We start from the raw sequence: 144,179 nt of genomic DNA, 5'->3' as shown, positions 1-144,179 counted from the left end.
ATCGATATTTTAAAAATTCACTGGTAATTCTACTTTTTCCCCTGATTTTTGAATTCCTATTATGTTAAAACATCATCCATATCACGATTTTTTTCAGGGAATTCAAAGTCAAAATTAAAAATTAGAAAAAAAATAGGTTATATTGCTGAATTACTTTCGTTAATTAAATGTACCCAAACCTTATATCCTCAAATAAATAATTTTGAAAGCCCTGCATTCGTTCGGAAACTTCAATTCTTCTGCAATATATTCAATAAAAAAAGCAATATATTTTCTCTCTTAAAAAATTGATAAACGTTAGATGCGAAATGCATTGTTTATTCTCAAATTTTATAACACAGTTATCGTTTTCGAAGTGCTATATACAATTAGTTCATTAATATTACTTATTAATTTTTTTAAATTATGATTTTTAATGCCTTAATTTTTAAATGTTATCCTTCATTAACATCACTTACATAATTAATAAATAATTAGTATTATTTATTAATTAATTAATAAATAATTAGTATTATTTATTAACACAGTTAAACATTACAAGATAAATCTTTACTCCATTTCTAGTTTAAAAATTACAGTTTTTTTCCTGCTGCATAATTTTTTTAGATCCGATTTTTCTGAACTCCAAAATTTGAATGATTTGAATTTTTATTGTAGTCCCATCAGCTTCGAATTCGCCAAGTTCAACTGTATATGTAAATTTAACAAAATGATCTTATATTTTCACGATTTCAAGAATAATTCCCTTGTCATACATGTAATTTTCTCCCACAACCAACTGAATAGTTTAAGTTGGGAACATCCTTTTATAAGTCTATTTGCATTAGAAATAATTTGAATGACCTTCCAACAAAATCGTACCAACGAAGTTTGTCTTTGAAAATCCAAAAAGAAAATCATCTGATTCTGTTTCGGCTGGCTGATTCTTACTGCTTGAGTGTTTTTATGAAAAATTAAAGGAAATGAGGAGAAAAAAGAAACAACTAATGATCTATCTGGTCGTGAGTTTAGATAAAGTCACTAGGATGAAAAGTCAATGATAAGCATGAAAATATGAAATATCTCTTGCAAATTTTCATCGCATTCGAATGTTATTTTTCAATTTAAATTTGACTGTGATATTATATTCGCATGATAAAAAATATAAAGAACTTTAAAACCGGGTTGGATACACTCTTTAAAAGATACAGTCAGGATCTCCAAAATAAGGATACAACGGGTATATTGAACCGAGACCTAATAACCTAATCATTTTAGATAAATAAACACTTTTTAATGTTACATAAGAGCTGTTTTACTACGAATTTTACATTTTTGAGCCTTGGCCAGATGACGAAAGAGGCATCTAAGCAGCAACGCCGCTTCATTATTGTTTAGCAGCGAATATAAATAAGCTTAATTATCAATATTTTTTTAACGTATTTATTTTATCTTCTAATTCGAGCAAGATAATCTTCCGTTATTTCATTTCACAGGAAATTGAGCAAATAAATAAAAATAAGATTGAGCAATTTTTTGAAATTTAACATCTTCAGCAGCTTGAACAAACTCATGACGTTAAAGAATCTTTTGAAAAGGCCTATACTTAGACAGTTGACCTCTCAGTGAACTGCCAGAAATTTCAGAAGCTTCAGAAAAAAAATTATGCAATTTTCTGAAATTTAACTTTCTGAACAGCTAGAATACTATCATGGACTCACTGAAAAGAAATATACCTAGACAGTTGAATGTAGAGTGTAACATTTGTTTCTCCATTCCATTTCATTTAAAATTGATTAAAACATTGACTTTATTAATTATTATCTAAAAAAATTATTACTACTTCAACTAATTTTGTTCAATTATTCGCATTTTTTAAACAGAACTTATTATTATTAATATTATTAAATTGTTCTGAAAATTTTTTATAAAAATCGAATGAATTTTTCTGTGTGAAAAATATTGAAAAAGAAAGGCAACCAATATTTAACCTTCGAAATAACCGGAACATCACCAGCTAATCAGAAATTCTATTGAAGAGGGCCCCTAACCGGGTATTTGGTCACCCTCATGTAATATTAATATCTGATTCTGTTTCATTGTACGTCAATTAAAATATTAATTTTAAAAATGTTGTGACTGATAAATATATCAGCAAAACAATTACTAAGAATTTAATATAATTTCTCTTATTATTCATATTTTATTTTATAAGCAATAATTATAATTATTGCAATTTTAAAATAGTATTTTATGAACAACGAAAAAATCCCTAGAACTTTTTTTTCCCAAATTTTTAAAGTTTTAGAGAAAGTGAAAGCTTTGAGAATGCATAAATAATATTTCGAACATAAACAGTTTTCATACAAATAAAAATCTGCCCTTGGAACTTGTTTTTTACATTTATTGAAACCGTTGTCATTTTATCAAAAATCTTGATAATACTTTGTGCAATTTTGTGGAATTTGCACATATCCTTGAAAGATGAATATTTTCTAGTTATAATTAAGAATTTGACTGTTTTGAATTTGGAATTTACAATAAATCCCTTTTCGTAATTTACACGAGGGTTGTTTTGGGACGGATTTCGTATCAATGACGAGAAACTCCTCTTGCCCAAGATCTCTCTATCTAAATTTCCACACCACATTAATATGAGGTTTGACTCTGAACAGCAGATGAATGCTCAATATGCTAGAGATACATGATACGCCGTTGATGGAATCGAATTCTCAACCACGATTCTCTGATTTTCGAAACTTGTATAATGAATTAGGGTAACAATAATCCCTAGAAAGGGAAAATCTAACGCGAGTCTTCCCTATTCAATGTGGAATTCGGTCAATATGGATAACAATATGGTCGAATGAGTATGGAATCAGTGAATGGCAGGTTTAAAATAGATCTGTAAATATTACCTTTATGTGTTTTATATATTAAATCCATATCATCCTACGTTCGTAAGATATTTGCAATGTTGTAATAAAATAATTGAAAAATACAAATGAGTAATTAGTTGGAGTATGCAACAACAAAAATATGTATTCGACATCACTTAATCACTGGCTAGCGGGGCCTTAAAAAAATAGTATGAAAATAATAACAATAAAATTCTGAAACTCGCCTCGTGAAGTTTTTCTTATTAAATAGAATTATATACAAAAGTAAATAAAGTCAAAAGTTATCTAAGATAATACAGCAAAAGAATCAGATTGGTGAATAACCTTTCACAAGGCAAACTTTAATATAACATTTTCCTTAAATTCGTCATCACGATCTGACACTTTATTAATTGGCTTTAAGAGTCATTCCTCCAATCTCTGCACCCCACAGAAGCACTTAATTCAAGTGAGTAGCAGACAACTTAATGATTAGCACCTACTCTAGTTGACCTTTCTGGACCTTCTCGGAACATTTAATTATTGTGTCTGGACTAGAATCATTCACTTTGTTAACCATAATTAAGTTCCCGAATCTGATTTGTCGAGCAGTGCTGTGAATCAAGGCTAAGGACGATTTGCCAGCTGTTTAGCTTTGTCACTGATTGAAGGCAACGGCAGATTGAGCCAGTTAAGCGAATTCTTTTCTAAGACTCAGAGCACAACATTGGCCCTCGCTGTTTATTGTGCTTACAGCTAAGAACTTCCAAGAGATTTTATTTTCGGGTTGAAGCAAATGAATATTGTCAGGCACGTGTCAACATTGTAGACAACAGCTTTGCATTAAAATCAGAAATGAACCTAGGGTTAAAATTCGAGTAGGAATGGTTACAGGAAGTTAAGTATTCGCTTAGAATGCCGAGAATCTTTCATTGTCTTAGAATACTATTTTCACAAAGGAAGTAGTTAATTCTTAGTGTCCCCATTTACTTTTAATCTAATTTATTTTTAGTAATCAACGAAGGTAAGATGGAGTAGAAACCCAGAAATTTAGTAGTTGAAGGATTTTCATTGCCCTTTTTTACATGGAGGTGATTAATTGTAACTTTATTGTGTGTTTAAAGACACGAAGGTTTTTAATTTTGTCTTTGGCTGTGCTAAAATTGCTTTGTAGGCTTCTGGCAACTACCTTCAGAATCAATTTTAAATGAAGGATTTTTAGACTGTTAAAAAGAGAAAAGAATGACATTTAGTGAGATATCTCAATAAAACTCATAATTGTCACATGGATCGTCTTACAAAATATAGCCAAGATTTTTAAGAACTCGCCGATATATTATGAATGATGTTTGTAATGAAATGTTGATACTAAAACTCGAAATCTTTCTCCCTTAAACAATTAAATCTTATTTTTGTTGCATTCTATCATTTGAGCTTTATAATATAAAAGCGCTCAAAATTACACTTTTCTAGATTTATTTTCCAGTCACATGTAACTTATTTTTTAATTTGAGCTTTTATCAATGTGTTGGCAACACATTGATAAAAGCTAATTTTTTCCATGCACGCGAAATGTGCTCAGCAGGTGAAATTTCATTTTTATTTTGTATGAAATAAATTGTTAAAAAATATAGTTAAAATGTTTTTTTTTAATTTCATTGAAAATAGAAACTTAAAACATTGGTATCCTTAAAAAGATAATTTTTTCAACTTTAATTTAATGTAAAAATCATGGTTGTGTGATTATATTTTCGGAAGTTACCATGAAGAAACTCCAAAATTTCACTTAATTAAAAATTAATATTAAAATTAAAAATTTAAAAAAACGATCGTTCCGAGGTGCACATTCCCTACCTCTAAAGTATATATGTGCAAAATTTGGTAGCAGTAGGTTAAACGGTCTGGCCTGTAGAGTGCCAACACACATACACACATTCATATTTATTATAAGTTTAAATACAGCAGAATATAGATATAGATAATTGTGTATAACGTTTGTGTATATCTTGTATAGAATATACTGTTTCCGACATTTCTAATGAAACGGTTTCGTAATGGAAGAATTTCATGAGCATTCTAATTATTTTTCTAAAGTGACATTAAAATAATGAAGACACATATGAGAAGCAGAAAATCATTTTTTGGGAATTGTAAACATATTTACTGGAATGAAAAAATTTTTTAACTTCTTCTAAAGAAGAATTTTTTCCCTAGTTTATAAATGCTTCTGAACTCCATTTATACAAAGTAAAATTCAAAAATAATATAAAACCAGTGGAAATGTTCCCTTCTGAATTTTCTCATATACTTCCACTATATGGCTCATTTTATATTTAGCGTTGTCTCAAAGCTCGATATACATACCGGAGCAGTCGAATCGAATATACATATCGGAACAGTCGAACCGAATATTTATCGAGAATCGAATATACATATCGGAACAGTCGAATCGAATACTTATCGAGAATCGAATATACATATCGGAACAGCATCTCTTCTTCTAAATCGATTCCATCTTAAATTTGATCCTGATATACGATTTTGATATAAATATCACATCTTAAAACTCTTGCATCTAAGCTTGTTGCTTTTTTTTTTTTTGGTTATCTCATTTATATGCCCACTAAGAGATAGGTATGCAATTCTATGATGACTTTGACCCAAAATTTTATTTATAATTTCCATATAAGTATCAATATTATGTACCAAATTTCATTATTCTAGCTCGTTGGATTTTGAGTGATGATGCTAAGTAACAGAAATATACAATTACAAAGAAGGGTTTTAGAAATGAAGATGATCTAAACCGAGGAGATTCGTTAAGATCTCGAAGTCGAACATTTTGACGCTTATAAACTGTCTTTTTATGTACTTTGTACAAGAAGTGAAAAGTAACGTAAATAATAAACACGGGAAGAAGAAGAAGAAGTCAAGTTTTAAGAGATTACTTCATAAATTTATAATTTTAAAAACCTTTTTCTTTTTATTAGTATCTACAGTGGTGATTTTTAATAATAATTTAATGGACACTATTATTTTATTTTATTTTATACTAGCTGATAATCCCAACGTTGCTAGGCATTAAAAGACATTCATGTAAAATATTTCCAATGTAAAAAATTGCATAAATTACATTAATATACACAATGCTTTTAAAATACACACCACTTGTTTCAGACTTGTTCATTTGTAATCACTTAAAACTGAAGGTTATATCAGTTCTTTCTTTCTTCTTTCTATCCGTGATTTTAGGTATCATTAAATGTAAAAAGGACCACACCAAAAAAGAAATTCCAAAAGACGTGAAAGAGAAATTTGAAAAAAAATAGTAGAAGAATAAACCAGAATCTTACTATTACAATATTTCAAAATCGTCTGCTCTAAATTTTTTAAATTGGTAACAAAAAGAAAAAAAAATTGCCCAACAAGTAATTTGATATTATTGAAAAGGTGAAATTTGAATTTTAAGATAATATTAAAATGTTTCTTTTAGAATAATTTTCTCTGAAATTACTGCAGGAAAATGGAAAAATTTTAATTGATTTAATTGATGGATAATAAAAATTTTAATTGCTAAATTCTAATTCATTGAATATATGCATGCCACAATAACTTTTATTTATATTATGATTGGTTAACAATTCAATAAGAAGGGGGGGAATAAAATTATTCTTCTGAATTTTCATTTAACATATTTTAATACTTTTTTTCATTTTTAATATTCGTAATTTATAGAAAACTGGACGTACACATAGTCCCAATAACCTTGAAGAGTTTAAAGCGAAATAAAGGTTTCATCATAACTAGAGAGAAAGACTTGTTTGTTTCCATAATACTTAGTCATTAATGTCGTCTGACTTTTGGACGCAGGTTGCAAAATATCTTCCTCGCCTTTTAGCATTGAATTATAAACATCAGTTCGAACTTGATGGACTATACGATAATAAGAATTTATGTTTGAAGATTATTTTACTACTTTATCTGCTATCTCATAAGAATTTTAACCAAATATATCAAATAATTTCATTTTTCCTTATTATTGTTAAAAGACGGAAAAAAATATTTTCAAAAAGCATTGCAATTTTTGTAATGCCAAAATTTCGTTACCCAATGCTAAGGTTCCAATCAGGAGTTTGTTTTACTTTATAAAATGTTTCAATAGCACCATTTAAAAAGTCTGTATATAAAATAACTTTCAACAGCAAAAATATGAACTAGAACTCATTCAAAAACACTACAGAAATCTTCCAAGAGCCCAAATATTTAGTAATGATTTTACGTCACCAAAATAAGTTTCTTGGCCAAAATTTTTAAATCATTTTCTATTGGCGATGGTCTACGAGAACAGGAAAATTTTTCTTTCTTTTTTTTTCTGTCGATGTTATATTATCTGTTCTATTATATTATAGTTCTGTTATATTATCTCCCAGAAATGAAAAATAAACCACCGAGTGTGTTCTCCCTTCACTTTCTCATATACTAACACAATATGACGCGTTTTGTGATTCATAGTGGAACGAATAAAACTGAATGTGGTTTTGGGATGTCATCCTTTGTACCAATTGATCCAAAATTTAATACAAATCAAGAGTGTAGTGATAAGACTTATTGGGTTCAAAATTTAATACAGATTTACAATTTTAATGATAAATTTATATGCTTGATTTCATTCATAGAGCCATTTACATTTTTGAGTTATGATGTTCACACGGACATGGATGTATTAACAAACAGGCTTTCCATGGGCGGATTTGTTCAAAATTTGAATAAATCCAACAAATTTGATGGAAGGACCTCAAATCACTTTTCGTGTCTATATATGGCTACGTTTTTATTTCATCCTGTTTACAGAACCACAGAGAGACAGATTTAATTCAATAAGCAGAAATGATCTCCCCGAAACATTCTCACAAACTCTGATACATTGCTCGTGTAATATTAACCGTATGCTATAGTCGAAAAATACTTACGAAAGTGCCTATGAGACAATGATATTTGGAGATTTTTTAATAATTAATTGCTGGAATGCGTTTAATGCACAAGCGCCAGAACATTGATTTGTATTTTGGAGGGTTTTTTTCCCAGCTAATTGAATCTAAGTTTGACGCAGAAAATTGTAATCACAAAATCATGGCACCAAATTTCACATATTTTAGACTTTTCAGAGAGTTATAACGTTATCGTAATTTTTAGAGTCATCGTGTTTACATGTTTGTGAAAATACAAACCGACAGACGGTCAACCCCTCAACGGATATGGGCTACAAATCTGAAACCTATCTACACTTTAGATGTTAAATCTGCGCACTAAATTCTATCCATCCACCTCTCTTTGTTTTGTAGTTATCATGTTACCTTTATATTCGGACAGATGGACAGTCAGCTAAATTCCCAGGAAATAGATTTCGTGCAAAATTTATTGGACATATATACAGTTTATTGGACAGTTTGGTGTAAAGACATTTTTTTTTTTTTTTTTGATGATGATTGCAGTATTTTCACTTTATATACTTCGGAATTTACATTGAAAACACTGCACTAAACATTGAAAAATAAAATAAAATTTTTATTTTTATTGTTATTCGACTGATTTTAATGAAAGATAAAAAAATTAATTTCTTAACTTTTTTTTCACTTACCATTACTTTAAAAAATGAAGCGTTCCTAGTTAAAGTTGCTATTCATAATTGTTGAACCTCTGATCTAGAATAATAATGCAGCCATCTTCAAGAAATCCTAATATCAAGCAAAAATTTTCTACCCTAAAAACATTATCCGGAATCTATATAAAAAACTGTCAGCAAATTTTCTGCTTTCGCGTCATATCTATTGATCATATTTCCAATGATTGGCTTGGTTTTTATATATATATATATATATATATATATATATATATATATATATATATATATATATATATATATATATATATATATATATATATATATATATATATATATATATATATATATATATATAAAATCAAATCTTCTGGTAGATGCGCCAAACATTTGTTGCTTGGATTTGCGGAGAAACATTTATTCTGTCTTCCTCCCATCGGGTCGATTAATGTTTTCATTTCATTTCTAGTCACGAAGTTAGATTAGTGTGGTATGTTGTTACAGCCCCTGAAAATATCTTCATTACTCCAATCTTTCGAGGAGAAAGAACAAATTGATGACTCAAGAAAATCGTTGTTTATTAAACTGTGATGGAGAATGAGATAGTGCCGAAGAATTTTCGGGAAGACAAAAATGATGATATATTTCTCTTTTCATGAAATGCTGCTTTCTACTTTATTTTACTCAGCAGTAAAATAAAGTAGAAAGTCTTTTTGATTTATGATCATTCTGGATTTAAAATGAATGTGTGGTGCATATTATGATGCATTTTGTATAAGTTGGGAAATTACAGGTTCGAGACCCGATTTCATAACGATCAACCGTTTATGTGGCTAAATATTCTCGTGCTTGAGGTGTGTTGAAGTAAGGAAAGAGGAATGTATGGCTATAGCTAAGGCAATTGTCTTGAAGGACCACAAATTCGATACTGCTTTGCGGTATTTTCAATGTAATCTAATTTTAAGCTTTCATTTGATTTATAAGGACCTTGTACTCAAACATATTAAAATTAAAATTAATTGACAGTGGGTTTTTTTTTTTCATATTTTCAAATTATCTTGCAGATAAAAATATTCCATTTCTTTTGTAGTTGGATGACTGACTCCCGTCACCCTAATAATTGATCCATCGGGGCCAAAGGTCCTCCAGTTTGTGTGGTGTGGAAGTTTAGGGAGGTGATTCCAGCTCAGGTGTCTTCCACGTCATCTGACCACGGTTCAAAATTACTTGGTCCATCCCAAAATAGCCCTAGTATTGCTTTAAAACGGGAAGTTAATACAACTAAACTGAACTAAACTAAACCTAATAATCGATATAATATATATATATATATATATATATATATATATATATATATATATATATATATATATATATATATATATATATATATATATATATATATATATATATATATATATATATTACCATTTTTAAATATTTTTTTTGTGGTTCAGTTTTTAAATTTTCCTTACATGCGAGATACTGACAGCAACTCTTTTGAAAGTGACTTGGAATTCTATGTTTTGTAAATTTAGTTTGCTGAACTATCTGTTGTTTAAAAACTGCTCATATAGATTTTATATAAAAACCAGAAAAAATATCCGGTTTTAAAAGAAGAAAAAAGAGGCCCCGAAATTTGCTGTCCTTTAGGGGCCCTTCAGACCTTAGTCTGTCACGACAAGAATAACTAAGGACATCTTTCCAAAATAGCACTCATGCATCTCCAAAACGTATAATTTTATATACAGTTTATTTAAAATACTTCATTCATGCTTTCCAAATCTAATCGTTAAATTTATTTTCGTTCATGATTAATTAAAACTTTAAAGTGATAAATTACTCTTCGTATATTTACAACTGGGATCATGTAAAAAAATATTGAAAAGCATAAGCGAAGATAAGGAAAATACTTTTATAGTAATTATAATTTTATATATAATATATAGTATCAATATTATTAAATATAATAATATTTTATATATACTATTCCTGTATTTACAATTGGGATCACGTAAAAAAAGTATGGAAAAGCATAAGCGAATATAAGGAAAATATGTTTACAGTCATTATAATTTTATATCTAATATATAGTATAAATATTATTATATGTAATAATAATTTATATATAATATATATTAAAACTATATGATATATAGTTTTCTCATAGTAGGAATATCACATTATAACTTCTGAGACTTTTAGTAAATCTTTTCTTTTAACTTTTCTTATGAATCTTGCAGTAAACAGAGTGAATGACTTGCATGTTTCACCAGAGCTTTTTGTTTTCGCTATTGTTTCCCACGCTAGAGATGAAAATAAATTATGGCTTTTGTTTACAATTTTAACAATTGAAATGTAAAAAAATATATCTCTTCAACATAACAAAATAAAAACAATTTGATCTGAAAAGTGCTTTCAGAAACTCGCATTAAAAAGTGGAAATTAGCTTGTTGTTATACAATTTCGTTAGCTTAATAAATAAAGGTGTGATACGAATGCTGAAAAAATGATGAAAGGTGTGAAAGATGAAATGACGTGATACAAAGCTACTTTCATAATTTCTTTTGATTTAACATAAGTTTTCCATGAATATTTCCATTCCATGTTTCCCTTAGAATATTCTAAGCATTAAATTTTTCTCAATCAAATGAAGATGATGATTCTATGTTTTAAATAAATTTTGATTTATTTAAATCTAAGGAGATTACATTCAGAACACCAACAAATTACAGCATCTGAATCACACATCGCGTAACAATGACTGAGCACTATTTTTTCTTTTATGTGACTGAAAAGTCAGTCGAATGTGACTTTTGCCAGTCTAATAAGACTATCATTTCTCACGATGTGCCATTGTTTTACCAATTTTAAACTTTCTGAGTTGACATGAAAAAGCTGTTATTGAACATTTCATTTAACTACTTCCATGGAAAAAGATATTGCTTCGCCAAATCAAAATCAATCCCTATTTTAACCGTCTCCGTTTTACATAGAAATTTAAAGCGACCACATCCTTTTTGACACATCCATTTAACCTATTAAATATAAAATCGGTCACGAGAAAGACAGATGCCGTGCATTTGACTAGTTGCTGGTCGCGTGACATAAACCATAGGAATAGGTCTGCCCAAAACTTTCCCGCATATTCCCTAATAAAAGACTTATTCTCTCTCTACCCGCAAAAGCACTGTAGACAACCTTGGGTAAGGTCGTGCTCAAAGTTTTGCTTTCCAGGGTACCGCACATGCGCATTTTATGCTTCGTAATATAGTGAGAAAAATTATGTGCGTTTTAGATGGGGGATTTTTTCAACCAATTGAAATGAAAATTTGACGTTAAACTACAATTTTAAGAAATAGATAATGAACTAAATTTATCTAAGTAGTTGCGTTTTTCAGTTATCTCGCTTAAATGTATATGAATGTACAAACGGACAGACACTTAATCCTTTGATAGATTTAGTTCAAAATTTGTTACAGATCTACACTTCAGAATCTAAAACTGAATTCTAAATTTCATACATCTAGCTCTTTATATTCTGTAGTTATCATAATCATTTGCCCTCGGACAGACAGACAGATAAATTTTCTGAGAATGGGTGTCATGGAAAACTTATTAGAAGTGTACAAATTTGGTTCAAAGATCACTAACCAAATTTCATCCATTTAGCTTAAGGTATTTTTACCTTACCGTGGTCGCAAAAAAGAAAGAGACACATAATACCAAAAATGTGCTTTTCGGATTCAGGGTGGTCTGAAACATGAAGAATTCGACAAAATTTCGAAGTTAAATCTTTTGACAATTACAATAAAGTTGAAAAGTATTTAGTTTGAGATTAAGAAACTAAGGTTTAGAGTAAAAATAATCATATTATAAATTGAATAGATCAAGCCAATTTACTAAAAACATTATCCCAAAAGAAACAGTAAGTGTAGGATGCATTTTTCGATTAATTTCAATTTTGTAAGATAAACTCCTTCGTTGTCAAACTTGTGTATCGATATGCACGATTTTTTACATTTCAGCCTATAAATAAGTCAATGAAACGACCAAATTGTACCAGAATTACTTAGAGACGCTTAAGTATCTCAGATATCTTTTAAGTTCTTATATGGGCTGAAATAGTAATAAACGTCAGAAATAGAATGTGTCGTCATATTAGTAAATTAAGTAACTTAAATTAATTGTAAGAATATCATGTAATTATGAAAATTAAATACATGCATTAAGTTCAATTTACCCACGTTCTTAAAATTAATTGTTTTCAACCGCTTGAATTCTAACATAGAAAAATACTTTAAATCCGAATTGTGTGGGCATTTGACTTTCCGCGCTGATTCTCAGCATTTAATTTTTCTGTAATTTAACATTCCCACATGAAACTGCAATATCACGTGCAACACGTCTGACTAAAATAAATGCCTGTTTATATAAAATTCCCATTTGAAGTGTATAAACCCTACTGCAATGATAGCATTGCACCTTGGCATAATTTCCAACAAAGAACTTTTAAAAGACGCTAAAAATTAACTATTTTCGTTATTAGTGAAAAAGAAGAATAAAGCAACAGTTTAAAAGAAATCATCTGCTCATTTACTAGAAGTATTTTGTGTAAAGGAGATAGCAACAACTCTGAAGTTATGAGAAAAATGCAATCAGATGAAGAAAGGAATACCTGGAGCGGTGTCCTCCTATCCAAACTTTCATACCACTCTAGCTGATGATGGATGAATTCAGCGTACATCACGCCTGTCATATCTGTTAAGTGGAATTAGTGTTAAACCTGTGAATTATAACAACGAAGCAGAAACTCGGTCAATAGATTATTACAGTAAAAAATTCTGGATTTTTGGCAAAGTTTAATGGTTGATTGTCTGTCAGTCTGTATTTGTGTATGCATGTAAACACAATAATTCATGAACTAATTAATGAAAATTTATATAATGAAAATCGGTATAAATTAATGAAATTCGGTATATGATCTTTTGACAATAAATGCACCTTCGCGTCAAAATTTGGTTTCAATTGGAGTGAAAACAGACGTTCAAAACACATATTCGCAAAATGGATTCAGTAACAATGTTGGTTTCATGTCAAAGATCTATATTTCAAAATTTTGTTCGCCAATGCTCTACAAGACATACGCGGCCTTACTCATATCACGGCCAGCGAATAAATGCGCTGGCCGTGATAAGACTTTTAATGAAGACGATGCGAGAGTTTTAGGAAGATAACTCCCTCTGATTTTTTGCAAACAAATAAATTAACCAAATTCTAAGTACAGAAATTTATTGTTTTTAAATCTCATTTATATTCGTAGGCCTTCTCCACTAAATAAAAATTGCTGAAAAAATATTCTCATGTTGATTTGTATCATTTTTCGGTCATTTTTTGGAATATCCTAAGAATTCCTTTATTCGCAGTTGCCACCCAATTCCATGGATAATTGGGGGGAAATAAGTCGTACTATACTTAAAAAAGTCATGCATTCCACAATCCAGTTCTTGTGGAGCAATACTGAGGGATAATTTTGTACCAAATTTATATAAGGTACACTTGTAAAATACGTTCACTTTGTTAAAAAAAATATTTAGAAGCATCAGACAAAAATTTTAAATTAATTATTAATCAATAATTAAAACTCAGTATTTTATTAACTTTTCTTCCAATGGAAAATGGAGAGAGGGGCTGTAACATCAAGAAAGGGTCTTCAGTGAGAAATCTTTCCGAAATCATTTGCTAAATAATGAATGGTATCATCTTCTAATTCCGTCGTCCATCGAAGTAATCATTTAAGCGCACGCACTTCTCATCAAGAGAAGACGAAACACAAAGAAACCCACAGAAAAGCGTCGTTACAAGCAGATAGATCATTATGGGGTGAAAATTACTACCCAGACAAAACAATCAATTTGCCATCTCAGGTGTAGTAATTGGAAAGATCAGAAAAGAATTGAATGCCCATTGAATAGACCCCCAAATACTACAAGTAGCTGCAATGAAAAGAAACTGCTAAACCTTCGCTATGTTTATTCAACCGAATGGGCTGCTGTCAGGATGAAAGAACTCTTTCCTCAGAAGCGTTCCACTTGTGTAGACATTATAGGGGATGAGAAAAACATATGTTGGTGCACTCAAAGAAGAACAAACATTTGATTTTACAATTAGTATGGATAGAAATTGCAGGGTACTAGTATCTAATTGAGTGTAATAAATGTGCGTGATTAGCATTTAGGCGGTTGGTTGAAACGTTCGTATCTCTACGTACTGCAGAAAATTGAAAGAGAACTTAAAGTGTTGGCGATTATAATAAATATATTAGATAACATCAGAGAGAATAGGGTGAAAATGACCAGAAAGAACACACACTGAGATAAAACCGGCCGTTTATGAGATGAATATTGCAGAAAATTATAGTCATTTGCAAATGAATTGCCTTGCTGAAGTTCTAAACTACCGAAACTGGAATAGCTATTAATATTTTATCTTTTATTTTCAAGGCAAGTCCCTTGCACATTGTCTGTTTAATAAATTACCATAAAAAAAAGGAAACTCATAACTATTATTTTTAAATATTGCATGATTTTTGGTTTTTTACTTTCTCATAAGTGAAACATACAAAAAGAATATACTATTATTATCAAAGTATTTGATATCAAATTGTCAAAATAATAATATGTTTATAAATCATTACACTTAAATCTTCCTGGGTCCGAAAAACATGCCATTGTGATTATGTCCTGTCTGTCAATAATTCAAAAGAGCACCAATTTAGATGAATGAAATTTGTTATGTGACCTTTACACAAAAATAGCAGATTTTTATAAAATTTTGGATGAAATGCTTGTAAGGTATGTCTGTCTTTTTGTCCGTCCGTGTGCGTGAGAAATTTATAACTGAAAAAACAGCAAAAATCTAAATAGATGAAATTTGACGCGTGTGTTTTTTAATGGAATAAGAACTTTAGATCTGTATGTAATTTTGCATTAATTACATCAAAAATTTGTAGTTCGTTAATCAGTCCATTAATGAGTATGTGAACGTCATAATATAGGAACTCAACAATCTAGACGGATGCATTTTTTATACGGATTTAATCGATTGAAGGGAAAGATTTAAAATGCCCACACCATTTTCTTCACCATACTCCAAAACTGATCATAAATTGCGCGGTATAGTTTTATGTCAGAAAACTGAAAAGAAAATATTCACATTGGTTTATATTTCATGGCTTCATCTCAATTCTTACTTCTCATCTCATAACTTATCTTATTGCTTACTTCTCATCTCATAACTTATCTTATTGCTTACTTCTCATCTCATAACTTATCTTATTGCTTACTTCTCATCTCATAACTTATCTTATTGCTTACTTCTCATCTCATAACTTATCTTATTGCTTACTTCTCATCTCATAACTTATCTTATTGCTTACTTCTCATCATACAGCTTATCTCAATACTAACTTATCATCTCATAGCTTATGTCAATACTAACTTCTCATTTCATAGCTACAACTCGATGCTTATTTCTCGTCTCGTAGCTTCATCTCAATGCGTACTTCTCATCTTACAGCTTAAGTTAACGCTTATTTCTCCGCTTATAGCTTATTTCAATGTTTATTTCACCTCTCCTTGGTTACTTCTCATCTCATAGTTTAACTGCATGCTAACTTCTCGTTTCAATGCTTGATTATCCCAAGAAGAACAATTTTAAAAGATTTTTCTACCATTAAAATTTTGCTGCACTGGAAGGAATACACATAACAACGCAGTCACATTACAAATTTATTTTTCAAAGCCACCTGACACCTCACTGAGACTAACCGCCCCATGGCTTCAATGTGTGAAAGTGACTCAATTGATTAGCGAATAGAAATCAAGTCCCAAACGGGACGTCGAGGAAAAAAAATATATAACGCGAATGAACAAAGAAAACCTATTGTTCTAAGCTGTATTAAGCCTAATGATTTCTAGCAATCAAAATGTCCATTCAAAGGTGGCAAAAGACAGGACTCTGCAAATGAAGCCATGGTAGTTTTATGTAAAAGATGGAACCGTCATTGTGAGACTTGCAGTTTCATGCAGAGGGTCTTGGATATCCGTTTCACTGTTGTGATTGCAGGTTCGATTCTTGCTCCTGGAGCCAAATTTTTTCGCTTACTCAGCAGTTGATACTGTTTTTGTATTATGAATTCCCTTGAAACTTCAGTAAATTTTGGAACAACATTTATTGGCTGCCCTCCAGCTGAAGCTCTATCAACGTGCTAGAACGGTCCTTATGTTTCTTTCAAATTTTGATAAGAACTATCATTGACAAATGTCATTTTTAATTACAAATTTTTAAGATCTACTGGATGTTTTGTTTCTATTTCTTATGAAATTAGTCAAAACTCTAATGATTGTTTGTTTAAACAGATCTACGAAGCAAAATAAATCAAGGTTGTATAGTTCTATCAAATTAGTAAGTGAATTCATGAAGAATTTAGTATCTTAAAACCACTCGAATGAAATCTTGCAGTTGTAAGACACAGAAAGGGAGAAATTAATTATTTCTCTCTAATATACCTTATTATTATTATTACTTTGTTTATACCGTATTATTATACCACATTTTATTTATTTTATATACCTTATAATTATTATCTGTAATTCTGCTTTGTACAAGTTTATAATAAAAAACACATTCTTCAGGAAGATGTTTTCACATTTTTGTTAAGACTGAAACACGTCATTTGTACCATTTACTTAAAATTGCAATACATTGTCATTGTATCAAAATGCTTTTGGCTCTTTTTTCTTGTGGAAGTTTTTTAAAAACCTCATCATTTTCGTCTTCATTACTCATTGTAATATCTTCATTACAATTCTTAACATTCTGCTGTTTGCTCTGTTTCGAAAGATAATCGATAAACACAATGATTTCACCAACATTGAAAAACTCTATACCTTCTTCAATAGCTCTATGTGTCTCAGAGGTTTCATTTTTCTTGTCAGTCGCTTTTTCTGATTTTATTCAAACTTCAGCAATTGAGAAGGCGAACAAAGTTGGGGACAAAGGACCAGAAAATATGAAAAAAAAATTTAGTCAGAAAGATTTCATTAAATAGAAATTATCATCTGTAATATGGAGAATAAATAACACGTCCATGTTACTAACTCAAAGCCCTGTAGAAAGTTTCATTAAACAAAAAACTTCGTTAAATGAAGACTTTATAATATATTTATCTTTACAGTTCTTTAATAAACGGTCGGAACGTATTTATAATCAACTTGGAATCTCAAAATAGAAATTCACACGGAAATCGCTTATTTGTAGGCTACAGAATAAATATTTATTTCATCTACATGCATTGCTGGAAATTATAGCTTTATGAGCAAATTATTGACTGTAATAGATGTGTGTGATTTGCATTGACAGGGACTGATTGGTTAAACAAGTTATGCAGTCGTTTATTGTGATATTAATATGACACTTGATAGGGATAGAGCTGCTATTAATTCTGTCAATGGAAATGTAATATAGTCAGCTCCATTAATTCAGCTAATGGATACCCGAATAATCTATTTATACAAATAAAACCTCTTGGAATCTGAATTACCAACATGTGGTCATAAGTTACCCTATTCAAAGGAATAACTTGAACATGATTACCTCATTCCACAGAAACCACGGGTTTGAAATTCATTCCATTGAAAATCTGCAATATAATCGTGCATGTATTTTATTGAGGGGATTCAATCACTCCCAAGTAGGTGTGATGGGAAAATCTGGTGATTATGATACCAGCTTACGAACTGTTCTTGTCGTCTGATGACGATCCAAAACTCTGAATATTGTCTCTATTGACTTTTATTGCTTTTTTTCAAAAACTTAATATTTGTCTATCAAAAATAGATTTCAGATAACGTATTAAAATTAACCAGCAAAAATTTACTCTGCTTGACTTTTTCATATATTTCAACAATATGATGCATTTTATATGTGGCTTCGTCGTATGCCAAAGAAAATCGAGTGCGCATTCTGAACCTCTTTCCTTTTACTGATTAGGTACAAAATTCGATGCAGATTCACCATTCTGATGTCAAACTACATACCAAATTTCATTTATATAGCTTCTTAAGTTTCTAAATTATCATGTTCACAACACACACGGACAGAGAAACCAATAGATATTCTACTCTTTGACAATAATCCAAAATTAGGTGCAAGTCTACAGTTCAGATGCAAAGAGCATGCACTAAAATCCATCCATCTACTAATTTATCGTGTTTTTGAACTCTAGCGTTCATATGCGCATGAATGGACAGGTCGACAGAAAATCAACCCCTTAAAAATTTTACACAGATCTAAATTTAGTGATGAAATTGTATATCAAATTTCATTAATCTAGCTCGTTGCATTTTTGAGTTATAACATGCATACAGATAGGCAGACAGACAGACAGCGAGTGAGTGAATTTCGTCTAAAATTTGATTTTAAAAAAAACTGCAATTTCGGTGTAAAGATCGCGCACCAAACGGCATTTCATTGCTTATTGCACTTTTGAATTATTGAATTTTGTTGAAAGAGATAGTTCCAAGCATAATTCCAAAAATGTTTCTTTTCTTCCACATTCGGGGTAATCTCATTAAAATATCGAAGTGGAAGTTTTCAACAATTACATTATTTTTATATGCTTCATATACGAGAAACTGATGGAAAACGTGTTCATAATAATTAGGTTTTGGAGAAATATATTGATGAACAAGAAATGTTTATGAGTATTTCCAAAAGATGCTCTTAGTCACATACGGAAATCTCGAATCATATTCTATGAATTAGTCAAGTAATATTAAGATGTCATTAAATTAATTCGAAGTCCAAACAAATTCCATTGCAACTTATCCCAGAATATTTCTAATTGCTCTCTGCACAGTTTAATATGGTATAAATGAGAAAAAAAAAAGAACAATCTACAATTCTTGTTTCGTATTAATTACAGGAAACCACCCAGATAAGAATGTTTGAGCTCCCATAGATTAAGGCATAGTCAACCCAACCACTGTCATTAGGCCATCATCAGTCATTGACTAGATTGCCCATGTTCATGAAATATAATTTCTGGTTTTTCGAATTGTGTTATCTTGTAAGTGTTTCCTGAGGTTTGTGGATTATCGTCATCGAAGTGGTCAACTCTAATGATTTCTGGCTATTCAAGCCGTCTTATCTGGTTGGCGTTTCCTGAGAATTCTGGATCATCGTTATCGAAGTGGTCAGTTTCATTGACTAATGATTTTAAGAAATATTAGTGACTTTAATTTCTGGGCAAAATAGGTATTTTATCATTTCAGTTGCTGAAAATACATGCTGATATTTTTATTAACATAAAACAATCTTAAAACCATGAATATATTTTGAAGAAGTGACATAACGAATTGAGATTCGATCGAATAGTCGAATACCGTATAGTTTGTTAAAATTCAAGCCTAACATCTAATTTTTGAAATAATTCACTTTATATTATAAATAACTTCTCAAATTTTAAAATGAAAAAATTAAGATTAATAAATTAATTTACGTATTTTTTAGCATCTTTTAAACAATATTAGTGACATAAATTAGTACATTTTGCACATAAAAAAGTTTGAACTAATGAAATACTTCAGTTTCCTGATACACGGCCGAATATGAAGTTATAGATAACTTAACTGAAAATCAATGGATGCGTGTAGAAAATTTTTTAAAGTTTTTAAAAAAAAAACTTTTAAAGTCTTTTGAAAAAAACCACAAAAGTTATTTCCATAAAATTCTTAGCTTTTGTAGTTAAATCAACTATTAAAATTTTGAAATTATTGCTCTACAAATCAAAAGACATGTTTTTATTTTTATTTATTTCTTTATTTTGGTATTGGAACAATAAAGGATGTTCTTACAAAAAATTTAGACAAATAGTTTTCATGCTTTGAAAATAAGAAAAATTATGTTGCTACAAAAACCTTAGGTCTATGACTTAAACTAATTTTTTGTCATTTTGTAATTAAAGGAAACCTCATTTCCTTTATAGAAACTATGAGCAACAACAGCTCTGCAATTAACTAAAACGCTTCAGATGAAATCACTGATGAGAATTCCACTTTATATAGGGAATGTTTCACAGAATTAAAAGCACCATCATTGAAGCATGACTAACAGAAAAGAAATTTCATTGAATACATTAAAATTATTAGAAATATGTTTTAATTTTCCTATATTTAGAAATATATTCCAAGAATAGAATATGTAGGATGGAATGTCTATTTAACTGGCGAGGGAAAATGCAGAAAATTTTCAAGACTTGCAAATTTAGCTAGAAAATTTATTTCAGCTTAAGCAATAACAGTATATAGAGAGCATTTATTATTTGAAGCTGATAATACGTATGAAACCAAAAGGAAGAGATTCCTTCCAGGAAAGGCTGAAAAATGATTGTTCTTGCTTTGCAATGGCAAAAAGGGTCATTTTATTCAATAGGCTAATTGAACTGTAGTACAGTGCTCCTTTGAGCCATCAGGTGATACAGATGCAAATAATAATAATAAATAATAAAAAATACTGATATTTTAATTTTAGGCCAAAAAATTACTTTTTTTATATAATTTTAAGTAGGTTAAAGGAAAAAAAATATGATTAAGGCTTGCAACTATACAGCGGCAAGGATTTCGATTTTAAACAAGATAAAAAGTTATTTAAAATCGTCATTAGAGCTCTCTTGGTTGAAAGCTTAAGCATTTTATCTATTGAACATATTTTTAAAAATAGTTGTCAAACAACTGGTAAATTTGCTACAAAAAATATTATAAAATATCTAGAAATTAACATAAATCTAGATATATCACTCAAATAAAATCTATAGTTCTAGTAATTCATGTTTTATATTATCTAAACGCATTAAAATTGCTTATTTGAATACAATTTTTCTCACATTATAAAATAAATGGGCATTTTTGTATCAACTGAATAAATAGTTTTAAAAATGTTAAATACAAATTTTTATGTATGCCCTATTATAATAATTCAAATATTAGATATATTAATATACTTTTTGTATTAACCCTTTGTAAGGCCATGGGAAGTATGCTTCCGACCAAATTCATCTATCTTTGGGTGAAATTATGTAGATTGGCTTAAGTTCTGAAAAAATTTTTAATAAGACAGAAACTTAGATACTACAGTTCCTTGTCTCACAAAAAATGGTGTGTCTTGATTTGTTACTTAATTATTAATTAACACAATAAACTAATTAATCAAATTAAATTTATCTGATAAGTAAAATGAATCACTTTCCTTAAGCCAGTCTCATTCCTAAAAATATTTTACTATATTATGACTAGAAAAAAAATGACCTTTTAAAGGGTTAAATAAAGATATAAAATACAATAAGAAAAAAACATGTATTTAATCGTGTAACCTTAAAGCTTATCATATATGCGATCAGGGTTGACGTAAAATGGCTTGCAAAATCTATTTTTGAAAAGGTGCCAATTTGCAAAATTCTATAGTCTTTAATCAGAGAATAGTGGATTTTTTCCCCTCCGTTATTTTATTCTCATTTAGCTATTTTCGTTGGCCATAAGCGCTCAGATTTTTAGTTACAGTTCTGACAAGACGCCAAATTACTCTGGCCCAGAACTCTCTAATTTGCTAAGCCCTGCTGATAAATGATATTTAACACAGCGAAATATGTTTATATACTATTTAACTTCAAAGTGAGCAAATGTGGAAGATTTTTTAATGATGTGTAATTCTGCAGTATTTTTATTAAATATATTTAAAATAAATTTTTAAAAAATTATTAAACTGAATTTATTGAAATGAATATCTATTTAGCATTCGGCCATACCGAGTATTTGACAAAAGGGCAAATAAGACGAATACAGATCACTTGTAATGTTTTTATTTTGAACTAATTCTAATGCATCAGTAATCATTAATTTTATTTGAACTAAATTCAGCAAATCTCAAGGTATGTGCGTATGACATAGTAATAGTAGTTACATTTACTTCATGTTGAGAACTGATGAAAAATATGAAAAACATACTTTGATACCATTCAGATTTTATTTTGTCATAAGGAATGAAATAAAAGCGCAGCTTAAAACTGTTATTAGTTAAAGCTTTAAGATTAAATAAGATATTATCTGCATCAATTGTTCATTTGCTAGAGGATATCTCAAAAATATATACTAATCTTCAATAACTATTACATTAACACATGAATCAAAGTTTCATAACTCAAAATCATGTGTTGAAATACTGAATCTATCGGCTGTTGGAAACTCCGTCATACTAATTAATGAATACATTTTTCATTTTTTACAATAATAATTATTTATTATTAAAATGATATTTTTACATAAATAAAACTTTATCAATTGTCAGAATCAGATCTACCATAAAGTTATTTGGCATCTGATAATCTCCGTTCGACAGCATAATAACATGTAAACTTATCAGGCGTTACCTGTAAAAGACAGTTTGCCAGCATGTGGATCAGTTGGACTTTTCTTCTTCAAGAGTTCTGCGACTGTGGTGTTTATATAAATTTACATGAATGTGTTATGCCAAGAATTCAATGGTTATTTCAGAATAAAGAATGGCCATTCCAGCAGAATGAAGTACCACCAATTATTATTGTATCATGAGGATCTATCTTGTTGGAATTATGTTAAAGAGTTGGACAAAGAAATAACTTCCCACTAACTCACCAGATCTCACACCTTTGGATCACTTTTTAACGAAGGTACTTGAAATTTAGATCAAGTTCATTTAGAATTTGCAATTTCATAAATTGGTTTAGTTTGAAATACCTGGACGAATTGAATATTTCCAATAAATGAAAAAATTCTACATTTTCATAAATTAATCTGAACTATGATACAAAGAGGTGATTAATTGTTTGAGTAATAGTTATCCAAAGTGTTGGTGCATTTTTGGAAACAATCAGTACTTTTGTACAATATTGTTAACACTCGATTATCTACGATCTTCTGTGGTCAAAATCACTCTGAAAAAAAACTCTAATCAAACTTAAAAAGAAAGGAGTCATTTTAACACAAAAAAGAGTAAATGGTCCATTCTTTTTCTGTTGTTGTTGCTGTATGAAAAAAAAGTAATTCAACAACTTTTATGTACTGAATTTATTAAGTTATAATTGCTATTTATTAAGTTATAACTGCTATTTATTAAGTTATAATTGTATGTTTAACCCAACTACTGTATCTCATTTTACATTTTCCACCTTTATATCATTTTTAAGAAAGCACTTTCGTATTAATTTGAGTCCTCTTTAGATCATTTTTAGACTATCCTCAGAATTCCTTATCCATAGTATTTACCCAATTCCATCGATAATTGGTAGTTTACAGTACTTAAAAAAGTTATGCATTGCAAGACTGTTCATGCTTTATAATATTGGGACGCAATTTTGCACAAAATTTTATATAATTACCAATAGTATATGTTCGTTTTTTTTAAAAGTTTTTTTAGAAACATGCCAAAATAGCTATACAGGATTTCCAAATGAAAAAATATATATTCGTGCATCAATCCATTTTCTTTTGCTTGAATAATTTTTTAAATCATCTTATGAATCCTATTTTTCTTTTGATTTCAGAAGAATTCAGGCAAATAATTTTCGTCTCATATATTTCTATAGGATTTTCTCACTTTGTCTCTTAAAAATTTCAAGATGAAGAAACATCGGCTGGCATTACTGTTGACATCATCTCTTCTATTGTTTGGTGTAAAATTTAGAAATTCAAAGTGATCATCAAAACAATAGGGAGAACATAAATAAAGTAGAGACAATAAAAATGCATTTCTTTTTACCTTGGATTAAATTTCAGGTCCAATTCAAGCATATATTATATAGCGCAAATGAAGGATAGAAATACAAAAGTGAGTACAACCACAATACGGTAGAACTTCTTTTAAAATAAATAAATAAAATAAAGTTCCGACTGATTATTACAAACTAAAAAAATTAATAACTCTTTTTATTTCAACCCACTTCATCCATGATTAAAAGTGTGATTTTCTTGTTCTTTGTTTCTTAGATCATGTTTCGTGTTTTCATGCTATATAGCACCACATTTATAGGTCTATGTCACTTTTTGGAATATATTAGTCTACATTTTCTGTTCATGTTTAGCAAACGAAACAAAGCAATGAGATAAATGACGGATATTTAATATGTACTGATTACGTTGAATCTGAAAATTTGTATAAATTTTTTTATTCAATTCGTCAAAGTGTGCTCAGTCATTGTATTAGTGTGTATGCTAACACAATAGACCCAAACTGTAGAAAGCTAGGCTAATGAAACTTGGCATTAATTTAATTATTTAAATTATAGATATAAATCAAAGTTTGAGCAATATCAACCGAGAAGAGCTACTGTTCCAAAATCCATTCTCTATTTTCTTCAACATGGAACGCAACTAAGCCCAAAATGTACCCACTTGTGGAAGTGCACGAGAAAGTTGAAACTCCTACTTTCATTTTTATTTATTTATTAATTTAACGTTCTCTAGAAATAAAATGGTTCAAAAATTTTGCGTGACTCTCGTCTTTCTATGGTGTAAAATAAGACGTCGTTGTGGCTTAGTGGTAAAGTCTCAGCTTCAAGGAAAGAAAGAAGCAGGCTTGAGATCCGGTTTCGTCAAAGAACTGCAGCATAGGCGGGTTTGGTGTCCCTCAGATTCATTCGCGTTAAATGGCCTTTCCTGGCTTACAGTGGAAGTTTAGGGAATAACTTCATTTACCTTCCTGTTCATTTGGAAATGGTATCGAATAAAAATATTCGGCGAAACATAGCCCTCCTGCCTTTACAAAATTAGACGTAGAGTTAGCTAGAAAAAAAAATGTACTATACAAAACCTAGTTAAAAAAAATACCTATGAAAAACAAGTAAAGACCTTACGAATCAAAATTAGCATTATTATTGCTTAAATAAGAATTACATTTAATTAATAACAAATAAAAATATCACAAAACTTTATTTCATTTTTTTTATCTAATAATAAAAAAATTATGTGCATGAACAGTAGAAGAAAAGGAATAAAAATCTTTTTTGAAATTCATTTTCCGGTACTCTTATATTTATTTAATCAAACAGAAATTTTTTTTATCATATGTTTGTTTATGTATATATTCAAGCAGCAAAGCCTAAAAAAATACATACTGAGGATTTTCTCCTTTCTATTTTCCCCCCCTTTTCTTTTTTTTTTTTTTTTTTTTTTTTTCCAATACAAATATTGTTATCTTTCCGGAAGCTCTTTCACTTGCATGAAGCTTTTTTATACAGAAAAAAATCAACCCAAGTGCAACTAGTTTTAAGAATTCTCGTTCGGAGTATCAATATGACGAACTTATCTATATGAAAACTATTTCAAATCTGAAAGAATTTTTTTCGCTCTCGAAATCTTTTGTATCATTTTATTTTTTCAGGAATTTTTTTTATCTTATCTCATACATACATATATATATATATATATATATATATATATATATATATATATATATATATATATATATATATATATATATATATATATATATATATATATATATATATATATATAAAGGAAATAAGAATATTTGTAGCAATAACCGGATGCAAAATATTTTCAATTTAAATTAATACTTTTTGGCTGTTTTCAATAAAAAGCTTTAATTAAATATAATATTCTTGATATTATTTGCTCACTATATTGAATAAACAAGTTTTTATTAGTTCTCAAAGTAATAGAATTTTTTTTTTTAATTTTAGTTATTTTCTATTTTTAGATCTTCAAATCTATTGTCTTATAAGTTCATAACCAAATGGTGCTACTAGTACAGAATCAGAATGTAATTTAATTAATAAGAAACAGATAATTAAGTTCCGCAAACATTAAACGAGTTTATTTTTACAGAGATCACACAAACGTACAAAATTTAAAAACCAGCACATCAGAAAAGGGGTCAAAAATTACAATTTTGTAACTATGAAGCAAGTCAAGTTAAATAAAAACATTTAATAAAATTGATTTAAAAGTATTTCTTATAAATTTTCTTTTTGAGCTGGTATTATTTATTTTCCTCCCTTCAATTTTTTATTTATTCTATTATTTTTATTTTACACCTTATGCAGTAGAATCAGTAAACTTATTTTTATGTGCTAAAACCAGAACATCTTACACTTTTTTCACTCATGATATTTTTCCATCAAGTTATATATATATATATATATATATATATATATATATATATATATATTTGACCAATGTATAAATATGATTTACTTACTAAAATATAATACACAAATGAAATATTAATGAATAATAAATAATAATACAATTTTGTAATTTCAATCTAGCAATTTTAAAACTTAATGAATTTTAATACATTCTAGATTATTTTCTATCTGCTAAAAACTCTACTAAAAATTAATGAAGATAAAGTTTGGAGGATTCAGTTTTAGTTTGCATCCCATTAGGAACTGACTCCTGATAGTTTAAATTTGCTTTCATTCATTTTGTTTAAGAGTTTACAGGAGTTTATTTATTTATTTTGTTCAGAGTTTTTGTTTAAGTTAAGCTATTACCTTATCATTTATTCCTAATAATAAAAATTATAATAAAGAAACATATATAATGCATAATGTCATCCAATGGAGTAAATTCGTGTGATATACGTTGAGTGTACATATAATAAGATTTAATTATAATTTTTGCAGAAAGAAAAAGGATATGACGTCACAGCATAGGACAACTAGTAGTTTGTTTCAACAGCGTATGCTAATACGTTTGCCATGTAACCTTGACATCAAGTGCATTGACTCCATCCCTTGATAAATATTACGTTATGTAATGTTATCTTTTGAAGAAATTCTGTGACGAATTTTCCACAAATGTGTTTCTATAAAAAAAACCAAGTTAAAAAAAAATAAAGCAATGTTTAAATGTATGATGCCAGATTTTTACTAATCTCGCCAATATTAAAAAAATTGCGAACAGTCCAGTTTGAGAATAAACTGGGTTACCAGATTTGGCGAGGTTTCAAATTTTACCACCGAAAATTAATTTTCTTTATTCACAATGATGATATTTTACTATATATTCTGTTTTTTGTGATGTAGTTTTTCTTGCTTAAAGATGAACATATAAAAAAATCAATGCAGACAATAGAAAACGTTTCATTTTTTACATCGAATTAATGTATGAAGCTCAATTGAATGTGTAAGATTTGCTGATTTAATCCTGGCTACCAGATTGAAGAAATGATATGTAGTTATTCGATTGAAATGTTTGTGTTTGCACAGCCGTTCAGATATGCTTTAACACCTTACATGGCCACTGAGTGTAACACATGAAGTTGATAATGAAGTAAAGATATCGACTTGTTGATTTTGACACAGCAAAAGGAAATTCTTATGGAACCAGTAAGCGGTAAAGGAATTTCTATTAATCTCAAATGATTCAGCGCCATGAGATGATTCATTGAGCGGTCCTGCTTTTAAATTAATTGCAAATCTGTTTGGGTTATGGGCAAACCACAAACAATTTGATTCATCTAAGCAATATTATGATGGTGATTAAATTGTAGCACACTAGTTAAAAAAAATGCGTGAATAAATGTATTGCAAACATTGTTCAGATGATAAAAATGCCTGTGTAAATAAATCGGTAATTGCATATTTGTGGTTAGAAAAAGCTTTAAGAGATTTGTGATCTAGGCTATCTAGCTAATAAAATAATTGGAGTGCTTTTTCTTTTTTTTTACTGAATAGCTATTTTCAAAATTTGAAATTATTTGAAAATGCATTTTGATAATATATAAGATAAAATTTTTGATATCAAAGAGATAACATAAGGTTTAACCTTCAAATAAAAATTGTATGCGTATCAAAAATAAAAGAAGATTTAATTTTTCTATTTGGAAACAAATTCTTCTCTCTAATAATAATTGTAAAAATTGATTTATGTTTTATAAAAGATTAGTTTTCTTCAGGCATTTGATTTCACAAAACTATATCGAACTAATATATGTTGTAAAAGTGATAAAAATTGTTATTTAATTTATTGTTTGGTTAGTAAAAGTTCAAAAATAAACCTCTAATAATATTTGAATGCAATTTGGAAATCAATGCTCGTTGGTTTGACGGAAAAAATCAGGTATTGCATATACAGTCGCCAGAACTTATTCTTAGTTAATATTTTATCAGTCCTAGAAAATTTACAAGATAATTCATACAAAATGGAAAGCATGATCATAAAATATTATTTAACACACGAATTAAAATATCAGTTATGCGAAATTGATTTTTGTAATTTAAAAAGTACCTTAACTTAAAATAGCAATTTCATTCGCATTCTAGAAAAAAAAAAAAAAAAAAAACTTAAAAATTTCTGTTTTTATACTGTGTAATTATTGCACCAAAAATGGGATAATAAGAATTAATTATTATTAATTTATATGAAATCTTTAAGTATATTATTTATTTGAGGAATTTTGCAATTTTTATCACCAGTCTAAAATTAAATAACTATCTTCTGACTAGAAACCAATTCTATGAATCCATTTATTATAGTATAAAATTCCATTTACTATAGTATATATAGGAATTCATTTTGTATAGTATAGTAGTATAAATTAAACGTGTAAATTTTCATGACATCTTTGTGTATAACCTGAAATATGGTAACCTTAAATATTTTTTTCAAAAGCTATACAGATAAAAATATATTAACATAAAAATGATTGAATTGATTTGAATTAATAAAAAATAATCACGTACTTTATTAACAGGATAAAAAAATCAAAAAAGATACTAGAAATTAACGTCTGGACTTTAATTTAGTACGGATTTTTAAATCTAATGCTTGAAGCTATTAATTCATTCTTCATTTTTAATAGCTTTTTATTGCATAAATGGATGAAAATATATTCATACATTTCAGTCATTAAAATGCTTATAACTGATTCAATGAAGCACTGAGATTTATTTCAAAAACACAAATTGAAAAAGATACAGTTTTTTTTTTTTTTTTTTTTTTTTCTAGATTTCTTTATTACTGTAAAAAAAAGATTGTGAAGAAAGGGGAAAAAACAAACTCACCCATTTCCTATGCCATTATTTTTTAATTTAATTAAGATACTCGAAACTCTCAACAAGATTTCTTATCCAAATCTTATGCTGTTTCTGTTTTTGTTTTTTATTGTTACTATTTCTTAATTCATTTCATAATTTCTTCTTCTATTTATAGATATGTTTACTATTAAGATACACAGTTTCAATGGAAGTCTCAAGAGAATTAGAAGACAAATTTATTCGCAAGAATTATTCATTAAAATAAAATCGCATTAATAATCTTTGACGTCATCAGTTTTTGAGATAAAACCGAATAGTTTTTTTTTTTTCCTTCTTTATATTTTCAACATATTATACTCGTATGAAATTAGTCAATGCTGTATTCTAAAACCATTTAGCAGTACTTGGTCTCGGCTGGGGTGATATTTATACACTTTTATTTAACTTGATTTGTTTTATGTTTCTGAAAATGGAGTTTTGTAATCAACTTTTCGTTCACTTTCTGATGTACTAATAGTTTTACATTTTGCTCATTTGTGTATTCACAATATCAATGCACTATTTTTATATTTTCAGAATTAATTGGTAAATTTAAATAAACTTTTATTCTGTAGGTGTGGCGTCGCCTGGTAGAAAATTTGGAAAAAAAAATGAATCCACAATCTTATGATATTTATTATAATGAATTGTAAATTTAACGCTAAAAAAATAAATTAAAATTAAGAATTTTAAACTTTTTAGAACATAAATAAAAGCTTGTTTTCGAAAATCTTTTTAAAAACTCGTTTTACTTTTCGACTTTTTTTTATAATAACACAAAGGCCCTTCCAGTTGAATTTTCTTTTACTCCTGAATTCACTTAGAAGGAATTACAAATCATTATCTTAATCTATAAAATCCCGTCCAGAAGTTCATTTATTCATTTCCAAAAGGATAAAGGATTTATTAGCATTGAACGCTCCTTCATATTCAATACTTCAATGACCCTTTGTTCATCGCCCGCTTTTATCAATTAACTACATGATAATTGTAATAGAGTTATAATTATTCGCTACAATAAATCAATTATTATAATACTTTGAGACAAACAATTATATAAAAGCTGAAAGGAAGGTCGATTTTTTTTAACATCGCTTTCACAGAGATTGGTGAAAAGAAATTAGATCTATCCTCTCACACATCTGTCTGTCCGCTGCCCATAAAACTGCCGAACAGAGCTTGAATTTCACATTTGAGGGCCCCTCTCTGCTCTCCTTTCCACTCGTGACGTCACCGGCTTGCATTCCAGAAATAGCCATTCGAATCTCGAATCTATTTTTCATACCACGCACGCCAAAAAAACATTTCAACTAGGAGCGCACCCCTCTCCGTGATGAATAAAAGAGAAAAAAAAAGTAATAAGAATGATGATAAAATAAGTGCATAACTAGTAAAGAAAAAAATATATATAATGATAAGAATGCATTCCTTGAATAGAATACGAATTTCCTTTTTCGTCTAAAGGGAACATTACAAATCATTCCTGTGTAAGTGAAATGTAGTTGCAGGGAGTTAGCGTTTTATCAGTACTCTAAAATTTGCCAGATGTCTTTCGAGATGATATCCAGAGAACTTGCCGCTGAGGGAGATAAGATAAAACCAAACTCTTCCCCTCACACCCCCCGCTTTCTGATGATGGAGTAACCCTTTCCTTTTCCTGTCCAACGTGCAAGTCCTCATGAATAGAGGCTAGTTTCAGCCGTCCCTGGGGTCCCAGCAGACACATGAATCATTACAGAAGCATACACTCACAAGCTATCCATTATCGCCTTCCAGGAATTCTAAGCAGCTTCACGCAGTTTCAGCTGCTAAATTAGCACGGAAAAGGGAGAATATTGCTCTCTATTTAATTCATACCACCGGAATTTTTAATCCGTCAAATATAGCTCACTAGATTATTGAATTAAATTTAATTTAAGGTATTTCTGATGTTTGTTTATTCAAAATATCGCACATTCTGCTTGTGTTTATGCGTGTTTTTAACTGTTAAATTAATTCGGACTATTCGTGTCTCATATTTATTCTTCAGCAATTTTTAATGTTGCAGATAATTAATAGGATTATGAAGATAAGGATCTATATAATTCATACCACCGAAATTTTTAATCTGTCAAATATAGTTCACTAGATTATTGAATTAAATTTAATTTATGGTATTTCTGATATTTGTTTATTTAAAATATCGCACATTCTGCTTGTGTTTATGTGTCATTTAACAGTTAAATTAATTCGGATTATTCGTGTCTCATATTTATTCTTCAGCAATTTTTAATGTTGCAGATAATTGATAGGATTATGAAGACAAGGATCTAAATAATTCATGCCACTGAAATTTTTAATCCGTCAAATATAGTTCAATACATTATTGAATTAAATTAAATTTATGGTATATCTGATGTTTGTTTATTTAAAATATCGCACATTCTGCTTGTGTTTATGTGTGTTTTTAACTGTTAAATTAATTCGAATTATTCGTGTCTCATATTTATTCTTCAGAAATTTTTAATGTTGCAGATAATTGATAGGATTATGAAGATAAGGATCTATATAATTCATACCACTGAAATTTTTAATCCGACAAATATAATTATTGAATTAAATTTAATTTAAGGTATTTCTGATGATTGTTTATTCAAACTATCGCACATTCTGCTTGTGTTTATGTATTTTTAACTGTTAAATTAATTCGGATTATTCGTTATTCATATTTATTCTTCAGCAATTTTTAATCTTGCAGATAATTGATAGGATTATGAAAATAAACTTAATTTGTCATGTTTTCTAGCTGTTAAATTAATTCAGATTATTCATTGCTCATATTTATTCTACTCCAACTTTTCCTCTTACAGATAGTTGACAGGATTTTAAAATAAACTTTATTTGTTGTAGTTACTGCTCTTTAGCTGATAGTATCTGGAATTAAACATATCAATTACAACCGCTAAAATAGCTCCAAATTACTGTCGTAACATATTTCTATTGCTGTTGTTTTAAATATTATAAATAGCTGTGAGGGTAATTGAGACAACTTTACGATAACATTGGCATTTATATATTAAGTCTAACCCAGTTCTAGGTATCTCCAAAGGTTCATTCTAAAGACTATCCATTATCGCTTTCAGAGAATTACTAATAATTTCACGAAGCTTCAGCTGCTAAGTAAGTTCGGAACATTACCAAATCATAATTTTAGCATAGATTTTTTTTATTTTGTCAGCAGTCAGAAGAATAATTAAAATGATGCGAAGCTCTATTTAGAAAACATTCAATATTTGTTTATTAACATTTCAAAATAAATTTTCTAGATTTCAGCTTGTGAATGTGTTCAAAATATTGCTCTCAGATATTTAATTGCTTACAATATTTAATCTTTTAAATATAGTTCGATTAAGTATTGATACATACTTAATTTAAGATATTATCAATACTTATTTATCAGTAATTCCATGGTTTAAATTTACTGAGTCTCGGCTGCAAAATTAATTCTAAGTAATTATGTCTTTTATTTCCTTTCTAGCAATTACCGCGTGTTCTATTTTAATGTTTAAATGTCAAGAACGGTGAATTATCAATTTCAATTATTGATTATTCTTTTAAGAGTCTTCTTTTTCTAGTGACTAATTAAGTTTCCATTTTAGTCTCGTGACTTCCAATTTAACAATATCCAGTTGGATTAGATTAATTAAAATTCTTCGTAAATACTTTAATTATTCATTCAGGGAATTCGATAATGAATAATTGGTGTGAAGATTTATTCTCGTTAAATGTAAAGCTGTTCAATATCAAATGAAAATAATTAAAAATGAGTTTGTTAAAAGCAAACTTCTAAATCAGTTCTAACTAATAAATTTTGAAATTCTACTGAAAATGATCATCAATAAAAAACGATGAAATCAGTTAAGAAAATTTTGTTCAAAAACATTTGTGGGAACACGTCCAAACTCCGCAAATTTGATAAAACATTTAATTTTATTTTGTCTGTATTTCTGAGGAATTTACTAGCTAAAAGTGAATTCTTCGTTACATGTTATTTCTGATGATTATCTTACTGGCTAAAAGATATTTTTCTTTTATATATATTTTGGTTTACTTTTCTTTTGTTCTTTTGTATATATATTGTTTTAATATTTTCGATTCTTTTATACTAGATTATTTGTGAATTATAGTTTTTCGTTTTTGTGTTCTCATTTCTTCTATCTGTTGCTCTGTTTCTTCTATCTGTTTATGTTACTGAGTTATAAGTTATTATTTTATTTCAATTAGTATTTTGTTTAGTTTAAACGCTGTGTTATTCGAATTCTTTTATTATTCTGTGCATAACTCTGTGCTCAGATAGAAAGTTATAAGTTCTCTTTTACAATTTAACATGATAACAACACATAAAAAATAATTAAATTGTTCTACATGATTAAAAGCATTACCAATATTGCACACAGCATTTTGTCATCTTCTTAGCATTAATGAATTTCTGAATTTAAACATTCATTCTTTAAAAAAAAGTGACTTATAACAATTTGCCATCTGAGTAATTAAAAACTTGTGCGTCTTTATACAATTTTGAATGCTCAAGTACTATTTTGTGAATTCCATGTAATAAATTTCTCATGTTACTTGTTACCTACTTGTCATAAATGTTTTTGTGAATTTTTTCCATTCGTTTTATAGAAATGGCGTAGACGTGTCTGAATTAAGCCCTGTAGATTCTCTTAAACAATATAAGTTTCGGAGCCCCCTTCAGCTTCCAAATTCAGAAGAAAAAAAATTAACAAATATTATTACTAATTGATATAACAAAATATTTAATTGAGTTCACTTTCAAGATAACTGAACTCAATAACACGTGCATAATTTTTTTTAAATTTAAAAGTAGTTTTTAAAAATAATTTTAAGAAAAATTATGAGATTTTTAAATCATAATCCATATACTCTAATGCAAAGTTTTCCAGAGCTATTGACATGTGAGTCAGTGAGGTAATTGCTGAAAACACTGGACCACATTGACTTGTAGGCGAATCTGAAAGAATAATAATAATAAATAGTTTAAACGGTTCTTGATTTTAATTGAAATAAGTTTGAATAATGTATTCTTATAAATCAAATTAAAGCATGAAATTAGATTAATCTGAAAATATCTGCAACAAGAAATAATTTCGAGGCAATGGGGAGCCTAGGTAGTTTCCTGCTTTGTCTAATTAATAATTCGGCCCTCGGCATAGCGACAGAGGAAGGTAGGAGAGTAAAGACATTAACAGATGTCTTGGGCACCATAGAGACAAAATTCTAATGCATTTATGACACTTTGAAGCAAAATATGACAAGGGAATGAAAAAATAATAACATGACCCAGTTGTCATTTATATTTGCTAGGCTATTGATGCCAAATGGGGGCGAAAAATCATATAATACCCCGGGCGCTACTTACCCTTGCTATGCCACTTGAATACACTCTTCTTACACACTTTTGGATAGATGATGCCAACGAAGCTTAAAGAAATAAATAACAAGCTATATTAAAAAGTCGTTAAAAGCGTGATTATATAGATGCTAAAAAAGATATATTCTGTGCGCTTTCATTCGTCTCGTTTCCAGAATTATTGCTTTTCAAGCTTATTTTAAAACTTTTTTTGTTTTGCTCTTTTTCTTCAAAAAAAAAAATCCATTCTTGAATGAAACCATACGGCAATCTGTAAAGAAAAAATAAGTTAATGATTTATTACTGTCGAATGAGTATAAAAAAGCTACAAGAAAGTTACATTTATGTTATTAATGCACATAAACATCATTTAGTTGGCTTTTCTCCAAAGTGTAACGTAGATGAGGACAATACACGTTTTACTTTAGAAGGGTGGAAAAGTTCCCTTTATTGAAAAGCCTCAGGCAACTACAGTTTCCTTTGAATTGAAATCTTTCCAACAAGTTAGAGACAGACTTTTCAAGATATGAGCGGGCAATTTCTTCTGGTTAAATTACTCTAGCTTTCATGGTTAAGAATGAAAAAGTTAAAGTTAGAAAAAAAAAATTAAGATTGTCTCAACGCAATGAATACTCCTTTACTAGATACCATCACTGTCATCATTATTATTATACATATTCTATAAAAAGAATAATTTATTTCTCCCATTTTAATTGACTCTTTGACTACGAATTTTAAAAATCTTTCATTATTTTCTACTCAAGTGAAGAGGTTCTTAATAAGTCAAATTCCTTCGACTTTTTTTTTTCAAATGATTTTTAACCCAGAGAATGGGAATGATGATCAAATAACATCCCCAAACTACTTTTATTATTTTAATTAATTTGAAAAAGCTAATGGAATGATAGCAGTCAAAAAGACAAAGAGACCAGACGTCCCGAATTATTCGAAATTTTCTCGAATTTTGATTATTCACCCTTCTTAAAAACGTTATTCAAATTTAATTAAATATATCAAATTTTGCAAACAAATGGTTCATATTAAGAAAGATAAACTGAGTTTAATTTTTTAAGTAGATAAAAAGTTGATTTTAAATAGAAGTTGACTGTAACAGAAACAGTCCCATTTTTCGACTAGTTATCTGGTATTAAAAAAAATGTGTCTAAGTTAAAGTAAATGTCCAATTTACTTTAAAAATTATATTTGATGCATGGAATTATGTATTGATAAACAAAACAAAAAAAAAAAAAAATAATATTAGAGCTGAACTCTGAATAGAAGGGTCATTTGAATTTGTGTTTATTCGTTTTAAGTCATGTTGCGTATTCAAATGAAAATTTTCTTTAACGATTGCATTTTTGGACATTGTTGAGGGAAAATTAAAAATAACATATAGTATTTCATCTCGAAATTCGAATTTAAAACTATAATAACCAGATTATTTCTTACATTTTCTTCAGGGAATTCAGTAATTGTTAACTAATTTTTATCTATATTTTAAGAAATGAGAAAAAGTGGAAAGAAACTAATAATTTGCCATTTAAATTTTCATTCTGTTAAAAAACAGATGTAAAATAAAGCAGTGATGAGAACTGCTTATTTATGACTGTGATACATGTGTTTATATTTTATATATTTTCCCTCCATGAAGGTGGGGAAAAAACAATAACAGCAAACGATAGTGGTCTTTTAAAAGCAGGTGATCGATCTATGTTTTTGAAATGAGGAGAGACTGATTCGTCAAATGCATGTGCAAACATTAGTTATGATATACAAATTTGCTTTTTACATATAATACAAACAATGGCACAGTAATGAATATTTCATTCTGAAACTTTAAATGCAATGCAATATTATCATATGCTTTTATTTTAATTCCTCCTATTCTTTATTTTGATATTAATATTTTAATTATGGTGGGAAATGGCAAAATCAGTTGCGATCGATACGAAGAAGCAAACTCTTAACTTTTGGTTGATATTTTCCGCTTAATTCATAGACGGCATATTTGCCTCGAGAACAGTTGCTTGGTGAGGTTTTTCTGCGGAACTTTGCTGGTATCCCGAATGTCTGCTGATCTCCCTTAAGAAGCCCATCACAAAATATTATTTCGTAAAGAATAGTAAGTCTTTCAGAAGCCCTTAATATTCCTACTCAAAAACCCAACTTTAACCCAAATTTTATTAGGTACTTACAAACATGCATAGACGTTTATTGTATATAATGCATTGAAAATTTCAACATATGGACTATAAAGGATTCTTTTTTCTTAAAAATCCTGTTTAACCTTTTAACACGTAAGTGCAATTATTTAAAAAAATATATCCGATATCTTTTCAGTTTCGAATATCGGCGATGTTTTCATTAATATTAAGGAAAAACAAAACATTTCCTTTACTTATACAAATTAAGGTATCTGAGGGTAATTTGACCCGTATTGCTAATGGAACCACTTGGTGATTTCAGCGTTAATACAATTACAATTAGTGATACAATTTAGTGTAATGAAAATTTTATTAATATTTCCTTTTATCCATTTTTTAATATAAAAAAAATCCAAAATAATTGCGAGATCTAAATACTAAAAAATACTAAGTTATTTTTTAATAAACATCAATTTATGGAACTTTTTTTTTGTATAAATATATAAAAAAATTATCTTCCCAAAATGAAGTCTAAAATTTTTGTCGGCACGAAAAGTGATAGCGAGTAGGAAAAGTTTTAAGAAGCCCTTTTTACCTAGAGAATTTCAAAACACTGATTTTTTTTTTTTTTTAAATCTATAGATATGTTTTCTTAAAAGTAAAAGGTTATACCTCTTATATCCTTTTTCGTGTTTATTACTATTTTTACAACTATAAAAACAGTGATCGAGTCAGATCAGGTAGCGTAAAGATTCTGAAAATATTTCGAATTCAAACAGGGCCGAAACGACAGGTGGGTTTTCTATCAAACTTTAAAAAATACAGGTCCGTACAGAGTACTATTTTGGCTCTCTACATCAAATTCCTCCTAAATAGTATACTATTCAGTGTGGTCTTTTCTTTTTTCTAAGAAGCTTCATCCTTTACTCAAAGACTTTGCTATTACTGCTCAAAAGAAATCTGTCTGTTTGAAAACATAAGGGTGGTGTGGTATTCCCCCCCCCCACACACACACACACTCTTTCTGATACTATTTGAAAACCGCAATCTAAAGATTCTGAGTCCTTTTTTTTTTTTTTTTTTTTCCCCTTTCCTTTTTTTTAATGTGTTGTATCATGTCAAACCGAATGTGAAACCATAAAGTTACTCACGCACACCACAAAGATTTTTTTTTCTCCCCTGGCGGAGATTTTGAATGAGTCATTATTCTAACAGATTTTTTTTATGAAATTAAATGGCGCTATTATATAAAAATTATTTTAATCAGATTTTAGGATTAAGTATTAGATTTTAGCAGGAGATAGAAATTAACGTAACGAAATAAATTTCGGAACAAAAGTGCTATTATTTCATCATTCTAGGAAAGTCGCCTGAATTCAAATTCAACATATTGGCTCGAGTTGAATTGTATTTGTCCTTTGGTTGCAGTTCTACTTTAAAAAAAGAGACTTATACTATTATAACTTTTACTCGCCAAACTGTGACTTTCTTCAGAGCGATTTAATAGGTTAAACTGATTCGATTAGACTCTAGTTTTGAAACCAGATGAGGATCATTTCGAAACAAAATTACCCTCATCTGGTTTCAAATGATTCCCATTTCAAATTTCGAACTGACATCAAATGACAAAGACAAGAATTGAAAAACTTCCATGCAGCACTATCTGGTGAATAGTTGATTCCAATGGATTCAGTGTGTACAGTGAAATCTGGTATCGAACCCATGGCCTGAAGCCTCCGTACCAAAATCCCGAAGGACACAGATATACAAACAAATAAGTAACATTCCATTTTCGTGAATTCTTTTCTTCTTCTTCTTCTTTTTTTTTTTTTTTTTTAATATCGTGTTTTTAGAAATGAAAAATTCATAAAGCATCTAAATATCAGCAGCTCTATTGGATTTTTTAAAATTTTAATTTGTTAATTTCACTTCAAATAACGATTTCTTTTTTTTTTTTTTCGAAGCTACAGGAGGGAGGGATTTGAGAATATATTTCGTAATTTCGAACCGTGGTCTGATGAAGAGGACGATACCTGAGATAGCAACCTCCTTTTCAGACTTCCACTCCACAACAGCAAGATGACATTGGACCTGATTAGCCATATAATTTGTGATGGATAAGCCATTAGCGACTTGAAATATCAAAGCAGCGATTAGAGGCTTCAAGTACATTGATAGCAATTGGGTAGAGCACACCTATTTCCGGTTCTGTTCCGATTTCCTCCTAATTTCTAAGGAAAATGCTCCGTAAATGTATCACTAATGACTTGCCATACATTTCTGTGACTCGGAAGGCTGTCCTGTTTATAGAACGGATCTTTCGTGATTTGGAATTTTTGATAGATTTGGAACAGAAAATATTTGAATACTCATACACCATTCAGAGCATGGAGTGGATCATAAGGCAGGATAATATTCAAGTTTCGATCCCATAATCATGAGATTTTGTATCACTACAGATCTACGACCAGGTGATAACATCGGAATTGTTCTAAACCGAGAGCATAAAACGATTACATAAAACCGTCTTTCTAAAATGAAATAAGATAAAGCAAAGAATATATTCGTTTTTCACCCAGAAGTAGAGAAAATTTCAGATTTCCCTTCAATAAAGATTGTTCAAAGAACTCTGTATGTGTGTGTGAGTGCGTGTGCAACTCTAATGTTTTCTGCCTTTTTTTATAATTAATCAGAAAAATAATCACTTTTTTTATTAAAAGTAAAATAATGTCATTATTTTCCTTCGGGTTTTAAAATGCGTCCTTCATCCATCTAATATAAAATATTAAAAAGAATTGCTTAAATTAAAATAAAGATTTCACCATTTTTATCTAGTTGATAAAATTGTTAATCCTAAATTTGTTAAGCAAATTTTAAAAAATGAAAAATATGCCCATGCAGTCTAAACACTCCTATACAGATCATGGGAATTAACTTTATTTAGCAAAGTAATCCGGCTGTGTGTAAAACTGCTCTAAAAATAATTTATGAAATGTATATATGTTATCTAATTAAGTGCTATTATGATAATTCTATACATTATTTCTATTATCGCAAGTCAGTTTAATTTATATGGACATTGAGATTTTCTCTTCCATATAAAACTAAACTGATTATTTTTAATCAAAAAATATTCCCCCCAATTTTGTAAATCAGTTTCTAAATCAATAAGAAATAATTAAGTTAAATTATAAAATTTAATTAATAGCCGCTCTTCTTCAGTTAAAATATAAGCTTAAGAAATTTATTATTATTTTTCATGATATTTAATGAAGCGTTTCAGCGGCGTCTGAGCAATGACATTCTATTTTATTTCTTCAATATATTGCAAAAAAAAAAAAAAAAGCTTATATAGTTTTTTTTTTTTTTTTTTTTTTTTTTTTTCATTTAGCAGATGTGATACGCCAAAATATACTATAGTTTATTTACTTAATTAACAACAAAAAAAGGGGGTAAATAACATACAGCTATTTTTTTCATAAGTTAAGATATAATAAATCCAAATAAAAAAAACCAATTTTTTTATTAAAAAATAAAACCAGAAAATTTTCCCAACTCTGAAAGCTAAATAAAGAAATCTAGGTCTTTAACAAAAGCCTTCGAAACTCCAAATTCGAATTCAAGGTGGTTCCCCCGCCTCATTTCAAATAAGGGGGCCTCATTGCCCTCCTTTCGCTTACTCGCCGAATGCATTTTTTTTTAATAAAATAAATAATGTGTAATTTTCTCAATCCCCACCGATCGAGCATTTCCTGCGAGCGGCGCGCTTCGGATTTCTCGCCATGGCGTCCATGACGTAACACCCAGCGAATGCCTCTCGCCTGCCCTTATATGGTGGGCGAGCGTCGGATGCGCGCGCATCGCTGCGTCAAATGCTCTGACACAGCGAGCTCTTTCAACAGCCCTTGCTCGATCGGCTTTTTTCGCTGCGTCCGCCACATAGTGCCATTCGGACTATTACGATTCCACTATTGGGGTGAGTTCGCTTGCTTACTTGCTTTCTTTGTTTTTTTAAACCCCTTAACAGCGTGCCCCTTTCTCGCAGAGGGGTGCAAGGTCACTGTCCGCGACTTAGTAAGGGTAGTCTTGGTCATCGGCCCCCCTCCCCTGAACGGATGTGCCCCTCGGACGGTCTCCGAACCCGCAGTCGGTACCACAATAATAAAAAAAAGCAACGGCAGCTGCCTGGAGTGACTGAAAAGTGTTCTTCCATCCCTTCCTCCTATATCGTCTGCAATTGCTGTGTTATGAGAGAATAGTCGTCTGCTAGAAAGAAAACATTCACCCTCATTTTCGTGGTCACTCACTGCCTTGCTAGTGTTCCGAGTCGGTGTGCGATTTGATTTCTGCCGGAAAATAAAAAGTAGCGTACGGTTCTCTCTCGTAAAGTAGTATACTCACCGCATGGTCGGACAGACAGACGGGTGTTCCCGGCTTGGCGTTTAAACGTAAATAAATATTTTAGCGGTGCGATTGCTGCAGTTTCTCCTGTAAGTAATATAATTAGTTTGCTTTTCTATCGTCTGTTAATTTTGAATTCTAAATTCGTTAAGAATTTGTCTGAAATTAAATTTATTTTGCTTTCCATTTAAACTGTTAAGCATCTTGCTAAAAATGTTTCTCCGTTGTGATAGTTTGTGTGCGATTTGAGCATGTCAATCGGTGTTGTCTTTTGTTATATAAACACTACTTCGGTTTATGTTATTTTGATATTGCAATTTTTGAAATAGATCGCAGATTTGTTACCGCTATTTATATTCATTGAATTGCATTCGTTCTTTACATCTCTAGATTTTTAATGAATGTAAATAAGTTCTTTTGATCATTGTAGTATTTATTGTGTTTGTGAATTTTGACCAAGTTTTAGTTTGCTATTGTATGTTATTACTGAAAAATGCGCACACCTAACTGTTAAGTTCTCAGTGGTTGTTGCTTGCTAAGCAGAGTTAACAATTGATTCGTACTAAATTCGAATAGCTCCTTTTCACTTTTATCTTATTATCGAAATGAGTAAGCGCTTAGCTGTTAAGTTAATAATTGGTTTGTATTAAATATTAATCATGTGCTAATTTCTGTATTTGCCATTATAATGCAAGTGTTAGAAATCTTGATTAGTCAATAACAAAGCTTCAATTATTGATTAAAATCAGTTGCGTATTTAATTTTATATAATCCTTAGTCAGGACAGTGACCTTATTACCGTATTATTTTACAATGCATTATAGTGATAATAAGTTAATGCGTTACATTTATGTGGACGCCTTGTTTTCAGTGAAGGATTAATTTTTTTTTTCTGATATTAGAATATGCTAATACGGTGTCAACCATTCAAAATTATTTTTATATCAATATTTATTATGATAGTAATATAGATATAAATTTTAAAATATTTCATTGTGTTTAATGGTTGTTAATTGTATTTAGTTATATTTTGAATTGATATAAAGAATGACTTAATTGTTATGATATTGTTTGGAACAAATGTATTGTCCGAAAGAAAACTTTTAACTCCTTTATTTTCGAAATGTTCTCAGTTATGGTTCACTGATTCATTGATGCAAGATGTCGATTACTTGGTTTTAAAAGAAAAAAAAATTAGGTATTCTGTGATTAAATACGCATTATCCTGCTAATAATAAACTGCCAGAGAAATAGTAAAACAATGATCTACCACACTAAAAACCTTTGTAGGATGAAAATTCGCTTCTATTTTTTCTTTTTATGTATTTTTAAATTTTATTCAATTATACCAACAGTATTATTCTGAATTGAATGAAAATAATATGTCGCCATTGATATTACAATGAATTCCTTAGTTCCCATCCAGAGATAAATGAAAGTTGAAATTAATGAAAGAAGTTGAAATTTCGTACAGAAAGAATACTATGGTGAAGTGATCGAATATTATTTCAAAGCCTTATTTTTATTATTTTTGCAACAGCTACATATATCGTGCATTATTTGTTGGATATAGGGTCGGAGTGACAAGTTCAGAAATGCATTTGAATACTGCTTGCCATGTGTTTTAAAGAAAGCAATTCTCATCGCATCACTTCATTGATATTCAAATAGAATTCGAACTGTATCGAAGCGGGAATACTTCTGATAAGTATGGATTGTTTGATTTGTGGAGTCTTTCTCCCATTCAATGAATTCCAAGGATAAGTCCTCATCGAAAGAGACAAAGGTTGACCGGAAACCGGATGAGTAGCGCGGCGAACCAGATGATTGCTCTCGTAATTACTCGCACAGGAAGAACTCGGATATCGCTGACAGTTCAGACAGATTGAGTGATTGTCAGCAAAATTTCAACCGATAGTGGATTTGTTGTTTCAGTTCTGTTGATTCAAGCTCGCGTTTAACGAGTAAAAGCAATTTACTCCGACAGAGTTGTACTGAGGGAAAACGAAGCCGAATATAATGACATCACATAAATGAAATAGGTTTGTAGATGCTCTTTTGTTTGTTTCTACTCGTTTAATGAGAAGCGGTGGAACTAGAAACACGCTTGCTTGCTAGAGACCGGGTGTTATTGGATTTAATTATAAGGGGTGATCTTTCTGCACGATTTTTAATCAAGTCGTGACATAGTCGAGTGTTTGCAGAATGATGTAATAACCATTTTTGTGAAATTAAAACATCTCTTTAGATAGATCGATATTGTTGTTAATCTGTTATGATTGTATTAGTTCTTTAAATTATTAGTTTCGGAAATCATTGAATTTTTGATTGATGAAATGTATTGATGCATTGATGACTGTTGTGATTTTTAAAGTATACATAGCAAGTTGAATGCAGAGAAAAATTATAAAATATAGTATGTATTTTATGAAACTCTAAGAGGAGACATGGTGATTTTGGAACGGCATAGTGCGGGGCTGGGAATAGTTTTACTCCCTGAGAGTGTGTGTGGGGGTGGGTGGGTAGGTTGATTTTTCAAAGGGAATGGAAATACTATTTACATTAGTTCAGATTCAAGGACATTCTGTGTTTATCCACCCCGGCAACCGAAATTTCTGCTTGTCCCACTGACTTTCAAGAGCTTTGGGAAGTTTTTGTAATATGAAAAACAGCTGTCATATGCATTTGTCACGTGGACTGAAAAATACTGCCATTTTAAACCCAGTATCATATTCATTATACAGTCAATCGTGAAAGCTACAACTAAAAGGATTCATAATTTGTGATTCCGAACTTATGTTTGTTTGGGAGAGTTGCTGTTGTAAGATTTCAAGGAATAGAGCATAGATAAATATAGTGATTCATTTTGAAGATTCATTTTTTTTCAATAACGCATTTGAAACAGTTTTCTAGTTTTTATATGAATAAATAGATTTATCGTCTGAACTTTGATTGAAGTGAAGAAAAATGTTATGCTTTTGGAGTAGATTCAAAAGAACTGAAAATATGTCTTGAGACTCGCAAAATTGCTAGGACAATTTCTCTTTTCCCTCGAGAGAACTTGGCATTTTTTTTCATTCAAAAGGATGATTTGGAAATCTACAACTGGCTCAACCAATCTGCAACTTAAACACATATGGAAGGTTTAAAAGACCAAAATGGGTTCGATTTCAATATACATATCTCAACTGTGAAATTATCAAGTTTTAACTCAAATTGGATTGTATTATATTATCCAGCTTCTCTGTACACATTGTGGATAACGGCATTTGGAAAAAGTATACATTTGGACAACCCTGAAGTTGCCATTAAGCTATCTTAAAAAGTCGTAAAGTATTTGCTATACGATCATGTGCGAGGAAGTTGAAATTCGTTCTTGACCCTATTCGATAGTTTCGTGTGTAAACAGTATCTGCTGGAAAATTGGATCACACGCGAGCCCACTTGATTATTCATCTGGGGAAAGCGACAGTGAGTTTGCGAAGGTCGCTCACTACCAAATGACTTCTGTTCAGAAGAAATTCATAATTTTACTCTATTTTTTTTTTTTTCTTGTCAAGTTATTAGCCTCAATTAGAGGTACGTTTTAAGTTTTACAGTGAATTAATCTCTTGTGATTAAACTTATGAAGACGTTTATTTACTTCAACTCTGACCTTATTACTTTAGCTAGTCTCATCAGAAATCGCCATTTATTATGCCAACTGTAAACTCGACATAATTTTAATCTTGACCATTTCCATTCATTTTATATTTCGTTCGTGTTAATGATGAAATTGTAGATATCGAAATGACAACTGCTCTAATCCTCGATTTATTTTAGAAACATAGAATAATCCGAAAATAATTAATGCTAATTTATCATTCTGGGCAGTATACAGTACAGCATATAAGTATTTAGAACTTTCAGCTCGAATTGTGCGATTTTTTTTATTCGATTCAAATAAATTTGGTGGTAAAAATGCAGTTTTGTAAATTAAAAAAAAAATTCTGCAGAAGGAATTCTTTTTCTGAGAAATTTTGAAATATCTTATTTTGATTTATCATGTTGTTTGTAAGAAATTTACCTCAGTGGAATTGGTGGGATTTAAAAAAAAGTAAAACTGGGCGATAATGTTATATTTTTAAAAAAAAATGTGTTTGACATTCACATATATCAGTGCCGATTTGCATTCTTACATTTAAGTGTTCTGACTTCATGGGATAAACTGTAAACGATTGAATAAATTTACTGTTATCTCGAAATAAATGAATACACAGTGTTTTGAATCTATTCACTTTATTTATTCCATTATAAATATCAAAATTCTGTTGTTAGATATGTTCTTTTGTACTACTGCTCTTAAAAACCCCGATTTTGCATTTCAAAACTTATGATGCAGTATTATGAAGCTGTTTTTAAGGATTTAGGGCATGAGAGGTGCTATTTAAATAATAAGTTCTGGGTCAATCAATCTGATACCTATCTTTATTAAAATGTGGCGCATAATTTTTTTATATGGTTATATTAGTCCTTTCCCTTTCTTGACTTAATTGCTGGCAGTATATAGATTTCTAATTCACAGATTTGATATAAATCAGATTCAGATCGCCATCTTAATGACATCGAACATTACGTGGTTTTTCTTTTGTGTATCAATGTCTATTTTTTGAATTGAAACTGTATTTTAAAAATCTTTAATTTATATATTTGAATATTTCATTTATTTAACAAATTTCCTATAAGATTCAGTCTGAAGATCATATCTAGTTTGTTAACATGAACGCGACAACAATTCAAATGACTGAATGTCCTAGGCCATTGGACTCCGTAAACGGACAATAGCAACTGAATAATCTCAACGAGGCATTAATTGGTTTTTGACAATAAAAGGCTGTTCTGGAATCTTTAGAGTGAACTGTCCCTTGCCCCACGTCCACTCACGTTTATGGCCACTCAAGCGCGAAATGTTTTGATCTCGACCGAAGCTAAACTGGTATTATCTAACATTTTTCTTTCCCATTCTTTCCAGATTTTTTTTTTTTTTTTTTTTTTTTTCTTCGCTTTCTAGCTGCAGGAATTGAAGGGGTAGAAATGACTCCTTTTAAGAGACTAGTCTCACTCTCTACCTGCATTGAAATTCCTCGATTTTTGAAAGTTTCCAAAAGGAAATTCTCTTTTAAAAAGAAATTGAATGAAGTGTTTTTATTCAAATTTTGTAGTTAGAGCATAGGCATGGGAAAGTATTTTTCCTCATGCAAAGTTTATAAATAAAATAAAGTGAGTGAAGGTGAGAATCTGAATTTCATTTTCATGTTAATATAAGTAAAATAGCAAAGACAGAGTTGGAAAGAATTCCCGTTATTTCTTGTTTTCTAGATTGTGTGCTTGGACTCTTAAAATATTTTTAAAGCAATCATATCCAACTGCTTTATTCTGCATTTTCTGCATTTTAAGCTGTTTATTCGGATATAGTTAGCAATCACACTGAGAGAATTTCGTGGACTATTGAGAGCTATTTTATCAAATTTCGATTCAGTCAAATGCGATTTTCACGAACTTACGGATCTTTAATTTACGATGAACTTTTATGTCTTTAAATTGAATTTGTGGACCAATTTGAATAATAACTCCCTGCTAAGGTGTCATCAAAATCATCTAATTCATGTTGGCATGCACGAGGTGTTGAACTAATAAGTATGCTCTAAAGATTGCTCTATTTTATGTGGTCTGTCGTTAATAAACTATTATGAAAATTTAAGAGACAAAGTTAATTGATTCAAATTAATACAGCAGACTTCGAGTCATATTTCTTTGATTAAAATATATTTACGTATCCTCCTTACGAAGATCTATTGCATGATATCGGCTAATATCAAGAATTTCGATAGAAATTCAGAAAATCTAGCTGTAATTTTTATCTAGCGTGTTTTCTAATTTGATGTTAATTTCTCATTGCGGAATCATCTAAAATGAAATCGAATTCCACCTGCTATTCTTAACTAGACCATATAGCATAGTGCATTTAATTCGTTTTATGCTAACTTCTTGATTGCTGCATCGAATTTGTCTTTCGCCATTGCGCAAATTACATGACGAACTTGAGAAATCTTCAGATGGAAATATTAGTGACATCCTGGGCGCAGAGGATAATTTTGATTATTGCAATGGGTAATAAGAAAATTCATCGTCGCATCTCATATGGCATGATGTGCGCAGAATATTTGACAGAAATTCTACTGATATTACCATATACGAACAAATGTGATCGTCCTTACAAATTAATGAGTATTATTCCTTTGTTGTTGTTTTTTTATGTGATTGAGCAATTTTGAAATTTCATTTTCGGAAGCAACTTCTTGAGCACTTTTAGTTTCCTTTCCTGTACAATGTGTATTCCTGATAAGTTTATATTTGCCGGAAAATATTAACCTAGATTTCTATCCAAATTTATTCTTCATTTAGCAAGTTAGAAATTTTTTTTCTTCATATAGATCTTATAGTGCTTTTAGTTTGAAGTTAAACGGACTTAAAATAGAATTTTCCATCTGTCTAGTGTAATCATCCCAATAGGCATCAAAATTTTTATCATATACTTTGATGCCGTGGCAGTTTCGAGGGTACTTCTTACTTGGGTGTGGGTAGTTGGCCTATTTTCGGTTTCCATGAATCTAAGAAAACGTGCCCGTCTTGACCTTAACCGCCATGAACTGTCTGCATAGGGTGGGGGTGTTCTTTACCCCCATGCTGTTTATCAAGAATCTGTCCTGTTTTAATTCATCCCAAGCGGGCCAAAATGGATAATTTATGCAGTTTGTACGTAGGCATTGTGTTGCCACACTTGAAGCAACGGATGCGAATAGGATTGTTGAAGAAACCTCCGCTCCCAGTTCGCATTCATGTGAAAACTGTCGTTGATACGCAATTGTTGAACACGCATTTCCTATGAACCGGTTTTTTATCAAGTTGCATCCCAACTCTTTAGTTATTAGAACGAAGTGATCACGTACGTTCGGCATTGGGGAACATCGTGAGGAGGGTACTAAAAAACAAAAGCTGTTGAAGCATTTGGTTCCCTTGTATCTGTCATGTTTTAGTCGTTATGTATTAACACGAACTCTTTAATTCTTCTGCTTTTTCCATTCAACCTCCTGTGGAGTTTTCTCTTTGACATTTGTATTCCAAATAGTTAGTTGATATTCAACTTAGTTGGAGATGCATTCATTTATTTAATTAGAAATTCACTGTATGAAGTGCAACATAATAATTTTATAATAATGATAGTTTTGAAAAGTTAAGCTTGTTAAGTTATGCAAATTAAACTATTCAGGAATTTTTAATGTCATAAGGTTAAGCTAGTATTTAAATAAGTTATATTTTTGTTTAGAAGAAACGTGTTTTGTTTTAAATTTTTGACTTGTACTACTTTTGTTTAGAAATGCTTAATTCATCATACGAGATCTAAATTTTTACTTTAGTCCATTTTAAGTGAAGTCATGTTTGTCTTATATGACTTTTAATTTTCATATATCCTGATTCAGTTGTAATTTTCAAAACTACTTTTTCTTTGGTGTTTGGGTTCAGAATTTCTTGATAATTTTATATTATGTTGTTAAAACTTAGTACAAATTCACATTTAGTTTTAATTACCTAAAATGCTTAGGCATTTAACTCTTGCACTGTAAACGAGTTTTAGTTTGTAATGGTCCATTTTTTCCTACCAGTTTTTATATATTTTTTTACAAATCTTTTATTTGTGTTTTATAGGATATGTATTTTTTTATTCATTTTTTTTTTTTTTTTTTGCTAATTATTTACTGAAATTTCTTCGAAATAGAACTGTCGGTGTAACTTAAATGTTGTAGCATCTTGATAAATAATTCTTTTGCTAATATATATCGCATTAAATTATGAAAATTTTAGTTAAAAAATCAAAAACAAAATTGTATCAATAGTAATCTTTAAGCAGTACGTTTTTTAATCTGAAAGAAATTGTGAATAAACCGTAGCTATTATGTCTTTTTCAAGACTGCACAGTTGGAATCTCCATAATATTTCACTATTTTCAATAATGAATGAGGTTTTTTTTTTATCTCGTTAAAATAATCATAAAAAGTTTAAAATTATTTCTTTAAAAAAAGATCTTCCCTGGCATGAGTTGAAAATAAAATAAATAAATCGGCGAACTCTTGATAAGATCTGTGAAGAGGTTTTCCAAAAAGTCAGTTGAATGCTAGAGTATCAAGTTCTCTGCTAGTTTAGAAAAACTTTAATCTGTATATCTGATCTGCATGAATCTATGTGGGCAGAGGAAATGCCTAAGCGTGCAAATAACATTTGTGGAAATTCATGAAACCAGATAAGGTTTTAAAATAATTCATCGCGATAGACAATCTGTATCAGCAAGTAGTTCTGTAAAACAGTCGCTGAAAGAAATAAAGCGAAAATGGAACGACATAGTATGTTTTTTCTGGTTTTCACAAAATGGAAAGTTTTGTGTTGTGTATAGGATTACTGTCAGTATTTGTTTGGAAAGTGACAGTTCTCTGCAAACGAATGAGGTCATTTCATTCTTGAATTTGAATGAAAAGGATGAAATCATAATAATGCAAGATATAGTTTATGGGATACTATGTATTTTTTTGAAAGTTATGTTTTGTGTTTGTCAGCTTTTGAATTTCTTCCTTATCCTGGGAAAAAAAATAAGTGTTTCAAAATATTTTTTTCTTTACCGTCGTAATTGAAATGCTTTTATAAATTTGCCTTTGCATATGTTTTACTTTTCCAATTTAGTGTGTACTGTATCAAAAATTTATACACTTAGTTATGAGGGTTTTAGCTTCGGAAATAATTGCTTTGCATGAATTTTTCATTGCGTCAAAAAAATTAGTGCAGGATCTACATTTGTGCAATATTAGTAAGAGCATGGGGGAACCTTTATCTCAAGTTCGCTCTTTTTAAATCTCTTTACTTAAATTCTAGTTTCTGACAGATGGGCACATAGGAGATAAGATCTATGAATCCATCCGTAAAATTTCGAAATCAGTCCATGGTCTTTTGCGGTTTACTTCTACATAGATTTTTTTTTTTTTTTTTTTTCCTTTGAGAAAATTTTTTTTGAATGTGATGTCAAAAAACTATTCATAACTAAATTAATTCTTTTCACTTTTTCTAAATTTCACTTTGTCTGAAATTTTGTTTGAAAAGTAATAGATTTAGCTAAAATCTACATATTTGTTGATGGATAAAAAAAAAAAATCTAAAATCTACATATTTTTGATAGATTTAAAACAAACAATTTTTGTTATAAAGTTTTGTTTAGCCCTTTTTCTGATTGCTAGAACAGGCATATATATTCGTGCAGAAGGAGATAGAAAGAAAAGAAAATAAGCAACTTGAATATTTATTTGCTTTAAATAAAAATAAAAAAAATGCTGAATTTAATGCTGTTAAAAGCTTATAAATCATGGTGATATCGTGGTGTATTTTTATACATAAGAATAGCAGAATCTAATGATAACACTCTTTAAAATATACTATACTTCATCTGGAATTGTTAGTTTTTACTGTTTTTGAAAATGAAATGTTGTATCAAAGTAAGATTTCCTATTTCATAAAAAATTCATATTTTGTAAAACAATATCTTGCAAAAATAAATAAATAAAATATTCCAATCAGTGAGTTTTTGGGTTAAGATTAGCGAAGTAAGAAAGAAAATCGGATGTTTCTTGCAAAACATTTATATCTGTGTGAAAAAAGCACACTGTGATCACAATCAGTATTTCAGATATTTCTGAAGAAGTTATAGCCACAACAGTTTTATGAAAATGTAAACACTTATATTGTCGCACAGTTTATTTCACACGGTCATCGTAATAGCATTGTTTCTCGAAGAGATATTTTCTTATGACGTTTTGCCGTATGAAAATAGAGTTGGAAATCTATTTTTACTTCTCACACTGAATGACCTTTTTTAAATGACGGATAATTAATAGACAAGTGACCACAGTAAGTTAATTTTAATGTTTTTCTCATTTTGATTAGGAAAGAGCATTTGATTTAATTTTGACCATTCTTAAAATCTTCAGTGTTGTTGAACAATGGCTTTAAGATTATTTTAAAAAAATTTATCGCATTTTGTAATTATTATTTTTAATTTTATAATATATTCTCTGTTGCGTTGGTCAACCAAAATTTTTCTACTATTTCCTATGGGTAACGTTTCTACCCTACTTAATCTTTTTTTTTTTTTTTTTTTTTTTTTATGACTATTTCCACTAATAGATGATTAGGTGGTAAAAGATTCGAAGGTGTTGCTTCCTTTCCCTTCTGTTCAAGTCAGTAGGTCAAGTATATAAAGCGATGAGGATAAGGGAATTCATAATCACTTTTTCTCTGGAAGTAATTTTAGTTTGTATTTAGACATGTAGTTTTGGGATTAATGTGCAGTGACAATTTTAATCACTAGTCTATTTTTGGCAGAACTCGTATGTAATGCATTGTCTTTTTCTTCGTAATTTTAAAATGTGAATGGAATAAATTGGTTCTGTTATTCAAGGAGGGAAGTTTTAACTTTCTGATTTGAAACTTTTCCACAATTTTCTTTCGTTTACTAGAATATACAGTTATTTATTTTACGTATTTATAACGGTTAGGTAATTGGTATAATTAGATATATATAGACATTGGTATAATTTAACTTCTAGGACAAATAAATAAATATGTTCATTTTTTCCCGCCACCAGTACAAAATGTCAAACTGAATATTGTTTTTTGTCCTGGCACATCAAGTGCAGCAAAGATCATTTCATCAATAGTCCTGTTTCATACTCTATTGCAAACATTGTGCTATCTAACACTTTGAATTGAAAAGAAATAGGAGGGAAATCTTTTATTTCTTTTGTGGTCTGTTAAGATAGTTCCCGAGTTAATTCGTGAACTCTGCAATTAATTCATCTTAGGCATTTTGAACTTGCTTTTCAGTTAGAAGTAATTTAACGTCTTAATATTTTCAAGTGTGGCAATGCATTAGTTACTTTCAATTGACAGTTGGTGAATTAGGTACATTAGTGTGCAGCCGTTTCTCTTGCATCGTAATGAAATGAGTCATTAACACCCACGCTAGAGTTTAGATGAGTAAATGCCGGTTTAGGTTTTTTTTCCCCTCGTGATGAGAAAAATGCTACTTTAAATGTTAGTTGAAATCTTCTAAATATATTTAGTATAATGAGTATACGATTTTTAAGTTGATATTTTAGTCTAGTTAATGTTCTACGATTTGCATTATTAAAGAAAATTTACCTCAGTCTAAAAATAAGTTTCATCTTCTAATTGAAAAAAATGTTTTATCGCAGACTAAAATGTCTATCTCGTACTACTAAAAGATGTATTTATTCCAAGACCGAATTGGAATCGTCAGTAACAACAGCCTATGACATAATGTTTATGTGAAGATTTCTTTGAAGTCATGATGCTTTATCTTAAGCGAACAAAGATTTAACTAAAAATTAGAAAAATCATATCTGAAATTTATTAAAACCTGGAACAGAATGTTCAAGTCTAAAATATCAATACAAAGGTTTCTTTTTCTTAACCTAAATTCATTTTTTTAAACATTATGGGCACACTAAAACTTAGCAATTAATTTTTAGCTATCTATCATAGTCATAACTCTAGATGAAATTTTTCTTCGCCTCATAACCGTCAAATAAAAGAATAGTCATTTTTCATGTGACTAGTGAAAGGTTTCTTTCATGAGCTATTCTAGGGAAGCCTAAATTTTGGAGGGATCTCGGGTGACCTGCGTCACACGGTTTCATGCTCACATGGCGCGGGGGATGTTTCAAAGAACCCTCTAAAGAGGCTTTTTAAATCACGTAAATAAGTGGTGAAATAGTAGAATAGCTGTCAGTCTTTACTGTTAAAAATCCATCACTCATCTAATGTTGTGCATCAAGAATTTTAAAACAAGGAATTCCGAACCTGTGTCATTCATGTAATGTAGAATTCTTGTATTGTGAAAACAAGAGATATTTAGTGTATCAGTCATATGCAAAGTAAAAAAAAAAAAAAAAAAAAGATTGTTGATACTGAATCTTATTAAAATTTATCAATTAATGTTATTTCACTTTATATTTTTATTACCTCATTTAAGTAACAGTTAATTTGTCTATAATATATGTAATAAATCCTTTTATCTGAATTGATAAGATCCAGGTTCTTGAATACCAGATCAAACAGTTTCTTATCTATTGTATTTTTAACTAAGGGTATTTCCTGTTTTGAAGTTAGGAAAAATTGTGCCTCTAAATGGATGCCCCTCTTTCTATGATTTTACGTTCAAACATTTACGTTTTCAAAATGATTTTGTGCTGGAATAATCTGAAAATTTATTTAAAAAGTTCATTAATATTCAAAAATATAATTAAATATTAATCCAGTATCTGTGACCTCTAAACAGCATGTGAACATAAATAAACATTTAATGCTAAAATGCTGGAAGGCAAAATTGTAAGCGATTACTCCTCATTAAAAAATTGTCAAAACCAACGTAATTGCACGTATTCGCTTAATATTCTTTTATTGTATTTTTTACGTGTGCCTGAAGAATGGGAGTAGAAATATTTGTTTTTTATTACTGTGCATTCTCTTCTGACCGTTTAACTATTACGTCTTATCGCAATAATTAAGAATTCATTTATGAAACACTTTTCATGTTGATATCTCTTCCTTGGATTACATTAGAGACACATATCTAAAGAACTTCTGGTTTGACATTTACTTACTCTAGGGGAAAGAAAAAAAAAGAAACCGAGGAAAATCTTTACATTATCATCCCGACTGCGATTTATCAATTTTCGATGAGTATGATACATACCTTTGGTTTGCTTTTTCTCATGTCATTCCCCCTTTCATTTGTCATATGTATGATTTATTAATCGTTTGAAATGCATCATTGAAACTAGATGTCAAATAAAAACTTTCAGAGCCATTTTAGGTTTATATATAAATAAAGTGTAAGAATGATGTATTCTGCTTTCAAGCATATCCATGTGCATAGAGATTTTTAACAGCGTAATACGAGTACAGCTTTAATCCGACACACGCTAGAAACTTAAGATACAAAATTCTTTAGAATCTCATCAAGTATCTATTTTTATGCTGAGCCCTTTTTTTTTTTTTGCGTATCTTACCTCTTAGCATTTGGAAGGTCAATTTTTATTTTCTGCCTACACTAAGCATACTTTCTTTTTATTTTAAGATCTTCATTAAAAAGGCGTAGTTAGCTTTTCTGCGTGTGGTCTGAATGCACTTACTTGTGGGAGAGAAAGAAAGATCGCCAATTTAACCCTTTCTGAAAATTATCTTCCTTTTCGAGGAACTTCTACTTCCTGCTTGTTCTGGGCACCTTCCGCTAGGAGATCGGAGAATAGATATCTGTGAGAACTTGGGTCATTGTTGGAAACAAAAGACTTCATTCAGAAGTGCCATTTCCTTTGCAGCTGCACAGTAGTCATTGCTTTCTTACAATGAAAGCGTCGTTGTGGATGCTGTAGAATTAAATCAGATCGGAAAGCTTCTTTGGGGTTGCCCCCTTGAGGCCACACCCTACAGAATCATCACTTAATGAAAGGACAATTTGCTCTGCTTCCCTTACGTTTCTATGTCATTCTTTTTTAAGACTTGGTCAAAAAGCGAAAGATCTCGTCCTTAGAGCGAGACGGGTAATCTTCTGCGTTAATGGTAAATCCCTGTTTCTGCGGCTTTTTTTCTTTTTTAACTGGATGAATATGCTGTGCTCTGCAAGGTTTGTCTTGTGTTACATCACATGAAAAAAAAAAGCCTTTGAAAATCTTTTCTGGCAGATAAGCCAATTATCTTGTAAGATGTCTAGCTCTTCGAGCAAATCAGATTTGCTTCCCCCTTCCTTCCCCATTCATGTGTAAGCCAAGAATTCTTAGTTGCTGCATTTCTTGTAATCTCTTAGTAGTAGTGTAACATTAACTAATGTGTGGTTTTACAGCGATTACAGTTGAGAACAGATTTAATTTTGTTTGGTAACATTTGTGTTGGAAAAATTAATTGATAAGTATTGCATACGATTTTGCAGTTATTTGATGGAGGGGGAGGAATTCTTTTCACTGTCTCATTATTCAGTTTTTTGTTGTTTCTGTAAGTAATAAAGCATGTACAGGGTGATTATAATTAAATTTCCTTTATTAACAGCATCCTACAACGCAAACGGATGAACGGATTCCAGCGAAATTTGGTATATAAGCTATACACAAGATGCGCTCACGGAATTTCGAAAAAAAAAAAGTTCCAAAATGTCCACCTGAGGGAGACTTTTCCGGAAAAACATTAAATTTAACACAATAAATGCACAAAACGGAATATAGAAACAATATTAACATTTATTGACTAGTTTCTGATTCACCTTGTCATCGAACCACATTAAGTAAAGGCAAGGAAAAAATAATAGCACGCTGTTTGAGAAAAACAGTTTAGTTTGCAGAAACGAGAACAGATTAGGACGAAATTGTAGAAGAGGAGCAGTTGTTAATTGTGTTCAGGACGATGTAGGGAAAAGTGCTACATGTGATCACCCTCATTCACCTGCAAAATTTCACGTCGATGGACAGCGTGTTCAACAGCAGATCGTAACTGATCGTAAGAAATTCAATTGATCGGAATTCTTAATCATTTTCAAACCACATGAAATAAAATACAACAAAGCAGGAAAGTTATATTTTTAACCTTCAGCGTTATTTCGTTTCTAAAGTGTCTGATAAGAAGTTTCATTTTAGAGATAATTTTGCAGTTCTTAGTTAAATGTCCATGATCCTGAATAGCATCCTTTCAGCAACGATGCCAAGACGGGAATAAATAACGCGGGAGCATTTTCAGAGGATTTTAAGCGTTCGACTTTTCCTGAAAAATAGCTGACCAAGCATTTGAGTTGTCTTATTTTCACGTGATTACAACAAATCAACGTTATAGACAGTTAAAATTTCGGAAATTCTGATTTCCCTGATAGACATAGGTCAGAAACCCACACAACACAAAATTTACTGTATTTTTGTTTGTTTTTAGTGGTAAGAAATTAAATATTTTTAAAAGCATGGATATATTGAATTTATTATATATTTGGAAACGAAAATTTTCACAAAATCTTTTGAATTATGAGCATTAATAAGCAATAATAATTACGAAAATCATCTTGATTAAAAGAATTTTATAAAAATCGTTGAATAATTATTTTTCAGTGGTCAATAATTAATGTTTGTCTTTTTATAGCGGAAAGGAAAGAGGATCCTTGCTTTAAAAAAAATTATAGAAGTGGGATTTCAAATTAGAAAGTGTTTTAAGAATTCTCTAATCTAGAAAATATTAAAATCTCAATGTTTCAAAGATGACAACTTAATAACTAAATTAACCGGGACAAGCTCGGATTTATCCTTAATTTTGAATTGATATTCCGAAATTTATTTAATCAATAAACATTTTATAAAATGACAAACATGATCCATTTTTATGAATGTTATTTCTGAGAAATTCCCCTTTACAATCTGCTCTGATCGTATATTATTCATCAAATTATGATTAATATGGATGGCTAAGTCGGATGGAAAAATAGTGAAATCCAAAGTAAAAATATATTTAATCAACCGTACAACTTCAGATTTCGTTTAAATTTTTAACTAGTTCTATTTCTGAATTATTTATTAGTTGGATTTTGTTCGATACCCCTTCTGCCATTCGGCGTCTCGTTTTGAAGTTCAAAAATTCTGATACCTTTAATTATGATTGATTTCACTAGAAAGTCTGTATCTTATTTATTTTTCGCTAGCGTAGCACCGAGCTATGCATTTCCGAATCCCCACTATGTCTGCTGCACCTTCCCATCAGTATGCAATCGGCCGCCAGCAGCGCTTTTCCTCGAAAGTCGGTTGTCGGATCTCTTTTGAAAATGACTCTTCTCCTCTCTCTTCCAGCTTCTCATTGAATGTACGTGTACGACGAACTCTGAACAAAAAAGTTCATTGCCAATCCGGATTTTAAAAAAAATAATCTCCATCTCGAGGGAAGTAGGGGGGGAGGGAATCGGATGCCTTGGAAATTCTGGTTTTTCGCAGTGATTCAAAAGGTGGATGATAGAAGAGTGCGGCACCCAAAGTGTCGCCGAGGCCAAGGCTAAGGTCTTTGGGCTCGCTCTATGCGTCATCCGCTACCTTCGTTATCTACCATCCGAGAAATTTCGCCTCATCCACTGTTTATAAATATTGCCGGTGGATGAACTGTCTGATTGCTTGTGTCTGTCGTCATCGGACTGATTGTAAAATTATGTATGCACCCTCTCCTGTGTTCGCGTCTTTTCCATCTGGGAATTTCGGAGTCTTTTAGAAAAGACGAATGGGCATCTGGATTATCTCTGTCGGGTAGACTCGTAACTCTGTGTGCGTCATTGCAATCGAACAGCAGATGGTCTGCTGTGCGCTTTTGCGGTGACTCTGTGAAGTCACTTTGTTCAGATTGCTTGAAGTGATAGGTATGTTTTATTATCAATTAGCATTTCCTCCTTGAGGCTGTTAAATGTGTCAGTAGGTCAATGGGTTTTATTATAAAATACACTTTCACTTTACATGTTTTGGTATGAATTCTCTCTTTCTTTAAGTATTGGTATGTCATGTATGAAAATATATTACTTCACGTTATAAGTAATTTTCTTTAATATTAGATATATTTTTTAAAAATTTTTGTACACAAACAGTTGGATTGTTGTTCGTTATTAGGTGTGCATCAAAATTTTAATCTTTCATGAGATAGTTAAATTCAAAGCTGTTTGACTCTTTCAGTTCGATTCGTCTTTGTGTTCTTCTCATTTGTTACCCTTATATTATTTAAAATGGGGCCGATGTGATGAAAATGCTTAATTTTTTTATTAAATGAACAATAATATTGTTATGAATAACTCATGTTAATGTCGCGAATATTACTTAACATTTCTTTTGGCAGGTCTTTAGCCCTTTAATTGCTTTCGTAATTAATTAGATGACATCTTCCATTTCAGGAATGCCATCTTTCCGATTCAGTTCAGAATCCAAAAAATACTTTGTAGGTTATATGATTTTTGTATCGAATTACAGCGCCCTTGAATGATTTAATTTCAGCATATAAGTTTTATAAACAATAAATCGATGCCTTCGAATGTCACGGGCACGTCCATTAAGAGGTTAGAAAAAAAATGACAGGTGTTTCCATTACAACTGCATATAAGTAATAATAAGACAGTCTATTCATCTAATCAGTGGTAAATGAATAGGCTGTCGATTTCGTGGAATTTCGCAATTTTATCATAATATCCTCCTGTATTAGATACTTATTTTAACGTACCCGTAAGTGTAAATGTAACAGAAGTATTGCAATCTTCACTTCAAAAGTTTTTTCTATTCGATCCTTATTAAGATTATCGCCCATCGTTTTCGAAGCTGTAATTTACATAATTTCCAGCGATGTGACAGGATTGATGTCTAATGATCGATTTTTTTTCGAAATAAAAGCTATATAATTATAAGATGTGTGATTATTTCTGACTTCGCATACACATTTAAAGCGATTACTAAAGAATGTTTTTGTTTATAAAACAAAAGTGAAACGAATCAAACACTGTCAGAAAAAATGTTCTACCATATCTATCCCGTTAAAGTGTCAATCAGATTCTAAATGAATAAGTTTCATTCAAACAAATCTGAATGTCAGTTCAAATTTTCTTAACTATCATGTAGCTTTAAAATGGAACGTTAATGTAACAAATCTAGAATGCATTAACTCTGGTTGCAAACTAAAGAGTAGCCTCCTTTAGATATTCTTTCTGTTTATCCCTACGTCATAGAAATATTCTATGCTCATTAAGAGCGCTTGGTAAAAAGTTTGCTGTATGTCAAAGACATAAAGATCTCTTTGACCCTAACCTTGAACTTGATACGTCATGATTTTTATTAATTTCCTTTGCCAGATTTTAGTTGCAATTTTCATTTATTTTTTGTAGGAATGGGAATTAACGAAAAGGAAAAAGGGGCGTGCTTTCAAAAACCAATCCTTATTTCTTATTAAGTAACTATTCCGAAAATATTTCTTGTACTTACGATTCGTTCTTATATGTCGGTCTAGCGACACTAATCCCGCTGAATAAAGAACTTTCAAGTTACGATTAAAAAAAAAAAAAAAAAAAAAGAACCGCAACGCGCCAATAATTCTTTACTTCGTAGACGGTCTAAAGAAGAAGAATTTTTCTTTTGAATTGTCTGCAAGACAACGTTCATGGAACAGGTCGCTAACGAAAGGCAAAGGTTCAAAGAGCAGAGTTGTCCTTGACCTTTTTGCTTTTAAAGATGATATATATGTTGAAATTCTAGTTATAATGGTGGATTAAAGGACTGTCTCAGTCAGGGGTGGAACCAGAAATATATTAGAGGGCACAAAAACATTGCATTATGGTTTTGAGGTGAATAATATAAATTATATTAGAAATGTGAGGTAATTTACTGCTCCGCTGATGTCTTCTTAATTATTAAAGCAAATATGAAATTCCATTGCGGTTGTTGTATGCCCAAGTTCCTTCAATAAAATAGTGTTATATAAATGTTTTTCCTTTCACAATTTTTTGTGATGGTTAGAAAAACAACAACCCTGTAATAAAATTGTAATTAGAACTTTAATTATCGCCATATAAACAATTAAAAAAAATAGTTCATTATAAAAGTGGAAAATATTTATCTTTAACAAATTTGTGTGTGTGTAATGGTTTAACCATTATTTAGACTTCAGGGGGATTCAAAAATTCAAATTGGCCTTGGGGAAGAATTCGTGTTAAACAAGTCATAAATGAAATGAAATTTCGGAGAAACGTCTGGTGGCTTTTGAAGTACATTGATAGGAGTTCGGTCATGCATACATACTTCCAACATCGTAGAAAAATGCTGAGCAAATGTGTCGTGTATAACATGTCCAATATTTCTGTTCGGAAGGAGATATGTGTGCACTTCTCAGCTGTTTTCGGGGTATCATGCTGCTTGTCACTTCTGCGACTTTTCGCGTTAATGACGTTTTCGCCATATAGAAGACGTGTGCACCCATCGAGTATTTAATATTTGGCCATGAATGTATATATTGGTATGGCGTGGCAGTTCAAAGTATAGGATGCTGGCTGTGTGTGTGTGTGTGTGTGTTTTATTGCAATGTTAATTACTGGTTCGGTCCATTTTTATTTATTTTTTTGAAAATGAGAATTTTTATTTAATATTTTAGAATTAAAAAGCAACTGATCATTACAATATAAATATTTTATAAAATATTTTGTACCGAGCTCTGTTGATAATAAATTTGGTGCTCACGGTTAAAAAAATATTTTTCACATTCCTTAAGTAAATAAAAACAACTTTGGGGTTTTTCAAATTTATTCCTAATAATTCTGGCAATTTCCGCCACTCGTGAACCAGTTTGGAAAAGTAGAAAGAAATTAAACAAATTTTAATTAAAAAGCTGAATTTTTTTAACATGCGAGAATGTTTTTAGATTATGAAATCCATAAAGAAAATTCTCGGAAACTAGATCAACAGAGCATGTTTCTGTTTTCATTGGTCAAGTCTGTAATTGATTTGACATTTAACAGCTTACCATTAAAGGACATCACGAAAAATGATAATAGTTTCCCCCTCAATGATAATTAAAATATTATTCACCTAGAGTATGTTTGTTTTTACTCGTCTAGATTCTAATTAATTTGACGTTTAACAACTTGCTGTGGAATAACATTAAACTTTTATCACGATGACTGGCAATCAGAATTCCTGGAATGGTAGTTAAAAGTTTTAGGATTAATAGATTCATTCGCATTTGGGCAGTCAATCAAAAGTCAGTCATGCGACCTTAAATGGATTAGTTTCCCGTCATAATTATCATCAAGTTACACCTCCTTACCTCTCTCCCTCCTAAGTAGAAAAATACACTGTATGCATAAAAATTACTTACAAATTGAGGCATTGCAGTAGTTTTATCATTTCAGTCACGTTGCTGAATTACTCATTGTCAGATTCGGTTTTTATGTTTTTAACCTGTTGAAATTATTTCTACAGGTATCGCTAGAAAGTATCGCTTTTATAGATTGGCATTTAAAATTTAATGGTTCCTTGAACTTTTTTTTTTTTTTTTTTTTTTTTTTGTGTATGGGAAATATATACATGAAATTAATAAAATCTGTGGGTGAGTTCTGCCTTCGACTTTCTTGCATATTTTCAGTGTAAGGTTCGTTTTGTATTCAGCTTCATAGTTTAGCGATAAGAATCTATTATACCTTGGATGAATTTGATCCAAATAATATGAATTTGATGAATTATTCCTAATGATGAATTTGACCATGATGAATTTTGACCAAATCTTCATATGAATAATTAATTTTATATTAAAACCACTTATCAAATTTCCATTCCCGTTGCTGTTTTCGTTTTTATTATTATGCTAGCAAACTGACAGACATACCCCCCCCCCTCCCGTTTGATTGGAGGAGATTTAACACGTGGAAATTCATCAATATCCGAATTACAACTGCTTTACAATTATAATGTTTTCTCTGTGTACAATACTCCCTCCTAATCTGTGAAAAAGTAATATAAGGGTGGAAAAGAAGAGTGTGCCCCTCTGGTGTTTATCTTGAACTCTTGCTGTAACTGAGGTGAATTGACGAATTCTTTTGGAGCGAGTGTTTTAAAATTCATTCCTCAAAGAAAAATGGGGGGGGGGCTTTTTATTTGAGCTGATTTTAGAATGTGAACTCTATCCAAGTATAAATAAGTATTCTATTTAATATGATCTGAAACTGCATTTCATTCATTTTCACTTCACTAATGCATCTCTGACATTTCCTGTCTACCTTCCTTCGTTTATTTACCTTGAGATGTTCTAACAAAGAGAAATGCGTTAACAAAATCGGTGTAGGGCACTTCCTTATATACTGAACTTGCAGGTATTTATCTGAACTTGAATTGCTTTTGAATTTTGCTATTTCATCTTTGATTTCTGATGAAATCTCATTGATCAATATTTAGACCTCATCTATAGATGCAGTGATGCAGAAAGCGGGAGTATATTTTGCATCCCGTGATGGCATGTCTGCGGAAGTTAACCGGAGATATATTGTATCCAAAATGAAAATTGATCCTTTGAATCTTTGACGTAACTAGGGCACAGATTGAAATGTTAAACTGTAAATACTGCAGGTAAAGTTCAGCACTTCTATCACTTTTAACTTTTCCCTTTATCCTCAAATGTGATTGTATTAACGTGTCCGCATAAAAACAATTTATTCCATAGAGTTACCTTGTGGCTGTCCGTTTAATTTAGGTTAATTAGGTTTTACTGGAGGACAGATCAATTTTTTAATTTTGACCCATAGTCAGTTGACGAGGACGACTACTTATAATGGCAACCTCACTCCAGACATCTATACAATGTTATATGACGTCGGTTCAAAATTATGAGATCCCCTCCAAATTAACCCTCGCGTTGCTTCAAAATAGGACTTAAATATAACTTAGTCTAACCTACGTTTATATATATACGTTTATTATATCGAAAGATGTTATCTAATGTCTTCTGATATAACAATTGCAAAAGAGAAGCTTTCATAAGCGAGAGTTTAAGGAGAGTGAACATTAAATTTGTGGAGTATTAAATTTCTAGTGTTATGACGTATTGGTTCAAATGTTTTTGCTATATAATCATTGTTTAAAATCGGTATCTGAGTTCAAAACAGTCTGCAATAACACTTAAATACCTGTAAAACTGTTCATATTACATATCAACAAATCCAACCTGGTTTCCAACTTGTATGACATCTTCACAAAAACTTAGCTTTGCTTAAAATTTCTTTAAAAGCTCTCTTTTTTTTAAGAAAACATTTTTTGAAGTTTTTTTACATTTCAATATTTAAAGAGAATTTTTAAATATCTTTTTAAAACTAGGTAATTTTGATTATAGATTTTTCAATTGTAGAAAAATAATGAATTTCGCTTTTTATTTTTCCTTTAGATTTATTTAATTTTAAATTACTCCTTTTCAAAAACATTTCGGTCTGTAGTGAATTTTTTTAAGTTAATTTTTTTTTTCTGTTTATAGAATCAGGTAATTTTGTATTATGTATGTAAGCTGCATTTCTAGTATGGTTTATTAAGATTAAATTTGTATTTAATTTATTAATCTTTTTGTCGAAAATTTTTAATATGCGACTTTTTTAATATTTTTTAAGAATAGTGGATTACTAAAACACTATGCTAAAACCATTAAGAAATAAATTTTATGTCACCGTTTCCCCAAATAAACTTAGAATTCAAACTTAGTAAATTTTAGCTCTTGTACTAAAAATCTTTTTAACGAGGTGTACTGTATGTGCATGGAAAAAAAATGACACTTAATCGACTATCTGTTGCAAAGCTTATGTAATGGAAAATTAAAATGTGCCCAAGCGCATCACTGATTCATGTCAGCAGTTGATAATTCATTGACACTTTTTTTTTTTTTTCACATTAGTGCTGAAGACAACAATGGCGCTTGGCGATGCAGCTGAGCGTTTGCAAGTAATCGACCGTCTCGATGTGTTGGGAGGGGAAATCAAATCGGATTTTTCCGTGACTAGTAGCGAAAAAATGAAAACAAATGTCAAATCCTTTTAGAGTTAGATATATAGGACAATACAGAAAAAAGGTCCTGATGCGGATACGTTTTTGCAGTGAGTCCTCAATTCCACATCCTTAATGGTGTTCGCTAATGGGGATTCTCTGCTATCAAAATGTTGGTTATTGTTGTCTCCTATAGGAGCCATATTCTTTAGTGTAATGACGCATTAACTTTTCTCATCTGGAATTCTTTTAGTCATTTTTTAAAAAATCTCTATTTTGATGATTTTTGTCAATGATTTTGACATCTTTTTTATTATTATTGGGTGCAATGGCAAAATAATTTGAAATCTTGTGTGATAAATTTAACGCTTTATCGTTTTTAAGTCATTTTCAAAGTAATTTTGTTGCTTCCTTTTTTGAAATTACTCTTTGCTTATATTTTCCTTTGTTGTCATTGAATTTAAGAGGTTAAAATGTTTATTGCTAGTTATAATTTTTATTTAAAAAATATTTAGAGTTTGCTCATTATTTATGTCAGTGTTATGTGAAAACTAATTATTTAATAAATACGATTAATATTCACTGCAGTAGACGTCGTGCTCGCTGAAGTGTGGAATTTAATGATTCGTCCAGTTCTTTAGTTTAAAAGTGTGCAGTTGATTTAGATTTTATCTCTATTTATAAAATTCTTTTTCAACTCCTAATGGTCAATTTGCGAAGATTCAAAGTTATTTTGAGGAATACAAAATGTAAAATCATGCGATCATTATATTCATCAAGTACAAACCAACTTAGCACATTCTTTGTCAAGACACATTTAGCGAGATAATTCCCACATTATTTTACATGTTTCTGCTTTTGTTATTAATTTTTGTTACTCTGATAGTTGTAACTCATGATTTTTAATTACAAAAAACAAAATTTGCAAGTGTACTTACAGTAGTGTACGAAATATTTTTTTTTCATTGTATCGACAACTAAATATCTTCTAGGGTAAATAACTTATGCACACTTGTTGCGAATCATTTTGTTTTTGTTGTTGCTGTTTTAGAAAAAAAATTGTCCATTCCAGGATATCAAACGTATTATTTATTCCCTAAATGTAGTGGTCGCCAACAACTTATAAACTGTATGCCATATCATAAGTAAAAATTCATATTTGATGATATTAGTAATGCTATAATTGACGAGTTATTTCGTTGTTGGCTAGGAAAACCAATTTGCCAACGATAATGCTGGAAATGCGTAAATTTATTTATTGAAAAAACTTATTCGCTAAAAAAGATTTACATTTTTATGTGCTTAAGATATCTTGTGCCACGTTTTGATAATGAATAAACAATGTCATTGCACTGTGTAATTTGAATAAAAACTCGTGTAAAATGAATAATAAATCATTTTCTTAGTTGAATTCACAACCTCATAAATAAATTTTAGATTTTTATCTTTTTTGCAGCAAACAAACTCGTCTGACGACCGTAAAAGATTAAATATGCTAATACTTTGATGCATCTTCTGTCTATAACTATAGCAAATTTTTTCAATATATGTTCTTTTCCAAAATTAATGTCTAATGTAATATTATAAGCAAATTTGAATGGAATTATATCGAAGTCAGTCCTCAAAGCTGTTTTCATGGCGGCTGTAATAACTCAAAGAGCTAACATCAGTAATACAACAAAAATGAACATTTAAGAAAAAACAAACCAATTCTGATATAACATAAAGGCTTCGATGCATCTATTTATGGTCTTCAGTGATAAGAAATTGTATGCATCTTAATGTCAGATATGATAAATAATAAATTTATCTCTCTAGGTGCGTATGTAATCTTACTTTTAAAGAGAGAGAAGATAAGAATACGAGACAAATGTGAACACAGTCCTACATTATATTTAAATCAATTCATTTCTTGCTTTTGTACAAGCTTCTGTTTGCTGGAAATGCATAACTTAGGTATTTCCATCTGAAATTTTAAATTATGCATTTAGTTACTTTATCATTTACTATAATTGTTTTAAATAAGTCTTTTCATCACTTATTAGGTATGAAATGATGTTTTAACCTTATTTTTATAGATTTATATTTTTAGAAATTATCATATATGAATTCATATATTCCGAGATACACAAGCGCACGGTTTCTTAAACTTAATCGAGACGTAGAAGAGCTGTACACTTCAGAGAACATTGCAATCGTGAATCTGACTTCAACTTATTCTGATATTTTCTTGTAAGAAAATATAATTTCGATTGAAACGTTTCATTGAACGTTACATAATAACTGTATTAACTTTATTTTAATTATATAATTTTTTAATGGGATTGTAAAACTATTTTCCATCTAAAAGCGGATGACAAGGTATCGCTTTTAAAACTGGAAGTTTAACTATAAATTATTAATGTACTCATTCGTGCTTACATGATACACATCACTTGCGGCGCATCGATTTTGGAATCCATTGCACGTATACTAGGTTGAAAAATTATGTAACGCTTCAGCACTAATGAGACATCGTGTAGTGAAATGTTATGTGACTGTTAAGCCACGTGTATTAACATCAGAGCAGCCTCGGATTGAAATGGATTGCATATTTCGAAGTGCGATCAGGTGTACATATATCGAAAAAAGAACATCATAATTTCAACAGTAACTTCAAAGTAATTATTTCTGATACTTAAACCGATTTCTTACGATATTAATTATTAAAACATTTACTTTAATCAATCATCTGAAATTAAAGATTTTTTTAAATTAACATTTTTTTCCTTACACCCATATGCGCAGACTTTGTTTTCAAATAATACATAGTTTTTTCTAAGTCATGTTTTCTTAAAATTCCATGTCACTACAGACTAGCCTTCACCATCAGCAAAAACTCCAAATAACTAAAATATTCGATGTGTGGTTGGGTTCTCCATTTTTGGAACGTGGTTCGACTCGAGAAATAGAACTCACATGACTCCAATGTTTCGTCGGTATTGTTGTGACGAATATGTAATGGCGTTTATACGTGACTGATATGCCAACATTCACACTTCGCCTATTTGCACCTCATCGCGGAATTTCTTGGATCAGGAGGCTTTCAAGGATTTCTATTTCGTCAAGGCTTTTCATGATGGATTTAAATGGAAAAAGTTTTGATAGCGACCTTTCATCGCCCCTGTGTTTCACCTGCTGGTGTTTAACTACACGAAGCTTGATTTTTAGCGTTTTTTCCTGCCTTGGCATTTGTTGTACGTAGGTTAAATTCATTAGGAATTCTTTGTACAGTGCAGATCACATCCGTTTATTTTCTTGAATCATTTCAAATCAAGATAATTTATTTATCATTTCGTTATATAAGCAGTCTTATAATTTGTATTAAAAATTCATATACAAAATATATATATATTTGACCTATTATGTTTCAGCAGTAAGCAGTTGTTCTAAAAAATGGGTTGCTGTGCCATGACAAACTTTTCTTGACTAAGTTTCAATAGTAATGAAATCCGTTTGTAGGCTGAAAGGAAATTCTATAATTTAATATGTACAGAATATTAAACAAAAATCAAATTAATAAGAGAACAATGTAAACTTAAAGTTGTTACTTTTGCCTATAATAGTAGTTACTTTAAACAGATAAGATATCTACGTATCAGTACATTAAAAATTTTCAGTTCTAATACGCGTTGTTGTCATTTTGCTTAGTTTTCTATGCTGCTTATCCCATTGGAGGATCTTGCGACAGAAAGAACAAATCAAATCATAGCTAGAATCGATGGAAATTAATAATACTCAAAGGAATCATAATACATAATTGGTATCATACACTAAAATATGATTACCATAATTTCTGCACTTTAAAAATTAGAAACAGTTCTGATGTCAATTTTTCAAAATTGAATCTGTTAACTATTTTTTTTTTTTTTATGAACTTAACTGAACTCACTCAGTGTGAAAATGGAAGCAGTGTAGGACATTTAATTCAGGTCCGGCGTTTGAAAATTTAGACCGGTTACGCCATCACATCCCAAATTTCGGGTAAAGAACTTAGTTTCTTTGAATAACGGACATTATTTTGTTTATTTGCTATCTTGATTTCCGCCTCAGACGTTGAAAGATTATTTACCGTGATAACTACCAAGAGACATCTCAGCGATTTAAATGATACTATTTTTGAAAGCTGACTTCTGACAGGATAAGGCGGCCCTTGTAGGGTGCGATAGTGTTGTGCGTTTTTTGAAATGTGAGCAAATCTTTACTAAGCATTGCAAGGACACTATTGAAAACAAGCATTTTAAAAAAAAATGGCGACGCTCGTTAAATTTAATCATTAAAGTCAAAAGTAAGTGCGCCGAGGAGAGAGAAAGTGAGTTTTGATGTTTGGACTTCAGAGAGTTAAATTAATTTTTAAGAAATTGAACTTCAGACAGTTAAACTAATTAAAAAAAATTGATTATAATAATTTATTTTACTTTGACAAGGAAGAGACCATTATGTCGAACAAAAACAGCTGATTGGAGGAAAGACAAAGCGTCACGAATAATTGGCTGTAGTAAAAAAAATTGACATTTGATTAAAATTTTAATTAAATTGAAATACTCTGTGTTTTTCTTAGCTTTGTTTCTGAAATCTATTTTTCTTTTCATATAAATCAATTTTACTTTAATAATTAATTTTTTTTATTGACCCTTGAAAAAATAACTTGGTCATTGTTACTGGCTGTTTTTGATATGTTTGGAATTGTTCGAATCGAATAGGTTTTGTAAAAGTTGTATGGCGCTTGTCAACTTATTGTTCGCCTCTCTTTAAATTAAAGTAGAAAGTCGAATGAGTTCGTGAATCCATTGCGTGATTTTATATCTTAAAAAAATGTATCTTCTTCAAACTGTTCGAACATTGAAAACATTAACTGGAACCTTCCAAGCCGTATATTTCCACTCTTGGCAACTAAAAAAATCGGCCATCATCAACTGTTTATAGTACCAAAGGTTGTTTTCCGAATGGTATTCCTGGATTCGTCAGGGGTTCAAGGGAATCTCGGCAAAAGAACTCAACCTGCATGATCCTCATTTATTTTTAACACGAAGACGAAATCTTTCTATGTTTTGAACTCTTTGTGTTTAAGAGCTAATGCCCCTTCTGTACTAAATTAAAGTATCTCTGGCCCTAGGCCAGAAACGCTTCCATCGAGATATTTGTTTTAAATTGTTGCGTGTAGTAGCGTAAACACGTGTTTCTTTTCTCACGCAACTATGCATCGGTTGGTAGTTTCTGGTAGCCTTCTTGGATAACGAGCAGGTCATTTGAGGGAAGAGAAAGCGGCAGATGGACTCCCAGGTCTTGATATCCATTATAGTTTTAGAGCATCTAATGCGTTTTGTATTTCCTTTTAATGCGTAGCCTTGTTTCCTTATATAATTACATTTTATTAAGAGCAGATTAAAAATAAGGCCTTATTATTAAAATAACGTGTTAGCTTGGAGATTTTTTTAATGATAATAGAAAGGTTTATTAAGGAGTTAATTATTTGGGGAAAATTCATTTGCAGTTTGGGTGTGAATTGTGTGAAATAACTGTTACTTAAGCGTTGCGAAGTTGCATGTGTTGTTAAATGGTTCTAACGTTTCTTTTAAAGTATTATGCAACACAAAGACGCTATATTCAATTTTGACGAATGTTGATAAAATATGCCCAAGCAGCGTTATATTAAGTAAATTATATTAACAATCTTCTAATCTTAAAAAATTTCCAATTTATTTATAAATTGAAAGGTTCTCCCTCTGATGCTCGATTTTTAAACGAATTTTTTTTTTTATGTTAGCATTTATTTTCTGGACGATAATTTTCATTTGATAATTGCAATTTATTGCCAAAAAAAGAAATTATAAGTATTTAATTATTTAACTATTTAAAGGTTATGCGAAGGAATATTCCAAGACCAACTTGTAAATTTCTTGATATATAATTTCTATTCCAAACTTCTTTCTTTTTAATATACTTCTACAGAGTGTGATAGCAATACAACATATAAATCATTGCAATAACGATACACAATGCAATTGTAATATGTAATAGATGATATAAAAACTGAATAACTCTTTAAAAAAATAACATTATATGATTGTAATGTACTGCGGAAAATTCCACAAAAAGAAGGATAAAGAGTTATTTTAATTCCCTTAACCGTCATGTCTGTTTTCATAAGTTAACATTATTTTAATTTGCTATAAATTCGATACAAAAATTGCATATGATCATCAAATGCATTAACTATTCTATGGATTCTTAGTAGTTAGGAGGACAGAGTATTTCTGAAACGGAAACAAAACTGTAAAGATGAGAATTTTTGTCATCTTCTGAATTTAATGAAAAGTCAGTATCATAAGTTTTTTTGCAGACTCACAACAAGCGAGTATCCGAAATTATTGGTTTCATGAATTCTTTAATAATCAAATTATAAGTCATTAAAAAAATTTCGTCGAAAGGAGCTCAGATTACTGAATTTACCAGGTTACTTCTGTAAATAATGAAGAGATTTGAATTTTCAATCGAATAGCTTTTTTGAATTACGAGGTTTGCAATATTATATTGCATTATCCCTGAATGATATTTATTATTAAATACATGGTATAGATATATTGCCTTATTTATATTAATTTGTTTTCCTTTGCTGACGATAATGTAATGATTCCCCTTGTTAGTTTCATTATCCCTAATCTAAGAATCGAAGTAGTAAGGGGAGGAGATGTAAAGGATCAAAGAATACATCGAGATAAAATTAAGCATTCAAGGGCTGTCAAGGCACCGGTGCGGTTCACCTGTTTAGTCAACCTTCAAATTTGCCAAGTATCCAATTAAGTGATGTTAAAAAAGGTTAGTTGATGTGGTTGACAGCGATGAGTTTCTAATGAACTGTTTCTTTCTCCCCCCCCCCCCTCCCTTCTTTGATGAAATAGACCATGCATTATTTACCTATAGAATTAGATGAATAAGGTTTAAGTGTAAATAAAGCTGCTGGACGTTTTTTGTTGGTTTACGTTAACTTTCTTAACGATTGTTTTCCTAAGTCTTCATTTACCTTTGAGCGATTGCTTTGCCTTGAGGTTTTTTTAAAGACCTGTATATTTAATAGTTTAAAAGCCTTGCATTGATAAACGATAAGAAATTTTTAACAATTCATTCACTTGACCGCTTTTTAACGTTACTACCATAGAAATTGGAAATAAATTGAAATACCGAAAAATGATTGCAATGATTAAAACAAATTGATGAATGTAACATTTTTTGAGATTTGTATCTTATGAAAATCCTGCAACCGATATTAGAGATACCCCCCATACATTATTTATAAGCAATTCTGTATTATATGCACTTTTAGATAGAACTTTTCTTTTGAACTTGTTAATGTTTTGATTAGCAAGGTGCATAGATTTCTAATGAAAGCTGCAACAAATTTATTACTTTGATATTTTGCTCAGAGAAAATGCCAAGAATACTCGGAAAAAGTTACCGTTATTTAACATGTTGGTTGATGCTAACGCCGTTTGATTCATGTCTGTGATTCTCGCCTACCATCTAATTAGATAACTCTTTCTCTACTGTAGCTAAGAGACCAGTGGAGAAGAGCCTAATTAGATAGAAGGGCCGAATTACAGGCTTGGGTCTTGACAGTGAACTTGTTAATCTTCAAAAATATTTATCATGAAAACGAATTCTTCGACAATTTCATCATTATATTCAACTTCTTGAATATAATAATAAAATGTTGTGAAGAGATACAGTTGCAATGCCGGATTGATGTCCGAATTCTTTAAGACATAATTGTCTTTTAATAAAATAAGCAATGCATTTGTAAGCATTAATCAAGGTATACTTTATTCATAATGCAATTGTAAGCATTAATCAAGGTATACTTTATTCATAATGCAATTGTAAGCATTAATCAAGGTATACTTTATTCATAATGCAATTGTAAGCATTAATCAAGGTATACTTTATTCATAATGCAATTGTAAGCATTAATCAAGGTATGCTTTAGTCATAATGCAATTGTAAGCATTAATCAAGGTATGCTTTAGTCATAATGCAATTGTAAGCATTAATCAAGGTATGCTTTAGTCATAATGCAATTGTAAGCATTTTGAAAAAGCATACCATAATCTAGCTGCTATATTGACTATGGTAATTAATTTGCGCCTCATTACCGAGTCCAAATAGCATAAATCCTTCGAAATGAAACGAGCATACTTGTATTGGCTTAGAATGTACTTTTAATGGCCTTTCGAATATTATTAATTCTCTTTGTTCTCCTGTGTTCGAGAGTCATTGGCAGTTTTTATCAGAAACTGAAAAATTACTGTCATTTTGGTTTCTGGAAGCAAAATACTTTTTTAAACGACATTTTTTAGCGTTTATTAATGCTTCATATATGTTATTAATGCAACTAAGGTAAATGTTCTATTATATGTATTCTATTAATCTTCAGTTACCCACTTTTTTTGTGTGTTCCTTGCATTTATTTATTAGCAAATAGTCCCATGTAGCTGTCCCAAGTACTTTTATATATGTGATTCCATGTTCTTTTGACGTGTTACTATATTTCTGACCGGCCAATAAAGTATGACCCATGAATTTTGAAGCACGTTATATAATAATCAGTGTATTCAAAATTTTGATGGAAAATGATTCTAAATTATTTATGTTGCCTTTCTACAGTGTTTTGATTGGAATAATATTCAGGTGGATTTTTCAAATTCATTTTTTCTTAATTGTAATAATAGTACATTCCAAACTCACTAAAATAATTTAGCCCGATAAATTCGCCTTAAAGGAGTAATTCAATTTTATGGATTTAAATTCTGTAAAATTTTCAACAATGTTATTTTCTCATTCTCGCTTCTTCTGTTTTATTTCAAATGTTATCAGGATGTTTCTCATGACCGTAACCACAACTTTTACTATGCGCTTTCTTCATAAATTGTTTATGTGAATTTTCTAGCTACTTACATCTGTTTCAAAAGGTATTAAAAAGTAAAATCCAACCCAAAAGCACCCGATATTAGTCAAATCACGTTTTAATGTGAAGATTAATGAAAATTATATATTATCAACTTAAATTTTATTGCGCGTCAACACCATCTAATGCGCAGGAGTTCTCTTTCTTACATCTTTTGGAATACATTAATTTTAAATACTGTGGGAGTAATGGGTGAACCGATGAATCAACCAATTAGTCAGCTTTGAATAATTTTCTTTTTCTGGGTTAAGTCGGAGGAATAAATTTCGCAGAACTTATAGCTCATCTAAATTCACGTTAATGACACCCAATTCTGACTGTCATTAGGAACCAGTGTAGTCCGACTCAGTCAAGCAAATTATGATAATGAAAGAAATGACTTTTAGTTGAATTTTTTCCATCTTTTAACGAATTTACTGATTTCGTCATTGTGGTTGATGTTTGTTAAAATTCAAAAAGATGCCACAAGAATTTATTTAACTGTAACTTTTCTTAAATGTTATTTTCCTCTTGTCACATTGTTGCGTTAAATGGATTCTTTATTTGCATTATTCATTTAGTCGGAAGTACAGAAGTTGCATGCAGGATTCTTTATGAATATTTGTTCATGTTCTTGATTTAATAATACCTCTTTATTGCAATTTAAAGCGATGTGCGATATGTTATTTTTGTCGTACTTTGCGTTCGGGAACAGTGGTCGTTGTGATCTGTTGTTAAGATCTCTACTTAGAGGTCAGAGGATCGCTTGTTCGAATTTGGATTTCATCGAAACTCCGCCATCTATGCAGGTCTGGCGCTCGGAAAATCTACAATAATTCAAATTATGATTTTTTCCCCAAAATAACTTCAGGATGGTATGTTATTTTAACTAAACTAAACCTCCCGGGAAGTAAAACAGTATACCATTCGATATTATTTTTGCTTATTGCAATTATGCATATATTTTTTTGGAAATGTTTATATCTTTACTCTCTTTTAAATATGTTATCAAAATTCAAATTCAATCGTCTGATCGATTTTTAGTTTTTTTACGATATTTATAAATTATTTGAAGCGAATTAGTAAAGTCAGTTCATTTTGGATACTGATCCAGTTGTGAAAGAGGGGGGGGGGAAGCCGGGTGATGCTATTTTCCTCCTAATGTAACCGAATTTTAAGCTTATGTCATGATCCTTAACTTAGTAACAGTAACTATTTATTGGGGTATCTTAGGTTTTCTTTAGATAAAAAAATAATTACCCTTATTGAACACCATAATTTACGGTTGCCTTTTTTTTAAGTTTTTAACAGATCCCCGCCCCATTTTTTTCCTTGATACTTTTTATTCAGAAATTATATTTCATACTTTTTAAGGTTTGTGTAATGTGAATTTATAGAATTTTACACAGCTCATTTGCTGCGAAATTTTTTTATTTTTTTAAATCAATGTAACATCTGTTATTAGCTTCTGTCATGTGAGCATTTATGAAAGTAAAGTACAGGTGTTTAAATCTAAGGTCTGTAAAACTTCTTTGTATCCAACTGTGGTAATTTGCTTTTATTAACGATGTTTGTTTGTTTGTTTTTTTTTTGCTTTTTTTTTCTATGCGTTGTGAGAGGTAATTCCGAAATCATGACCTTATGACTGAGGTTTACCTAAGATGTCTATGTAAGAAATTTCCACGGCATGTAATTGAATTACCTGAAATGTGGGCTATGAATAACACTGCTTCTGTTTGGGACCGATCAAAAAAGTTCAGAAACCCACAAACCTCATTTCCACCTGGGTGCTTAGTGGAACATAATTGTGAGACAATGCAGTCCATGGCATAATGCCATGTGTACGTAAAAAGAAGGTAGTGCCTAAACACCTGGCCTTCTGTTGAGACGGGTTCCAGGAATTCTCTGCAAGGTTGCAAAGCACGTTTTTTGGAATTTGTAGTTAACGTGTTTATTGTTAAACGTATAATTGTAATAAACGCAAATAATAAAATTAATTCTTGGATTATTTACAAACCTTTATAATTACGTATAAAGGTTTATAATTAAATTTACCTAAATTAATGGTATTCATCTGTCTAATTAGATTTGATTTTCATTGAATCAACTGCCAAATGGGAAATTTTTGACTGCAAAACCACGTCGAAAAAATATGGCTTTCCCAATTTTCTTTATAATGTCAATTCATTAAATATAATGGTGCAACTTCGAAAACTTAAAAATAACTGTTTTACTCCAAACTTTTTGATGTTATATTCTTAGTAGATACACATAACTTTTGCTACGCTTATTGATATGGCCATAATGATTTGTTGGGTACATGCGTAAAATTTTACAAATCTTAAAAATATGATAGCATTTTACCTTAATATTATTTGTGGAATCATGAATCTAAAAAGGTTCCAGGATAAAGAACTAGATTACAAATCTGCTATTCTGTATTTCTTTTAACCATTAGAAAATATATTCACGATCTTGATTTAGAAACATTACAAATTACCTATCATTTAGGCTCAATCTGTTTATAATTTCATCTTATTAGCCCAATTGACCTCTATTCGATTTTTTTAATATAAATTTCCTTGCAAAAATACAAAATTGATGGAAATTATTAATAGCAAAATAAATTTCATTTGACATTTAGATAACACGTCAAATATGTTGTGTTCTAAGGCTTTCTATTTGGTGTAATAATTTTAATAAAATATTTCATTTGCTTTCTCTTTTCGATTAAGGTCCAAAATTTTAAATGTTGCCAGTTCCAAATTTGGACTGAGCTTATGTCTTCTCGAGTTGCGTCGGCGCTTGCACTTTCTGTTCTGAAAAAAATAATTTGTAGAACAAAAAGTGAAATAGACAAATGAATAAATAAAGAACACGAAGAAAAGGCTCTTGTATAAAGATGCAAAAATGTTGGGAACTTCCTTATTACATTACTGTTTTAAGCATCTGTGACCCATGTGTTCAGTATTGCATAATTTTGTCTGCTGCTTATTCGAAAATATTTTTCTTAAATGTCCCGTTCTTATAACAGCTGCCGTTCTTTATTGTTTTTTTTTATGCAAATATGTTCAAGTGATACTGATATCTCTGTCAAGTAGGTTTTTTTTTTCTTTCTTTATCTTTTTTTCCCCATTTGAAAATAATTTAAGTATCTTGATACTTATTTTTGAAGTTGTTTATGACTTAGTCGGTCGGAAGTAGATAATTTCAATTAAGCATTTCTGCCAAAGAAATGAATTTTGTGTGTAGTTCATATTTTACAAACATTATTACACTTCTGATATCGCACTTTTTACAAGCAGGATTATATTTATGTGATCACATGTTACTCTGCATAATGCAGATATTTATTAAAGAAAAGATAGGTTTGAATCCAGAATGTGCCCATATTTTGTATATATATTTATGTTATGAAAATTCGTTGCTTATTAAATATGATAATGTGTATAATATTAGTCTTACGTCGATTTAAAATTATGAATTTTCTATTAACAGACATTGTAAATTAAAGTTTAATTTAATCGTCGATTTAAAGCTTCTCATCCTAAGGAAAACGGGAAAAAATTAATAGTTTGTCATTAAATGTCATATATTTTTTGCTAATTTTTAATTAATGTTTTATGCATTATTATCAATTAATAGCTATTATGATATTAAAAATGAGAGTTTTACGTATTCTTTTGAGAATCAGTTATTTGTGCGACACTTTTTGAAGTTATTGAAAGATTGGTGATTGGAATGGATTCATCTTAAAAGTATCTTCAGCACTGTTACAGTTTTTTGATAACTTCATAATTAAGGCTTTATAATGTTTAAAAGGAAAATTAGAAATATCTCCAGTGTTTGTAATTTCTAATAAATATCGACTTCGAATAAAGAAATTATATATATATATTGCACTTCGTTTATTATATTTTTAGTCACTTATACAATTTTCTTTTTATTGCACCGATAAAATGACTCGATTCTTCATTCTGTGAGAATATAAGCCAAGGAGTAGTATCGTTTGGTCAGTGATGCATTTTATAATGCTTGCTTAAATTTGCTGACCGTGAGTAATATTTTTCTGACAGCTAATTTTTTGTGTTCTATTTCCGTGAGCAAAATCCAGAATGATTTATCTTTTATTCCCGGATGAAAATATGTGAAATTGCATACGATTAGTCGCCAGATCGAATTTTAATAACTAATCAATTGAAGTTTCAATTCTTTTAATCTGTTTAAATTCTTTTTCTTTTGTGCTGAGAATAATTTCTCGTCAAATAAAATTATTCCTTTTATATCTGATGTGGGAAAAGTTCCAATTTTAGATTATTGTAACCTAAATAAATCGATGTTTGAGTTTTAATCGAATTGTGACTGGATGCCTGTGTATACGTTTCTTTGCGGTAAGAGAATAAAAGTGATTTATTTGTTAAAATTAGATTTTCTATAAAATGTATTTCTTTATTTTATTGAAAATTCATTGCATTTATTAATCCATAGCCCCATTTTCGTTTTTAAAACATAAAATTTTGTTGAAAAAAAACACAACAAAACCGGGGTTTATGTCTAATTTCTCGTTCTGTCCTGTTAATTTTCAACTCAACTTTAAAAGATTAGTTTTTATTGGGATGTTATTTCTCATTGTATTTTTTTTTTACATTCTGAAATTATGAATCTTTAATATTAATCACAAACAAAATTAGATGTCGCAGTTTTAATATATATATTACAGTTAATTAATTTTTTTAAAAACATGTATCAAAAATTTCATAAGAGTATTATTAACTTTAACATTGTTTTATTTTAAAGTAGCTGATTTCCTAAAATGCATGGATTTGAAAATAAGATTCTTAAAATGCTAGTATTACATTTAATATTTTAATAAGATTTATAGAATGATAAACACGATATTAGTTTTCTATCTAAGAGATAATAGTTTTGTATTTAGATTATCTTATAACTAAGATTTATATTATTTGGATATTATTCCTGAATATATTTCTTAAATTAATTTATTATATTAAAAAAACATATTTCATAAATTGTTGTTACCAGTTGTATTTTTAATATAGGAACAATTATGGCCGAAATAAAGGCATCTTTTTTGTAATAATAACTGATGCAGAAGTTCGTGTAATTTAGTTTGAATCGATACCCCAAAATAATTGAATTTCACTGGTATAAATGCGAATGAACTTATTTACAATCTTTTGTCAAACATTTTGGAATTTAAATTTACTGGGAAAAGTGGCGATGAATTTTGTCATATTGAATTAAGTATTTTTACCCAGGGTTTATCTTTTTCTTTCTGGAGGATAAATTTCTTCAGAATCTGTCGAGATTAAGAGGTGCATTAACCCAGAATTTTTGATTATAATGATGCACTTTCTGTATTATTGAATAAAAAAGAATCAGCCTTATTATCGTAAGATTTACGGATCGGATGAGGCTATTCCAAAGCTACATTTCTTCTGCGGTGGAACTTGGCTAATTCATTCTTTCTTCATTAGAACTCGGTGGTAATTCGAAGTTTCCCCTGGTTCTTTTAAGTTACCTAGAAATATATTGACCGGGTGTCATCAGTAATTCGCATTTGTTTTGCATGATACTAAGCTAAGACTAAATTGTAAAAAAAATATGCCTCTGTTTGATTTCTTTCTGTTATATGCGTTCATATAACTTTCCACTTTTTGCATACAGTTTTATTTTATAACAATATTTTGTATAAAAAATATTTCTATGCTTTTTTTTTCAAGTCTTTGGAAAGTTAATTGAGAATTGTACTTTGTAACTTTCATGCTATAATATCCTATTCAGAATACTGAATGATGTTATTTTTTTCACTTTAATTATAAATTTTTAAAATGTGATTTTACCGCTTTATTTATTTTAAAATAAAAGTTTATTCATTAAGTATATTTTATTTATAAAAATTATAAAATGTTTAAATTCTTTGTCATTTTTAGCTGAAAATTTTAAATTTTGTCTTGTTATACCGATTCTTAGACCCGATTTTTAACTCGGCATTTTTAAATTAATTGAATTTTTATTGCGATTCCATCACTTTCGAATTTACCAAGTTCCCCAAGTATCTCTAAAACAAAATTGGTAGAATTAAATTCCTTAAATAGACGTTTCCGATTTAACCGCTTAACTGTTTTGCCCGAATGCCATACGTGCATCGATTTATCGAATTTTGATAGTTGTAAGCAAAAAATAAACCATTCATAACGATTATAATTCAATATTTAAATTACTTCGAATACATAGATAAGTCAAGTATTTAATGAATTTCCATTTGAATCAAGATAAGAAAATATTCCCAAAATAGAAGGTGCCATTTTATTAGATAGTAAAGAAAATAAAACAGTTAAGTGGTTAAAGAGATCTGAAATTACATTTAAAATCCGTATTACATTCAAATCAATCAAAATGTTTACTAATCAATTAAATTATTAATTTTGATTGTAACTTATCTCATAAAATTTAACTAGGATTTATTGCCCGAGGAAGTTTTTTCCCGCCCTTTGGAATAACCTTTTTTTTTTTTTTTTTTTTTTTTTTCCTTCTTATCATGGGTTGCCTATCCTCCCTCCTATCTTGCCATTATAAATAAAAAAGCATTGAACAGTATCATTATTGTGGGATTGTATTTCTAACGAGTTTAATGCATCTCGGATGATTGCTGAATTGATTGGAACCGGAAAGTCCTTAGAAGAAATGAATTCATGAGGCATGCAGGGGTTAAGTGTTTGGTTTTGGTCTAAATTAACCTCTTGATCACCACAAGGGCCAATTAACTTCCCCTTCAAGTACGAACACTTTTAGTTGATTGCTCCAGTTAAGTGCATCTTTCCAAGTACCCCCGTTTGATTCTGAATTGCTCATCAAAAAGGTTGTAATGGTCTGGAAATAATGTCCGTATATCTATGTCTTTTTAATGAATATTGTAGAACCCGTTATTTTTCTGCTGTGAAGGCAGAATATTTTGCTGGTCCTGTTAACTGTTTAATAAACATCGGATGCTAAAATAGATATTTGTCAATTTTCGCCTTTGAACTTTTACACCGTCAAAGAAAATGAACCAGTCTGTAGAACCTTCACAAGGCATATGTTAGAAATTTGAATGGCTTATGTTTACTGTTAAATTATTTATAAAATCTAATGAATTATTCAGTTATAAGGAATAGCCTTTAAAGTCTGTTAAATAAATAAAATTTTCAATAATTTTTCTATTTTTCCGGAAATAAATTTTTTGTAAGTCTTCCCAATCTTTTGGACTATCAAATTCTGGTTTTGATAGATTGCAGAGATTAAAGGAAAAGTCGCAAATGATGCAAAAATCTTTTGACTTAATACAAACCAAAAAGCGGATGACTTGTTAGAATTGAGTATATAAAAATACAAGTCGTTATTGGCGTAAAAAAAGATTCTCTTGAAATTCGTGGAACGTACATTTTTAGTATGAATTTAATTTTTTAAAAAAACTTCTTGTAGGTATTTCCTATCAAAAGTACTATCTCTGAATTGACCAGAAGAAAATTTGACTGACTCGTTAAATGCTGTAGTTTTTTTCAGCTTCCTTTTTAATAAACTGGATGGGAAATTAACTGTGTCAATCATTTGATTTCGCATTAAAACTGATGTAAACTGTTTTTTGGTGAAAACTTTTCTTCTTATAAGCTTAGATTTTTTTGGAGAGGTGAGGAGGGGGTCTGTAATTTCCTTTTTAAGTCCAAATCTCATTTGTTTTTGATTATTTTTCATCAAAATAAAATTTAATTTAAATTTGTATTTATGTTCTATAATAATTAAAATGCTCATTTTATTTGAAGTTGAAATATTTATTGTAGTTCGTAAATTTTTATTAAGTTATTTATAATGCTATTTTTTTTCTTTTACAGACTTTATCAAGATTCCCATTCAATAGCTGTAGAATAAACATCTATTGCCCAACCTTGGTTGTTGGTGCATTCTTTCTTAGGCAAGTATACGCTTTGTAATTGTGCAATTAAAGCCTTAAATTTTTTTTTGTCATGTACTGTTGTCTGTATACAGAAGAGCTGTCGCAAACTTAAACTCTGTTTCGCAGATTTTAAACTTCATCCAGTTACATTAATGATGCCCGAAAAATACTTGTTCATCCACTTATTGTTAATGTATTTGTGAACTATTATCGGTCTCCCAGTAGAAGTTGTGTTATATCTTTTCTTATAATAATAGCTAATTACAATGTCTTCTTGATCATTATTTATTTGTCGTTTCTAAATTAACAAAAAAATTGTTAAATCTTTTAAGGAAAAGGTAATAATTAAGTTCATATAAAACTAGACTTTTGTTTTTTATAGTTTGACATTGAATGAAGACTTAAAAAAAAAAAAAAAAAAAAAAAAATTTAATACCTAAATTTGTGAAGTCGAATTTTAAATAGGCATAATCTTGCATTTTCTTCCCAGGATTCTTTTGAGTGGGCTTTCTTCCCCTCCCCTACCTCTTCCATTAATTACAGAGATATTTGCTTCACATAAATGCTTTGATATTGAAAACTAGAGAATTGTTCTATAGTGTTTCTTTTCCTATACTGTGTTTTATAAAAATTTTGTTTTGAAAGTATAGGAAAAATAGTGTTAATATACGTTGCAAATGTTTTTATTGTAATCGGTTCTCAATCTCACTTGAGCATTCGGATTTTTGTGTTTCTGTTGTATCATGTGATAGTTTTCAAAACTCAAACTAATTAAAATGATCTTGGAACCAGTATAAACCAAGCGCAACTTTTAGCTTAGCCATTTTGTCAATTGGCAGTAATGTAGCTAAAATTATCAAATTTGATGACACGATTTCAAATTTAGAAAAAAATGTTAGAAGGGATTCTAAATATCGTGTTAAAGTGTAGTTTTTTGGTTTAGAGAAAGATACTTGTAAACAATTAATTTTTCATTAAATTATATCGGTAATAAAGTATGAAATAGTTTTATCGCTATGAAAAAATATGCAACTTCTAAATGCACATTCAACTGGCGTATTTAATAAAAAGACATTTTAGTTGTTTGTACTTTTTTCATTCATAAAAATTATTTATAATATAATTAATATTATGCCCTCTTTGCTTAAACAATTGAATAAAAATATTGCTTCAATAAATTTTATATTCCGGAAGACATAGGGGTGGCAATTTTAAATCCGCACCGGATGCCACCAAACCTTGCTATGCCACTGCTTCCATACAGTGTAAAGTCTTATTGTAATTGTATGTAAATATAAATATATAATCCTAATTTTTAATCTGAACTATGTTCCAACCCGAAACACTAACCATTAAAGCACGTGCCGATTTTGGTACTTCTGGAACTTATCTAGCCTATTAACGTCTGTGTTCATGTTTATACTCCTGGTTTATATTCATGTTTGCTCTCCTGATACCCAGACAATAGTTTCTTGCTCTTTTTGTTTGAATGCTTATGCTTGCTTGAACTCTTCAAGTGAATGTATTTCCTTTACAGGTGGCCATGAGTAAGCGAAACACTCCTGTCGATGTGAGTGAGGGAACTACTGTAAGTAATACTTCTCCTCAGTCCCCTACTAGTAGAGCCCTGCTTGAACCCATAACCCTGGATTTTGATCCCATGAGCTTCGAGTTCAAGGAAGACTCCCCACTAACCTCTCCTTCCGATAGCAACCGTGACCTTGGTGAGATGCTAAGTCCATCCCAGAATGCCGATGTTGTTGAATTTTTTGACCCATTTTGTCCAGTTAAAGAAGAAAGTCCCACAGATTATTATCCAAATGTTATGTTAGGTCAGACAACTTTGGGTGAACCACTTCTGGATGGTTTATCGGAACCACAGCAATTTTCTGAACCTCAGCAATTTTCTACTACTATTGATGAACCACTGGTGGATCCTTTAGGAGAACCAAATGAAGAAGAACAACAACAGTTTTCTACTTTGGATGAACCACTAATAGACAATTTAGCAGAACCGCCAACGTTTACTAACGGTATTCCTACCTATGATGATCAGGACGATATTGATTTGCATGATCCCTGTCAGGGTGAGTTAATTCCAGAAACAACTCCTGATATTGAAATTGAGGAGGAGGACGTAGCTGATATTGTGGATGTGGATATTGTTAATGAACCTTTGTCTGAATTTTGTACTAATTCTGAAATTACTGCTGTAGCCAGTTCTAAATCTGAAACATCCGGCGATGTTGAACTTTTAACCGAACTGGAACAGACTCGCAGTGAAGAAACCTGCGTATCCCCAGTCAGCGAACAAGTGTTTGATGATAACAAGCATGATCTGAGCTCACAGCATGAGCAATGCCAAATTTTTGAGGATGATGTAAGTTTGATTTAGCACTAACTGCTTGTATTTTTTTTATAGTTTGCTTTAGAAGTTAACTACTAATATCCTAATGAGAATGATTGTCTTGCTGAATTTGTAGAATCCTGAAATATTTAGTGTATGTGCCCAGGTAAGTTTTTTTTTTTTATAGATTGTTTTTGCATAACCTTTCTGATTCCTAAAGTATTACATATTTGATGTATTGATTACTTTTTTCGAGCGTGCGTGCTCAATCAGTTAGCTTTAGAATTCGTTTTTAAAAAATTTTTCTCTTGATTCTGTAATTAAAATAAAGCAGTAGCAAGTATAGCGATGCATGTTAATTTGTGGAGTCAATATTTATTTGACTATAAATATTATTAAAAACATCAATTTTACGAAAAAAATTAACTTCATTCATAAGAAAATAAAAAGACATTCAAGAATAAACAAAAAATCAACTAGAAATCCAGTCTCGGAATGCCGAAGGTAAAAGAAAATCCACTTAAATAAAATAAAAAAATCATTTTAAAAATTACAAATTCAACTATGACGTTTTGTAGGCCTCTCCCACTCAACTCCTCCAATATTTAGCAAACAATATTGGGTCAAACAGATCAACAATAACAAAGAAGGATACACTTGCCGCCTACATTAACATGTGATGACTTATTATGACGTAGAATATGTCATTGGCAAATTTTTAAAATCCGGCTTATTGCAAAAACCACCGCCATTTTGCACTGAGCCTGGCATATTTATAAGCAGCTTATTGTGAAAAGACGACTCTCGATGCTAAATGTCAGATTTTTCTTTTTGCGTGGAACATCTTCCCGTCAGATTCACTGAACAGGATTAACTAAATTTTTAGTTTGTTTCATTTATAATACTTCGCACATGAAAAGAAAAATATGTTTAACAGAAAATTATTTAAATTTCTTTAACATTCAGCAGTTCTGTCAGTTACATTTTAAAAGCACCATCAGTCCTGGTTGTCAAATGTTTTTAATATCTTTTCATGTTCTTAATATGCAAAAGAGTTTTAGAGAGACGACATAAGGATATGTTTACTCGTCGAATAAGTTACTGTTTTTTTATAAATTGTTTTTTATACACTACAGGAAAAACTTACTTTGCAAGTAATTCGAAATTTGAAATGTTTCTGTTAAAAAAATTTCTTTTGTAGAATAGAATGAATTTTTCACATCTTTAAATTCCATTGTCCTTTAGTTTTCTTTCGCTTTCGTTTTTTGAGAAAAGTATTATAAATTACCATTATTTTTAGGTAATCATGTAAAAATGTTCTAATGTTTTAAAGGGAAATTCGTTTATAAGTAATAATATTCTCATTAATCAGTGACTCATTTCAATTTAAATATCTCTCTATACATATATAATATTTTTGAATTGAAAAGATGCAAATAAATAATTAGGTTTTAAAAAAAAAACTTTTTTTTTTTTCTTGTTCCGTGCATTTTAATTTTTCCTTATGATAATTTAGGATAGATCATTACATGTTTTCCCTTTAGGGAGTTTGCTAAATTTCTTTATTTCAATTTTTTACCTATTCGATTAAAAAAAATCTGTTATTGAAGAAATTATGCTGCTTTTATGAAGTTCGTGGATTTTTGTTTTAATTTTACGAAAAAAGCATGTGGTGAAAAAATTTCCAAATGAGGTGGTTTACTACCCCTGTTCTTCCTTCATTTCACAAAGAAAGGTTAATTCGTAATTAAACAGGGTATTTCTGCTTGAAGAATTTTTTTTATATTAACATTGGATATTAAGAATAGGGTGCCAATCTCATCAAAATTACTACTCTCCCCCCCCCCTCCGCGTTTCAACAAATACTTTCCAATTTTCTATCAAAAATTTGATACCGAGACTTTTGAAAATCAAAATTTTAACATGCGATTTTCTTATGTGAATGTATTTGTGTACCACTTTATTTGCTCCGTTGCTTGCAATAATTTGTTTTCAAAGCCAGATGTATTTTACTTTTAGTTAGTAAAAAAGAGAAAAAAAAATATAATTAAAATAGAAATACGATGCCTATTTTATTAGCGGTTAAAAATAACAGATGTTATTTTAAACAAACCTGACGCTGGACTTGGCAAAATTGCTACGGATTAATGAGCAGAGCATTAATACGCAACAGTATATTTTTAAAGGATATGTTAACTTGCTCGTTTTTGTTTTAACTTTTAAAAATTATTTTAGAATTCTTTTCCATTCAGCCCAGGATTTTTAGATAAAAATCTATTATTATTTATTACCATCCGCATCCAAGGATGAATAATCGCCTTTTAAATTTAATTTTTGTCGGTCACAAAGGAATAAACAGAGGATCAAAGTTGAGTAGCTGAACCGTCATTGTCTTCCAGGTCTTTGTCTCGTGCTTTCCATTTCTTGTAGTGCCAATCTTCTGTTAATTTGGTTCTCATAGGTATTCATCATTTTCGTTATTTAACTATAAGTAATTTTAATGCATTAAAAAGTAGTTAATAATTAAGTATTTAACTATAAAAAAATTTAATTTTAATGCTGTAAGTAATTTTTGCCTGTATTTTATTTTGTTTCTTAATAATAGTTTAATATTTACATTGAAAGTGTGCTGTATTTAATTATAGATTTTTATACTCTCCTTTTGGACAAGCAGGTACCAAATGCATTTTTAATGAAACTATTTTATTAATGAAATATTATCAAAATAATATTTGAAATTTTTTGTGCTTTAGCAGAATATCTCAAATTTTAATTTCAATTTTGTATCAAATTTTCACACTATAACTTTCAGAAATAAATATGATGTTAGCAACCTTTATATTTTTCCGCGGTTTGCTTGAAAATTCTTCTAGTAAAAATAGATTATTATTTTTTTCTCTTAAACTAAAGCTCTCGCCCCTAAAAACAATCCCCTAGACATCTGACGCGTATGTTTGTTGTTGTAGGTTTTTTTTACCTTAATGTTGACGTTTATATTTCACTTTGCTAAGCAAATTTTTTTCTTAGTTTTTTCGTTAAATTATATCATTAACGAACAAAAGTAGGTTAGCAGCGGAACAACTGTATATTTTTCTACAATAGTGAAATTTTCTTATTTTTTAAATTTATTTTTTGGGGTAGTAAAAAGTAGCATTTTTATTGTATTAATATTATAAGGGAAAATTGCGGTATTTGGATCGTCGCTTAGAGTGGACAGGTATCGTAACCTTTTAAATGTGGTTAATGGAATCATTTCATTTTTTAATGAAAATTCTGTTTGATTGGAGTTGGAGAACAAATGCTAATGTTTAAGGTCACAAAGTATGAAGAAGAAATAATACAGTGCAGAAAATGATTTACTTGAGTTCATACATTGTGTGTTAATATGAATTTCTTGAATCAAGTTACATTCTCTCTAATTGTATTTAAAGAAATTAGTGGTTCTATTTCGAAAAACAGCTTGCTTTATTAAACCGGTAATAAAAATAAGTAGGCTATATTTTTTCTACTTTAAAGTGTATTTCATAAAAAAAAAAGTTAATTGCATTGTATTGTAATATATAGCTTTTAAAAATTTTGTTCGATATAGTTTTTAAAAGTACTCATTTATTTTATTTTCAGTTTTTTTTCTTTTTAATTTTTTAAATATTCTTTGAAACGTTTTGTATTTTTGTATTTTTCAGTTATAGATGTAAGTTAAATATAACAAGTCATTTAGATTTATTTATTCTTTCTACTTACGATCAGTTTCCAAAGCCATAAAATTTTTCGGTAAGTTTGGCATTTTTGTGTACCATGTGAGGATTTTAAAATTTGACAATGTTCTGAAGAACTGCATTTATTCGTTGGTGTACCCTAGAAAATTATCATCTTCAATATAATTTTGAAACTTTTCTGTAGTTCAGTAGCGTCAGCAAATAAATAAATAAAATCCTGATTTTATGTTCACATTTAATTGAAATTTACTGAGAAAAATATTTTATTTTATTATTTATTGCTTACTGATAGGAAATTTCCTTGCTTAACACATATGCCATGATGTTATGCACAATGTTTCAAGCATAGTAAGGTCTATGATTTGCGAATAATTGTTTGAAACAAATAGAATGTAGACATTTCAGATCTTTACTATTTGTTAACCTTTTCTACTACTTTTTAATAAAAAGACAAGATTTCATCCCCCTCCCCCTTCGCCGAACTGTTTTACAAAAGGTTCTGAAAGGTTGCATTTAAACTTCAGAAAAACTTATACGATTAAATGAAATTTCAATATGGTCCGCTTCAGCAAGATATTCGAAAACAGAAATGGAATCGATGCTTGTCGAAGCCTTTTGCAAGGAACAAAAAGGTCGCCTTATAGAAACTTCACAATAAAATAACATTTTTTGATTAATATACTCAGATCTATGCATAAGGCTATAGCTTGCTTTTATCAAAAGTTTTATGAGCTAATGGAGTTAAACGAATTTTGATTAATCATAACTTTATACTGAATGTGTTATGAAAACAACATCTAATGCTCAGGAATTTTATTGATAATAACTTTGTTTAAATTTTCTTCATTTCAAACAGAAATGTCAGAAACAAATTTGAATCGATGATTGCCGAAGTCTCGCTATAAAGACTGAGATGAAAGCACAAAATAAATTTGACTTTGAAAAATCGCTTTTATCGATCCATCTGTTTTGATCTGAATATCAGAGCTATTGCTTTGCCTACTTTCAACAGAAGTTCAGAATTCTTGCTCTAAGAAAAGGAGGGAGTAAAAAAAGGCCAAACTAAAAATGCCAAACGAAAATTAACACATTCACCTGGAACGGGATCGATATTGTTATTCCTTTTGATGGGATCTAAAATATTCAGATTTCCGATATATATCTTTTTGAACTCACTGGATCTGATCCGATCAGAAATCTTTAATGCTTGGTTTGGCCTTTTTTTTCCCCCTCGAAACAAATAATTCGAAATTTCTGATGAAATTGGGTAATTTAATGCAAAACTGAGCATAAGAAAAATTATATTGAACATTATAGCACTCATTTTGGGCCCTTTCATTGCACGGTTTTTTCTGTCTTCGATGTCTATGCATATGTCACAAAACTAATTTAATACGCCACCAAGCAATCTTGTCAAATTTCTTGCAATATATTTATATGCAATTCACAAATCAGAAAGAGAAAAAAGTAACTTATTCTTTTATTTATACATGTATTTTACTGCAGTGGCGGCCAACATATGACTTCCTGGGGCTGTATTTGGTGCTTTCTACGATCAGATTTTATTTAGTTGCTGACATTTCTGCTATGCCTTAAAGTATTTTAATCCCCAAACGATTTGGTTTCTATCTTTGCGACTTCTGTATTGTTTCCTTTTAAATTTTGTACAATATTAATATTTTGTATTTTAGAGGGGGGAGGTGGCTTTCCTGTTTTGAAAATAAGTATGATTAACGTGATGTACAAAGTATTTGGTAGCGTATTTTAGATTTATTGTGCTTGTGTTTACCAGTAAATACAAAAAAGAGTCACAAATTGAACAAATTCAAAATTTTTCACTTATCGGTAGAATGGCAGTCAACCATTTCAGAATGTAGATTCATTTTTCTATTTCAGAATGTAGATGTTTAGGTAGATGCTGGTTAATTTGTATCCAGCTTTCGTCGCATGTTCTAGTAATATGTTATTCTTCAGTTAACATATTTAGATTGTGAAAATAATCAAAATTTCCATAGCACAACTTTCGTTCATTTTAATTTTTCCAATTAAGTTGGAATTTTTTTTCTAACTATTTCACTATGACTTGCAGTAGTTCTGGATGAGGATGGAAGTTTTCAAAAATGCAAATTTTGATTTAATATACAAAAGTACAAAGTTAATTAAAAGTTTGTATTGCCCTCTTTTAAAATACTAATCTAAAATATGGGAGGGAGGAACTTGGAGACTTTTTCGGTAGAAGTTATTAATTGGTTTATCACACTGACCGGTTATTATTAATAATAACGAATTGATTACATTGATGGTGACTATTTCTATTAATTGTAAATATTTTATAAAAAATATAAAATACAAAATTCACTTATTGTATGCAAATTTATTTTTAATTAAAATAAGAATGTCAGTTTATCAAATGATTTTTAAAAACCACCAAAAGCAATTTTTTTTATGTGTTATTAATAATTTTACAATGATACAAATTTTGATTAAACATTGCTGATGACAGTTCGATGAGAAATAAAATGATTTTAAATATCTTCATTCAAAAATAAATTAATTTCTACTAAATTACTTTAATTTAATTAAGTAATTTAAAGTAAAGTAACATTAGTAATTAAAAATAAATTAATCTTTTCTATTTATGGAAGTTCATTTTTAATTTTTAAATATTAATTATCATGAAACCTTTATTAAAACATTCCTTATGTTTTATAATATTTTTAGAGGGGGAAAAATGAAGAAAATATGTTGAGAATTTGAATTTCTATAACAAAGTAACTATTTATGGATTTCACTTTTATTTGTAAAAATAGGATTATTTCAGTCGGCTGAAGGCACACTTTTCCAAGCAGCTTTTTTATTGAGATCATTAGAAAATTGTATGCACTTTTGTTACGAATTTTCAAATATAGAACTAGAAGACCCTATTATTTTTAATGATCTTCTTTATCGGAGACATACGAAAAATGACTTAATGGGATGAGATAAAAAAAAAAATCCATCCTCACTTCGAGAGGAATTTGGTGGCATTTGTTTGTAGCAGTCTGAACATAGAACTTTCATGACGGAAAAATATAAATAAATGAAATAAAGTCATTGTGAAAATAATCCGGAGAACTTCTGAAATATTTCATTCTTTTGTTTAGCAAAGAAATGAGAAAAATGTTATGTTTTTTTTTTTTTCCTCTTATGAAATATTAATAACTATATAACAAATTGGTGTAAATACTAGAATATTTAATGATGAGTTAAAGCAAGTATTTTGTTTATAGTTAATGATAAAGAAATATTCAGTAGCATAATTAATATATAAAGTCATTTGACTCTGCCAGTAACTAATTCAATGACAGAAAAGTCTTCTATCTTAAAAAGAATTCCAAATCTATCGAAAATGCTGTAGAAATAGTGTCGTAAAGCGATTAAATGACATTACATCTGCTGTACGTAGAACCAAAATTACTGAACTTGGATACATCTAGAAATAATTTTCTTGGAGGGAAAAAAAAGAATTATTTTTATATATATTATGTAATCTATATGCAGCTTTAATGAGTGTGAAAGATTTTTTTTTTCCGAAATGTTGTGCGTGGATTTTGTAGAATTTAAAGATGTATTATTTTGCATTATGTTTAACAAATGCGTAGTATTTAAAAAGCTGGCAAACAATTGTTTATTACTCGTAATTAATATATCTTAATTTTCTATGTTTTATTAAAGCATCATGCTTATTATTTATGAAAATTGAATTTATGGTGTAGTATTTCAATATGTATAATGTGAATTCAGATATAAAATTAAAATTATTTAATTCGAAATTTGCTAGCTATTGCCAAAGATTAATCAAACTAATAATTAAAAAGGTAATTTAAAGCATAGTTTTAACTATGAAAATTAATATCCCTGAGCTCAGGACTACAACCTAGAGAATTTTAGGCCCTTTGCATATCTTTTAATCCAAGGTAGTTTTTTAAAATCAAACTCGGGTGAGTTTTTGTATTTATTTACTTGTTAAAAAAATTATAGTATACACTTATTTAAAAATGAGGTCAATTTTAGTGAGGAAATAAAGTAAAACAATGCTTATATATGGTGTTGATAATACTATACCCAATTTCATTCATAACTTTATTTATTGAACTCAGCCTTGATTACTTCTTAATTTACTATTCTGCATAACTATATCCGATTTATCAGTATTACTATATTTACTATTCAGCCGATGTTAAATTAATTTTTAGTCGTTCTCTGTATTCTTCAGGTCGGAGTTTTCAATTTAAAATTGAAAAATATGTTGCAAAATATGGTTTTTCTTTTCTTTTGAGTCTGTTGATTGTGTTTTTTCATAAGCTTATAAATTTTTTTACATATCTAAATTCTCTTATATTTATTCTTATCTATAAAATAACGTTCGTCAACTCTCAAATTAGTCATCTTTTTACAGCTGTTCTAAAATAAAATTTTCTGATGTAGAAATTTATGTAAACGAAAGCAGATGCTTTTCATAGTTTCTGGAGAGGCTTCTACTGCATCAGGTCGTGAAACTTGTTGTTCTGGATTTCATTTGAAATCCAACTTAAAACTTTTTTCCTTGAAAAACATTTTTTAAATAAAGTCTTTGGAATTTTTTTTTTTATTTGTGAATCTTTTATACGGTATTAGTATTCATTAAGAAGGAACTTCTGAATTATTTTTTATTGTTCAGAGCAGTTTTTTAATGGTTAATTATTTTATCTAGATATCTCGAAGAGGGCGAACAAATTCCTCTTCCTCTTCACATTCATCCAAAAGTGATATCAGTGAAAGGAAAACTTCATATAAAGTGACAGAGTCTAGGAAAGAAGAAACCAGAATATCATCATCTAGTATTATTTCTCCAAAGAAAGAAACCATGAAGAAAGAAATTACTACCATCAAAGAAAATAAAAAGGCTGAAACTAACGGATATTCCTCACACAATGGAATTGATAGCACTGTCAGTTTAAAGGTAAGGCGATTTTTAATTTGTTTTATATATTTAAAATGATGGAACTGTAAACCAATTCCTCAGCCACAACCAGTTCACCCATTTTTTTATTTTATTTAAAAACTCCTTATCCCTTAATATGTCATGATATGCTCTTTAACAGAGAGAAATTTCAAAAACGCTACTTCAGTGGACATCCTCTATGTGGAAAAACTTGAACAGAATCCTCCAGATACAACCACTATATTGAGTTCGCCAGTTTTTATTTGATTTGAAAATTAGTGTCTCTTAGGTACTTCATTAATGGCCGCCTGTTATCAACCATTCTCCATTTTAGTGAAAAATTTCAGTAGCACTTCTTCACTGTACGCATAAATAAAAATGAGCCACTTTGAAAGAAAAATTGAACCCTGATTCGAAGATGACATACAAGGCTTTGAAACCAATTTCGTAAAACAAAATAATTCATTGCTATTTATTGTTTGACATGGCACAAACTGGATACTAATGATTTAAGGATTAAGTGAAAATAATAAATAAATTATTTTCTAAAATTCATTCTCATAAGAAAATTGTTAATAAATAATAAGAATAGTTGCTTCATGAACTTATGCTATTTAATTTATGACTTAATACAATAAGATTAAAAAATAGATTTTTATAGGTTTCTTGATTTATTGGCAAATTCCTTGATAATAGAATCATAATTTAGTTTTTTTGGCTAATTTGAATCCAAAGGATCGATCGTTTAAGAAAATAAATCGTTCTTGACTAATGCTAGAATTTTTTTCCCATTATAATTTACAATTATAATAATTTTGAAAACACTAATTTAGATGCAGTTCAAATAAATTTTTAATTAAAATTTTTAATGTTTCTAAAATTGTGACACTAAAAGGAAAACCTCGATAATTTTTAATTTCATTAAATAAATCAATTCAATCATTATCTTCTTCCCAAGTCATATTTAAATCTTTGCAACTTTTAAGTTCGTCTTCAGTTTGTGAATGTTTATATATAAATTCAAATGATATCTCATGTAAATAAGTGTTTGTGATAAATTTCGGAAAGTTTTGAATTGGTAGACTTGGAATGAGGCCAAATTCCGTGATAATATTCAAATTTATGTATATTCGGGTCAAAATGAGAAAATAATCTTTAATCTGCAAAGTAATTCAATGATGCCGTGCCTTCAGAAATGCAGAACCTTGTGCACTCACACTCCTCTCGAACTGGCCTTGATTGTTCGTTCTCTATGGGGTGGTTACTTTGATATATCTCCACAACCACTCTGTCAATTTAGTCGTTTCATATGAATGCTTATTCCTTGTAAATACGCATCAGTGGTCGCGTGTCTTCCATTTTTTGAGAGAGATTGGAAAATAAAATCATGTGCTGAGTCTCTGGACTCAACAACTGGACCCATTTTACCAATTTCATTCACCAGTTAATTTTGCCTCTTTTCTGGTATAGCTAAATGATCAGAATGCATTATTTTTATTATGCAACTATAGTTTCAAATAGTACTTTCTTTTATTGTGTTAATATGTAGCTCAACAAAATTGCTTGTCCATAGTAAACTTATGTTTTTAATATAGTGGGCGGATTGCCGGTTGTTAAGATCAGCTAGTTCGTATTAATATTTATTTCTGTAATTGTATTGTTTTTGAAACTGATGCGCTGAGTTTCCTAATTTGAGCGATTATTTTATATTTAAATGTAAGTAATATTTTAAAAGATTGTTAATTCTTTTCAATCATTCTAAATTGTATAGATAAGCTATGATCAGTATTCATGGAAATCAAGAAATATGAATAATTTAATATTGCTAAACAAATTGTTTCTGTAAATTATTATAGCTGGAAGTTGGTACATTATTTAAACGAAAGGATGTCTGTTTTACCTTGATTCAACACATAAATGTTGTGTAATGTTGTAAAAGACTAATTTATGGAATATTAAATATTCTAGTTTTATGAAGAGTTGAGGAGAAAATGCAAATACCACCCACTATATACTAATTACCAAATGTGTTGTTAAGCATTAATAAAAATGACTAGTTTATATATATTTAAATGTATAAAATATCAGCTGAAACTATTCTTCTATTTATATAAAAATTTCCTTTCGCCTTGGAAGCATTATATACTTATGAGAATTTTTGTGATTTTCATTTTTTTTTAAATTGGAAATGAGCCATTTTCATAATTCATGTTCTGTAATAACAGTAAATAATTCATCTGCCTAACATAATAAAATTGATTGTATGTTTAAAAGCAGGATTTAAAATTCTTAATTGTTAAATTTATAAATTTATTGATATCAAAATTATTTTTGTAATTTGGGTTGAGAAATTAAATACTAGCTTTGATCATTTTAAAGATTTCTATTTAATTATGGAGTGATATTTTTTATTTCTAGAACAGCAAAAATGTGGAATTAGGTGAAAAGAAGGTGAGCACAGAGAAGAATTTAGATGGCTTATCATCTGTTACGGATTTGGTAAGTATTTCTCTTAGATATATTTTAGGAAATGCCTGTTTGAATTATTAGAATGGTGAACTTTTTGAATTACAACTAACACTTAATCGAAATTATTTGAAATGTTCTTTAATTTTAATCTTAGCATTCATTGATATAGTTTGAACAGTAATATAATAATAGATATTGCTTAATGAAATTGAATAGAAGTTGAAGGTTATTAGGAAACAATATAATTTCTTTTGGTTTCACAGCGTGGTGTTAATGATATTATAGGTAAAATTGTACCGCTCGATGTTAAAATACTACATTATAGAATTTGTTTGCTCTCTGTTTAGTTTATTGCTACCAAAAGCCTTTCACTGTTATAAATAAAAGAAATTTTATTTCTTTACTCGAATTATTATGTTAAATATAGAAGTCATTTGTTTCACATAGTTTGTGTTCATCCTTCATCGTAATTGAAGTGGCCTAATAGAAATGATAGGTGCTTAAAAAATTTTAATTCTGTCATTTGCATTTGTGATCCTTATTATTTTAAGCAAAGGGGAAAAAAGACTCTTAAGGAGACTGATTAAAATGTCAGCACTATAATGTACTTGTAAAAAAATATAATTATCAAATATAAGTATATTTAATCATTTGTGAGGATGTGAATGTATTGATTCTTTCCTATTTATTTTATTATCTCAATATTTTCCTTCAGATTTCAGTATGTATTTTAAAATTGAATAATTGTAAGTAAATTTAAATATGTTTGTATGACTATTAAATGGAGTACAAAGTGAACTGTTTCTTTTCTGATACTAACTGCATTTTGCATGACTGCATGTATTTTGTTACTGATTTGCATGCAGATGTCATCTTATGTCTCTTTAACTACCCAAGAAAGTCAACCTGTTGCATCTAAAGAAATAATCTCTACTGGCGTTGACATAAAATTACTGGTGAGTTTGAAATTTTCAAAACTCATAAAATATTCACTTCTCATAAGTTATGAAATGTTCACTATTTTGATTGAATTTGCCTGAATTCTTTTTTAGCACACTTGAATCATGTTTAGTTTTTTTTCTTTTTTTAAGATTGCACAAATATTTTAATAAACTTTACTTGAGCATATTCTTTTGAATGTTAATTAAGTGAATAAATATTACCTTCTGTAATTAATCTCTCAAACTGACTGAAAAACTTTTTTTTTTTTTTGAATTCTTCTGTGTTTATGAATTTCTAACATTTCTTCTGCTCGTCTTTTATTCTTGTATTTGTGTTATCCTGTATTAGATGTGGTTAACATTTAATCTGTTTAACTTCCTTTATTTTGCATGCTTATTTTCTATGAAACATAGAAATCAAACTATGCTCAGCATGGTGGAATTAATAGGGGTATCTCCCCTGACAGAGAAGTTATAAATACAGGAATAGATGTCAGGGCTCTTGTAAGTCTTTCTAACATTTCTTCCTTCTTTTATTTTTGAATTATAATTTTCAAGACATATTTTCAAATTTCAAAATCGTACTTGATCAGATGCATCTGTGATTTTACACTGATTGTGATTGTATTGATTTACAAGTACTGAGCTAACAATATTTTAATGTTTCATTTCGTACAAGTCTATACATAGCCATAGAAATGTGCATAATAAATCGCTCTTTTTGAAGCATGCTTCATAATTATTTTCAGTTGCATACTAGAAAATACTTTTAAAATACCTTAATTGAAATTGAAATTTGGTCACTACTTTTATGGCAGAAATCGTACCACAAAAACTTACTTTATCTACTTTAATTTTTCATATGACATATCGAATGTTTATACAAGTTTTATTCAGCATGCCAATATTATATGTTTTATTTAGAGAAAAGCCACTTGAGCCTAATATGTAAAACTTTAAATCTGAAGCATTTATAAATTATAAAAATAAAAATAAATGTGCTTCTACGAAAAGTTGTTTCAAAATGTCCCATCTCAAAGTGAAAGGTGCTCGTTCACTTTATACTTTTATAACTCAATGGAATTTTTAGTAATCCGATTTGATTTGAAATCTAAACACGCGTTAACAAATTCTAAAACTCAAAAAATTGATAATGTTTATTCATATAATGACATATATCTTTTGATGATTCATTTTAATTTAAGAGACAAAGCAATACATGATAATCGTGTTTATTGTGCTTGTATTAGTTTGTAACAAAAAAAAAATTGTTTTGAAGAAACTCATTTGGAACCGTGATTTTCGTCTGCTTTATAAACAAAAAGAAATGAAACATTTAATAAATATCTCATACGGTAATCTTCAATCTTGTTTTCAACTAATCATGCTAATATCTTATAGGTGTTCAGTTATGTAATATATTACTTTCAGTGACTTTGATTTCCATATTAAAAGCCTATATGATGTTTAAAACTGCATTGCAAGATAAATCGTGTTGCTGTAAATGAAAGTAACCAGTGCATGTATGAAGTATCTCACGTTAATTTCTTAAATTATCTATATAATATAAAACATTGGTATTCAAATCTGATGCATAATGTTTTATTAGATTTAATGACAGCTCACTTGTATATTTATTAGGCGTTGTAGCTACTTGTGTCATATATAATTTTTAGTAGCTGTTATTATTATTTTGGTTTTAATATTTACTATTATACCAATCTTGAGAGAAGTATTTCTTTGTGATGTTTAAACATTTTCCTGGATGCCTTTGGTTGGCTTTTATATTGCAGTAGTAATCATTTTTTAAAAATAATTTCGGGTGTTTCTTTCACTTTAATTAATTAAATAATTCAGTTAATTTTGGTTCATTGCAGGTTTTTAATATATATTAATTTGCTCTGTTTTTCAATTAATCATGAAACTCTTACATATATATTTATTTAAAAATCCATGTGGATTTACTTTAATCTGAGGAGTACGTAATTGTTTAGAAAGACAAGCAGATGTTCAAGATGAAAGTTATGATAAAGCATATTTTTAAACTCCTTGCTTAGTAAAAGGAATAATCCTGTTGATTTTAGGATGATTTAGTAGTATGAAAATTGTTTTATTCAATAAAATATTGTTTATTTCCGTACGTTAAAATGCTGTTATTACTCATAAAAGTACAACGCACACACACTGCTTTAATTTCTGTTTCTACTACAATTATTTGAGATATATAATTGAAAACTTCATAACAAAATTGAATGCATCTGAAAATTCAGTGTAATTTTACTACCTCAGTTAAATCAAAATTTTACTTAATCTTGTTTGTGGTTAATATTATGTAGAAATCTGTCATTGCATTTAAAATTTAATATTAGGCTTAGATGTAGTTATTTATTGCATGCAGAAATCCAGCTTCATTATGCCCAGAGAAGAATACAGGTGTAAAGAGACTGAACTTATAGAAACTGGCATTTCTGTCAAAATGTTGGTAAGAACTAATATTAGTAATCGGTGGTGGGATCGCAAAATATATTTCAATTTGTTGAAAAAATTTTCATACTTTTACTTCCAAGGTACATTATGTTTCTATTTAATTTGCACTTCCAACTCTTTTATATTACTTATATTTGTAAATGTTTTCATGCATACCAAAGTTTGAACTTTCGTATTTAAGATTCTAAGATTAAGGATTTTATTTTAGAGCCGCTTAATTTTGTCTTATGGAAATTTCCAAAATGCAATTTAGATTATTGTAAGTTTTAATTGATATGCTATAAAGTTTTTATTTGAATAGTATCCAAATTAGAAAAATCAGCCTTTGAGAAATTATCGTGAAAATTTTATTACATACTTATTATTTGAGCATGAAAACTTTGTAATTTCTATTTTGCATGTATAATCATGCTCTCTATTATCCAAGAACTTAAAATATGGCTTTCCTGGCTAAGTATTGGTGAAAATAATGGATGAGACATACAAATTCTAAATAATAAAAGAGCTCCTTATTTTATGATGGCATTTTGGTTTCTTGGCTCATGTATTTTCTTCCTTTTTAAAGCTAATCGTCTGTCCGCATTCAAAGAAATTAAAATTTTCTATAAAAGCTACATGTTTGGTGTCTCTTTTTCTAATTTCTTATTCAGATTTCTATTAAATATTGTTAGCTCAATACAGTGAAATGCTGTGACTGTGCAATTGTTATATATGAGTTTTAAACATTATAGAATTGTAAATGATGATTTCCCTCTCTTTCACACTAACAGAAAACAAGTTTCACTAAGAGTAATGATGAGTCTCAACAAAATGTGTTTCAAGAAGAAGTTAAGCCATCAGTCGATCGAGTCAAAGTACAGCGTACTTTTAGTCAGGTAAAATACTGCACACTATATTTAAATATCTTTTACTACTCTAATACTTTCCAAATAATTGAAAATTTAAAAAAAATCATGAAAAGATATTAATGAATTGATTATGGCAATATTTATGTATTATCATTATTCTTATTTTGAATCCTAACAAATGTGTAGTATATTGTATTCAGGTAATGATGAGAATATTCTCTATATTACAGAGTGGCCAAGATGAGCTTTGTCTTTGTAAAATATGTGGCAAACATGTTTATCAGATGGAAAAAATAAAAGCATGCAAAAGTGTATATCATAAAAATTGCTTCCGTTGTAAAGAATGCAACAAGCTCCTGAAGTAAGATACATTTGTTCTGATTAATAAATCATTTAATTACCTTGTCATCATATTATAATTTCTAAATAATGAACTTTTATGCAGATAAGTCTACCAGTATTTAAAAACATATTTGCAACTGTTTACTGTACCATTTATTTTAAAAGTTTATAATATATGGTTTGAAATACTTCATTCTGAATTCTTTACAAACATATGAACAGAGTTCAAATGTTTAGAAAAATGCATAATTTACTGAATCTTGTGTTGTTCCGAATTGCTTTAATTTCCACAAATAACTTTCATAAACAAATTATTAATGCAAATAATAATGAGCGATAATTTTATATTACATTCTTATGTAAGATAGTTTTTCTAGGAAAAAAAATTCTTACCCCATATAACTATATTGTTTTGAAGATTTAAAAAAAATTATTTCCAACAGCTGATAAACTGGTGGAATTGGGTAATTAATTAATCGCTAAAAGTATGCAGCTTTGTTGAGTAATGCATCTATCAGTCATATTAAATTGTGAAATATATATTCAGCCTTATATTAATTAGACTTCTCAAAAATATTTCTTTATATGAATTGCATAAAATTTAATAACCTTTAGATTCATTTACTTGAGCACAACTTTATATAATTTTGTAAAATGGATAATTTCAGTCTTTTTTTATATAATTTAATATTTTGGATTTGAATTTTATTGTGTTTTCTGAAAGGAACACTAAAATGTAATATATCTGACCGTATATCTAAAAAATAAAGGTTAATTTCCACTATATGAACAAAATTTGCAGATGGTTCATTTAACTGTTGATAATAAAACTACCTAATCGAGTATGTGTCTTGTTAAAATAAAAGTTCTTAAAAGTTTTCTGTGATTTTCATCTTAAAATTTTGCTTATTTATTTAAATTATGTATACTTTTGAGCAAACGACATCTCTATTATATAATATTTTTTGCTTATTTTTTGGTATTTCTTTTCCAGTGTTGATACATATCAGTCTAATGAAGGCGATGTATATTGTCAACCTCATTTTCGTCAGTTGTTCCAACCGAAAGCAAGATTTGATGGAGAAGATGCAGCACCAAGTTAGTAAATGAATGGATTATTCCAATGCTAATTTTAATTTATCAAATCTTATGTAATATAAATAATTCGTCACTTTGATCCACTTCACATGTTTAGAAAGTACTCAAAACAAAATAACGTGTTGACCGATTTAATTTTACTGGTCATATGTACGTTATTTGATGATAGTTTAATGTCGTTCATTTTTGTTTTGTTTTCTGTTTTTGTTGGTTTAATATTGCATGTTTTGTTTCTACTAACTTAGAGTTTTGCTTTTTATTAATATGTTTGATTTAATAATAAGAAAACGTACTAAATTTTTTTGCATTTTATCTTGTTTAGAAATCAGATTTGAAAAAAACTTGCGTTTGAGTTTTATTTGTGAACTAGTTTCAGTTTTTAAAGGAGGAAAAGATTCTTTTGAAATTTCTTATATAGATTATAAAATTGCGAGTATTTTTTTTTCTGTGTTAGTGATTGAAAAACAACTCATTTTCTTTATTTATGCTTATTCTTTTGTCTTTTAATTTACCTGAGTTGTTACACTAGACGAATTGAATCTAAAATGTTTGTGCTTTATAAAGTAATCTAACATTTAATTGGAAGTTTAAAAACATTTAATATTCTAAAAATTGGGATAATTTGAACTGAAATGGATATATGCTTCATATAATTATTTGTGAAATTTGTAGAACTACGTAATTTGGCATTTAAATTATCCCTTTTTAGTATCAAAACAGTGCAATATTGTGAGATTGTTAAAAATTTCTTCAATATTTTGATAAATTTGTGGCATCTTTTAAATTGAATGCCTTTGTAACAAATGAGAAAAAAACTCGTACCTAAGCGAATTGCACATGTATTGTTCCAATATTTTTAATAAAATTAATAATCTGCTAAAGGTAAAGTGAAAAAAATTGTGAATGCTAAAACTTCACACCGTTAAAACACTTTTTGTACTAAATGATGCATGTCACTGTATGTAATTTTACTTTATCATTAAAAGTAAATTTAATTAATAACATTCTTTGTAAAAATTAAAAGTAATATTTAAAAATTTGAAATTTCGTATTTTTAATTCGAGTATATTATTTTATGTTGGGTTTATCTTGAAAAACTTTTTAAAAATTTAAATTTGAATTCGATAAAAAGTTATCACTACCATATATTCACCAAAATTTTTTTAGTCAAATTGAAAAAGACATAGGTTTTCTGGATTAGCAGCAAAATTATCAATTTTTCATAAAATGAGTCTATTGTTGGCAGTTTCATTTATTTTTAAGCTATTTTGTTATTTACAAATTTCTTGTGACCTTATTAATTATAACTTGTTTGAAATCTGCTAAGATCTGTAAAATTACATTTTTTAAAATAAAATCCATGTTCTTGACAAAAAGATTCAAACTTTAGGTCAATTCCGGAAGATCTAAATGTTTTAAAATTTGACCAAAAATATATTTGGTAAATATGTGAACTGGCGACATGTTTTTATCGACTTCAAATTTTGAATTTCAAAAGTTTTTGCTATACTCCTTGTTTATTATAAATGAGCGTTGGCTGAAAACGTTATATATGTATTATATAGGGTCATATATTTATACTCTGTGTATTATGTGTTATTGAAAGCGATAAATACTCCTCATTTTAAATTGTGAAGTCCAAGCCTTGAGATAATTGTCCAGTTTTACTAAAATACGATATATTCTATTTTGTGTAAAATTTCTTTAGTTCCCAATCATTTTTTTTTTTTTTTTGCCCTTTGTATTTTATATTTGTATAGAAATTTGTAGCATTTATCTATGAAATACTTGCCTGTGTGTTGTTCTTTTAAAGCATGTTCATGCGTTTTGCTGTGTGATAACTAATCATAATTGCATCTTTTCTTCCATGCGTCCATGTGTAGCAGCTGAAATACTGAATGACGAAGGTATGCACTTAACTAATTTTATACATTGTTGGCTATTGCAATTATAACCATAACTAAAAAGCATGTTTCTGTGATCATTGATGTACGTTTAATTCACAGCAGTGCGATATGTATTCTGAATTCTAAGCTTTGCCTCAGATACTTGTATGCCATATATATTTTTTGTATGTGGAAACTTTCCATCTGTTTTTAGTTGTATCTTTTTCCGGTCCTATGGCTTTTGTTTTTGTGTTCAAGATATTTTTTAATATTCAGACGCAGCCATGTAAGAATATGATTGATTTTTTAAAAATTGAAATTATGAGAAAACGATGATATCATGTTAATTTCCATAATTTAAAAAGAATATAATTGTATGGTGTAAAAGATTCGATAAAGTTATACTTGAACTTTTACGTTCGTAACATGCTAAAATAGTAGGATCGCACGCTTTCATATATATGTAAGAAATAGATACTATCTTTCTATAGGCTGATTAAATTTTCAGTGGTTCTGTGATCTTTCATGCAGAGGCGGCGGCGGCAGAGATTTGCCGACGAAGAGGCAAGACAAATTCGACAGGGGGACAAGCCCAATATCTCTAATTTGGCTCCAAAATAACTCCTAATAATTAATTTTACATTTAATTAAAGGAAATAAAGTATTATTTAGCTTCTTTTTTATTCAGATACTGACTCTTTCTTTCATCGTTAAAAATTTGCAAAGATTTTTAAAAAAATTTACTGACTGTCAAAATATTGCTAATATTTGAGCCTATTTTTTTATGAGACTCTTGATATTTAATTGCACTGAGATCTAATTTTAGAAAAAAATATGGTTATATTTTATTCTAGTAGTATATAGATAGGAACATAGATTGCGCCAGAATGGAGTGTCATTCTAAATGAACAGATGCGTGTTCTTATCGTGGAATCTATATAAAATAAATGTTGAAGGAAAAAGTTTTGTAAAAGAAACTTTTTCAGAAATCCAAAATAAAAAATAAAAAATATTCGATGTTTTCACCAAAAATCCATTTTTCAGCATAATTTCCTATATAAAATATCTGCTAAATAAGGATTGCGACAACGAGCAGAGGTGTTTCGAATCCGAAGAGAATAAGTGCGCGTAATCAACAAAAATTTACTATAGTTCGGACACGAACAATATAGAATGCGGAAAAGATACAATGATGTTGTTTCTTAAGAAGGATGGAGAAAATATTTTCTAAATTTATGTATAAGCTTAATATTTTATGTAAGATATGAAAAATGTATTTGTAAAAAATGAAACTACTTAAATATCAGATTCCCATATATTTATTTTTCAATAAATATTTAGGGTTTAAAAAAAACCTATGCATTTTACTAAAAAACAATTAGATCTAGAATATGAACTCCCCTATCTTCATTTTTAGGCACGCATTCTTATGGTTAAGTACTTTTTTTCCCTAGAAGATATTGCAAGCTAATATTCCTCCCAAAGTGTGAGTTATCAATTGTATGCATTGGTTTTTGTTAACCCCTTCATAAACAATGGCGAGGTTGACACTGAATTACTAAATTTTTAATCTGCAATTAAGTGAATTAAGTAATTTAAAATGCAAAAATCACTTAAAAGTACCTCATTAACTCAAATGCCCTTGCCTAGGGATTAAAATAATAATAATCATCCAAATAAGAGCATTTAATTAGGAAGTTAAGCAAATTCATATGTCGTGAGCTAATATGTTACATATGAATATTCTATGAATAACTATTTTAATCATCCTTTTTATCAAGACATCTTTATCCAAAGTTTATTAAAAATTTAGAAGCACCTGCAATTAATATAGTTTTTGCTGCAAAGAATAATTGAAAGAAAAATTTGAGAAGAAAATAAAGTAATACGTTCCTCAATTACATAGTTATAATACTGAATGCAGAATCTGAAGAATTTAAGTACTTATTTATTTATCAAATTTAATACTTGAATAAACTCTTTTCGCATAACTAAAAAGCTACCATACCGCATATATTTATTTTGTGTCATCATCTGCAGTCGGTAATATTTCTTTAGTGTAATAATTGTATACCGATAAATTAGATTGCAAAAGAAAGATATTTTACTGTTAAATAAATTTAATTTGCAATTATACATTTTACTTATTTCATTGATTCATAATCAATTCACATAATGTGGCTACAGCAAAATAACTCTTATTAGCATGAATATTCACAAGAATGTCAAAAGAAAAGAGCGTTTTATTAAATTTAGTTTAACCATTAACTAGATTTTAATCGGACTATTCTCATAGTGAAAGGAATAAAATAAATTTATCAATTCGTTACTGAGGAAGTAACAATTACATAAATAAGATGACGATTAATTTTAGAACTTGAATTTAAATGATGAATTATGGAAAACAAATCTATCGTCTTATTCATGAATAATATAAAAGCATCAATTTCTCTAATAATTCCAGTGGAGGTAATCGAAGTGATGAAAACAATTTTTTTCCATAATCTATAATAAAATCTTATCCGAAGGAAAAAAGATAAGTCGAGAAAAACGTGTCGTCTTATTCAGACGGCAGACAAAGGGGCAACTGCCCCCCCTTGACCCCTGCTACCGCCGCCTCTGCTTTCATGTAATAATTTTAAATACGGTGACTCCATAACATGGAAACCTGCTGTGCTCGCTGTGAAATGTTGAAAAACAAAAACTTTTCTGACCTTTACAAAAATTATATCTTTCATTGATTGCTGCATTGCCATTTAAAATAAAGTCATTGGTTTAAAAATGTGAACCAAAATACATTCATTTTTAAATTTTTAAAATAGTTACTCTATTTTCTTATATGATGAGATATAGATTAAAGATTTAAATAATATATGGTGAGCAGTATTGTTTTCTTTCCGTGAATATTAAAATGGTGTGGTTAAAAAATTAAACCAAATAAATCGGTTGAGAAGCATGCAAATAAAAAATATCAAATTTCTGATTTTTTTCTATGATTAGTATTGGGTTTTAGTTTTTGCAAACTCATAGTGTGGATCATTAAAATTTCCAGTGCTAAACTGTTTTTATACAACATAATTTACTGTCAGTTTTTATCTTTAATGGCTAAGATCACTGAAATGTTAATGTGAAAAGGTCAGCAGGTATCATGAAAGGAATTTGAAATGTTTCTAGTAGTTATCATAATCTTATTTAATGAGCTGTCACCAATTTTTCTTTATTTTGCAATACTTGTTTTTATGTATTTTAGTGCTATAAACATAGTTCTGGAATGAAACTACTTCCGTTCTAAATTTGTAGTTTTATTGTGTAGAAAATTTACTTTTGTTTAAGATCTCAATTCTGTTCAAATTTGATGACATTAGGATCATATTTTGAGCATTTTAATTCGGCATAATATTGCTAGCACCATTCTTCCCTATCTTGTCAAGTTGGAAGAGTTTGACTAAAGGTGTTATGAAATAGGATAAATGACATTCAATGTTTTCATAAAGAATAATTATTTATGAAAAAAAAAATTAAGAAATTTAAATTTTATTAAGAATTTATATTTCATTTTGAAAATTCCAACTTAGTCCTGGAAATGATAGCTTTTAAATAATTTCCATGTGCGTTTGATTAGAATGTCTCAGATATATTTGAAATAGGATTGTGAACTTTAATTTGAGTTGTGCGGACTAATATTTTAATTACTCGTCACTGATGTCTATCTATGTTCGGTAATTTGTTTTACATTTAACCTTTCCCTCGCCATTATGAAAACGCTGAATTACCGGAGGGCCCTAATAGCAAAATCCTAGATTATGGAAAGACCACTGTGATCAAATTTCTTTCTCCCCACCAGCGTAATCTTCATAACGCAGAATGACTTTTAATTTAGATAATTTCAATCCAAATCTACATAATTTTGTATGTATTTTGTAATTATTATTTAAGGATTTGCGGAGTGGTTGAAATCTTTCTCCTTTATTTATATATCAGGAAATGCGTTCCATGAATATTAGCTCGAAAATCTTATGGTGTTACTTAATACCTTCATAGTTTAATTTTTATTCAGTATGAAATATTTTATCACCATTTAATTTATATTTGAATTGAAATATATTACGATTTGCTAAATCGTAATTTAAACACAATTTTAACTCAAAAGTATAATTAGCATTTTGCATTTTTGGATTTCAGGAAAGCAGCGACGTAATGAAATGATAATTCGTGAAAACACTCCTGCTGAGTTGCCTCCAGATGTTGTGAGATGTAAGTATTAACTTAATTAATTTTTTATCCTACTATATTACTCTTTAAACAATTTTAAAGATGTAATATTCATAAATTTCGTATACCGTATTCTTCGGAGAATTACATTAATTTTTTTGCATTTGCTTACTTAACAATTTGATGCATTATTTGTATTTCTAAAACAATTTAAGTAATTACTGAAAGCTAATGCGTTTGTGATCATTAGGTTTAAATATTCTAACTCAAAGCTTTTTAATTGAATGATTTGCTGCATACTCTTTGTGTAATGTCTTGCAAGTTCTGAATAAGATCAGTACACGAATATAATTGTTTTTAACTTACTGAAAAAAAAATATATATATAAAAAAAAAAAATTTAACTTGCATAAAAAAAATAATAATCAAATTTCATGTGTAAAGGAAATTTGATTATTATTTGTTATACCCAAGTTTTTCTTGTTATAAGACTTTACAAATCAAAAAATAAAACAATTTGTGAATTTCGGAATAATTATTCTTTGTAGACTAATTTAACGTTTAAAAAAACTTATTTAATTATTTTGTAAATTCGTTTTATGTTGAAATAACAAATTATTTTTTAAACTATTGTGTGATATTTATTTTTATTACTATAAGTAATGTAAATTTCTAAAAATTTGAATTATTCTATTTCTTAAAAAGTTTTACATAGTACAATGTTTTGTAATATAGGTAGGTAGATGTAAACTAAAATCGTTTCCTCGGTATAATTTCATTTAATAGCTTGATGAAACTTAAAGTTGGGGGGGGGGATGTTTGTACAAGGTCCTGTCATATTATTTCTGGTAAAATAGAATTGAAACTAAATCTTACAATTTTATACATTTCTAAATTTCAAATGGTGTGATTTAATTTCATGTGAAATTAACATTTACTCAGAAGCAACAAGGCTCCCAAATTTAAAGGGACTGTTTTTCAACTCTATGAAAGTCTACAAAACTGCATTAAAATTATATTACAAAAATGCTAATATTTGATGAAGAGATATGCCGATTGTAGATTTTGTTTTGATTGCTGGCTCTATTTAATTATTATTTCCGATATACCATAGATTTTTGGCATAATCCATTGGAATAAGAGATCATTTAAATTTTTCAAAAGCATTTTTAAAAATCATATTTTGCTATAGGTAGTTGTGTTCTACTGTAAATTATATATAAATTCTCTATAAAGTTCAGGACATGTTTCTAATGTGCAAAAAAATTTTTTGAATTCAACAGAATTGATTGTTTACTGTACAGATATGAAAATTTAAAATATAAAAATTTTCATTGTATTGAAATTATACAACAATGTACAAAATATCATTTCTGTTTTGTCTGTAGTTTTTTTGTTTTTTTTTCATCCCCCAAATTATCACCCCTTCCATTCCCAAAAGTTCTATTATTTACTTTTATTATTTTCTGATATATTTTCTCCTTTTTTTTTTTAAATTATTTATATGAATTATGATTTGCCTTTTTATAAACAATATTTGAATAATTTTTTTTCAATTAAATGTTACACCACTTGTTTATTGCTGCACAGACAAATTTGATTTTCTTTACAAAAATGCAGTAAATGACTGAACTTTTCATTCTTTTATTTCTTTATTCCTTAATTTGCTTGCTTAATAATTTTTTTATATGTTAATGTACAGTTGAACATTTTAAATATATTCTTTATAGTAAGTACGGAATGGCCCCTATTTTTCTGAATGCCTTGAAATCGGTTGTCGTAGTTTGAATAACATGACAAGGCTGAAATTTCTAATATTGTTAATTCTAGAATGTGAGATAACATTTATTAACTTTACCTTATTTAGCATTTTTCTAAGTCACAAGTCACTTTGCCCATGGGAGTGGAAAATGTTTCTCGAACAGCTTCCATTCCAAGCTCGTAAACAATGATTCACAAATGTGCACGGGGTCTCGAACGAATCCGGTTGAGTTTTCGAACGAATCCGGTTGAGTTTTCGGGAAGAAAACGGTGTTCGCAGTGTGAACATGGTTGCGTGCAGTCCGTCATTACCGGACTGAAGACGCTAACTAGGGTGTTGACTGTGGGTTTTCTTTCACAGTTTTTATTCTGTTTATGCCATGATCAGAAGAAATTTTTAATCGAAATTTACCAAACTGAATATTTGTCTTAGGGATCCAAAATTTGTTCATCTTTACACACACACATACACAAAAAAAGGGGAAGGAAACGAGTAATGAACTGAAGGTATCAGCATTAAATTGTAAACAATACATTAATAAAATATATTATTACTAATTGTATATAAAACTTTGAAAAAATGTATTAGAGAAGAAACTATATAGAGAGGAAATTAGTAAAATTAAAAAGTCTTCTTTCTTCTCCCAATTTTAATATATTAACTATTAAACTAGTCTTTATGAAATATTTTATAAGACATCTCGCAAAAGAAACTATAAATTCTTCGGGCGGGGGGTTTCACTGACATTTATTCAACTTTTGGACGTCAAAGTTTTGACAATTCTTTTGTTTCAAAAACACGTATCTAAAATTTCATCAAGATCAGACTGAGACTGAAGATTTATTAAAAGATATACAAAAAAAGAAAAATACTCATCTTGCAAATTTATTTTTGCAATAAGAATCAAAATTCCTGAAATTGGATGATCTGGCTATATAGTTTACAATGCTAATTCAACAATTTATTTAGAATTTTTCAGTATACATTACAAATTAAAAAAATATATAAATAATCTTACTGTAGAATTTGACCCAATTTTCGATTAGATAGAAGCTGAAAATACTCACCTTCCCCAAACCCTTCTATGGTGACTAATAAGGGTTGGACTTTTAATCCATTTAGCAAGTTTAGTTTGGATATCGTTAAACTTTCTATTCTATTTATTCATTTTTTATGCTGGGTTATAGCAAAGGCTAGTGAGCTGCAGTCTGCATTTTTTTTAAAAATTATGCTGATTTGTTATCTTCTCATTTCACTGACCAGTTGAGGGTTATTACTTACATTTTCTTTCGACTTTCTTTTTTAATTTTATATTTGGCATTGCATTTTTTTTTTCTTCTGTTTATGGAAAACTATGCGTTTCAATCCGATTTTCATGATTAATTGTAATGTAAGTGTCCTTGAATATTTTGTATAGAAAAGATCCCAACTGCAAGAAAACAGATTAGCAAAAGAGAGAATTTCATAATGAAGACAAAACAGGGAAATATTAAAAAAAAATTATTAACATTTAAACAGTAAAATAATTAATACATTAAAAAAGTAAAATAATTCATAGCTTCAGGTAAGCGTTAAAAGTACTAATGTGTGACCATTATAATGTAAAGTGTTCGAATAATTACTGTTTACCATATGAACTTCCAAATTTTTGCTTTTTTTGTATGTAAACAATGCGAAATTAGAAGAAACTTTTAATGGCCTTTTTTTTAAAAAAAAAATCTAAATGTTATGGCAATGAACGTTCTAAATCAATTATATTGGCAATAACATTCCAAAGGCGGTAGTAGGAATTTTCATAGTTTGCAACATAACTATGTATTATTTAAAAAAATTAAAGGTGGCTTAAGTTAGCAAATCATTTGTCAACTTGTCTGGATACATTTGGACTTTTTATTTAAAATAATTTTTCTTAATTTTATAACATTATAAATATTTCATAGTCGGAAAATCCAAAAATATTGCATAAATTCCTGATTTTAGCTAAATACTAGTATTTCTGTTATGATAGACCAAGCAATTTCCAGATGAGAAGAAAGTTTTCAGGGTTAGATTTGTAATGGCTTTATTGTAGTGATGACAAGAGGAAAATACTGAATTGTGCTCCATGATAATAGCTTCTATATTTTTATTTCTATTTAAATAACTTGATATTTCATAAATTTCCAACTTATGACATTTTAATTTGTTATGTGTAAAGGTTGTTATAAAAGGTAATTTGCTTTATTACTGTTTGAGGCATTGTCTTGTATACTTATTCATTTCTTTTATCATAGCTCTGTTTTGATTATACTTAATTATTTTTCATCAATTACGCAAATTTAAAAATTGAATATCAAGTAATTAGATATTAATTCTTGAAACAGAATTTTTTTGTGCTTATAATTAAGTTATTCATTTCCTAGTTTATGATTATGTATAGTATTTACAATTAAAATGATTTTATATTAACTTAATTAATTAATGTAAATTTTCTCTTATGAAATTTTTCGATCAAGATTATTACTGAAATTTATTCTTTCATTGACATGAGAAAATATATCTTCTTGAATAAAATGTATATGAATATTGGAATGAAACATATAAAGGTGTGTTCGTTTTATTAGAGACTAAAAAATAATAATAAAAGTATATTAAACTAAAATCTTTTTTTCATGAATTTAATAATTTTATTTATTGCCTTTAAGCTGCATTCATGTAATGAATAATGATGATGCCTTGCTTTAAAATGATTCATGGCACTAATTTAATAAAATTTATGAAACTGCATTGAGAAAAATATTATAAAATTGGGAAAATTAAAAAAAAAGTATTTTCCTTTTAAAATTAATTGTTTTTTTTAAAGAAAATATTGGTAGAAGCTTCATACTGATTTAAAATTTCTTTATATGAAAGTGAAAATGCCAAGTTCCGATTTGAGTAAGTTTCTATAATTTGTTAAAAATTACTGATTTGATTTTGTTTTTAAATATTATGTAAAAAATTTATTTGGTAAAAGGCTGTCCATCATAAATTCTATATATTTGTATTAATTTTACTATGTGATTGTTTTTATTTGCCTACTTACTGGTGCATTTATAAGTCATGTTTTTAAAGTTCATTATTTCATTGGCTATCTAAGATCAATATTTCAAACCGATTTCTTTACATATCTGTTCGAATTTATCTGCTGTATTTGAATTAATAATGGTATGGAGTCGAACTTAGTTCAAAATCCATCATTCTTCTTAATTAAAATTTTTTTTTAATAAAGAAAATAGTTTGTCCCTGTAAAATGTTGCGACATAATATTAGAGTTTGCCTTTCATAATAAAAATAATATCTAAAAATATTCAGGATTTACTTCTCATCTGAAAGCAAAATGCTTAATATTTCATTTCGTGACATCACTTGCATTTATTTATATAGTTTATGATTGCTAATTTTGTAGCTTAACTTGGTTTTATAAATTATTTACATAGACAGATTTCGCTTATAAATGGAGCTAAAAATAAGTCATGAATAAGTAACCTAATTATCATATTTTGTTTTGTTTTTTCATTGAGAGGTATGATTATAATCATATAGTTTCTATAATTTGAATGCTATTATTACATTTAAAATTATTGGATATGCATTAGATGCAAATGTAGGTATGAAATTTTTTTTGTAGCTTTTTAATCCTAATGATGAAATATAATATTAGTGGTACTGGTTTTCTTTTGACAATGATAGGATAGTAAACATAAAATATATTTGAAGATTTTTTGTCAATATTTATTTTATATTTGACAATATTTTATTATTTCATAATAAAAATCCATGTTATTAGGTTTTATGAACTAGTACATAACAGTAAATAGTACATACATAGTACATAGGGTAGTAAACATAAAATATATTTCAAGATTTTTTGTCAATATTTATATTTGACAGTATTACATTATTTCATAATAAAAATCCATCTTATTAGATTTTATGAACTAGTACATAACATATTACTATATTTTTTTATAAACATAAAAGAAAAACTTTTTTTTAACTTGAGAAACTTTGAACATAGTGTTACTTGTGTTAACTCATCATGCCGGCACGTCATGTGTGTGTGTGGAACTATCGCTTCTTGTACAAGATCAAGTAAAAGCAATGAAAGACACTATAATTCGATACAAAAATTATCAATTATTCCACAGAATTTGTAGAGGAGCATATTCTAGTAAAGGAAGTTGTTAAAAGAAGTTATGAAAATAAAACAGTTTATAGCTCAAGTAATGATTTTGGATTTTAAATATCAAGAATTAAGTCACGTTGAATTTTAGTTCTTTAAACAATACATCGATCTAAGGCAATATACTTCGTAAACTCTGCTTGTCTTTTTTTTTTTTGCATGTAAATTTATTTTATTTTCATGAAAATGATTTTTTAAAAGTGCAAGTAATTTGATTTTTAAACATGACCTGCGTTCATTCATTGTTGTAAATTTCTCTGTTATTACTTGTTATCTGTTGCATAGTTTTTACTTTATAAAGAAGTTATATACAAGTTTTTCATAATGATTGAAATTAAGATCAATTAAAATAGCTTTTACTATAATTTTTTTTTTGGGGGGGAATGGACTGCCCATTTGCGAAATGCTTATTCTACTCACTTGCGAGTAGATTGCATACCGTATAATCAGGCAAAATTGTGACGGAGTGAATTTTTATTTGCATGTGCGCTATATTAGCTCAGTGAACGCCATCAGTTTCTTGGATAGTTACCGGTTAGCATTATGTTTATAAACTATTGCCTATCAATGTTCTCTATTAGAGAGAACATCCATTGGATGTTTAGTGCAGCATATTCATATCTGTCCCTTTATGCCTAAAAATCAAACCAAACAAACTAGAGAGCACACATGAGCATAAGTATATGTTGGTACTTCACATTTAACTTAGCGCTATTTGTCTTATTTTACAATACAGTATAAATCCATTTGGTAATAATTTGTTGTAAAGCACTATGTCCACTGAGTTATATTAAATTACAAATGATCAGTAAGCAATTCTAAATAATTCAGCTATAAAGTCTATAGAATTTTTAAAAATCAAATGTTAAAGATGGGACTAATTATTATTTGCAGCTTCTACAAATAGTACCCAATATATCATTATCAGTATGGAAATCCATGCTTAAAATTTGCAAGGGCGATATGTTGACCTTGTTATATGGGGTTGAGTTACTGAGTATTTATTATTGAATACAAATTCTAATATTTGTATAAAAATTATTGAAAATTTTTTAACTTAATTTTTTGTAATAATAAATCTTGTGTATTTCGAATATTTTAGTTTCGTTTTTGCCTTCAATTAACTTTGAAGCTGTTTATTTAGTTTCAGAAAGTCGGGTCACTCTTTGATTATTTGTATTTTTACTAATCATTTTTTAAAATACTAAGATTGAATACGAACTGAGTTAGTGAACGCAAAGAAATAATGAATTAATCTTAACTATTGAGTGCCTAAATAATATGAAGTAGCCAAGATTTAAATACTTTTAAATCTATTCAAATTTGGTATTTCACATGATTTTCTTAATATGATACATGGTTCCTATTCATCGCCGCAATTAAATGGATATATTTGGAGTGATTGACATTGTTGGATTACTTTTCTTTAACATTTTAAATGAATATTCTTTTTACGTAATTAAGACAGATATATAGTACTTAACATGCGCCAGTATTGTACAAGTATTGAATCCTCCATGACATTTAACGATGTTGAAAAACATTTAAAAAAATTAAACTCATTTAAACCAACAAAGAATATGCTTGGCTCTCATCCCCACTTGTTAGTGTTTTTTAATGAATGATAAATTATTTTTAATCGAAACATTGTAATTCGATCTCTTATTTCTAATTCTTTCATGTTAATAGCTTCAAACAATGCTGTTGACAGGTTTGACGGGGAATTATTTTCGTATAAATCACAAAACTATTTCCTTTCGTTTCCTAATTCATAGGTTACTGCTGCCTATGCTTATGCATGTACAGGGTGATCGGTAAAGTCCTTTTAAGGCCTTTAAAATCAAAGCGGAGTCTCGTATAACCAGGGAAATCACGTGTACCTATAATAAAGTGATTGTGTTAAATTTATTAAGAAAGGTTACAGTGCTCCTAACAGCGAAATAAGGAAGTTAGAAAAATAACTAAAAAAATGAAGATCAGCCAAAAAGTCCAATTAAAAAATTGTACACTGTACTATAATAATAATACGGGAAACGTTTCATCGAGTTATCTATAAAATTTGTGGAGATATTTACTATTAAAATTATGAACTTTCTCTTACTTCAAAAAGGGTTCGTTCTAAAATTGAAAAATATTTCCTCAGATTACTCTCACCGGCGTATGTTGTTCAGATTTTTTTATTTTGTTTTATTATTTCTGTTTACTTTCTTCGTTGCTTAAATTTCATTCGCCGTTGTTTCATTCTTGATAATACAGAATACATCTTTCAATTTTAGTTTAACTCTTTTTCAAGTAACTGAAAATTCTTAATTTTGATTGTAAATATTTTTACCAATTATACAGATAACTCTATGCACTTGCGCACTTCCCTTTGTTTATTTTACGGTATAGCGGACATTTTTCTAATTGGACTTTTTTATCGAACTCCTTTAGTTTTTGAGTTATTTTTTCAACTTCCTTATTTCGCCGCTAGAGAAATTGGAACTTTTCTGAATACATTAAGCATAGTCATTTTACTATAAGTACACATTACTTTCCTGGCTATACGAGACTCCGTTTTGAATTTACTTCACCGTGTGTGTGTGTGTGTGTGTGTGTGTGTGTGTGTGTGTGTGTGTGTGTGTGTGTGTGTGTGTGTGTGTGTGTGTGTGTGTGTGTGTGTGTGTGTGTGTGTGTGTGTGTGTGTGTGTGTGTGTGTGTGTGTGTGTGTGTGTGTGTGTGTGTGTGTGTGTGTGTGTGTGTGTGTAATATACGTGGACGAAATGAAGTAACTGTTAGGAGTGACCTTCAATTTATTTTACCAGGGGAGCCACAATTTGTAAGGGGACGAATTGCGGGACATGTCTGTTCTCACCAGAAGACAACAGCAAAGTGACAGAAATTTTTCTTTTTAGTTATTTTGTTATGCGATTCTGATAGGGATTTCTTTGACACGTGTAGACTTATTAAAGGGAATCTTAAGTATCTTTGAAACGAATGCGTAGGTGTGAGGGATTTTTTATCCCTTCGCCCGTGCAATGGGAAGCAAAGAATCAGCAATTTTTTAGAGCGCGTGTTAGAAATAAATAGAAAAAACAGGAATTGTTTTAGGAAATAAGAGAAAATTTTAGAATAAAGTCATATGGGCTAATTTAAGATAAAAATTAGGAAATTAAGACTTATATTTGATATTTTTTAATCTAATTTATATGTATAATATTAATGTGTTTAACAAAGCTATTGGAGTCTTTTTTTTTTTTTTTTTTTTTTTTTTTTGCCCTACTAGACTGTTATGGGAATTTGGTATATTTTTCTAAATCTGAGTATAATTTCAATTCACTTTTAACGAGATGTATCTTGAAAGTAAGTTTTTCTAAGGCCATAAATAGAAAGGAAATATAACTACTTATAAACATTTATCTGAATAAGTAAAGAAACCGTTGAGATACTTTTCAACGTTTCGTTACTAAAATCGAGACAGTTGTCATAACGTGGAACTGACTTTTGTATGTCTGCATTGCAATAGTCTGTTACCCGGGATAAGGATTCATGTGTTACCAATATCTGTTCCATTGTCAGGTTCTTTAGCAACCACCTAATTTACAGTTTCAGGAGTAACTGGAGCTTTGCAATATTTAGAGTACCAAGAGATTGATATATATTTAAATTAGTTTCTGAAGTTTGTAGTCACCACGAGAGGTTTCTGAAGAGGTTTTCGAGAGGATGTCTCATCACCTGCCCGCATCGTTATTTATTAAGAATTGACAACCCACTTCGTTACCCACTTCCCACTAACCCACTTCCTTTTACAGTTTGAAGATCTTCGAAAAATTTATTACCTAACATTCTTGTCCCTGAGATTCGACCAAAATTTCCCAAATTTAACACGGACCTATCTTCACGTTTAGTTAGAAAAAATAATAATAAAAGATGACATTTTATGCTTTTAAACTTCAACAGTTCAAATCATTTGGGTGTATCAACTGTTGCCAAGTTCTTTACCAATCTGTCACATGCACCAATTTTTCACAGTACATGGTCTGCCATGATTGAGGGCTTAGAAAGCCTATATTCTGGCTGCAGTTTGCTAAAGTAAAAAAAAAAAATATTTCATTTGAATGTTTTTTTTTCCATCTTTTATGTCACATGTATGAGAAGTGAGAGGTGGAATACAAAATTTTCCTCTTCTAAAACTTCCTTTCAGTCGGGTTTTTATAAGAAATATATCATAGAATTTATGCTCCAATATAAAAATGTGATGTACTCGATGTATGAACCGTACCATTTCCGTGTAAGAAAGTATAAGAATAAGCAAACAATTGTTTAACCCAAGCATTGAAATACAGGTATATTCAGTAACATGAAGTTCGAAATGAGAAGAAATTTTGTGATCGATGGAAAAATTCGATTTCGGCATATTTACTGAATTTAACAGAAACTCAAGTTGCCAAGATGATTAGAACAGAAATAAAACGCTTAAATACTTGGTTGAGATTAGAAATAATTCAATGAATATTTAAGCTTTGAGAAGCCAATAATTAAAATATAAAATGATTTGAGGGAGCTGTTTTGAGTTGATATTGAAATTCGTAAAAAATTTAAGACGATTTCTTCCGCAGTATATTATTTTTCAATGTTATCGCTTGCATACTGGAAAACTGCTGCGCAGAACACCAAGACTACCAGAATCGGTGGTGGATTTCTAATTTGGCTACTACTTACTGTGGATTTAGATATTTTGTTTCCCTAGGCAATGTATATTATAAGGCCCCTCTTTTAATAAGATGATAAATTTAGATACCGATCGCCACTTATTTTTAACATATAAATAACTTATTAGCTTTGAAAAAATTTTCTGTTTATCTTTTATGATTCCAGATTGCTCGGCATTCATTATTATTGTAGTAGTCATTTGGTGAGAAATAAAGTATTAATATTATTCTTACATTTCATAATTCATAGATTTTGCATTTTTTTACTTATTTATATGGCTACTAGGAAAATAAAGTTTCGATATTTGATTTCGGCCTCCTCTCAGCTTAGCGACACTATCAGATGCCTAGAGGATAATACCAGTACTTTTTGAAGTGTAATTAGTCAGGTTCATATGTTTCATTTCATTCACTTAATTATTAATTTATTTAGAAACGTCGAGTAACTGCTTAATATGGTGGGCAAACATGAACGCCGAGCAGTCTTGACTCATCATAAATGATTTTCGCCAAATCACTAAAATAAAAAAAAATAATTCATCCAAAATCATTGAAATATTAAGTTTAAAAATGTATTGAAATGCGATATTGAATTAACCATTTTATTAAAAGAGGGGCCTCATCATATACAATCTAAAGCTGCACATTATCTGAAACCGCTTGTAGCTGGGTGTATGTGTTTTATCCAAGGAAAGATGCTTTCTTGTCTTTTTCTTATTTATTTTCGCACACACACACACATATAACAACACACATGGACGATGATTAGACATGTATAAGGAAACACATAATATATACATTTAAAAGTAGAAATTGCCGCTAACAAAAGAGCGAGCTGTGCCTGCTTGCACCAGTTTGACACCAACTCTTAGGTTGAAGTGTTTACAACAAAATGCTCCAGTGCGCTTCCCTCACAATCTAAATATGCAAATGGTCCAAAGCACACTGCGCCATCTATGTTCAGTATTAAATTTTACTGTATGAATGAGTAAGCAAAGAATTAACAATACAAATAAAATAATTAAATGAAAAATAAAAATTACGAATAATAAAATCACATAAACACCGCTACTGAGCTGAAATTTTTCCAACATTTTCACCGCTTTCAGAAAAGGGCTGGTTAGCGAATTGATATCTGGAGTTCTTATCAAACATGGAATCGGGATTTATGAATACAGAACACCTGTTGGATTGTTTCTCGGCTAGCTTGTCCTGATACAGGTATTGTGGTCGTTATTTACATTTATGGCCATTAATTTGGATATTTATGGAATGATTCTATATTGTGTCCTCTAATATTTGATAAGTGTAATTTCTCTGTAAAATTTATTCTGGAGCTCTAAAAAGTTTTAGGAAATTAGTTTAAACTGTCAAAGTAAAAAAAGTAATTCAAATAAATATTTAGAATCATACATTTCTTGAGGGAAAATATGTGTCAAACTGTTTTTATTTAAGGGAAGAAAGTTTTGAAAAAAAAAAAAATTCAAAATTAAGATAAGAATTGTGTATTTGCATGACATTTAGTAGCTTGCTTCTTAATTTTTGAAATTTCTTGATTGAAACATGATAAAAATTATGGTTTCAAAAAATTTTAATTTTTCGTCCATTGATAAGAAATACAGATATTTTGCTGGTGTTAATAGTGTTAAGAATTCATTTAACCACGTGGTCTTCCTGGACGGAGCTAGCTGCCAATCATGTCAATATCACGTGGTCACCCTGTTGATGGTAGTGTGTATATATATATATATATATATATATATATATATATATTGTCCCAGTAGAGAGGAACTTGACTCGTGTACTAGGGGAAGTGTGATCTCGGCTCTCTCCCGAGAAATTTTATGTGTAGTTCTCTAGGCCTACTACACTATGGCGTAATTATGTGCCTTTTGTTATTGATGTTACCAATAAACCTCATAAAAGACAACCTGCGTCTTCAAGTCATTTCACCCATGCAACAATCTTCACCATCAAATTATTGTGTAATCGAGAAAAGCATCAATAATTTAATTTTTTCAAATAGCTTCTGGGTTCAAGTTCCAATTTCGACTGGCTTTGTCAAAATATGAAACGCCATTTCAATTTGCTGAAAGAGTAACTTTCAAAGCACGGTTCATTTAAAGTATTCTATATCCAGTATGTGATTTTTGTTGTAGACGCTTGATTCACTCGGAAACTTCGGTCGGGAAACTTTTTATAGCCAGTTGCTTAAAAGGCATCGTGTTTTGACACAATCTGCTTGGAAAATCTGTCCAACCAAAAATCCAGTGTATATTTAAATTAAGGGCAAACATTTGACCAATTCAATCCGTTCAGTGATTCAGATGACTAACCTTGTTTTTAGGGGGGGGGCATCAGTCAGCTCAATCTGATTTTTGGAAGGTATACTCATTTGCATTTGATAACAAAAATGTCGTTCTCATTGATCATTTCTCAGACTTGCCATTAAGATAATGCGATTTCAAAAAATATCCCGCTGGTATGGTATGGTGTAGTGTGGAGAGGGGGGTGCCAGCTCAAGTGTCGTCCTCGTCATCAGACCGAAGTTCAAAATTATGAGGTCCGTCCCAAAATAGCCCTAGTGTTGCTTTAAAACGGGGCGATAATATAACTAAACTATACTTCAAAAAATATTGTTTAATATTAGTTTTTGTTAGAAATCACGAGTTTGGAATTATTTCTTTCTGTATAAATCATGTCTGAGCTGCGCGCATTTGAGACATCTATATCTGTTCCAAAATTTCGGTAAGGGCTAATACTAGAAGACCGTGGCTGCACTATCTCGTCTTTGAGACCGAAGTGTCACCAGTTCCAGATCCAATCCGTTAAAGATGAGCTATGAATACAGATGTCGAACGTCCATCTACTGATGTGGTGTGAAATTTAGAAATGGAGGCTTAATTACCATCCTCGTCATCTGATCACTATCCAAAATTACAAGGCCCATCAGAAATAAAACCACGTGGCACTTCGAAACATGGCTTTAATCTGAATTATATTAAATATAATTTTTTTTTAAGAAGCATTTTAGTTTGATTCGTTATAGAAAGATTACTTTTTGTAATACGGCTTTGATAAGATTCCTACCATTAAAATTTAGATAATTTCGCCAATCATGACCTTTGGAACTCCTAAACCACTCCCCATTTACAAATTAAAATATACTCGGTATAAAAATCTCTGCTGAATTTGTAGATGAGTCCTCCTTTTCAAATGGGGAACGAATGAAATTTTCATTTACCCATAACATGCCTTACAACTGAAGATAGAAAAATAATGCAAATTTTGCGAATTATCACCTTATTATAAGGAACAGTTGTTGTGCTAACAATGTTTCTTTAGCTGCAATTAGTTACGGACTGAAAATTATTTTTTGTCCCTTAACTTCGATTGCTTATTAACGAAAGCATATGGCACTTCGTTGGAAAACTCTTATCACTTGCATTCTTTTCCATTCTACTTCATCAGCTAAAAATTTTATGAAATTAGAGGTAGAAATGACGAAGGTAAGGGAAATTTTTATCCTGGAAACTCTGTGCAGCTATTTTAGTCCCCATCGGAAGGCCACGGTAGCCTAGTGGTAATGTCTCAGCCTCGCAGCCAGAAGGTTTCAGGTTCGAGGCAGCTTGACTTTAGTAAAGATCCGCCATGTGTTCGGGCCTGGTACACATGAAATATGACGTCGAGGGCCAAACGTGCACCCACTGGTGTGGTGCGGAAGTTGGGAGGGACACGTGCCAGCTCTGGTTCGTCTTCGCTTTCTGGCCGAGGTTCAAAATTACGAGGCCCGTCTCAAAATAGCCCTCGTGTTTCTTTCAAACGTGACTTTGGTATAACTAAATTAAACTGAATTCCCTTAGTCTGTTATTGGTTATTATCGGATCCATCCTTATTTCAAAGAAGCATGCGATACTATAGGTATTTGTATGATGTTGAAGAATTATGGTTATTCTAATCAAATAATCTGATGATTTAACAGTTGGAATAGGTAGATCTCATTGCTTGTTGTCTAATTGCTATGAAGAGTAGCACGAGCTTGATGAATACATTTCACATGAGTATTTCAATTATAAATTCCGTAGTTATTTTATAATTATGTCACATTTTTCTATTGAACATTTAAACAAGGAAGAAACTTTTTACTCATGGTAAAAGGGATTTATTTACAGAGGGGATTAATTTTTGAAATACACAGAGAAGTTTGCTTTTACGTGTAATGTGCAAATTCACAGTAATTAATAGCCGTTTCTCCTATTTCATATAACCTCCATTCCGTTTAACGCGTCCTCGAAGCTTTCTGCTTACCATCCAAAGAAACCAAAACTTAAAAGTTGTTACTTTAAAAATAATTCATGTATGAAGGAAAGTAACGCGTTTTCTTTCAGACGGACGTGATTTTTTAAAATTTTATTATTATTTATTTATTTTCTATGAGTTGAATCCAGTTGAATTGCCAGCGACTGCGACTGTCTCACAACTAAGTTAAGTTTCCAATTTCAATATTTCTTCTCCGTGATTGATCATTATCTCCCGCGTTTAAAGTGGTAAAAAATATTTGCGTCATAGCTTTTTAGAACTTTTTTTTTGGAATTTCAGTTAAAAGAAAATCTTATTTTCATATGGTATTTAATCTTATGGAGAAGTATGCACTATTAATTTCCGAACGCGAAGGATTATATTTTTCCTGATGGGATATTATATTCTGTTTTCCTTTTTAATTAGAGCCTTTGTGTGTTAAAATTGAGTTCATATTTGTAATGAGAAATACTATCTGTATATTTTTGTCGATCTTAAACGGAACTCTTCCTTCTCAATTATTGAGTATTTGTAAAATATATAGAGTACTGGTCATTTTTTGTATAACCGCATTGCTTAGTATGATTTAATTTTAAAAAATTACGAATGACCTAAAGCAGAAAAAATAGTAAAACTTCATAAAATGGCTGATTTTAAAGGTAGCGTCACTACTAATTTAATATGTCGGACACCAGGTAAACTGATACTGAATCCTTAGAAGCTCCAATAATAATAAAGTGGTAAAATGTTTCGTATTTTAACTTCTCTCCAAAATTTTAACCGTTATGTTTACTCACATGGTCATAACATCAGGCTCACCAAATTCTCTTTTAACTATTACTGGTTTTTCAGTAATTCCTATTACGTGTTAATCCGCCATTATTTCCGAATTGGGGGAAACACAAGACTCATGGGTAGAAAATCGGTGACGGACCGCTAGGAGCTGCCGTAACCCAGAGTGAGGGTGGGGCTCATTGATGTCGTCCACGGGGGCGTTCGTCTAAGGGGGGGGGAGCGTTCGAGGGAGTGAGGTAGGAAAATCGATGCGAGAGGTCGTTGTCTGCTACGGGAGTGGAGAAAGGCATGGCGAATCTTGAAGATCAGTTGTCGTCGACAGCAGATGATTCTGAGGAACGAATTCCAGCGGGATCGGCTTCCTTCGACATCGAATGGTATAAAGAATTACAAAGCTTTCCTACTAATCGTCGGAGTAGTGAATTAGATTGGTTAAATGAGGCGAGGGAAGAAGAAGGTGGGGCTGCCCTTTCTAGTGAGCGACTAACACGCCGTTGTTGTGACGGCCGATTTTTCAATTAAGCTTTCGTTTTCTCTTTCTAGCCGATTCCAAACCGGATCATGGATTGGAGAATATTCCTGTAAATCTCAGCAGTATCAAGTCCAAGTTTGAATTATATCGGGAGGAGCATCATCTTCCTTCCACCACTGATGTGTGCACTCTTCAAAGATCTGCTAGTGTGATGGCCCGATTGGCGAAGTAAGATTGAGATTTTTTTTTATTTATTTTTTAATCGAGAAAACGGTTACTTTCTTAAAAGTTGAGGGATGTTTCAAGCACTTTTTAAATATATAAGTACTGTTTCCTTTCGTGATGTTTTTCTCTATAATATATGTAGAATTTTATTGATTTTTTGAAATAAGTTGTTTTCACCTGGAAGGGAGAAATAGGTGGGAGCAACCAGATTGTTTCCAATGGTATTAAAATGTATTTAAAACTTTGGGGGGGGGTTATCAGTTATAAGGTCACTACAATACATATTTGATATTTCTAACTAATAATATCTTAAAAAAGCAATAATTTAATTATTCTTGTACAAATTTTAATGAGAGTCAGGCGATTTGCACAGCCCATTTTGTAGCCATTTTCGTCCATTTCATTTCAATGGCGATTTTTTTTACTCGCTTACTATTATATTAAAATGATTTATCAAAATGATTTTAAGGTATTTTATGACTTAATCGATTAAAATAAATTATTTTATTTCAGAAATAGTGGGAAATATTCTGGACGAAAAAAAAAGGATTTTATGAAGTGAATTTCAGTATATTTCTTTTGTGAATAAAAATGTCTAAGAAGAAAAAAATTTACTAATGATATTAAGATAAAAACTTTTGAAATCATTAAAATAAATTGTAAGCTAAATAAATCGAAATTTTATATTAATATGGAACAGAATTCGGAAGCGATCCCAGCGCCATCTATGAATGAAAACAAGCTACTAGGTCTTCAATTTAAAAATCTGGCATCATTTTATACTTCTTCTTTTCCTTTTTTCAAACTGTTTAGAGGCATTTAATTCTATAAATATATTGTTTATTTTTATTACGAAATAAGAATAACAGCTGCATAATAAATAATAATTAACAAACAATGATGTAAATATTGTTCATGATACTTCCTTCAAAGCAAAAATGGTGAATAGAGGTTTTTAATTCGACATTTACCTTCACATTATGCTTTAATACAATAAAAATATGGTCTGTTTGAATTAATATGCTTTTTGAAATTGTTATCTCAAAAACAAGCAGAAATATTACTAATATAAAATCAAGAGTCCAATAGCTATTGATTGAATTTGTAATTTAATTTAATTAGAATTTACCAAAAGAATTTTTTTTAATTATCCGAATTCGCGAAATATTAAGTATTTTCAAGGAATTTCCTATTTGTAATGTTCTAAACTGCTATGCAATCTGAATTTATAATGTTGCTCTTTATTCTTTTAAGAAAATCACTGATTTTTAAAAAAATGATATTAACATTCATTGAACTACATTTTTTTTATGTTTGTGTGAGGTGAGTGAGTATAGATAATTATGGTGATATCAGTGATTAATAGAATAGATACTGGATAATAGAATAGAATAGAATACATTCATTTTTTAAACACGAAATTCTTTTAATTGCAGGTATCAGTCGGCAGTTTCTGGTGGCGATAATGAAAATGGTGAATTATCTGAATCTGACAATGATGAGGAATGTAGTGAAGATCCCACTGTTATCAAGTCAAGCAAGCACAAAGAAAAGGTTTTTAAATGCATTTTCTATATTTTTATAGCTTAATTCATTTTATCTTATTTTATGCTTCTTTCATTTTATAATAACTAAAATATTTTCAAATATATATTCATTTTTTGTTTTGTCATTTTTATGACATTCTTTATATGAAACTTAATGTCAAATTGTTTTTCAAGAAAATCTCGAACTTTATATAAGAAGTCACATGAAGTACTAAATACTTAACCAATTCTTTGACACTGACACATGTGTATGGGAGACCGGGGTAATGACGTCATACAGGGTAATGTCATGCTATATGTACAGCAAATTATTAATGATAGGGAACCCCCGATACCTATTGCACTTAGTGAGGAACTGGAGAATTTGCCTGAGTTATTATCAAACCTTTGACAAGAGAGGTGTGATTGTTATTGTGGAAAATATTATTTACTGTTTTCTTATAATTTCTGACTTATGCATAAATAGTCTTTTTCTATGTTAGGCTTATAGCCGTAATTATTATGGGTACGCATTCTGCTAATACTCATTTCTATTTCTATTTCAAACGACTTTCTTCTCTTTCTCGTATTAGGATCGTCCGCCATATTATTCTACCAGGGTCATGGCGCTAACTAAACAAGCTATACTGCCACAGTAGAGGTGTAATTTACTGAATTCATTTACTTCAATTATATTTAAATACCTTTTCAGATCCTTCGCATCAGAAAAAGTTCTACTGAAAAGGCAAAGTGATAAATTTTAAGCAAATGTTGGATGGGAAGTCAGTAAACAATATGGTCTTATGGTTTATTATTTGAAGGACCATTTTTTATATATGAGAGAGAGAGAGACCTGCAGTCGAATTTGAAATATCTTTTACTGATGATGATAATTTAGATAAAAAGAACTCATACTAGGATAACTCAGTGTTGGTGTGTATAATGTTTTTTCAAAGAACTTGGATATAAATGTATAATTTGTGAAAGTTTGGCGCTGATGCAAGTTCGTATCCTAGTCCGTTTTCTGGCAAATGGGCCAATGCAGATTGCAGTTTGTTTGACTCTACAGAGAATTATAAGTGCACCGTTTGAAAGGGAAAACAATTTTATTAAAAGCTATTAAAATGTAATATATCCCTGAAGTAAACTTGTCATATTTAAGGAATCTGAAAAACATTTAGTTTCTTGTTATATTTATAAGAATAATTGTAGTAAAATAATTTAGGTTTAATTCGTATTAATGGTTTCTACTCTTATCCGAAGCTTATTGTTTATAATTTATAAGAAGATGGTATCCGAGATCCCCCGAGAGTATCGTGTAATGGGATAATTGGGTCACTGTGCCAAGTTTTTGAAAATTCTTTTTCAAATATTCTAAAAGTTAATGTATATACAGAATGTGTAAGAATTGCAAAACTAATTAGTCTCGTTATTTAAACTTTTATGCTTTATACAATATCAAAAAAATTATTATAATTAATATTGAAACTAATTTTAGACATTTTAAGCCCCCCCCCACTCTCTCTTTAGAATATATAGGACCTATGAAATTATTCAAAGCTTAATTAAATGTATTGGATAATAATTTTGAGGAAAAACTTTAATTTTCTGTGTATCTTTGAAATGCTGTCAGTATAAAAAAATATTACGTTAAAAAAAATTGAATAATTCTTATCTATAAAACTATTGTTTGTGGAAAGGCGAATTGAAAATTTTCATAAAAGTTATATAAAGTTTCAAGTAATTATAATTTTACTGTGAAAAGATATTGTCTGCAGAAAATCATTAACTGCATCAACTGTTTCTTAATGCATTATATTATAATTGCTTTTTATTTAATTTCTTGTATTTTTGTATTATGTTTAAATCTACTTCTTTATTATAATTATTTTGATTTCAATTTACAGGTCGTTTTTAGTGGAATGTCTAGTTTAAAATCTCAGTGGGAGACAGGCTCTGTTGCTGCTACGAAGGAAGAAAAAATTGAAGAAAAAAAAGAAGAATTGAACAAGTTGAGGCAACGTATATGTCTGGGAAGGTCAGAATCGATGAAAGCAGTGTATGAAAAAGCTTGTCAAGATAAGCCAGTTGTTGCTCGACCAGACCCTGTGGATATTGGACGTGAAGTAAAAGCCACTCGGCTGAAGGAAAAGTTTGAAAAGGGAGAACTTGTTAGTGAAGTTGAAGAAGAAAATCTGGAAAAGGTTCGAAAGGAGAAAGAAGAAGACTTAAGTGTTTTTACTGAGCCAGGTACTAATAAATTTAATTGGCACTATTTAAAAATGATAAAATTTTATATTAAAGTTAAATGTTTTAATATATTATAATAATTTTTTATATAATAAAATACTCTGTACAATTTAAATATATTTTCTTTAAGGTATTGCTAATGATGCTAAGAAGTTGTTTAAGCAAATGGATGCAACTGTAAAATCAACTGCTGTAACTCCTGTGGCTTCAAGATCTCCAAACAAATCGCCTCTTCATGAGAAAAATACAATTCTTCATTCGCCTATCAAAGATACTGATGTGGTTAAATGCAGTGAGCCAACTGAAAAAGAAGAAATTCCTGTTGACACAACAGATGTATCTCAACGGTTTAAATTTTTTGAAAACTATTCAGATGCTCCCAAAGAGAGGAAAAGATTTCAGATTACACCTCCTAGGGAACCTGCTAAAGAAGATACTCCAGAAAGGGATATCCCTGTTGATCCAAATGTTGTCCGTGCTGTTGATGTCATTGATGATATTCCATCAACTGATACAGCACGTAGAATGTTGGATAAATTTAAGGCGCTGGAGAAGGAAACTCCAACGGTTCCTGCAGGTCCAAAACCATTAAAGCGCATCACTCCTCCTCGCGAATATACCAAAGTTGATGAATCCCATGACTCATCGCCTGAACCAGAGAGGGACCCCAATATAGTTCGTTCAAGCTATAAAGTTGATGATGATATCGTTGTTGAAGCAGATAAAGCCAAGAGTCTGAAAGCAAAATTTGAAAACTGGGACACTGAACTTAATAATAAAAAAAATGAAGAAGATGAAGAGGAAGATTTCCTCCCTCAAGTAGATACCACAAAAACACTACGAGCCAAGTTTGAAGCTATCAAAGAAGATACTTTAAAACCAGTAGAAAAACCAAAACCCAAAGTTAATAGATTTATTGTAAGTATTGATTCTTGAATATTTAGCAAATTAAAATTCTGCATGCAAGATGATTAATTTCTGATTATTATGTTAGAAATTTATTAAATATTTCACATATTAATGCTGTAATTTGAAACTATTATTTTTAAAGGATATTTCACTATAAATCTACATGCTTTAAGAAAAAGGAGTAGAATATTTCCAAATGTTGTTTGGAAAATTCGATAGCTAAAATAAATTTTTTAAAAATTTATTTAAGCGATACCAAATTATATTTGTTTCAATTTTATTAGGTTATGTCCCAATTTTTGGAGAAAAGGTTATAGCTCAAAATTATTTCTTATACATCATGTATTCTTCTCCTAACTTTATACTGCAAACACTGGATAAAAAATTAAACTGCTGAAAAATTCATAATTATTTTAAAGATTACTTTTCCTGGAATAATTGCCAAAAATTTATTGAAATTTGATGAAATATCGGATTTATATAGAATTCTGGTGTTAATTTTTTTTTTTTGAGAAATATTATTGGTAATTTAATTCAGACTTTTTTCATTGCCCCTTTTTTTAAAAAAAATAATTTGGTTTGCATTAAAATGTTCAATTATGTGATTTCTCTTCTTATGTATTTATTTCATTACACAAGAATCTTAATTCTACTGGCATGTGAATGAAGTGCATGAATTTTGTTTTGTTTTGTTCAGATTTTTTTAAATGTAACTCTGCAATTAAGTATCCATTTCTTTTTTATTATTATTATTTATTTCCTGTTGGTTTTCTCTTAACAAAAAAAATCATTTTAGTTTTCTTACAGTTACGTTCGTTTTAATTTAATACATTAATTAATTTCTGAAGTTTAAGCTCCATTAAATGAAGTTTTTTGTTAGTCCTGCAGCTATTATTTTGGAAACCTATGCTAACTAAACATGTCAGTAGAAGGAATTGGCATTTCTTCAAATTAGCATATTAACTTTTAAGCTTCTAATCTATTCTTCAAATTATGTACAATTTTGCAATTATTTTGACTTCCTATTCAAGAAGGGAATTGAAATATATTTTATTTTGGAGTTAATTTGGTTTTTTTAATTATTATTATAATTCAACATATTTACTAGGATCTTTTTTTCTTTGGCTAATTTACTTATTCTCTTGTTTCAACTTAAATGCATAGAAATGTATATTTGGAAGAGGCTCTTTGTACATGTTGATGCATTTAAAAAAAATTGAAGCATTTAGTTTACATGTGTTGCTTCTGTTCTTGCTTTGTTTCACATCCTAGTTGCTATAATGAGTACTAATGCAGATTCATTTAATCCATTGTTTTGTGCATTGATTCAGAGTTTTTGGTCTTTCTTGCAACTTAATTACTACAAAATGGATTTCCACCAGTTAATATAAGTTTTGCCTTGTACAAAGTGTATTGCCAGTTGTTCAAATTTTGTTTTCTACAGCAAGTCTCTCTTGATTTATTTTTGGCTATAAGTTGCTAAGAGAGGAATATACTGTGACATTAATTGCATGGAATGAGTCTACTAATTTGCATGAAAAAGGAAATTGCACCTGCAAGTGCATTGGAATATGAAGAGTGAAGTTTGCATGCAGCCTACTAAAACATTTTTTTTCTGAGAAGATTTTCATTAATGATTATTTTTGTCTCTAGTAATTACCAGGAAATAATGCTAGATGTGACTGATGTGCTTCTGTGAAGAACCAGTGGAATGTATCTTGTAACATCAGATACAAATTCAAGTGAAGCTTTTCAATACATTGACTTCATTCTTATGATTCCTATGAGTTCAGCAAATTGTATACTTTTATACTGAAGCCAGGATTTTCTTAGTTTTTATTTAAGTAGTATCACAAATATTAATTTGAAAATTTTATTCATCCTCTGCTGTTGTGAAGTTGCTCTGTGTGTGTGTGCATATTGAACTTTCACTAGATTTATTCACTTTTGTATAGTTTTTTTTATGTACTGTATAAATTTATAGTAGTTATACAGTGCATCGGTAAAATGCAGCAATTTTTTTTCTTTTATAAAATATTTTTTTAAAAATCGCGACGATTAAATATCTTTTCTTGCTTTTCATCATTTCCGTCGTTAATTGTTTAAATAGAATTACGGTCAATATAATTGTTGTTTAATTTTCATGATTTTAAAATATTAGAAGACTAATGAATTTTTATCTAGAGTTTTTAATAATTTTTCGTGGCTTTGAAATATTGACTTTCTTTTGTTCATTCTGAGTTGTGGAAATTGATGTGGAAAAAAAAATTATGAAATGCTTCAAATTATATAAACAGGTGCTAATTATCAGTAAACACTTGTGAAAATGCTACTTTCGTAGTCTTATTCTTGCTGATAGCTTGTAATAGGAAAATCTACTGTATTGTATTTACATGCCTGTATTTGAGTAAGATAATTGTCATCCTGTATGCTTTCATGAAGTATTTTTAATTGTTGATTTCTTGAAAAGGAAATTTTTAACTAAGACTTTTTTTTATTGCTGCAAGGTACACTTAAAAGTTACAAATTTGCTAAGTAAGGGTTTTTGATAAACTCTTTTTTTTTATGTGCCTTAATTAAAAAATTTAAAAACCCTAAAATTATTATCAACAGCATATCTCTAAAGTGCTAGAAATTTTTCTACGTGTTATATAAAAATTGAAAAAAAAATATGTGGAAAATGTATCACTCAAAAAAAATGTCTTTGTCTTAGAAAGTTTAAGAAAACATTTTATAAGCTGAAAGTGTTTGAAACCTTATGATAAATTTAATTACTTAATTTTTTTTTCCATCGATTTATATGAGTGTATATATTTATGTGTGTGTATTTTCCTATAAATGATGCTGTATGTTTTTCAAAATACGCAAGTTATGTATATTGATTCTTAAGTATTATCTTGATTATCTTTTCTAGACATTCAAAAGTGTTAAGATTAAGTTTGTTTTGAAATCATGTAAAATTTATTGTGGCAAAAAATAAAATTTAGTTTACCTTTTCTGTTATCTGTGCCCTTCCCTTTTTGTTTGTCTATTATGAAAATGTTTTGTTTTTATATGAAAGACTATTTATGGAAAATTTAAAAATAAAATGAATTTCAACTGAGTTTTTAAAAAAAAATTACTAAAGAAAATCGTATATCATGATGCGAGGAAATCTGAGGTTTAAAGAAGAAAAAAATTAGATAATTGTTCTTGGAAGTACATGTTTATCTTAGAAGTGTTCACTTGATTTTTATTTCATGCATGAGATTACAAATATAGGACTGTTCATGATTATTTTATGAGTAAAAAAAAGGCAAGAAATACGAAGCACCTATACAGCCTGGAATAATAGATGATTACTCAAAAGCATAACTGTCAATGAATATAGATATTGAAATATTTCCATCATCTCAGCTGAAAAAAATATTTTACATAAGTTGTAAAAACATTGTAAATTAATTTGTCATCAGATTGTCAGTAGATCATAAAAGATCGTACTTATTTGGCGACAGAAATTTTGATCTTTTATATATATGATTAATTCTGACTGGCTATAGCTTATTTTTTAAAAAAAAAAACACATTCTTTCACAATGGCATACTTTATTCTAGTGTGTATTTAATTGATCAAAACAAAAAGATTTATCCTTCTTTTTAATTAATAATATTTATAAAATCTAGAACTGTTGCATCATTAAATATAACATTAGATTTTTTTAAAAATGTGTTTCTTATTCAGAATTAGAATAAATTCAAATAGAATTTTTTGTAATCAGCAATTTATAAGATTGAGTTTTGAACATACTGTATAAAGCAAGAATTCTTAGCCATTATGTACATATCCAAAAAAAAAATTTTTTTTTTTCCTTATATAATGTTTTGTTATTTCTTATATTAACGGTATTTAAAGTAAATTTTCTCATGGTATAGATGCAGTAAAATTACTACTCTTTTATTTCTTGACTTATAACAAAGTTTTATTATTTATTGTCTTAATTGTAATTGGAAAAACCTTACTTTTTTTCATATTAAGATCCAGTAGAATATGATTATGTTAATGTTTTCAGGAACCATCTAAATTTATGTCGTGGTCAATAAATACACTACGATTGTTGAACAGTAATGCACAAGAAAAAGTGATCAAATGTTCAAATGATAAAATTGACACCAACTAATAATTTTTATGCTTTTATAAACTCAACATGTTTAAGTTAGCAGACATACTTTTTTGATTTTTGATGTTATAGTAATATTCCAGAATTACTTGTCTGAAAAAATTTATTTAGAGAAAAAGTAATTCAAAAATTTCTTACATATGTATTTTTTTTTATAAATTTAATAATGGTCGAAATGTTTTTGCTTTCCTACAAAATAATTTGCATATTAGTTTCCAACTTTTTTTTAAAATCAGCTAATTACTGATTTTCTCATGGCTGTTTGTATTTCAAGAGCTAATTACACGTAAGTAAATATTTTTTGTTGTGTCTTATTATCTCATGTAACTGGAAGTAAGAAATTCATATTTTAGAATACATGTACTTATATTGTTTACAGATTGAAATAACGAGATTAATTTAAAGATTTATTCTATATAGCAAGAACAGGCAGCAGTTAATACTGACACATGTAGCATTTGTGGCAAGAAAGTATACCCAATGGAAAAGATGGAAACTAGTGGAATGCGAATTCATAAAAATTGTTTCCGTTGTGCACATTGTAGTTGTATGCTCAGGTTCGTTCTTTACTTCATTATTTTTGTTTTATTTGAGGTTTTATATCAGCTGTAAAGGGTTTTGTTGGAAAATTTGGAACTATTTTCTCCTGACGTTCCTTTCATAATATTAACAATGCATCTATAATTTTAATATTTCTCATTTTTGAATTAAATATTTGAAATTACTAAAATAATGTCTTTGAAATTTTTTCTTTGAGAACTTGGTTACTTATTTTAATTATAAAATAATTTAATGTGAAATTATCAAGCTAAATATGCTACTCTTTTTTAACCCTGCTTGCTTCAGATAATTAAGACTTTAATTTACGTTATCATTGCATTGTTCAAAATATATCTCACCGTGGCGAAATTTGCCTCTTTTATCATCCAGTTAATTTGTTGACACCATCTTATATATTATGTGTGTGTTAACTGCCATCAATTATAACTTTGTTGTAGTCTTTAAATTTAAAAAGAATGAATAAAGTGAGAATACTTGAATGTGAATTAAATGCATTCGTGTAATATAAATTTTTTTATCATTTAAATTTATTTTAAAGTGTATAATTAAGTACAAATGCAATCCTAATTAAAGACATAAAGGAACTAATTATTGTATTAGAAATAAGTTGTATTTTTCCGTTTATAAATTAAGATCTATCAATTACATGTTAAACAATGGCGCATGGATTTCTTGCAGTGATATAGAAGCTTTTGGCGGGATATGGGAGTGTAGATGCTCTGGGCTTCAAGTATTGGGGAATGCCGTGGATACGAAACTTTAATGTTTTTATGCCACCTTTTGAAGTCAAATATGGTGAGAAATAAAAAATGTGGGAGAGTGAGCATAAAATGCTCACTATTGTTACGATATTGTCCAACTGTCAGAATATTGAATAACATCATGGAGATAAAGTACAATATCTTATTCCAATAGGGCAGTTGCCATTTACACAGAGGCGGCGGTAGCAGGGAGGCAGTGTCTTGCTCTCCCCCCCCCCCGTCGGCGAGAGATTCAGAGTTTCGTCGGTAAAAGTGTTTACCACTTCAGGATGGTTGTAGAGATGTGCGCATTATTGAATATGATTATTTAAAAATAGCCTTGAAGTTAATATAATGTAAACAGTCGAAATATCCAAGTAACGATTAAAGTGTTATGACTATATTTGGCAAAATAATCTATAGAGTGGTAGGTCAATAATATGATGTATTTTGTACAATTTTAATAGACCGACTAAGAACTGAATGCAATGGATATCTAAGATGTTAAGTTCGCAGATTTTCAGACATCTGATTCAAATATCGTTCATTCAGTTTATAATTTATACTACTTATAACATTTAACCGACAAGCTAACAAGTGAATAAGATATCGACAAGGAGATAGGCTCATTTTATTGGCAATTTTTGATTGACCGACTATGAACTCAATACAGTGAGCGTCGAAGACGTTAAGTCTGCAGATTTTCAGACATTTGTTTGAAATGATGTTCATTTAACTTATAATTCGCACTGGTTTTGGCAATATATCCGACTGAATAAGATATCGCATTCTGCCGCCAATTTTAAAGCGTCCGACTGTGAACTGAATGTGATTAATGTCAAAGACTATACCTGCAGATCAAGCTTTTAATTTTCACTACTTTTGGCAATATAACCGACAAGGTGACATGTGAATAAAACATAAAATATGTCGCATTTTGCCAAAAAATTTTGATCGGTCGACCCAGACTTCAATACGATGAATGTCGATGACGTTAAGTCCAAATTCTTAGTCATCTGATTTAAATGTTAAATATTCATTCAGCATATACTTTATATTATATTTAGAGGAATAAGCAATAAGCTGGCAAGTGAATAAGACGTCACGTTTATCTTTTTTCCTTCGGCTAAGATTTTATCATAGATTATGGGAAAACAATTATTTTCATCGAGCATTTCGATTACCTGCCAGTGGAATTATTAGAGAATTTGAAGCTTTCATATTATAATAGGGCATAAATAAATATCATAAATAGGACGATAGAGTTGTTTTCCATAATTCATCATTCAAATTCAAGTTCTAAAGTTAATCGCCGTCTTATTCATCTAATTGTTACTTCTTCGGTAACGAATCGGTAAATTTATTGTATTCATTTCACTATGAGAATTGCCTGACTGAAATCTAGTTAATGGTTAAATTAAATTTAATCAAACACTCTTTTGACACGGTTGTGCATATGCATGCTAAAAAAGTTACTTTACTGTAGCGAAATTATCGGGCTTCATTATAAATTACGGAAGTAAGTAAATTGTACAATTGCAAATTAAGTTTATTTACAGTAAAATATCTGTTTTCTTTCGCAATCTAATTTATCAAGCTACAATTATTACACTAAATAAGTATTATCGACTGCAACTGACGACAAAAAAAAAAAAAAATATTTGTGGTATCGTAGCCATTTAGCTACACTAAAAGTGTTTAACCAAGTATGCACTAAATTTGCTAAATACTTCCTAAATTATTCAAACTCTGCATTCAATATTATGACTATGTAATCGGGGAACTTAACTTTTTTTTTTCTTTCAATTACTATTCGCAATAAAAACTATATGATTTCAGATGTTTCTAAATTTTTAATAGACTTTATATAAATATGTCTTGATAAAAGGATGATTAAAATTGTTATTCATAGAATATTCGTATATAACACATTAATCTCTTGACATACGAATTTACTTAACTTCCTAATTAGATAGCAGATCTTATTTGGGATAATTATTGTTATTTTAATCCTTAGAATAATATAAGGGCATTTGAGATAATGATGCGTTTTCAAGTGATTTTTGCATTTTAAATTACTTAATACTTTCCTTTAATTGCAGATTTAAAGTTAAAAATTTAGTAATTCCATAGCGAAGCAGACTCGTCATTGTATAGAAAGGATTAAGAAAAACCAATGCATGCAATTGAGGGGATAAAACTCACTTTTGGGGAGGAAAATATTAGCTTGCAATAATTTTGAATTAAAAAAGTTCTTAACCATAAGAACGCATGCCTAAAAATGAAGATAGGAGAATTCATATTCAAGATCTAATTATTTCTTAATAAAATCCACTGGTTTTTTAAACTTAAATATATATTGAAAAATAAATACATGGGGGATCTAATGTTTAATCAGTCCATTTTTCATGGGAATATTTTTCATATCTTACATAAAATAGTAAGTTTGTACATATATTTACAAAATATTTTCCCCAGTATTCTTAAAAAACGACATCATTGTATCTTTTCCGACATCATTGTATCTTTTCCGCATTCTATATTGATCGTGTCAGAACTATAGTAAATTTTTTTGTTGTATTAAATGTAATTTGTTGTATTTTTGTTGCGCACTAAAATCTTCGGATTCGATATATATCTGAATTCCTGCTCGTTGCTGCAAATATTTTAAGTAGGGAGAAACTACGCTGAAAAATCGATTTTTGGGAAAAGCATCGAATGTTTATTATTTTAGATTTCTAAAAAAGTTTCTTTTATAAAACTTTTTCTTTGAACATTTATTTTATATAGCTTCTGATATAAAATAAGAGCATACATTTGTTCATTTAGCTTGACTCGTCATTCTGGCGTAATCTGTGTTTCTATCTATATACTACAATCTAGAAAGGAATATAACATATTTTTTCTAATTTTAGATCTCAGAGAAATAAAATCTCAACAGTCTCATAAAGAAATACTCAAATGTCGACAATTTTTTGATGGTCATTAAAAGAAATTGAGAATATTTTTTTTACAAATTCTTTTGTAATGTTTTAACATTTAACAATGAAAGAAAGGATCAGCATCTGAATAAAAAGAAGTTAAATAATACTTGATTTTCTTTAATTAAATGTATAATATTATGAGTTATTTTGAAACCGAATGAGAGATATTGTGCTTGCCCCCCTGTCGGCTTTGTCTTGCCTTCCCGTTCGGCAAATCTCTGCCGCCGCCTCAGCATTTACACTTGTTAAGCCGCTGATGATGACAAGGAAGGGGGGGGGGTCATGTTATACTCACGGGCTTTACTTACTGTCGTTACACCACTGAAAGAAGCCCGTCTCTGTCGTTATTGTTTGTAACATTTTACTACTATTCTAATTTAATACCCTAATGCCCATTTTTTTTCTGTAAAGCATTCTAAAATAATATTTTTAATCTCTTGTTGAATATCTGTTTCTTTCAAATTTGCTCCGTTTCCAGCATTTCGCATGGAAATTCAAATCTCATATAAATGGAATGAATTTTCCATAACAAATATCTGTTAATTAATTTTAGCTTCTACTTGGCTTTTCAGTATAGTGGTGTGTAGAGTCAAGTTTATGGGACAACAATTTCAAAATGTTTCATATTTTAAAGGTCTTTAAAATCTTGTTGAATTTATTGGGTATCAAATAGTTTTGCATTATTATTTATTTAGATTTATTTGTTTTTTCAATTAAAGTGTATTTTGACTTCTTAGGTTAGAAAACTACACAAAGAGTGGAAGAAATCTGTATTGTACTCCACATTTTAAACAACTTTTTATATCAAGAGGAAATTATGATGAAGGTTTCGGTCGTGAACAGCATAAAGAAAAATGGAATCGCAGTTGTAATAACACACCTGTTCCACGAGACATGCAAGAAAATGATGATAATGAACTTTCAAATGGTGATGTGAAGTGCTTGGAGCAGACAGTGTAAATTGATGCACAAACATACTAAATTGTATTTAAGCAATTATTTGTCATATAAAGATCATAACCTAATTTGTGAGAAACAGTAGCAAGCATTTGTGCTTGAAAATGTTTTATACTGCTGTTTTATTGTGGTTTTTAGCTTTAATCTGCATGAAAACTTCGCTTTCCTTTTGAATGCTACAAATTTTTGTCATTATTAGTGCAATTAAATGTTTTAGATGTATTTTATGTTTCCTTTTAAATCGATTATAATTTTTTTTAATTCATTTAGCATTGTAAATTATTGCATGCTGGATCCATGGCAGTCATTTTTTGCTGTGAATTTCTTTATATTATGCTATATTTTGTGTTACGACAAAATCAAACACATATTCTAGTTAATTTGTAATTTCACTTACTGTAAAATTGTCTGTTGATGTGATATGGAAACTGTTGCAGAAAGCCCTGCATCACTATAATCCCATATCTTAATCTTAAAAACATGCACACCTTGTTGCTAATATTGTACTTAAATTTTTTGTGTGCTTTGTACAGCTTAATTTTTACGATTTTTATAACTGCATGGCATTAATTTTGTGCCCTTTTTCTATGATTTTTAATATGTGTGTGTATGTTGTGTGTGTATGTGTGCGTGTATTGTCTTTGGGTACGAAAGACTCATGGTGCTTGATGCATTCATTTCAATTTAAGTTGCATTTTTCAAAGACGTTTAAAGCTATATCAGAAAAAATTAATAGGACTGCAAATAAACTTACATAAAATTTTTGAAAATTTTTGGAATTTGAGTTAAAATTCATTTCAAAACGTATTGATTTCTCATTAAACCTTCCAAGCGTTTTTGAGTTGATGCATAGTTGCTATAATCAAAAATTGTAAATCAACTAAACAAATTAAAATGTTTGTTGCTTGTATGGGTGCTAACAACTCTGTTGCGGTCTTTTTCTTATAATATGAAAACAATTCGTGTGACTGAAAATATACAAGTATGATACTGTTCATTGTAGTATTAATTTTAAAAGACACTGAAATATGCCTTTGGGTGCATGTTTTATTTAAGTTACCAGCAGTGCTGACACTCTGTTTTTGAAATAAACTCCTTTTTGGAAAATAATTTATGCGAAATTTTTCGCTTTCATTTACTAAAATCTCTCTGAAATTGTATCGAACAAATAAAACTTGCTATACAAGTTTAATGGTGATAAATTTTATACCAATTTGTGAAAATGTTAAAAAGTTACTCAAATTGTAAGATACGAATTTTTAGTTACCGTAAATCTTTAGATTTAAATATGATGATAGAACTGAATGTGTTTATAGCTCTCTGAATGAATGTGAACGTTGCTACGTCTGCATTTAATACTGTAATTCAGCGATGACAACTATTAAAATCCCCAATGCTAAATTTATTTCAAATACTTAAAAAGAAACGACTCGTTTTTCTATTGGTTATATTCTTGTGGAGTGTGAGTGTTTTGTTTTCTATGTTTTAGGATTTGTTAATGAATTGGTGAGCACAAAAGAATACTCTTTTAAAATTACAGTTGCGTTACTAAAAACATCTTCCATTTATGACGTGTATTGTACAGGTGTATATTTGTGTAGACTTCGTTATTTTTTAAATTTGTTCTGCCTATTGTATGCCAAAGAGTTACTGTAAAAGGCAAGATTTTACTTGCATATTACTAGTAATTTTTGCCCTCAAATGTTTTCTTTCCCCCTTCCTATTCTTCATACATATTTATTCTAATCAATAATCCAGAATATTTAAAAGCTTGAAGATAAAATAACTTCATGCATATATAATTTTCAGCAACACGAACTATTGTATCTGGATCTTAACTGAAAAAATCTTTGAATTTTAACATTTACTATATATATCGATGTTTGAAATTAGTTTTCACAATGCAGAAATGGTATTTAAATAAATTGGAAAGCTCTATCAAAAGAAAAGGAATAGAATTTAACAATTTTTTCAAGATTAGAAACTTGTTCGAATCATTTTTATTAGAATATAAGAGATTTATGCTTGTGTTGAAGTAACGTCGCGTAAACAGTATTTATTAGCTATTTATAATAAATTTTGTTGGAAAGCAATTGTATCACTAATGATATTCTTCCCTCCTTTGCACTTAATATCAGAAATCAGTGTTTATATCAAGAAAATTAGTTTATATGGATATATCTTTATGTCAGCAGACGCCATTCATTATTCAAACTTTTAGTGATGCCCTTAATCTATTAGAAGGCTCATTAAAAGATTTGTTATATTGTATGAAACAGCAGTGATTTTTCTAAATTATGTGCATTAATTGTAAGATTTTTGACATTAAGATCCCCTGGACCTTTTGTTAACTTAAATGTTATAAAAGAAATATCCTAGTCTTACTGTGTACTGTTGTGTTAAATTATAACAAGCTTGAAATTAAGAGTAACCTGTATTTAGAAATTATAGTTTGTTGTCTCCTTTGAATTATCATGACAGGTGCTTTTGTGATTATGTGATAATCTGGTTTTCTGTCTTCCTCTTTGTAGAATCAGTATGTTCCATTATAAAATATCACCTACTTATGGACACTCAGTTATGGATAGTCATTTTTTTTGTATTATCTAAGTGTTAAACTTGTTTTAAAATGCAAGGTTAGGGGTGGTTTCTTTATAGATAAAACACTTATGGAGTGTCTGTATAGGAGATTATGTTCCTCTTCCTTTTTTTTTTTTTTTTTTTTTGTAAAATTATTAATAAATGTAAATTATGAATATATTTTGTATCCTGTATTTGTATTCAATTATCTGAAAAGAGGCCAAAAGTAAAAACATGGTATCTGGTAGTTATTTGTTACTAATATGTGTGAACTCAAAATGAACACCAACTGACTGATGTTGTTGCTAAAGTTTGTGTCAAGAAACCTGCATTAAAGTGTTTCGTTTGAATTAAAATTGTATTTATAAAAGACTTAGTTGTTTTTCTTGATTTTATTCCCCTTCTACTTTCCTTTCCTTCCAATTCTTGATTGCATCTCGTTCGAGAATTGTCTTTCCATCATGCAATGGTACAGGATCGGATTACTAAACAGGTTACTGCTTAGGATCCCCGTAACATTAAAGGACCCTGTTCCCTCCATATTTTCTGTTATTGTGAATGAATTAATTCTGTGCTTATATTTAACTATAATGACCGTACAATCGAACTTATTGAAATCAAGTATTGTTTTATTAATTTCGGAACATTATTCTAGTATTAAATACCAACTGCAAGTTTTATATTTAATTATTTTATAATTCTGAAAAGAAATGTGGATCTTTATAATTTTTACAAAATGTTTGACTCTTATGGATATTTTTTAGACAAATCGCTGACCAACTCTTCTTTTACTATCAATAAAGTTAAAATAATTGGTTTTTATTTATTTTTCCCCCCTCGATTTCTGCCACAAATAGAGGGAGGAGATTTCACTGAATGTAATTACTTTTACTGAAATTATACTATTGAGTAATGTAATCATTTTCCTTAATTATTCACTGAATAATGTATGTAATTGTAATGTTAATACTTTTCCGAGTGCCATTTTGTGATATGAATTTCAAGGGGAAACAGAAACGAAATTCAAATAAAGTGTCATATAAAATATCAATAAATATCAAATAATTAAATTTAAAAAAATTCAATAAATAAGGTATTAATAACTGTAATTTAAATTTGCTAATTTTTAAATTCAAGAAATAAGTAATTTTAATACAAAAACTGTAATTTGAGCATAAAAACTTTGCAATGAAACTTCAAATTAAGTGATAGGCAGACATATATCATGAATAAAATTATTCAATAAGTGAAAAATTGAGGTCAATTTTTTTATTGAAGGCATTGTACAAGCATTTGAGTAAACTTAAATTCTTTTAAAATTATTTCCTTACTGTCGCATTTAACTAAAGAAAACAAATTTTTGTTTGCAATGTTTAATTTCAATTTCGAAATAAGGAAAATAAATTCGAATTGCAGACGGTATTTTAAAGAGCATTTTTTTTTTTTTTCGTTGAGAAATTCGTGGGATCCGAGAAATAATTACCGATAAATTCAAATTAAAAATACTCGAATTAACTGCATTTCACCATTTTTAAATCTATTCTTTGTTTTATTATAAACTTTCATATTAACTTAGCTGTTTGTTTTAACTAAAATTGCTAAAAGTCGCCTGGTAACTGAACACCGATTCAATAAGTTTTCCTTCGATTCTTTGAAAATTCTCACTGACTGGTGGTATAAATGAGAATTAATTTCTATGATATATAATCATAAGCATCAGACACCGATGCGCAGGGGACGCAGTGTAGACGGCATATTTTTGCGACACATTGTTTTTCTTACTGATGGCCAGACATACTGCAAATTACATGTCGCACAGAAACTTTCCTTCTTTCTCCATATAGTTATTTATGGAAACTCCGATCATCGCTAAGGAAAATCGTAAGAAAACTTGAGGTCACGGAAATTGCAGTGCCGTACTCTGCCCATGTGCAAGGCACTGGGTAATTTTGCCTTCTGACTAAAGTGGCGGATTTTGATAATATGAGGCCACATGCGCTGAAATATTTCGAGGTCCCTTCTCATTGAACTCGATTGATGAAAAGAAGGTAGCATGGATTAACTTATTTCAGTTTTCAACTTTATCTTCATGCTTATTTTGAGATATCTTTATATAATTGAAAAGTAATTCCTAATGTATTTTTAGCTTTTATTTCTAATTTCTACAGAGAATATACCTTTTATCCGCACAATTTCTATTTATCATTTTTTTAATGTTTCTACAGCAACGAATTTTGTATTTTATTATATATACTTAAAAGCAACAGTCACGGAGTTCCTTAATGACTTTTATTCTTCATTATTTCAAGGAAATAATTCAATTTTTACAAAAAGATTATTTGTCCAAACTCTGGGTGAGCACGCTGTAGGAATTTGAAGGCAGAAAATAGGAAAGAAAGGCCTTGAGAAAGTATTCTAAACTTATTAAGTTTTAGAAAAGATTTTGCTACCGCAGCGGCTTAATTTCGCGTGAAAAATAAGAGCCTGCACAGCTGTGAAATTACAAATACAGTGAAATCAGAGCACGATCGATTAAGAAATTACATTATTTATCTTCGCTCAGTTTCTTCATCTTGGATACATATGTATACAGGGTGTCTCAAAAACCTTGACCACGCCTTTTATTCCTTAAATATTGATCACAGACATATACTGTAAATTACAAAATTGGGTAAAAAAAGGTGCAAAATGTTATGAAATCGATTAAAATTTTCAAGGGATTAAATTTTAAAAAATACGAAATTTAAATTTTTATACGGACCCCGTAGAAAAAAAAATTCCCAATCAGTAAAATGCGCCCCGTAAAGTACCCCTGTATCAGTAAACTGGCCTTCATTTTTATTTCTTAAGCTACACTTAAAAAAAATAAAGTAAAAGAATAAAGTGATTGTGATTTCCTTCGATCTTTGTGTCCTTCTAAATCGGATGGACATATGGATACACAAGCACTCGAATTTTTTATGAAATATGAACAAGAATTTAAAAAATATTAATAAATATATCATTTTTATTTTTCTTTATTTAATTTTTAAAAAATGGAAACTTGTTCAAATTTATTCCACGAGAGTGGTTCCCCCCCCCCCCTCCATCTGCTCAAAAAATCGTGGACTTGGACAAGACCGTGAACGCGACAAGTGCTCAGTTTTTATTTTCAAACGCCCGCACATGAGAGTTTTATGCTTTATCATATAGTGAAGAAATTGAAATGCCATTTTTTCAACTGACTGAAAAATTTTTTAACACAGAGTTACAGTCTTAATATCAAGACCAAACATCAAATTATATTTCATCGAAGTCGTTTGCTATCGCGTTTAATGCATTCAGAAGTACAGACCAACAGATGCACTATTCTTTGAAGATTTAATTCTAAATCCAATAAGTGTTTACACTTTAGATGCTTATTTTGTGTACTAAATTTTATTCATAAAGCTATTTACGTTTTGTAGTTTTCGTGTTCACTTGTCCTCGGAGAAGCAGACAGATAGATTTTAAGTCAATAGATTTCGTTAAAATTTGTTAGAAATCTCGAGATTCGATGAGGTCCAAACGCTGAATTTCATCTGTTTAGTTCAAGGCATTTTTGAGTTATAGTATTATTCATATAAATAGACATAATTCCCATACTGTCCTTTTCGAATTCAGGAAAGTCTGAGATGATGCGATTTGTCTAAATGATGGGTTCGAATTTTTTGACGATGAAAATATTTTCTCTTGATGTACTTCGTTATAAGAGAAAATAAAAATGAGCTTAATTTCATAAATTGCTGAATGTTTAATGAATTATAATAAATTTTATTATAACCAGAGGACTTACTATTAAGGGAAAATATTATATTCTTTCTGTTCGAGATAAAATAATCATTATTAACTTCCTATAACCCGAAGACTGAATAGCATGTTCTGCACTTAGAATATTTTCTGATAAAGAAAATAAAAGTAAATCAACATTTATGGAAGAAAATTATAGAAATATTAATGGCAAATGAATAAAATTAAATTTTAGAGAGATATAGAAAATCGCATATTGAATTAGATTAAATTTATGCTTTTGATAGGTAATAAAAGAAATGAAGAAAAATTAGAATAAAATTTTGCAAGCATAGAAAGGTATATTGAAAAGCAGCAAAATCACTTTTCTTGCTTTTAATTGGGATAACTTTTTTTTTTTTGATAATACCCTTTTAAATAAATAAGCAAGATAGTAGACTCGCACTATTCCGCAAATAATTCTATTTTAAAAACAGAAAACGATTTCTCTCGATTTTTATAGCAAATTAGCTTTTTCTAGATTTAACTAGCTTTCCTACAAATAGCTTTTCCCTAAATTTAAATTTGGGAAAAACTAAACAAAAAGCAATGAAAGAATTTTTTCATTTAAATATTAAATTACTATTTAATAGATTTTAATATTTAATAGATAGCATTTAGATTGTTTCCACTAATTTAAGTGATCTGGCGTTAAATGAACGAACGAAATGGAAGTACCCGGTTTGAGTAATGATGACACTTTTAGGGGGGGGGAGGAAGAATCTCCATAATACTGGCAATTCCGATTCTATCAGAAAAGAAAAATAGCGCTGTAGCAGCAGAATTCAGTAATTG

General features: G+C 29.4%; 1 protein-coding gene across 9 annotated transcripts; it reads left to right on the top strand.

The window, feature by feature from the left end:
• The first annotated feature begins 41,000 nt into the window (after positions 1-41,000).
• Positions 41,001-139,949, top strand: LOC129958324 (LIM domain and actin-binding protein 1-like). Of its 9 annotated transcripts, none has more exons than XM_056070731.1 (18): positions 41,001-41,147; positions 81,097-81,176; positions 82,696-82,746; positions 91,954-92,202; positions 94,603-94,683; positions 95,520-95,609; positions 96,009-96,098; positions 98,852-98,956; positions 99,160-99,290; positions 100,266-100,369; positions 102,253-102,276; positions 106,438-106,509; positions 122,761-122,917; positions 124,351-124,468; positions 126,348-126,690; positions 126,821-127,608; positions 132,176-132,312; positions 136,778-139,949. In XM_056070731.1, the coding sequence occupies exons 3-18, from the start codon at positions 82,702-82,704 to the stop codon at positions 136,998-137,000; spliced, it is 2,757 nt and encodes a 918-aa protein (XP_055926706.1). In that variant the 5' UTR covers positions 41,001-41,147; positions 81,097-81,176; positions 82,696-82,701; the 3' UTR covers positions 137,001-139,949. The 9 variants fall into 9 exon arrangements, with proteins under 9 accessions (XP_055926706.1, XP_055926707.1, XP_055926699.1 ...); XM_056070732.1 differs by lacking the exon at positions 41,001-41,147 and adding an exon at positions 41,442-41,661; XM_056070724.1 differs by lacking the exons at positions 41,001-41,147; positions 81,097-81,176; positions 82,696-82,746 and adding an exon at positions 82,753-83,538 and having other exon boundaries at positions 102,256-102,276.
• The last annotated feature ends 4,230 nt before the right edge of the window (positions 139,950-144,179 follow it).

Source organism: Argiope bruennichi, chromosome X1 (genome assembly GCF_947563725.1).
Source record: "Argiope bruennichi chromosome X1, qqArgBrue1.1, whole genome shotgun sequence".
NCBI classification, from domain to species: Eukaryota; Metazoa; Arthropoda; class Arachnida; order Araneae; family Araneidae; genus Argiope; species Argiope bruennichi.
Note: the sequence above shows the minus strand (reverse complement) of the source record. Positions and strands in the feature narration are given on the sequence as shown.

What these genes read in the sequence shown, in the direction of transcription:
- LOC129958324 (XM_056070723.1), top strand. Translation starts at nt 82,819, where the DNA reads ATGAGCTTCGAGTTCAAGGAAGACTCCCCACTAACCTCTCCTTCCGAT. An exon ending in GCGTTGACATAAAATTACTG is followed by an intron (nt 95,610 to 96,008) that starts GTGAGTTTGAAA and finishes TATGAAACATAG; the next exon opens with AAATCAAACTATGCTCAGCA. An exon ending in CCAAAGTTAATAGATTTATT is followed by an intron (nt 127,609 to 132,175) that starts GTAAGTATTGAT and finishes TATTCTATATAG; the next exon opens with CAAGAACAGGCAGCAGTTAA.